Source organism: Pelmatolapia mariae, linkage group LG16_19, assembly GCF_036321145.2.
Source record: "Pelmatolapia mariae isolate MD_Pm_ZW linkage group LG16_19, Pm_UMD_F_2, whole genome shotgun sequence".
Classification (NCBI taxonomy): domain Eukaryota; kingdom Metazoa; phylum Chordata; class Actinopteri; order Cichliformes; family Cichlidae; genus Pelmatolapia; species Pelmatolapia mariae.
In genome coordinates this window covers 8,694,258-8,838,436 of record NC_086241.1, presented here as the reverse complement: position 1 = coordinate 8,838,436, position 144,179 = coordinate 8,694,258, and positions in this window count along the sequence as shown.

The following is a 144,179-nucleotide window of genomic DNA, read 5'->3' as shown; positions in this document are numbered from 1 at the left end:
AGCACCAGGAGTTGCTCAGATGAGACTATTGTTTGCTAGCTTACAGGAAAAGGAGGTGGTTAAGGGTGAGATTAAAACACATTTAAATTTAATTATATAAAGAGTAGAGCTTTTCAGGTTTGTGGATATTTGTGTGCATTTAATTTGCAGTGTAGTATGCACTGCATTAAAAACACTATCTAGGGAAACACTGAGTGTTTTAACTGGGGAAATATAAATGAATTAAAAGATGAATTACACCATCAGATCAGAGCTGGTTAATTGAACACATACTGTACACACTGCAAATTACATGTTCACTCGTGCTTTGGGGCATCCATAAAATCATAAACTAATATATGCAGTAATTAAAAAACAGGGCAAAATATAAAGGCTAAGATTATATAATCTGACATAAAAAAAAAAAAAAGTAAAGTGACATTCACACTCTACTTTTTTTTTTTACACTTCAGTATGGGTGGGTTATTGCCTAATGAAATATCCATCAGGGTTGATATCAAAGTTTCAAACTGGGCACACATTCCGTCTGGCAGGAAGGAATGAAACTCCACTCGCTTATATGTTCTGACCTGCTTCAATATAACACCACGCTGCACATTTAGCTGACCCTCTCGCACCTTTACTGAGCTATCCATGTCATATGAAAGACAGGCCAGACCTTTCATATGTCCATAAAGTTTTAACAAGCCTCACACACAGGTGGGGGAAAGGGGAGTAGAGACATTCTTGTCTGATGAACACGTCCACATTTAAACACCAGGAGGACATCTTGGTTAATGCCACAGGGTCAAACATGGGGGATCTTATACTGGGGATGATATATGATATCTGCCTGCACTGCCAGCACAACTGCAAACACAATCTGGTTTTATCAGCTGTCTAACACCATCAATTCTCACAGAGTGGACTTTTATTTAGCGTGAACACGGAAAAACAAGGCCTTTTTATTTCTGATGCTGTATATCAGCAGGAAGCCTTCATGATTATTTTCCCAGTTCATTCCTACTTATCTTTGATCATTTGTTGTTGTTGATGATTCCTAATCTTTCTTTCCTTTCCACAGTTCAGTGTGTTAGCACCAAATAAATCTCTTAAGTTTTACAGATATTATGAACATTTATATGAGTATGAAAATGTCATGATAGACTAGACTCATTTTTTAGACATTTTTAAGATGTCTGAACAGTGACTAAGGTCACAGGTCACTGCTTTCTAAGCATCCGAAAATTAAGTTTTATTAATACATTTCACACTGCCAGCAATTTCCTACAATCACTTGCCAACTAGTTGGGAAATAATTATAATTTTGCTGCAGGTTTTAAACTCACAGGTAAACTTTAAAGTTCACAAGTAAGTATAGTCTACTACAGGAAAGTGTATTAAGGGAAGCAGTTGAATTGAGACACAGTAACAGTATCTTCATTAAAAAAATAAAGTTTTCACAGGACTCCATCTAGTCCTCTGAAAAAAATAACTACACTCTTACTGCATCGATAGGAAGTACAAGGCCATTTCCAAACTATTTGAAGTCCGTCATGCTACAATAAAAAATGTAACTCTAAGTGGAAAACATTCAAGAGAAGTGCCAGTCTTGCCAGGAGTAGACATCCCAGCAAATTCACTCCAAGGTCAGACCATGCAATGCTCAGAGAAACTGCAAAAAAAAAACAAAAAAAAAAAAACAACCCAAAACCCCCCCAAGAGCTACATCTCAGACTCTGCAGGCCTCACATAGCACGTTAAAGGTTAAAGTTGATGACAGCAAAATTAAAAGACCAAACAAGTATGGGTTGGTTGGAAGGGCTAAAAAACAACATGGCGGCTTGACTTAGGTTTGCTTGCAGTCACTGAGTCAATCAGACTTCTCTTTGTACCAAAGTACTCTAGTAAAAATCTTTTGTAGCATCTAAGCCACTTTTCTTTTTTCTAAGTGGACAATGTTTCTGATCTGGGACCTCAGTGCACATATGAACATTTGGCATACGAACAATAACATGCTTTTCCATCTGCCCTTGGTCTTGTTCTTGTTAAACTGCCTCTAAAATACAATATTCAGCCGCATTCCTGTGAAGGTCTGGTTGCTTTTATCTACAATTTCTTTCTGTGGACAAATGTAGCAAATAAGATAAAGATGAAAAAGGACAAAAATCATACGACAATGAGGTTCACCTTAAGGGCCAAATGTTGGATCTGGTAAGAGTGGCTTGTCTAAAACAGATAAGAGCGTGGCAGAGGTGAAGAAATAATGGTTTGACCTTAAAATGATGGTGAATTGAAGTGCACAAAGGAGACACCAGCCACAGTGCGACTTTGTCATTCAGAGATGATGAAACGGAATAATAGTTATTAATGCTCTCAAAAGAATATTGCCTGATGGTAATGATGAAGCTTGATAACAATTACAACTTGAGTGTAAGAGGAAGAATACCTGACTTAATTAACCCAAATACAAGGGAAGATAGGCAGCTAAAATTTAACACTTCATTATTAATGCAGACTAATTACAACTGAACTTAATTAACTCCAGATCTGCAGTGCGACAGGTGTTGAGTGAAGCAAATTAAACACCAAGGAGAATGAAAAATTTACTCCTAAATTATCCCCATTTTCAAACATAATAAATACATCTGATTTTATGTGTGGAAAAGAAGGTGCTTATCATACTTAACTATGCTAAGCCCCTTGGACTTCACACTACTGATAAAAGTGGTCCTGTCTGGTACAAAATTTGACCACACTTGTGAAAAGACTCGTAAAAGTCAGAATCTTTTGAATAAAAGTGTTCTGTGGAGCAGGTTGATTGGGTCAGTTAGCACAGAGAATTAATAGAAAACAAAAGGAAAGCCAATTAACACAGATGAAGAAACAGGGAAAGAAAGAAATACAGGGAAATAACATCTTTGTTTCCAGATGAGAGGGAGAAATAAAACTGAGAACAAGAGGAGTCTGAATCTTGTCCAGTAGTAACAAAAGCTGCTCACCAGCCTCTTATCAATATTACTCTTAACACATTATATTGTATTTAATTTGGGCTGCTTACTGACCAGCTCCAGTGTCCTGGAGGTTCCTGGTTCTCATGTTAACCATATGTAACACCACCTGTATTTACCCCACCCTCACCCTGCATGTAACACTTGGATGTTTTTTTGTTTTTTTGTATAAATCAAACCAACAACACTACAAATCTTAGCATAAAAAGTAGAAACAGCGCTAACAACTGAGACTAGCTAAGGTAGCTCCGGCAGTTTATCATTTAGAGTTCTAACCGTCAAAAACAAAGCTAATGAATTAATTTGCTTTATGAAATGTTTACTAGAGTTTTTGATTTTAAACTCTAGTAAACATTCAGGTTTTGCACTGTGCTGCATCGCGCAGGGCCAATGTAGCATCTTAGCTAAAATGCAATCATGTTAGTTTCTTATCATTTTTGTCCTTTTACAATAAGCAGCTACTTTATTAGAATATTAAACGAATTAAAGTAATGTAAGGATAAGCTACATAGATCAACTACATCATGAAATTAAGCATCTGCTCTTTTAAGATAGTGTAGTTTGATTTTTGCTCATTAGCAGACAAAGCTAAAAGCATAATGGAGAAAGCACCAATCAGTGTCTTTCTGACCTGTAATTTTGCAATTTTGAACATTTCTATACAATATAATACAACTTCATACAATATAAACAATTTAAATATTTGCACATTATGAATATCTTAACATTGTGACAGTGTTGCATAACTACTTGCACTTTAAAATTTTAACTACACCCTACCCTTGTGTACATAGCACTGGTTTTACTTCATTTATTATTTTCTATGCTAATAGTTAGTTAGTTGTATATTTAGTTGTGTGAAGGGAACTTGCAAAGTAAGAATTTCATTGCTCAGGTGGACCATTTGTGTTTTGTGGTGTATATGACAATAAACGTCTTGAATCTTGAAAGCTGTTCTCAGTCAATAATTTGAAGCATACAAATTATTTTTGATCCCACAACAAGAAAAAGCAGGTAACATTAATTTTTGCCAAAGCTCCCTTAAGCTAGCCTTAATTAGCCACAGTCCCCGCAGGCAGCTTGCACAGTGAAGTCTTGAAAATAAAAAATAAAAAAGCACACATTCAAAAACTGACGGCAGCAAGATGGCTAAAACTGAACTGAACTGAAGCTGGTGTTGTTTAGTCAGAATGTCAACTACACTGGTTACGAAAGAGTTGTGAACAGATGCACAGAAAACTTCCTCACCCACAAAGACTAGTGGTATTATCACCTGCTTTTTAAAATAATAACCAATTTAAGTTGCTTATGTTGGTGTACGTGTGACTTCTATCTCAGTCATTACATGGTGTGTGTCAGCATTTACAAACCCTGTGATGTAACTGATTACAGTAAGTACGCAGTCAGTTAGCTTGGTAGGCTAAGAAGTAGGACCCAGAGAAAGTTACAAAAAGTTTTTGTAACTCTTGTGGTGCAACAAGGATGCTTAGGCGGCGTTCAACGAGTACTATTAGCTGGTGTCGAGCCAACTTGGAACCATTTTACAGTCACAACTAGACTTTAAGAAAAGACCACCAGATTGCAGTTATTCAGCGGTGAAATGTTTGCTGGTATTTTTGATGGTTTATGGCTGCGTTGTGAGGAGCTCGTCTCGTCTTTGTGTGTTTGTGCGTGTGTTCAGGTCATTATTTTGTTCTTGTCATATGTTATTCGTCTCTGTGAAGGCTAGATTGTAGTGTCACAAGTTTTTGTGGTCCCCAGAAAGAATAACTGGTTGACTGCTGTAGCTAATGGGGAGCTTAATAAACTAAACTAAACTTATTGTCTGGCCAGAGCACACAAACACTGGTGTCCTTGTTGCTCTCTCTCACTCTGACACACACACACACACACACCAAGAGTTGAGCGTCTGCTTCTCGTTGTGAGAGTTTTTCCTCCTTCTAGAGCTTCCTAGCCAATGCTGATGAGCCCTGATGCCATTAGTGTTGATTTCATGTGACAGCGATGAAACCGGATAATGAAAATCAATAAGGCAAGCTTCTCTAAGCCTGCAATTGTCAACTTTTATAAATCCCTCTCTTGGCCGGGGCAGACCTTCCTCGGCTGCGTACAAACACAAACAGATTGTGCATGCATGCAGACAACAAAAATCCTCTCAAAGGCATGCACGCACAGAGATATGCATCCTCACTGCAAGCATTTCCTGCTGCACAGAGGTCAGAATTAATGGTTTCTAAAATCAGTGGATACCGCATTAACCATGCAACATTTAAATGAATAAGTGGAGAGTCATAATTTTAATAAGTTACTCATTACGCCTGTTAAAGGTCAAACATTTTTGTTGTCTGTTTATATGCTTTTCTGTTCTCTTAAATATGTGTTGCAGTCCCTTCTCAGGCAAAACCGCTAATCAAATGTAATTTCGGCGCATTCCATTAAACCACATTTCCATGGGCTGACCTCCCTCCCTCCCCAAGGCCCTTTTGTTTCCCTGTATTTTCCAACTCTCTCTGTATTACATTCACAGACACAGATCGATTCTCGATCTCTGCAGCCTCCAAGTTGGACAAATTGCATTTACCTGCTCCACAAATGCTTCAAATAGAGAGAACAGCGGATAATGAGAAAACTGGCAAACAAGACGCAGGAAGGCGTTAGGAAACTAGAACAACGACAAGCCTCACTGCCATTCCATCACGCTGATGCAGAGTGTGCTGTGTTGATTGTTTGCGGATTGGAGAAATGGGTGGATGCTCTCTGAGCACAATAGGCCTTGATTCGTTGGCTGAATATTCTGTCTCTCTCTCACACACACACACATAAACAAAAAGAGCGAATTGACAAACTTTCTTCCAAAGATTCGACTTTTGATCATGAAATCACGCTTCACCTTATTTCTTTTGTTTCTTTCTGTGAACCTTCAGTCAGATGCTGCAGCTCTGAGAGGTGCACATCTGTAGCTTTCCTTCCAGCTTTCCTCTTTCCTACTCACACGACTTCTGGCAGACGCTGCTGCTCTGGGGAACCGAAGGACAAGAAAAGGGCCAATGTTTGTTCATCCCACAGCGAGAAGATGTGTGTGCAATCACAGCGAGGGACTGATGATAGCCTGTGTTTTCAGCACAGGGCCTTACGTCCTTTTGAAGGTGGGGAGGGGAGCACAGACTCATGAATATCTGGCACCGCAGCTGACAGTGATTGGCTATTGTTGCGAGCCGTGCGGCCTTGTCTGTGCTCATTGCCCGTGCATCCGACAACAAACAGCAGCAGCCTCTCATCCCACCTCTGACGGCGGACTCGACAGTTTTAAAACCACATGGAACAAAAAGCAGTGTGGCTGTAATTGTGCGCAGTGAGCTCATATTAGTTTAATTGGGGGATGATAGCTCACCCATCAATTGTGTCCTTGGAAAAAGGAAATCCATTCCCCGCAAGGTTCAAACAACAATAGTTCTCATGAGGTTTTGGTTGAAGGAATATTGTGTTAACCTTTAAATGCATGGGTCATTTTTCAAACACTATTACATTCCTTGGCGACTTGACTAAGGCAAATGAAGCTCATATATTTTAATCATATTCTTTCTAACCTTTTCAGAGTGTATTATAACAACAAAACACTAAATATAAAATATGTGCTTTTGCTATTAATAAAATCGTTTATAGATCATTGATTGAGGTCAGGAACATGTTTTTTTTTTCTATATTCATCAATCTTGTCATCTTAAACTTTGTGCTCATGCTGTGTCTTACATTGCACACAACAGCTAACGACCTTAATAACTAATAAAGAATGATGTCACCTGTTGATCGCTATTTTTATGGTCAAGAAAGGATGGACAACAACTTTTATGTGTTTTTTCACCTTTTAACATCAACCTTTTAACCAGCAACACTACAGTTAGGCTTTGCTTAGGACCCAAAGAGTTTTTTAATCCTGAAACATCAAAGTGATCATCAGTGATGATCCAATACAAGCCACGAACCCCAAGGAACAGCTGAGGTGGTTATAACTGTGGACAAACTAAAATGGACGACATGTACAGATTCTTCAGGTCATGTTTGGCTTTGACTGGTGAAGCTGATTGAAGGTGATTACAGCTATTTCATCTCACCTCATCACATCTGCCTGTGGTAGTACTTTCTGAAATCCATGTCATGCCCAGTTTGTGGCTTTTGTCCTGTGTCTGGCACTATCCTTCCCAGTGAACCTCAGGACACGCCACTGTATTTATATTCTGTTTTAATTTCCAGCTAAAAAAACATCCACACAGAACCTGCTTCACAGCAGGGGAGGCCAAGCAGAACCTCAGGCTCCGTAGGTAAGAGTCAACTAGATTGGATGCAGCAGAAATAAGATGCAATACTAGAGCTACTTTAGTAGTATTAGGCAGCATCTCTGACTTTAATCTGACAGTCTTGGCAACCTTCATAAAAGTTTGCACTGACTCCCAATAACAGATAAGGCCTGCTACAGTAACAGGAATATTTAGAAAAAAGGGTTAAGTCGAAGTTTAAAAAGCATCATCAGTGGAATCAAAAGTCACCCACTAAATAGTCGTTATCAGTGTAAGCTGCCCTGTAAATATAAGCAGTAGGACACCTCCTATACAAGACCAGAATCCATCATTATCATTTATTCTGCTCACTGAAGTAAAACTAACCAACAGTACAGAGACTACTTCTTGCCATTGTGTGAAGAAATGAATGTCTGATGTGACCACAGAAAAGGCTGTGCAGATTAAAATAACCTTACTGTAAATATGAGAAAAGTAGCGCAGAGTATAATAGAAACTGTACATCAGAATCTAGTGAGAGGTCAGTGTCTGAATCCAGAACTTGGTTTACCTGTTGCTTACTTAAAGTATACATATTTACACTTTAACCAAAAGAGGAACTAGAGGTTTAACCCTCGCATGTTAAATGAGGCAAAACCCGTTAACAGAGTGTACAAATTGGTGGAGGATGCTGTTTCCTGACGAGGAGCATTAACAGCTGATATCAACCTTTTATTGAAGGGATAACATTGAAAACACATGCAGTAAAGACCATGGTTACAGATCATGGATTCATTTTCTGGGTTTAATGGGTTTATTTCTTGCTTACAGGAAAACAGTGTAAATCTGAGCCACGATGTTGCGACGAAACACATGGAAATGGGTTGCAGCTTTGTGTGTCCTGATGAGTGGGGCATCTGTGTTGACTTGAGATTGAGCAGATAGAAGCTGAGAGAGGAACACAGTAAAACGCTTCAGGAAATCCACAAATGAAATGCCAGACCTCCTTCCCTGTCCAATCTATTTCCTATGTAATCTCAACTCTGCCTGTCTTCCTGAATACTGCACAGTAACAAGCCCAGCAACCAGGCTATGGTCCGACTCTCATCAATCAGTCATTATCACCTTCCTGCTTGGATCTAGAAACTAAATGAAAAAGACACTAATAATTGGAGGATTAGACAGCATCTGAAAAACTTTCTTCTTGCAAATAATCTTCAGTTTTAGATGTTGGCACAGATATTGAAAGATATTTCCCTCTTTCCTCAAACCTTTCTTTGTTTTTGGCAGTTGACCTTTCTTGCTGTGACTTCCAGCAACCGGAGGCATGTTCTCCTTTTGCATGCTAATGAAATATTAGTCATGTAAGCTCATCTTGCTGAGAGCATTTTGACTAGCGTGTGTAAAAAAAGTTGGAGGCGTATGTTCTGCGTGCCAAGCTCATTAGACATGGTTGCAGAGTCTGACACTGTAAAACTTTGGGTGAAATTGCTTAAAAGCCTCTGTGTAAAAAGATATTACTTTTCCTTGTCAAATGGCAAATAAAGTCCAGTTAATCTCGGTAAAGCCTGTGCTGGCCAAAGGGAAACATGTACAAACAAATCTATGAAAAATGAACTATATGTTTCTAGGAAATTAAATTTTAGACCGCAAATGCTCCTCCTTGCCAGCCCAGCCTCTTCTACCCTCCAGACACAAACCCTAAGGCAGCTGACATCAACGGTCTGTCCCATTTCTCTCCATCATCTATGTGATGTATTGGACTATAAATATTTATGCGAGATCAATCTGGTCCCGTGACATTTATAGGACACAAAATATTCAAGCAAATATGCAGTATTATTCTCCAGAAACAGTGCCAGCCTACGAGAAAAGAAATGTTTGGCTCAAACTGTGCTGGCTCAGGATGATTTACAGTGTGAAGACAACAGATACAGTCATGCTACTTGCTCTAGGCAGTGCTTATTCTTTGAGCTCAGTGCTAACACATTTTTAGCATGATAAACATTATTTTGTGTAGTACTTCTAGCTGGTATTTTTAGCCATGTGAACAGCATAGTTGTAGGAATGCTAATGTTGGACAATGCACCACTTGCTGCATATAGAAACATCTATCTGATGGCTTTCTTTGGCATTCAGGCTAACAGCTAACAGCTTTCCAGACCACAGACTGTGTAATAGATATATATATAACCACTGTGAGATCACTCACTGATTTTAAACTCCACATTTTGGAGCATAAGTGTTATTGGTTGGGCTTCCATCATGTTGGTTTTTTAACCTAGGAGTTACCTTATACAGATAAAAAAGTGGATTTATCAGCTAATGCTAGCAGGCTTGGTTAGCAAGCTGTGTCTGTGAACTGTGCATGAAAACTGAAGCACAAACTTCTGGGACACCTACAGCAGGCCGTAATAAATATCAATATAATCCACACATGGCCATGCATCTAACTCGATTATCGAGGTGATGGGCCAGGTTGGGAGCCAGCATCAAGTGGCATCAAGAGAAACTGCAGCTGTGACACGAGCCGATCCAAAATGTGCTTTCAGAGAATTGTTAATTTTATCCAAAAGTATTTTTTATCAGTAAAGTATAGTCCTTAACAAATTTAAAAGACCACCTGTCATAAAAAAACACCACTATTTCAGAAATCTGTCAAAAACGTGTTTAAAACAAAATTATTTTGTTATCTATTAGTCATAGAAAAAATTCTCTGAGAGGTCAGAAATGAATTAAGCATCATACAAAATCACTAAAATTATTTTATTTCTGTTAAAGAATGAAAGTAAATAACTTTAATTTGTTATCTTAATAAAATAAAATGATAATAATTTGAATAATGTGCTTTAATATTTTTTCAGCTTTTCTCTAAAACAGAAAAAATTCATGGACACCAACAATAATTATATTTTAGCATTAAATATTAAAGAGCTTGGTCATATTGGTGGATTAACCATTACAGAAACATAAATATAATAATCAGTGCTGTTAATGTAGAGCTAATGTGACAGATGTCTTTTGGCTGGTGGTGTAATGCATTTGTTAAGCACTGTGTCTCCCCTCTGTGTACTTCATCTTTTGCACTATTCATGGAAAATTATAAATGCAATGAGATGTGGAAACAAACAGTCACATTTTGATAGGCATCGTTTAAATTCGAGCGCGTTTTTATATCATATTTATTGATTATTTCACTGTTTGTGTCATCCTTCACATTACAGTGAACTGACCCGAAGGGACAATAACAATGACCTTTAACATTAAACCTGAGGATTTGAAAATATTGATTTTAACTTTATTTTATTGTTTTGTACATACAAATATAATACAGCAGTAGATTTTTTTCTGTTTATCATATCATTTTTATCATATTTGCTGCCCATGTGGTCAGCATATTTTAAAAAAAAAATGATAATAGTCTTAACATAATCCTCTCACGTCCAGTTGAGCTGATTTCTGACACAAAGTATCAAGTAAGCCAAAATAAGAAAAATGCTTGCATTTACTCAGAGATTAGAATAAAGACCTATAGAGACCTGTGTGTACTGTTAGTATTTCCTGTAGTTACATTTTATATCTTCAGAGGGTGAGAAGAAAATTTCAGTCAGAGCTGAAATCTTCAGCTTTTCAGACTACAAAAACCTCAATTTCAACCTCCTGTTACCCAGTCTGCTCTCATCTTAACCTCAGAGTTTAGAACCTTTGAGGAGATGCTGACCACACCGCCTGCAGCCGAAAGCCTCTGGTCAAAAAGAACCTCTGGTGTGGCAGCCTCCCCCTCCACTACACCGAACTCCAATATGAGCACAGAAAGACCACAGCAGGAAATCACTCAGTCGACTGCTTCACTCAATGCGGAACACAAAGAGAGACCAACCGCGGTAAGATTTTTCTATCTCAACCTTGAACTTGGATGTTAAAGAAGCAAGAAGACCTGGAAAAGATTTTTTTTCTGAAAGTTATTTTGCAGAAATGTTGCCACTTGTAAAAACTGTGTAAAGGTGAACAAGCCAGCAATGAGGGAACTTTGTCAGGAAGGGAGAAGAGTTAGATTTAGGTCCACTTATATCCCTTTTTATGGAATTTTAACCATCTGACATATTCAGCTGGAGATTGTATAACAGAAGGACTATAAGGTAGCATAGTCGAGTTTACGAATCTTGTTTACGTTGGGTAAAATAAACCTTAACCTTGCCTTTAAGTGGGGACTTGGTGGATGTTGAGAGGTTAACAGGGATGTTACAATTTTTACAAAAAAATTCTAAATGTTAGTTTAGAACCCTGAACTCTAAATTCATGTTGGGATACTTAACTTCTGAATGTGCTATTCCATCACAATCCACATCTGCATAAAAAGCATCCACACATGTATATGGATATGAAGCCACACCCCAATGTTTTACCTTTCTAGGTAATTCTAGGTGCACAATTATGCCTAATGCAGATGGAGCAGTAAAAAGCCAGTCTGTCCATTATTGTCTTTGAGTGCCATTTACAACATTAGCAGGTTGCATGTCACCAGATGAAAGCTATTATTGATTCAAGCCCAACACTGTAATTTGGCTCTTTTTTCATTTAAATGTTGCTCCCTTCATTTTTTGGTGTAAACAGAAAGCGGCAGCTTTCAGGCCGAGCAGTAAAACAACATTTATATGTGCCGTTAACGACTAAGAACAAGAAGCAAAAAAGTCAGACTGGTGATTATTTGACGCATGAAGCTTTTACCCGTGCTGGTGGCAGAGTTTGAGGGATGACTTGATGCTTTGGTCTAGACCAGAACATCTTATCAAAGACTCCACCAACTGGACGGATACTCTGACCTATTTAACATTCATTCTCTGGGGAAACGATCATTTGTTATTTGTTATCAGTTGAAAATTCTGAACACACAATGTTACACAATGTTAATAAAGTGTGACACAAATGTGCCATTTAGCATCATTAACAGGTTAAAGCATCATGCATTCAGGGGCATCTTGTGTCTGAGGTACACAATGTGTCCTCATGCTGGAGCTTCTGGATTATTTGTTCTTTTAGTGTTTTCTTCAAAGGATCTGAACACTACAACAGTCCAGTCATTGCCACGCTTTCTCTGCCAACCAGTCAGAGCCTATATCAGACTGTGGGTGGGGCTCATCACTCCAATTGGCCTGAAACCTACATATATGGTTAACATCATGTCAGGCATTTAGTGCTTTTGAACTCTTTATACGGTAAATGAACTGTGAAAACGAATAAAGTTCTTTGTGTTAGAGTTTTGACTTGCTCATTTCCCTTTATCATTCTTAATTCATGTAATATTATTATATTTTAGTTTCTGACATTACAATATTATCCCTCTGTGTCATGTTTGACATGAGTTTCTGTGTTTAGTTGGTATCTTTTATACTGTTTCTTGTTTTTGTTCTTGTTTGTCTGATTCTCTTGACTGCTTTCACCTCCGTCCAATTAATTTACTGTTTATAAATAGCAATGTCCTTACTGTCATTTTATCACCTGTTCAGTGTCCCCTCCCGCTTTTGACGTTTGTGACTTTGAAATTGTTTTGCCTGTGTTTTTTTTAATTGGACGTGAATATCTTCTCGCCTTTTGTTAGATTACTTGTATCTTCTGGTCTTGCATCTTGGGTTCCCCACATCTCGACACACAGCATTTTGTGACAGTCGGGGTATATTTGAACCCAAACTGTGGCCTTTTCTCAAACTAACCCAGTAGTTTTGGTACCTAAACTGAATGAAAAACTGGGTAAAAAATGAAACTAATTAGTAAAATAATGGCCTCGCATGGGGTGTAACCTCAGTCAGCTTGGATGAAAGAATTGTGGGTTATGCCTCCACCAATGCTTGTTATGCTGGTGTTTTAAACTTCAAGGCTGGAGAGAGAAAAATAACACTAATTGAGTGTTTTTCTGTTGTTTTATAAAAACATAATTTTTGGAAAAAGGCTTGGCATTATGAAAAATGATGTTCTGCTTCAATCTGAGAAGAAACTTCCCACATCTACTCTGCACAATGAACTGCTTTTCTGCTATTCTGTGCAATTTATTCTTATTGTAATTTCAGAAGTAATGCAGATGAAAAAGCCTACCTTCTGCTGCTGCTGCCTCACTCACACTCTGGAACTGCTTTGTGTTTGCATGCATTTACTGTAGCCCTCAGCAGCCTGCCCAAAGCTAAAAATAAAATCTGACAAGTTTTTCTTTCTGACTGAAAATATTTCTCACACTGTGATCTTATCGAGCTACATGATTAAGGCTTTTGTTGCCAGTTACAGAGCAAATAATCTCTTTGAAGCAATAACAGCAATAACAAGCCTCCACCGTAAATTGGACTTCAAATAGCAAACACGAGAAATTAGCTACTCAGGGAAAAATGTCTTGGTTTGGAAATGTGTAAAAGTCATCACAAATTTATGTTCTTGATTTGTTAGATTATTTGTGCTTACTGATTGTTTTCTTCTCTGAAGCTTCCAAAGAGAAAAGACGACGCTGCTGCTTTTAAAGACGTGGTGAGAAAATACTTCATGAAGGAATATTCAGTGCCCACACAGCAATATCTGAAGATCTTTTTCTTTTACTATATAATCTCTCACTGTCATCAGTGCTCTGTGTCTCCTTGGTTTTGACTTCTGTACCTTGTTGTACTTCACCTTTGTTAGCTGAGTTTCCATCTTCATATTCTTTACTCTGGTGTCACAAAGGAAGCATGAGTAAGTTACAACAAGTTGCATATCTTGTGCACAATAAGTTTTGTTGTTTTTTTTAATGAAATTGTAATTGGAGTAGTTTTAAGAGATAAACTAACTAAAAACCTAAACTGGGGAAAAACTGAACAAAGATCTAAGAGCAGGGAGCGTGGGAAAACTACAGACCATGAACACAGAGAGGTGAGCAGACATGGGTAGACGAACAGACGACCTGGCAATGAACAAAGGGAGACAGAGGATTTAAATACACGGAAGGGCAATGAGGGAAGTAGAAACACAGCTGACACAAATGAACATGAGGTCACAGGGGAAACAAAACTAGACACACAGAGCACGAAACACGAGACTATCAAAATAAAATAGGAAACTCTGAGATGTAGACTGACACATGAGCTTGACACAGAAAGGCGAATGAGAGAGGGAGTGAGGGAATACCAGACAGAGCGATGACGGGCTGGGGAAACATGGAATAAACATGACAGAAAGGGGAGACATTTAGTTACAAGCAGGAAGGGGAGATGAGACATCTCGACAAGACAACATGAAAACGTAAATATAACTAAACATAGCAGCCAAAAAGATACTCAAAAATAAAAAAATAAAAAAAACCCAAAATATTACACACAAAGAAATCACAAAACACCATTAATTCCAAAAGGCTGGGTCAAATGACCCAAGACCATGACAACAGAAGGGTCTCCTTTAGGCCAGAGCTATTTTGTATATATGTATGCAGTGTTCCTCATTGCATTGTCAGATTTGTGCCTCGCTTGTTGGGTCTGGTTTCAAAACACAGAGATGGTGAAACTTCAAAATAGGAATCCATGAATCATGCAACTTAGTTCTTGGACTCCTAGCCATGTTTATCGATTCAATTCAGTTTTGTTTACATAGCACCAAATCACAACAACAGTTGCCTCAAGGAGTTTTATATTGTAAGGTAAAGACCCTACAATAATACAGAGAATAGAGAGAAAACCCCAACACATGACCCGTATGAATAAGCGCTTTTGAGCTCCTGAGAGCGACTCTCACAAATGTTTGCAAAAGCAGCCCGCATGCATATGTGCTTGATTTTAAACACCTGCGGCCATGGAAATGATTGGCCAACTGAATTCAGTGATTTGGATGGGTGAGTTAATACTTTTGAGAAACATTATATCAGTTTCTTACTCAGAATCAAGCCTCAGTCATTACATCCAGTTTGAAAACATCATGATGGAAATCATTTAGCTCGACGCTTGAAGACTGCACATCAATAAACACTGAGTGATGTCACTGTGGCAACATTGTGTTCCTTGCAACATCATCAGCATCTGATAGAAATACAGTATTTTGATGCCTTGGAATGATAATATGCAGGGTGAGCTGAGTATAGGCACTGCAGTGGCACAAATAATGCCAGGCTATAATCAACAGGAAGGTTTTAAGAAAACAAAATGGCCTGCAGTTTAGTTGCCTTTGTGTTTAAATGTCAGCCTGTCTCTTGAATCTTTTTCTGACCTCCTTGCACTCTAATGTAACATGCCTAAAGACTCCTCAGTGTTTGAATTTCTTGACTCCTTTGTCTGCGTCTGGCAAGCTTTGCAATAAAGTCAGCAGAGACACAGAGCGAGAGGTCAGTTCCCATCGATTTCACACAGAAAAACTCTTGTCCTTGCCCTGTGCTTTCCTGCCGATAAAGCAACTGCAGTACGGACTCAATTTGGAGCTTCACGTTGTGAGCATGGCAACTGCAACCATACAACACCCAGCCCGCTGGGCTGAAACATCAGAGCAGCGACAGACCCGACAGGCTTTCAGAAGGTTTCTGATCCACTGCTGCTCTGTGGACTCAACTTTAACCGGTTGTTTTTCATCCTGCTTTGCTCCTCTTATCCCTATAATTAACCACTGAGCTCACATTAGGCTCGACAGGTTCGATGTATGAGTCAGTAAAAAATGACATTTTTAACTTTCTCCTGGGCCAAGGCAGACAAACAAGCTGTAAATAGTGAGGATTGTGGTTGTTTTGGGGCCTTCAATAGGGCCGCTGTATGAGGAGAACATGGCCGCTCTGCTCAGTGGACTGTGGCTGTCGTGAAGGCTCTCCAGTGAGGAAGTCCCTATTCTCTTTAGTGTCATTGCACGACTTTCTCTGTGTCTTTCACTCGCTCGCTGTTTTTATGTTTCTCGCCCTCCCTCCCTCTCCTTAGTGGGCGCACTTATTCTTGATGATAGTCTCTCCTGGGCCCTCTCTGTTGAACCCTGTGCTCCCTCCGCCTGGCGCTCTCCTTCAGTCTCTTTCACAGTCTGTATCTCCGTCTCCTTCGAGGACCACTTTTACCCCACTTACTTTTTATTACACGCTCACAAACCTCCCACCCAGCAGACCTTTCAATTGTTCTCCCTATCCTTTCCTTTTTTCTCTCTCGGTCTGCTCTCTCTGTGTCCTTTGGTTGCATTTACTTGTCCTTTGATGCCCAAACGTCCTCATTCCTCACTCAGCCTGGCTTTCTAAGAAGAACCATACAGGGCATGCCACCCACCAACTCATTGACAATGTCCTGCAGTTTTTGGAATACACCGAAAACTCGAATGTCTGCTTGAGGATCCAAAAGTCCAAGATGGTGACAGGTGTAAATCTACAGCTGACAGTGGTGTCACCTGCCAAAAAATGCTTATAATGCTTAAAAATATATCGAATACAATGTTAGGCCAGTCAATTTGATCAGTCCCAAGCATTTCCATGGTAACTAGTGGAGGTCTGTTCAAAACATAAAACGTTTATTGCAAATTTACTCCAAAGGTCCAAGATATCTCCCCGTTTTAGCATGCCAAGTCAAATGTCTCAGTCATATAAGTGTACCAGTCAACCTAAAGAAAGCCTTTAAAACTGGAAGTGTGGACTGTACTGTAGACCTAAAAGTGCCAAAGTGTACAACCTACCCTACCTTACTACTAGTGATTACTTACCAGAAACATGGTTAAACCATTAAGACTGCCTGGCTACAGATTAGTGAGGACTTTAGATACAGGCAGTACATTGGTCTGTAGTTATTGGTAAAGCATAATCATTGTTCCCTATAGCAGTTGTCCACTGTGCTGTTTTATTTGCATTAAAATATACTCTGCATTCTCACGGTTAACCAGACATAAATCTTCCTGCTATTGAGTGGCTGTCAGTCTCACCATTATAAGTACTGAGACTCGACAGATAGAAATCAGGTATTCTGTATGAACTGGTCTTTGTTTAATGGAAGACATTGTGACCTGTCACAGCGGGAAAACACAGGGTACACTGGGGCACTTTAACAAAACACAGCACACACTGTGTGCTAATGATCACCATTAGTGTTTGTCAGTGATATGCGCCAGTACAGCCTTTTCTCTAGCAGGACCTCACATTTAAAATCTGTAAACCTGACTCTGTGAAAATAATTGGGATCATCTTTATGAGAGGTAGCAAGCTGCTATGACTAAACATCATGAAACTACATACTGAAGCACAGAATTTTAGGATACATTTTATGGAAATGTTATATTTAATGAGCAACAGATAATCTATGAAATTGGATCTAGTAGGTAACATTATCTTGTTTCTTAATATTTGTTTTTTTTAGGATGTGGCTAGAGCAAAACCCTGCCCTAACTCTACGTCAGTGATCTGGTGGACATTAATTGATTTGAAAGCATGCAAATTTTTGAAGAGACGTCTATTCATTCAGATTTGGTTTAATTTGGACTGTTTTGTGGTTCTTTTTTAGACTCTTCCATTATTCTGATTTCTTTTAACTGAAAAGAAAATTAACATCCCTAGTGCACAAAGAGCTAATTTTTATTAAGCGAGGAGTTTAACATGATGGGCAAGCTGCTTATTTTTCCACATATTTAAGTCACTTATGTCCATGACAGTGACCAGCTTTGGCTCTGCCTACATGCAGGTACGGGGCACATTGTGGTTGTTTCATTTAGAGATTGAGTCCGGTCCAAAGAGGATTTAGACTGCTGTTTGGTTCTGATACTGAGCTTTGGGCAGTGATGTGATGTGGCGCAGGTGTAGGTTCGCAAAACTGGATGCACTGCAGAAGTCTGCCTTCGAAAACAAACGCACCCCTCCACTGAGAGGAGCTGTGGGCACATTCACATCACCAATGAGTTTTTTGATAACCACTTGAGTTTCTCACAGCTGCCACTCACAAAACCTCTTGACATCTAAGAAAACCCTTCCAGCAGCCATGGCAGAATGAAAATACGGCATTAGAGAGATGAAACAGATGCTACTGACTGGTTTATTCTGTTCAGCTCCGAGTGTGGTCCAACAGAGCCGATTTTGTTCTTTATCAGACCAGAAAGGCAACGAAGATGGTGTGTGAGCCTGCATGTGTTGGTGATCCAGCCCCTCTTCATCGCCCTCCCAGTTGAATGAAATGCTTGTCGACTCAGACAATATGATGGATGTGTTTGAGGCTGCCTTGTGTCCAATTGAAACTGGGGGAAATATTAGCTGAGTTTCATTAAAATGAAATGAAGGGAGCACTGTTCCCCAGAGTCAGTGCATCCTATGATTGAATCGAAATATGAAGCAGCACACAGAAGCTGCTGAGAAGTAACTGGTATCAGAGATCACAACAGAGCCAACCATCACCACCACCCTTTTGTTTTATTACAGCTGCCTTTTGAAACGGGGAATATTCAGTATACCTACTGCCATCAAAAATAAGTGTGCTTTAGATTGTACCACTTGTGCTGTGCTGTGCTGTAAGAGATGCTGAGATATGGGTCTGAATTTGGAATCCAATCTAAGATCTGCAAACACAGTATCTGATGCATGCTGTACTCTGGTTTCATTTAATATTTCCACTGTTTCACTCAAATCAATTCTTATTAAAGCCCTTAGACATTTAGGTTTATACTGAACCCTTGTTTCATTTAAATGCACACTTATTGAATTTAATTTGTCTCTAGGGGTGGCTGTGTTGGTCAGTCAAGAGGTACTAGTAGGTCTGTTTAGACCCCATTTCATATCAAACTACCATAAAATGTTATATAATGGTTTATGGGTGTTGAATGATGTCATGGACCCGAGTCTGGTGACTCAGTGTTTATGTTTTGATTATTAATATTCTTTGTTTCAGTTAAATTCTTGTTATATCTTTTGGATTGTTCTAGTTCTTTGTTTTTGCTTTCATGCCTCCCCTGTGGTCTAGTTTCCTGTCAAGGGTCTCCTGTGTCTCCTCTTTCTGCCGTGTCTCCTTGTCTAGTCTGTCTTTGTGAATCGTCTTGTGCTTCCTGTTTTACTTTGATAGTCCGTGTCCTATGTCAGTGTATCCTTCTTTGCTTCCTGTGTCTCGTTATGTCAGATTAGCTCCAGGTGTGCTTCCCTCCTGTTTTCCATTCCCTCATTACTCCCTGGTGTATTTTAAACCTGTGTTTTCCTTCTACCCTCACTACGTTGTGTGTTTCTTCCCACTGTGTTCCAAATCAACTCCTAGTGTTTTAGTTTGAGTTTCTTGTTTCAAGTTTTGCTTTGTCTTTGGACGTGACGTTTTCCAGCAATAAAGCTGCCGTTTTGAGTTTACTCCTCAGCTTATGAGTCCTGCATTTGGGTCCTACATTCTGCCTGCCACACACCACACCTTGGCAGATGACCTGTTTTGAATATTATCAGCTGACTTAATAAGCATTTTTAACTTTGGTTAGTTCTAAAGATATTCATATTTTTACTTTACCAACTAACAGGCTCTACTAATACTGCAGATATTGGCTCCTTGCTGAACTAACACATTTTGCTCAGCAAGGAGGCATTTTAAGTCCAGAAACAGGTGTTACAATAAGTTTCATGGGTGAAATATTTTTTTGACTTCTTAATTTTAATCTTCATGCACTGTTTTCTAAGACTCTTGTACTAAGACTACTTAGTTAGGGTTAGCGAGGGTTAAAGCACATCATTAATAAATCAGATTTTTAAAAGTGGGATTAATGGGTCCGGGCATCCTGGTCATGACTGTATATCTGTAGAGATGAGAGTGACACTGTAACCACTTAGCATTGTACATTTTCATAATAAACTACGGTATTTTTCCTCTTATTGAATAAACCCTGGAATTAGTGAAATCATAGTAATTACTTTTAGACTTAATACTTGTTCTTAACCTTTACTGGACTGACTGATCTTTAAGTACGGTCACACTGTGATGAAACTGGCTCTTATGAGTACCACCCATTGAAAAGACTTAGATTTACGTTGCATATTTAGGCATTGTAAAAACATTTTGGTTTTTCTGCTTTATGATGTAGAGAAAAGATTTAACCAAAGTCCTATCTTGAAACCTCGAGCCTGATTTCACACCATCACCAAACATGACGAGTGAGGAGTGGACTGAGAGACTCAGAGACAGCACTCTACTACAGAGTCAAAGCAGCTACTTGTCAATCACCTGACCTGCCCTAAATCGTCACCTATTTTATCATGGTTTGTGTGTCTAATGGGATGATAATTTGGAAAATAAACATCATGTTGTGCCCAATAAGACTTGAAACCAGCGCCTGAAATCATAAGTTCAAAACATGAGTGAGCAGTAGGTGAGTTTGCCTATCAGACTTCTTGCTGCAATCGCTAAAGTTGCCCCCTGCTGGACATCAGAAAGAACGCAAGTTGAAGGCGTTTCTGCACTGGTTTCAGTTTTCACACCATCTTTTATATACAGGTTATAATTATTACTTAATTCCATGTGTTATTTTATAGATTTAAAGTCTTAAATATAGTATATGTGTGTAGTTATGAAAAAGCAGAAACACTGTATATGTGCAGGTACTGTATACGTATGACTTTCACACTGGTTGCATATCTGTAAATATTAGCATAGCTGCACAGTATAGTCTTGTTATCTTGCTCATCTTTATTCTTTAAACGCTCTCTCCTTGAGGCTCTGACTCTTAATCCATCACCACTCTCCTCCACATATCCCACATCCTGCTGTGCACAACCTACTGTCTTTCAGAACTCTGTCTGATAAATGACTACGCCCGTGTCTGCTCACAAACAAAGTGAGGAAGGATGGGCAGACAGAGAGACAGAGGAAAAGAGTAGGAGGAGAAATATGGATGAGACGCTCAACTTTTTGACAGTTTGAACAATGGCCTGGAGGCCTCGCTGGAAAAACACGTTGACTAAAACACTCCCATTTAGGTTTTCATTTTCACACTCTAAGTCTGCTGCTGACCCCTTCACAAACAAAGTGGGAGACCTCTGGTCTGCTTCCAAGACCAAAAGCTGTCAAAGCACGTCTCACATTTGGACAATAGGCCACAGCTTCCTTGCACAGAGGAAAGGAATCCACATCTCTGGGTTCTGTGGTACCTCGCTCGCTCGATGCCTGCCTGACCACTCATCCTGGTTCACAGGCAAAGGCGAGGATATATTTCTCTGTTGTTTGGCCAGATCTCCGGCCCTAAATGCAGTCTGTGATGGAGGAAGCAGCTGCTGGTGAAAAAAATACGCCAAACCTCCATTTAAATGTATGTAATTTTGTCTGTCCTCTTGCCTACAGCTCACCTCCTCCTCCTGTTTAACACCAAGCATTAGCACGGCAGCTCTTGGATGTGAACTCTGTGTTTTAGAGTTGACAAATTGATGATAGTTGATTTGCACCTAGAGGCGAAGCAGGGCGGCACAAAGAGATAAAGAGGGGGAAATTTCATGAGAGGAAGCAGAGAGTGGTGGACAAGGTCATAACTCATTGGTTATTCCTCCGAGAGAGCCGCCAGCAAACAATCAAGCACTGCAACAATAGGTGGATCGTTGCAGCGATTCCGATCTGAACCCATCCCGAGGGACAAAGGACACATTAAAAAAATAGTAATGGGTTTGTAAACCTCTGTTTAGATGTGTATACTCACAGGGAAAGAAAAAAACAACACAATCACATTTCTATCAAGTTAGCGGAGTCAGAGGGGACCTGACGGCAGCCGCTCCTTCACCCTCAGAGTAACTGGAAGTGAGGATGATTGAATTATCTGCAGGCAGGGAGGAACATATTGGTACGTGTATCTTCAGACACTGAGGGGCCCGAGACACTGGAAACATAAACTCCATTCTCCAGCTCAATTGATCTCATGTTGCTCTGTAATTGTATTGGGAGAGCTGGAAAGGGAAGCAGAGGGAAATTACTACAGGCTGCATCGGGGAATAGTGGAGGTTCTGTTATGTACTCACAGTTAGTTATCTGGCATCACACAGACTGAGTTTGGTGTACTGACTTCAGGCAAGAATTGCCTTTAATCTGTGATCAAGCAAAGTGGAATAATTCTGCTTTTTCTTACTTTCTCCCATATTTCCGGTGCATAATAACATTAAATGTAAGCAAAACTTCAGATCAGTTGTTTTTCTGCTTCTGGCTCTGTGTAATGTCACAAAGAGGAAATGACCTTATATGGCCATCTCAGGAACAGTCCCACTCCCCTTCTGTTCACATTCTTTGTTCATGATGGGCAGCCAGTCAGCTGAAATTTCTTTTAAGCCTTAGATTTCATCCGGTTGGCTGAAGCTTGTTTTAGACAGGATGAACTGAGTAGCTCTGTTAAGGCATTCAGCAAATAAGCCTTTTTTAAGCTCACGAATGCAAATATAGAGCTGAAAATAGGCATCACTGATGTTAAAGTGCACCATTTGTGCTCAATGGTTACATAAATAGAGGAACTTTTTCTCATTGTATCTCCATTACGAGAATGAAAATGATTGACTGCTCAAAAGAACAGATAGAAACTCTGAAATCTGACAGGCAAATGTATCATACATATGCTTTTGCGTAGTCGTGGGAACTCTTCTGCGCTCTGTCTGTATAGTTGTCTGGTCTCCCTGTTTGTCAAGTGAGTCAAAGTCTGAGTCTCTGTCTCAGTGTTACATTTCCTGTTCCACTTTGATAGTTTCTCGTATCATTTCAGTTATATCCAGTTTGCTTCCCCTTGTCTCATTCATTAGATTCTGTTCAGCTCTGTTTCCAGGTGTCTCCAGTCTGCCCTTACCTCGTATGTGTATTTGTTTGTGTTTGCTGTGGATGACTGTGGACTTATAAAGCCCTGCTTTGTCCTGAGTCCTGCAAATAGGGTCCAAAAACCACCTGCGACATCACTTCACTAGATAATATTTGTAAATAATATATTTAATATAATAGTTTGCACGCTCCATTCACTCTCTGTGCTATAACGAAAAACGAAAATTTTCACCACAAACCGAAAATAGAAAATGTTCCCCTTCAAAATAAAAACGTATCTTTTACTTTGAAGGTGAACATTCTACATTTCTTTTTTGTCATGCTCTTTCCACATTTTCACCACTGCTTGATCAGTGTTTGCAGACAAGCCTGCATCCTCCATACATAATTCAGGTGGCTGTGGCAATCTGCTAATGAAGAGTCACAACCTCCCACAACCACTCACCAACTGGTCACAAAATACTTTTCCCTAGCAACCATGTTTCCAGAAAGTCGCTGACTGGTCTCTTGGCCTGTGTGAATGGGGCTTTAGCAAGCACCTGCCAGCAGTCTCCATTTTTCACTCATGACTGATGGTGCCCAAATCAGCAACTGGTCTCTAAGCCTGTCTGTTTGAAAGTGATACTTTTAACACTCTTTTGTTAAAGCAAAAAGACTTAACTAACCTTTAAATGGAGGACCACGTCTGGCTGGTTATTCAAGACACAATCGGGTAACAGCGGTTTTCCTTTTAGCTAGCCAAGCCCTGAAACATAGACACCATGCTAATAGTGCTGACTGAGATCTTCTGGGTGAACTGGCAGGAGAGAAATTGTACTGAATTGATATTCATTGTCTTTAGCCTCAATCTGACACACACTGAGCTCTAAAGAAAGATCCCATTACTGCATGTCTGCAAGTTTCTTGAAATGTCTCCAGCCACTTCAAAGTGCTGTCTCTATAGCTTGCATTCACTTTTGTAACACATCTCTTTGCATTGCTCTTTATGTGCATACTGGCTCTTTACATCCACTTATTACAGATCACAACTAAAGCCTGAATGTTCCCGTCTGATTATGGAGATACTTGTTTGGATGTGTGTATGATAAAGACTGAAATAAACTGTAACCATAGCCTTTTTGTGCTCAAGAATTTCTATTCACTGTAGGAATTCAAATCAATATTGGGTACAAAGGTGAGAGTGGCACCTCAACACAGTTAAGTCTTTAAAGAAATTATATCAATATTCTGATAAATGTGTTTGAATTTATTAAGAGATGAGCTTCTCCCTGCTGACCATACAATAAAATATTCAGCTCATAAAAGACTTTCTGTCTGAGCTTGTTAATGCGATGCAGCGTTCCTGATATGGCTAAACTCCAACTGGATCTAAGAGAAAACAATGAAAGGACCTGAAATGACTTTTTTTGTCAGCCAGATTGTGTTAGAGAAAGATTTCTGCCGTTGGTGATGTTTCCAACAGGCAGTGTTCGACATGCTCGATGTGTGATGGCCCCCAGGCCTCTACATCCACCTGCTGGTTTTTATGGCTGCTTGGATCAGGACAGTGGCTCAGATATATATGAGCCTGAGCACTCAGCTGTTCTCAGTCTCCTACAGGACGTAATGGTGTTATTGAACTTTGGTTGCTTTATTTTTCTTTTGGTTTACACACCACACACATTAAGTATCATCTCACTCGATAAAGTAATTTTTTGCCCTTAAATAAATGTATTTTTCTTATTTTCTTATTTGTGGTGAAAAGTGGAAAATGACAGTGTGTTTTCATCCTGTAATTTTAAATCAAGACGTGTTAAATTATAGCAGTGTTTCCCACCATCAGAAAACCTGTAAGAGCTTTAAATTGACTGGGATGATGGAAAGTGGCACTGCCATTCAGACTTGGTTTTCACTTGCTGGTTATATTCTGGTTATATTCAGGAAAAAAAATGGTGGTTTCGGATAAAATGTGTCACAACTCTTCTTATGGAAAAGTGCTGAGTAATCAGCATTTCCACCATTTCCACCCTACCAATGAAAACCAACTGCTCAGGTCACACATGATGATTTATACAAAAGGTTTGGGTGTTTTGTGACCTCTAATCACTATTTAGATCATTATTTTGAAGGATTATTGAAATCAAAAACTTGGACATAAACAATGCATGTATAAAAATCTATCAAATCTGATTTTAAGGAGAAGAAAGGAGAAGCTTCGGTAATTTGTGACTTTGGAACAGAAAAGAAAGCAGAACTAAAGCATCGAGGGGCAAAAAAGCTTTTTCAAACCTTATTTTCTTCATTTCTATCAAATTAAATTTAGGCTTCTTTGAGTTCATGTCTTTCTTTTAATGTCTCTGGGTAAACTTAGGGAAAAAAACAGTTATTGGTGTGCAGTCATTAAGACCGCCTAATACCTCCTAAAGCTTACTCCTGGGTGGGCTTTATGTTCTTAATGGATGCTTTTTTTCCTAATGAGGCTTTACAACTAAGATGTGAGGATTTATTTATTTAGTGCACGTGAATCTGTGTATAGTTACTGTGCATGTGTATAAGGTACAGAAAGGTCAAGGGAGTCAGTGTTATTGATCAGTGTTGGTTCAGGGTCAGGGCTGAAGGTTCAGGGCTTAATGCCACAGGAAGGGAAATGTAATCATAAGAACGTCCTAATAATGATACCCTCAGGTTGTGTATGTGCAGGTCAGTCAGCCATGCGACACTGGACTGATACTGACCCCACACAGAGACACCCCCACCCCCCAAATGAGCAGGCAGGGCAGATTTACTGAGGCTTTAACAGCCGCTATGTCCGGTCACACTTTCCTTCAGAAATAAGACTGAAGTAAGACTATTTTTTTTCCCTTCATAAGTTTAACACATTAATCTCAGCAAATATTCAAGTTTCTTTTTATCATAACCCACTTTAATCTTAGTTTAATACTTGATAGAACATTAGACATTCTTAGATAGGATTAAGGAGATAAATTTATGAGAAATAAACAGTTTCTTCTCTTGAATTTACTACTTTAATGTTGGAGAACACTGAGTTAGTTCCCAAATATTTCCCAGTTTGATGGAAATGGGAAAAATGTGGATATTCACTCAAATCAATTTTTCATTTAATTTCTGATAATTAACTCCTTTAACACCTTCTTGATTTTCCTAGCATGGGCCTAATAAACTCTTTAAAAGTGCATTGGTATGATTTCACAAGTATAAAAGTCTTAAACAGAAAAGTTTTAAACTATATTTGCCCCACTGAAGAACTTTTAAGAGGAAGAAAAAAAATATTTGCTAAAAAAATGTATCCTTTAAATGAAGCCACCTGTGGTCGACACCTGCCTGACACTGAAGACAACAAAGGACTCGCAGACACTATCAGGGTTTGTGTCTCACTGCAGTAATCACCTCTTTAATCTGCTGCCTTGCAGCAGTACACACAGGAACAGCAGATTTAGGAGCAGCTTCTTCCTCAGGGCCAGGGCTCTAATTGAGAGCTATGCATATAAACTGCATCCCTTTGCTTCCTCCCATCACATCCCATTCTTCTAGCTTACTCTGCATGCACTCTGAACAAACACACCTCTCAGGGAGTGAAATGTATCTGTGCACACGGAGACTAAAAGGCACAGAGATCAAGTGCACTTCCATAGCTACTAGGAACATACTTTTGGTAGAGTTCCCTTTAGTTTTTAAGTACATTTTAATGAAAAGCTTTCATTATATTTACAGTATATGTCAGTGGTATTTTACTCTGATTATTTAACTCTTCCTGTGCTGGGCTGTATCATGTGTGGGCCTCTACAGAGCTCTTTATTAGTCTATAATGAAGGAAACATTACAACATTACAAACATGAATGCCACTAACTTTAAAACAAATTAATGTACTTTTTTTTCTGAAATTAAAAAGTAAAAAGTGAAGCTAGTCAACTTTTTAGAATCTAATCAATAGCTAGTTGCTGTCAGGCTGTGATCCACACTTTAATCAGAGAGGAGATGCTGCCACATCTTCTTTATTAACGTTTTGTAATTTCGCTCAATAGCTACGCAACTGTTGTTAGTTCAGTTTCTTTTTGATGAACCACCAAATCACAGCACTCTGTAATGTCAGGCACAAACTTGACAACATTGTAGACACCCAAATATTTAATGATTCTGTGAGCCTAACAGGGCCACAGTGGGCAGAACAGCAAGAAATACCCTGCAGATCCACGCCCAGAGAGGAGAAACTATTACAAAGAGGGGGAGAGGAAAAGAACAGTGATGGGTATATCATAACTATTACATTTATTCATCATTTAGTGGGTGGGCGCTTGAAGGCAAACCAAAGATGCAAAACCTGACATTAAATAAAAGATAATGTCTGAATGTTTGAAAAAGAAGGAGTTTTATAAAACATCAGCTATATTTTCTTTAAAGTTCTGCTTTTAACTAAAGTACCTGAAGAATGCAAGTCCAGTAGTCACAGTGTTTTAGCTCAGTGTTTGGGCTCCACCATCTTCTGCAGGGAAATATTTACTTTCTTATAGTTGTGACATACTTCACTTTAGAAGGGCAAGTTTAGGTGACAGATTACACCACAACCAGGTTTACAGCATATAGACATTTTATATATTAACAGAAAGTACTTCAATTCAATTTAATTCAATTAAACTTTATTTGAATGTCACCAAATTACAGCAGCAGTCAAAATGAAAAAAACCCCCAAAACAAAACAGAAAAGAGGGACAGAACAAACAAATAAGCAGGTTATTTAAAGTGTTACCAGCTGGATTTTTTCTTTGACATTTGGCCGAATGGTGTAGCTTTCAGAGGTGACAAACACGCCTTTACATCCACCAGTGTCAGCAGTTCAAAAAAAAAAAAAAAAAATACATAAAAGTCAAACTCAGTAGCTGGGTATATTTATCCCTCTGTAAGCCGCCATAGGCAATAAGTGCCAGAGTTAATTTGAAATATGTACCGATATATTTTTGTCAGCTCGCTTTATGGTCACCAGGCTCGGTCTGGTCACTGGAACAAAGTAAAAGTGTGAACAACTTCCAACAAAACGTCAGCCTGTTTTCCAGCTCCTTCTAATTTAAAGCGAACGGCAGCATCTGGGTTTGGAGCGGAGAGACAGAGTGAAGGGCAGGAATGAGTAATGCCTCCTCCCTGCACCAGAACCGCTCAGCCACCATTTTACTGCCCCTCACGGCTGCCCCGTTAGAGCCTGGCACCGTCACATGGTATTAGCATCTCATGCTGTAACTCCCTGTTCTGTACTTATTATCACTGTGGGGAAAGCAGTGAACACACACACACACACTCCAAGGGAAGCAAATAACTTTGGCCGTTTAGGTCATTCTTTGGCTGGGCGGGTGCAGCTGAGCTGCGGGCACAATGCTGCAAGGAATGAGTGCGTTAGGAAATATGACATTGGTGGTTTAATGTTGGTCTTATAATCTGATCATAAAATCTAATCCGCAGGCCTAATTCCAATAACCACAGCAGTCCTAACAGATTAGAGTGCGGCTCAGGCCTTATTTTTCCAGAACAACCGAGGTTATTCAGCTTTGAACAATCACAGGGAAGGAAGCAACTCTTTGCAGGGAGTCCTGTCACTGCTGACGGCATCTCAGTGAATTTTAATACAGCTATAACCTGAAACCAGACCAAAGAAGAAAAGCTGTTTTTCACCAAAAGGAGAAAAAAATCCCCATTTTGGCCAATGGAGACATTTAGACGTGCAGGACTCGAGGTGGAATAACTCTGCTGTACAGATAAGCTGCGAGGGGCTCCGTTCGCCTTCAGGGATATCTCCAGCTTCAGTACACCTTCCTGTGCTGTGTGCTCAGACAGCCGCTTTAACAGAATGAGATTTTGCCCGCGGCCGGAGCTGCATGTCACAGCAGCACTATCTCTGCGGACCAGGCTGTTCGGGACTTTCAATCTTGTACCTCGTGCCGCTTTTAAGTGGACTCTGTCATTCAGAGCTGTCATGATGAGATCATCTGGTGGAAGGTTTACTCTCCACGGCCTCGCTCTTTCTCTGGCCTCTTTCCTCTGAGCTGCTGAGGAATTATTGTGTATAACTGTAAAATGAGAACATGATTGGAAAATGAAGTTCACTACATCAAATTTACACAAAAGTCAGATTATGTCATTGGAGTTACAGTAACCTAAGTAAGGCTAAATAAATCTGCTCTAGTAAGCTGAGCGTACTTCCACCTCAAGCAGTGAAAAACAAACCAAATAACAGAAGCTGCAGGTCCTCTAATGTCCACTAGAGGCTCCAGCAGTTAGTCAGTCCCCAAAGACACCCATGTTAAAATGTCACACTTTACACAAGTAATACACATGTTCACAGCCTGATACAAAAACTGTTTTGGTGTCTGTAGCTTATTCCTAGTCTAAATTATTTTAAGGTTTAACGTTTACGCTATTAGGGGCATCTTTGACAGAAGGTGGATGGCATCACAGGCGGCTGTAGCTACTAGCTATCTGCTAGCCTTCACCTCAGCTAACTGGAGTCCCTGAATTGGCCCTCTGGAATGTATTTGTACTGCTGGAGGCTTTTGGAGCTTTTTAATGCAATTATCTGACCAATAAAATGGCTGCTGGGCAATTATTTGTCAGACCATCCAAGAAGTCTTAGCTCCAGTTATTTGAATGTTATTTGGTGCTAATTCGCAGGTATCTGTCTCTGTATACTGTTTAAACTTATAGTTTATACATTTAATAACTGACTAAAGATTTCTCATTAATATTGTGATACTGACAGAGGACATCTGACAAGACGAGAAATTGAATGGGTTCACTTTGGGTATTTTGTGTTTTTATATTATGTTAAATCTCAACGATAGGCAAAATAAAATATACCTTTGAGCATTTTAAGTGCTCCTTGTTCTTTGTTGATAAGTGGCACTTTTTTCTTCCCTGAACATTTTGCTCCCCGACTCCGCGACACTTCAGGATGACTGGCACAGGAAAAGCTCTGCATGTAAAACTGCAAATACGCCTCTGGGGATGCACTCCGAGATCTGCAGCTTATATTCTTTGGCTTAAATTATAATGAGTTGTTATCAGTATTTAAAGTGAAAACTGACTTTGTGCAAGACAAGGAAAAAAAATCAGTTATCACCAAAAAGATATGATACAGGAAGAGTTCTGCTGCTAGGAAACTGCTAACAAAGACTCATTATCGGGTTTGATTTAATGTCTGACTTAAGCAGAAAGCAGTTTATGAGTTCTTTATAAAAACGTATAAAACTTAAAAAAAGAAAATATTAGAGTCACTGTGTGTAATTTGAATAAATAGAGAATGCAATTATTTGCAAATCTTATAAATTCATATCTTATTCACAATAAAACATAGAAAACACATTAAATGTGTAAAACGAGACATTTTACTATTTCATGAAAATATTGGCTCATTTTGAATTTGATGGTAAACACATCCTAAAAAAATTGGGACTGGGCTGGAGGAACATTTTGCAGTTGATCATGTCAACCGGCAAGAGGTCAGTAACATGACCAGGTCATAAAAAGAGAATCCTAGAGAGGCAGAGTTCCTCACAAGTAAAGATGAGCAAAGGTTCATCAATCTGCAAAAGGTCACATTCTACATGATCAAATATCATCAAAAAATTCAGAGAGTCTTGAGAAATCTCTGCACGCAAAGGACAAGACTGTAAATCATTATTGGATGTCTGAGATCTTCTGTATGCTGCCAACCACATGACGTGTTCTTCAGGGAAGACCTTGCCCTGTGTTTTTCAAAATTCCTTTTAAAACATGTAACTTTTACAGACTTCCTTATTTTCTCTTGTGGCCACTGGCTGTTCTTGACTAAATCCTCTTTGTGCTGTTTATATAAGAGTATATTTTGAGGCGCATACCCCCACTTTCTTTGTTCTTTGTCTAACTTAAGTCCTTCATAAACATTCATGTAACAGGAATGATGCACAGTGGTGGGATACAGCCAGCAGTGCCGTCTAAATGCCTACAAAGACATCCAAGCTAGTGAGAGGAGTAATGGATGTTTTTGGCATCCTCAGCAGTGACACCGCTAATGTGCTCCGCTACAACAAAAAAATAAAAAGCAACACATAGATGGAGAGATGGATACAAGAGCAGATAAACAGACGCAGCGGTGTATTTTTAATGCTGGAGCCTCCTCCATAGTATCACCCACCCGCCCCCACCATCCACACCCCGACTCCAGCCTCCTCGTCACCCTGAAACTGCGCCTGAACTCGTACTGCTGCTTTGCTTCTGATCCTTTTAGTGCTGTAATCCGCTTCAGCAAACAACCCCTCACTGTTCGCTCACCGTAAGCTGTTTTCCCTCTGATGGCTTGATAACAGCAGTAAATTGGAAACTAATCCTAAAAAGGTTTTTAGTTTTCTGCCATGTTCTTTTTGCTCTCGCTTTCTTTCACCTTCAGCCCTCCGTTTCCCTCTGGCCTTCCCGCCGCAGGGCACTGACAGAGCCCCGCTTCATTCATGTTTTAAGATTGGAAACTTTTTTTAGTCTCCTTCAGAACTCAAACGTAGTCACAGACAAAAGAAAGTAGCTTCTCATATTTACAGTTTCCCTGTTATTTCATCCAGTCTGCCCCTTTCTTTCATAATGCATGTGGTTTTGTGATTGCATGTAGTTCAGTTTAGGATTTGGCTTTCAGAAAGCATGCGATTGCCCACGATGCATTCAGAGCCAACTCGCTTCACAATATTTAAATTGTAATGCATTTGGATGCACTTTTTGGACATTTTGCATGTGATGCATTCCACGTATGTAACTTGGCTCAATAATGTGCAAAATCGGGAGTCTACACAAGGGATTTACTAAAAATTCAAGTACTTTAACCTCTTAACATCCACCAGGGTGAATTACGTTGTTCCCTAAATGCTAAACAAGCACAGACTCAGAAACTAGAAGATGTTACTTTTCAAATCAAGTGTCTTTGAACCATTTCAGAGCATTTTTTATTGCAATCATCTGACCAATGAAGACCATCTAAGATGCCTGTGTTTCTGTTCTGATGAGTGAATTTTAGGATTTTATTTAAATGTTACTGAACACTAATTTGCATAATCCCCCCAGAACCAACATTTTGGCCAGAATGCTAATGTTGCAGTCTAAACCCTGAGGCTGACGTCACGCTATTGACAGAAAAACAAAAAATACAAACGTCAGTCGGTGAACTTAGTGATATTTAGTGTTTCATGCTGCTTTTACAAAAGTAGTCTCCTCATGAAACAATTCAGCTGCAAATCTGACAAGGTGGAGGTGGAAAATTACACCTTCAGTGTCTTTGCTGACTAATTTATCCCTTTCCTCACTCTGTTGGTCTTTCCTCCTTTTTTTGCTTGCTAAGACATTTTATTTTTCATCCACTCACTCCCACACGAACACACGCACAGGAGGAACAAGACACACTCACACGTGCACACACACACACACACTGGTACTGTCTCAGCTCATGAAGCAGTTAGTGAGGTGTCCCATGTGCTGGACAGATGGGTCATTACCCGTCCACTGGATCGCCCCAAATCGCCGGGCACATTCTTCAGCCGCCATGATTGTTTTAATGGATGGTGATAATATACAGTCTGTGGTGGATAGCAGCCGGACACGGGCGGATGGATGTATTTGTCTTTGGTGGACAGGAGATGCCTGTGTTTTTATCTTGACTCTCGTCTGCGTGTGTTCGCGTTTCGCCGCAGACTTCAGCTTCAACACAACAGCATCACACAGGCAGCCGTTTGAATTTATTAATCCACAGATTAGAAATGTTTACATGTGCCCAACGGGGTTAAGTATCACTGACTGTTTTTATTTTATGTTTTTAATAAACATTGTGTTTTTTTGCTTTGATTTTATGGTTCTTACATAGCGCTTTTCTACTCGACCTGAGCAACTCACTAATTTATACGATCCAAATGGAGACATTTAATGAAGTGATGAAGAGACTCAGGGCTTCTAGCACATCCAGTGATTGTTTCTGAAATACATCATGGTTAAAATAAACTGACCGTTCTTTAGGTTAAAGAATAAACACACACATGGACACAAGTAGTGTCCATGTGTGTGTTTAGTGTATATCATATATAAAATAAATCTCAAACAATATAATATAATATAATAACAGACAAATTGTATTGCTTTATTGTCCCACAAATGAGTCACTACCATCTTTATAAAGAGTGGTGGAAAGATTCTGGGACTGCACCTATGTAAAGCAAAAACTGTATCCTACTTACATTTTAATGCCATCCCTGTCAAAGTGTGACCTTGTGCAGAGGTACACTGCTCTCAGTGGTTTTAGATAAATACATAAATGCTTGAAAAACACAAGCCTAATTCTCAAAACGTGCCCAAAATGGGACCAGTCCTATTTTTGTGGTGCATCCCATTACCTTTGGGCTCAATCTTGTCCCTGAGTTGCTCTAGAGACTCTTAGTGTCAAGATTAACGTTAAAGTTCTGCTACTGGGGGGGATGAGTTTATGGTTCAGAACAAATCAAAGGAAGCAATTAGCTTCTACCTGCTCACACTCTTGACCCAATTGACCTTTGTGCTTGGATACTGTGTTCATTTAAATTGAAACCTGCAGTTTGGTCTCTGAGTCATAGCCAACGAGCTGGCTCTAGTCAAAGATAGGCCTTGGGTAGCTTGTTGATGAAGATCGGAAGTACATGTGTTTGGTCTTCAGTGTGAAGCATGCTCCATGCATTTGCCAAAGCTATGTTATGGCTAAGTTTATTAATGCCCCAAATCACATAGCCCTAGAGATCGATCAGCGACTATCTGAAAAGTTGTGGTCATGTTCACCAACAGGCTGGTGAGTGGTTGCAGAAGGACAGTTGTGGCCACTGGGTGAAATTAGTTGACAAGAGGGTGCTGCAGTGGCTGATTGCTTTGATCACTTGCAGAACGCCGCGGTCGCCTGCAGTTTGAGTGTAAGGCCTGGAAACGCCCATTAACCACCAGCAAATGAATTGGTGATGATTGATGCATTCAAATTCATCATGCAGGCTATGTCCTGCAGGCCTTGAATGTCTCCCACTGTGTGTCCTAACATGCACTTCATAGGTGTCTAAAATAAGAAAGGGAGCTCTCCATGGCTAACATTTCTACAGCCGACCACAAAAGACCTTATCGTGTAACAGTGAGAAGCAGGCAGCACCTGACGCCCAGGATGAGAGTGTGTGGGCATGAACTCATTCGTGTGGAACAAGAAGAGTCTCTAAACACTTTAATCACCCTTTGTGTTTACTCGAAAATGGATTCCTGACAAAGGATACTTCTGCAGTTGCCAGGGTTACCTGAGAAGATAGTAGAGCAAATTAACTCACTAGAAAAAGACTTGAATTAAAAATATAAAAACATGAACACTGACTGCATGTGTAGATTACAGGTGGGAGTGTAAATCAAGCTTTAGAGGGAAACACAAAGGGCAGGAAATATTTAAATAGGAACTGACAGATTTAAAAAATAATAATAATAAAATATGATAACCAGTTTTATTCTTTAAAAGCAGGGAAAAATCATCTGCACTTACACACCTGTCAGTGAAATGTCTTTGATTTGTTAAATTTGTCTTGTTTCCAGCAACGCTGTTGTCTGCTGTCTACACACAACAGATGCAGCACACAAACACACGTACACACGTCGCTCACAATCAAAGCACCACACACGGCTGCATGCACACCCTCCCATTTTGACACACTTGCACACACACCGCAGATGCACGCAGAGCCAAGGCTGTGACTTTAATTATCACCTTGTCTCAGCCTAAATGAGGGTGCGAGGCTGAGCTCATCTCCACATGGACTCTGTGTGAGGGAGAGAAAAAAATCCCTCATTAAATCACTTCAACACTTCGACTCTCTCACGTTTTTTTTTTTTTCTTTCGTTCTTGTGTGACAGAATTTCTTTGTCACTGCTGATTGCAGAGCGGTCATCCGCCGCCATTCACCACCTGACCTGAAACCTCAGTCACAAACAGAATTAATCATTCTTTTCTTAAAACTAACTGCTATCCCGAGAAAACCCTCAGCTCTTTTTTATCATTCACAAAGTTGTGGCTCAAATACAGATGCAGGCATACTGGAAAGGAATCGAAGGAGGGATGTGAAAAGTTTTTTTTTCTTGGGTTTTTACTTTTTTTATGCAAATGCATTCCATTTCCCACCCAAATGTGTCTACAAATGAAAAAAAGACTGTAGCATCGGGATGAGTAGATCTGTCACGTCCCTTAAAGTGACATTTCAGCGCCCTGTGATGTATGATTTGATTACTATCACACATCTATGACATTTCACTAAGCTGGAAATCAATGGGGCTCAATGGAGAGGTTGTATCAGACATAAATCATCCGAGTCTCTCTTATCTCCCCCTCTGTGTGACATTAGATGTAAAGAGGAGCACAGATAGCGCCAATGGAGGGTATAAAAGAGAGGAAAAGAAAAAGGGGATATGAGTGGATTGTGATAAGGATAACATATGCACAAAGCGAGAGAGAAGCGAGCGAAGAGATGGGAGGAGATAAGCACGGACAAAGATCACAATGAAATGATAGAAAAGAGGGGAAATGTGAGATTAAGTTGCAGTTAGAATAAAATGATGAAATAATGAGGACAATAAAGACAGATGATGGTTGTAAAATGACAGCTCAGCCTCAGACATATTGGAGCTTTGAGCCAGCTGCTTCCTCTGGAGGATGAAAGGGCTCGAATACTGTCACTGGTGTTTGGAGCCTTGCAAATAAAAAAAATTAAAAACAATACCTGCACATATGCTGCAGAAGCAAGGCATCTGTGTTTAAACCTGGGACTCCACGGTGAAGCCAGCCATGCTCTTAACAGGCTGCTGGAACCGCGGGGAAAGCATCGTTGTGCAGGCATGGAGCTCATTCCAGCTGCAGCAGCTGGCTGAGGCGCTCTGCTGGGAACGGCCACAGCGACTGATTCAGCTCCTGTCGCCTGTCAAGCACAACCAGGGCCATTCAATGTGCAGCGAGATCCAGGGGGAAACATGCATTTATAATTCATGGATAAGCTGCATTCAGATCATTTTAATCAAATTAAATACAAAGCAATTGAAACTATGATAAGAGAAATAAAAGGTTAAGCCTAAAACTCAAAACTCAGGTCCTTAACAAGCCGAGATGACATTATTCATGCATTAATTCAACTACCTACTGCTCTTAAAACAACTAAGATTGGGATTGATATGAATGAAGCTTTGTAAAAAAAAAAAAAAAAAAAGGTCATAAACTGTAGATAAAAGATGGATATGACCACAACGATTGGTTTCTTGGTATCTTGAAGCCAAGATGTTAGCATTTTAGCCACAACTATATTGGGTTTTAGGACCCAGAAGAGACCATATTGAGACAAGAAGATGGAGAATTACATTTAGCAAGTTGCATCCTTAAGCTGTATGGCTGCATCACACAGACAGACAGTCTGTTCAGTATCCTCCATGAATGTCGTGTGAACACCTGGACTTTATACGAAAAGAAACCTATTTAAAAAAAAATATCTCGATAATGTCCTTTTATCCAGCAAAAAAAAATGAATTAAAGATCATGCAAAAAGACCAGAGAAAAAGAACGATGGGTGCAGTGACACTGGACTTGGATTTTTATAGATTAGCTTTGCATTATTCAGGGTTCATTATAATCCTTCTTTATCTGATACTGGGCTCAGTGCAGTGGTCCAGTCATCCTCAGTCTGAAATAAGACATTGTAGCTCCTACACCTTTAAGGCCACACTTCCCTTTAGACGGCTTTCTTCTGACTGGCTGCCGGTTAACAGCAGGTGGGCGGGGCTTCTGTGCCAGAAATGACCATATTAGGGATAGCCCCTCTCAATGACATCATACAGATCCAACTGTGAAACTGAGCGTTTAGAACAGTCTGAGATTTTGACTTTTGGGGATTACTTGTACATACACTGAGCTCATTATTAGAAACATATTTAATACATATTTCATATGAACATCCACCTTTGGAACAGGAGATGACAGGGAATGAAAGAAACCGGAGTAGATTTGCTTTAAGGTCATAAAAAGAGGGATGGAAATACAAGAGAGATTGAGGCAGCCGTACAGAGTAAATTATTTTGCAGTGTTCTTCCCTGGAAGCTTTTTTACTCAAACTACAAATAAAAGTTTGCCCAGAACAGTTAATAATAAAAAACAATGTCTGAATAAATGAATATTTTGAGCTGAGAGAAGAATCCATTTAGATGTTTTAAATGTCAATCACATACTGTGAGTTTCTTCTTGGTATTTTCTGGTTTTACTTCTAACTCTTCTCTGGCTAAAGTCTGAGTAGTATATTCTACAGTGGAGTTGTCAGGCAGTCACGGTGCGAGAGGAAACTTATTCAGTCTCCAAACTGCTGCGACAACCACAATGAAAAGAGTGAATCATTCAGACACTTCAACTTGGTCGTCTTTTGAAAGCTGAGTGATTCGTTTTGAGAAGTACACGATCGCACTTTTCTGTACGTTTCAAGAAGAAGTGACTTTTGATATTTTACAAAGTGTGCAGGACAGCACAATTTAAAGCTGACTTTACCTCTTTGTTTTCTTTACCGACTACTCTGTTTCCCTCTCTCAAACACACACACTGACACATTGACGGTGGAAAATAACCTCCCATATACAACAGGCTGTTCTTGAGGGCTTGTGTGCATGCGAACACAAAGGTCATCTGTAATTTGCACAGCTGTGATATCTCCTCAATTAGCCGCAGATCTTAATGATGAGTCCCCTCACCAAACTCTCTAAACACACACACACACACCAGCAGGAGCTACTCCCAGATAACCAATGAAGCAGCAAAGCTGTGCCGCCGGCCGAAACTGCTGGCGGTTATGATGGAGACGGCCCGAGAGGATGTTGTTTCCTCATCCTTTAATACAATCCAAGAAATACTGATAATATCATTGCAGTCTCTTTCTTTTGGACTTTCCCTTTAGGGGTTGCCGCAGCAGTTCGCCTGACAACATCTCTATCCCTAGCATCCTCCCCTGTCACAGCAACCCTCTGCATATCCATATTCACCCACTCCACGAACCTCCACTGTGATCTTCCTTTTTTCCTAATGCTGGCTGCTACATATTCAGCATGCTTTGTCCAGTATATTTACTATCTCTTTTATGCACATGTCCAAAACATCTGAGCCTCGCCTTCAAATATTTAACCTGAGCTGCTCCTCATTTCTGTTCCTGGTCATGCCCAATGAAAACCTCAACATCTTCAACTCTGTCAGCTCCAGCTCGGGCTCCTGTATTTTTTTGCCAGTATCCACTGTCTCCAAATCATACATCGTAGCAGATCTCTCTACTGTCTTGTAAACCTTCTCTTGCTCTATTGATGGTATCCTTCTGTCATAAATCATCCCTGACACTTGTCTCTGCTGTCTGTTGACTTGGATGGTTGATCCGAGGTATCCATCTCATTTACTCCTTGCATCTTCACGTTTCTATCTGTTTTTCTCTAATTCACTAACACGTTTTCTGTCTTTCATCTAGGGGTGGGCGATATAAACGATATACGATAGAAACGATATAGATTTGGCCAACGATAGAGATTTTGACTATATCGATCTATCGCGATAGCGCATGTTGAGATGTCATCAAGCTGCGCCTGTTTTGGTAGAAAGTATCACAGCGGCTACAACCATTATCATCAGTAAATTATGTTCTCCTGACTGAAGTTTGGCCCGTGTATAGCATCCTGCTATGCGATTGCATTTGTCCCTAACCACCAGAATCCCTCACGTTAACTTTTATCGAGTGGAAAAAAAGTTGCCGTTCATCCTCCAGCTTCACTGTGCTAATGTTATGCTAACATAGCTGTGTCGCTAGCAATCACGTAGCACAACATTATATACCAGGTAGTCCAACTTCGGTAACCCTGCAAACGCCACTGCTGTTTAGTTTTCTGTCTTCATTTATGTTGGAAGTGGTAGCAGAGCTGTACGTTTTAATTAGTTTCAAAAATCTCTCAGTCAGAACATGGTATGAAATGTTTAGGTATAAACTAGCGAGCTAACTTCCTGTTAACTTCTAACTCCGTTAAATTTAATAAATTCTGTTTTCATGTTTGCATGGATGTTAAACTTAATTGTTACACCCGATAAAGCAGCAACGCTGATGATTTAATTAAAGATGAAAGAATTTAGACTGTTTTTAACTCTCAGTGTTCGTTTGACTTTGGGACCTGAAAGGGACGGAGTTTTGGACCCAGATTACTCCTCACTACGGCAGCCGTAATGCTCTGACAATCCATCAAGCAGTCCATCAGCAGGCTTACCAAAGTTGTACTAAAACATTTTTTAACAGATTTCTACACGCCAAAATCGGTTCAAGGTCAGTGAGCACAACCAGAATTCATACATAAGGCACACTCTCGATTTTTGAGAAAATTAAAGGATTTTAAGTGTGCCTTATAGTGTGGAAATACGTTATACAGAAGAAAAGAATATATCGTGATATATATCGTTATCGCACATGCTTCAAATTATATCGCGATATGAATTTGAGGCCATATCGCCCAGCCCTACTTAGAGAATACCTCCACTTCTCCAATTTCTTTCTACCTGTTCCCTACTCTCACTACAGATCACTTCGTCATTTGCAGACATCATTGTCATTGCCAAAATGTTCATCACCACTTGCAAAGAAGAAGGGACTCAGAGTTGATCCTGTTCAGGGATTACAGCTGAGCTCTGTGATGTATACCCTGACTGGGTTACCAACAAGGTTTACTATTATTACAGGAGTTTGTGCATTTTTCTTTGTTAATTTTACAAAGTCTATCTCCCAACTGTTTTCAGGTGAGGATATTTGTATGATGTCAGTATCAATCAAAATATTGAACTTTGAAAAAGTACTTGGACCAAACAGATGAACCATCATACTGGATATCTTGAACTGAATGGGATTAGGTGGATATGAGGTGGTTTATTGATATTTCTTCACCAGGAACCCTTCAGTCAATTAAATAATCACAATTCCTCTCACATTTTGCTAGACTCGGTGCTAAGAGAGGCATCGTGTGCAAATTGTTGAAGACACCTGTGACCAAAAACTGAATAAAGAGTAATAAAAAAACTGCTCGGATGATTTCGTCAGTGAGAGATATTCACTCCTGATCTGTTTCCTTGCAGAAATCAATATAACACAATGTATAATAAAAAAATGTGAAGAGCTCAGGCACAAAGGTTCTGGGGCACAGTCTGAAGCCCAGAGAAAGAGTTCAATCAAGGAGCTGCGTAGGCAGATACAGGAAGGTCAGGGCATAGAGCAGATGAGCAGAAAGCTATGCTTAAAACAGCAAATACAAGCGAACCATAATGTTTGAGGGTTAAAATAAACTCGGCTCTTCTGAGAGCCTCGAAAAACAGAAGATTAGGTCTACTAATCAATTGGTGATGGTTTTGTGATTTTTCTGTTAAAGTCGTGAGGGCATTCTGAAGTGCTTTGGTATAGCACTTCAACACAGGACACAACACATTTCTGAATGTGTATAAGTCAATGGCGCAACTATTTAGAATGAATGTGAAATACAAGGAACGGCACTCTGATGGTCCTGTTAGAGAAGAAAACAGCTGTTTCAGTGAGCTTTTCCCCATAGTTAGATGAATCAGGTCATACTTCATGCACTGAGCTTTTAAAAACTGAAGAATTAACGGGGAATATGTCAGAGGAGCTGAACACAGCAAAACAAAAGTGATTAGGGTTTATGATTGGAATAAAACAGAACTGAAACATGATATTAAATGATGAGTTACAAGTGCTATTTTAGCAATGAAACAAAGTGACAACCTAGAAGTAGAGGCTTTTTGCTTCTCCTTTGATCACCCCTGTCTGTTAGGGTGCCTGGGTCCTCGACCCAGTGTTTTGTGTTTTTGGTTCTTTGATTTTGTTAATTTCATTATATTCTAGCTTTGCCTTATGGGTTATAGGATTATTCTTAGTTTAGGTTCTCTGTGTGGGTTTTGTTAGAGTTGTAGTGTTCTGGTTTTCTGTCTGTGATCCATAGTTGCTGTCTCCCCTGTCTGCTTTATCCCCGTGTCAAGTCTGCGTCTCTGTGTTATGTTTCCTGTTTTACTTTGAAAGTCTGTGTCTCATGTTAATGCGTCTGGTTTTGCTTCCTTTGTCTCGTTAGGCCCTTATTTGCCCCAGCTGTGTTTCCCTCCTGTCTCTCATTCCCTGATTATAAGCCCTGTGTTTTCATCTGTCTGTGTCGTGATCTATCATCATATATGCTGTGTGTTCTGTATGTCCGTGTAAGTTATTTGGATTCTTAGTTTTGTTCTGTTTGAGTTCACGTTTGTCTCTGGAGTCTGCACTTTGGGTCCTTTTCCTGCCTGCACACAGCCTTCACACTGTCATCCATCTATCCATCCATCTTCTCAGACCTACTCAGCCTAGGGTCACCTAGAGTAGGGCGACCAACCGTCCTCTTTTCCCCGGACATGTCCACTTTTCACGTTCTGTCCGAGGGGATTTTCGAGATTGATAAAAATGTTCGGGTTTTCCTATAGTCCGACAGAGGACCCATGTGTGTGACGTCATCCCCAAACTGCTGATTTGTGAACACTTGCTCTGCGCTCACAGACGGGACAGACAGCGCGCAGCAACGCGCCTAATGATGTTTAAAAGATCCCAAAGCACAAGTGCATCTTTCAGACGAACAGCAAAATAAATTTCCCTCGTACCCACCCAGTACTGGACTGGCCATCCCGGTATGCCCGATGGTGATTTTTTTGTTTTTATGGGCCGATGGGGTTTTTTTTGTATAAACAATGAAAGGTGGTGGATTGGCCAGATGCTGGCCGATGTGTAAAAATAACTCAGTTATTTGGTGGTGGCTGTGGCGGAGCCTCCACAGAGGCCAGCAGGTGGATGAGGGAAAGGGGAGGCAGGAGGAGGAGAGACTCGAGGAGGCCGGCGACCTGCAGTCTTTCTGGGTCAGATATAAACCAAGTTTAGGTGTAGTTTATTTTCGTTGTGCTAACTTTTTACAATCAGTTACAATAACTCGTACTGCGTACTAGCTAGCATGATTGAGTTTCTATACAGCTGGGTGGGTGCTATGATGTTACTGATAGTGAACTTTATTTTATTCATGTTAGTTAGTAGAGTTGCCAACCGTCCTGTAAAAAAACGGAATCGTCCCGTATTCAGAGAAAATATTACGCGTTTCTTATTGAGATGAAAAGGAACACAGTTTGTCAGCTTCAATGGAAAAAGCTGGAGTTATTCTGTGTCTTTACGCTGCACAGCTGTCTCTTCTTCTCTCATTCTCTCCCCCTCCCTCTCCTGTTGCTACTTTAATCATGAAATTGATCAATGATCAGCTGATCAGCATTTCTGACGCAAGTCCCGTCTCTCTTGTTTGTTTATCGCCCACTTTGCGCCAGAAAGAGGAAACCAGCAGATGTCGCGCTAAACAACAGCAGCACGTTTAAGCTTGATGAGCTGTTGTTAGAATGTATTTAATATTACTTTCTAGTATCAGCTGATGTTTGCTGGAGCCACAGCTGTAAAAGCTGCTGGTCATGATATCGGTTTGGATATGTAGTGAGAGGGAAACATGAAGATGAAACCAGGAGATGTCCTTACTGAATCATCAGAGCTGAACAGGTGATGGAGAAACAGGTTTACCTTTTAGGTGACATGAATGAGTTGAAGGGAAGTTATGAACTGTTTGTGAGAGACAAATGACACCAGGATCCTTTTGTAAGTAAGCTGGTAACTGTGCAGGGGCGGGTCTAGCAAAGCTTTGCCAGGGGGGCCAGGTAGGGCATTAACAGGGAAAGGGGGGCACAAAGAAATACTTTTCTTTCTTATTCTCATTTAAAATGTCTAGCTTTTAATAAATAATTATCTGAATCTTACAACCAAAGTTTTTATCTGATGTAAAATGTATAGAAATCATACATATACCAACAAGACAGTGTACATCACTGTCACAACAGCGTTTGTTTTCATTCAAAGGCTTTATGGCTTTTCCTATAATATCTGGTAGGCCGATTTTTTGTCCCAGTCCAGACCTGGTACCGACCCAGTACTGGTAATTTTTCTTATGCAGATGAGGCATTATTTCTGTACCATCATTTAATTCCAGAGGCTTTTAAGTTATTTTTTGCACTTGTTGACTTGTAAAAGCCTATATGACATATTTTATTTCACAATTCATTAACCGCCCAGAGAAGGCATGGTTTAAATATATTAAATATGTTTCTTTAAGCAAGTTCTTCATGACTGAGCCAAGTGTCCTCTTTTTTGGAAATCAAAATATGGTCCACCCTAACCAGAGCCTATTTGACTGACGGAAGGTGAAAAGCATGGTACCTTCAAGTCCACCACACACTCTCACATTCGCACGCACAACACACATTTCAGAATTGCAGATTAACCTAACAAGATCATTTTCTACAGAAGGAAACTGGCATATCTAGAGTAAACCTCTACACGGGAAGATAAAAACCCTAAAACACTGTTTCTGAGATTTTTCAGTCTCAATATAATAACCTCTGCCTCCTTCTTCTCCTTCACCTGCTCTGCTTCTCTTTATTAGAGCAGAAAGAAAAGCGAGGCACCTTCCAAGATTCCTGCAGAGCGTTGCGCCTAAATGAGCCTGCCTTCTGTTTCACATAGACTCTCATTTCAGACTGAAAAACAAACTGTTCGAGATAAAGATGTGCAAGCTGTCTGCAGAATTGACTGCTTTTCTTGGGCATCATTTCCTGTTTTTTTTTTCTTAAAAAACACATTTTCTAAAAACATTTATAGTTTTATAGCAGTACATTCTAAAGTAAGAAGAATATTCGTCATTCATTACCGTACATTATGCAGCTTTTTGGGTTTTAAATCTACCATCTGCCATCAAACAACAAAACTCCATTTGTTTAAGACTATTTTGAGTAGGCTAGATTGTTCCTCTCTTGTTCAGCTCTTTCTTCTTTTTGCATTACTCTACTCCATTATTCTCCATTCCTAATAAGATTAGATTATGGTCATAAGAGCCCAACAAGCGAGCACCACATGATAAAAGTGATTTACATGCCTAGCCTCCAATAAAACAAGTGGATACCCACTACCTCTGTCAGACTGCACAGAGTCTTTTTTATTGACTTGTTTTCGCTTTTCTTAGCTTATGCTTCATAATAAATATATATATATATATATATGTATATATATATATGTATATATATATGTGTGTGTATATGGACATCAGTAAGGGGATGGTTAAGTGGCTGAGTGACCCTCTTGTAATGGCCTTTATCTGACTGAATTAACTATAGGTACAAGCCATTACGGTACACCGTATCAGATATAGGATTAGGTTCTCTTAGTGCATATAGATGTGTATCACAGAAACCTGATAGGCATGCAGTTCCCGCTGGTATGTGTTTGGTCTGAATTTACTCTCATACACACATAGTTTCTGTCCAACAAAGTTAAGCATGCAGCAGCAGATCTATAGCAAATTATTTTGAGCTTCCATATGTGCATAAGCGCCACCTTTTTCAATAAGCTGTTGATTATTACCAACTGGTGATTTTGAAGCGTATTCTGCCAATCACTCATTGCATGCTGAGATAAGTCATGCACAAGGTACAAGGGCTAAAAGAAATTAAACCAGTGCAGAAGTACCAAAACCTGCAGCTTCTGTAATCTTCACTAACTGGTGTTAACTTTTTGATGCTTTTCTTTCTTTTTTTTCTTGAATTCTGTTATCTTAATGAATTGCTTTTTTTGTGAGACACTTGTTAATGTGACCTTTTGCACACTTGTACTGTTTTGGCATGTAAAGCGCTTATCAATTTAACAGCCTTTGGTTGCAAAAATAACATCTGTAGTAAATCAATCTGACAATCCGTCTGGAAATAAGTCCATGTTTTTATGTAAGTCGAAGAATGAGGTCATGTTCACCACACCTATACAATGCACCTGTATAATTGTATAATTTGGAAGTATAAAGATGATTGGCCAAGTAATATGATATCATCACAGTTTGTATGGTAGTCCTAACTTTCTCATCTATAACAGTGTCTTGATGCATGCTCAATCATCCAGGTAAGAAAATCTCAAAAAGTTGATTCTGTTCATCTGGACGTAGTGTCCAGATGAACAGAATCAACTTTTTTGGACATCCATAACAGTATTCTTCAAATAATATACTCGCTCTTACTTTTGCATGATCATTGTGCTCCTCTGCCTCTACCACTGCTTTCAGTGTGTGTCATTGGCTCTTGGGGAATGAAGGGTTCATCTCTTTTTCTGACATTGAATTACCCTATACGTGATTTATAAGAAATGTGAGCACAGGCAGCCCTGATGGAGACATAATGGAGTGCAGCGCATTGACACACAAGTTCCAGGAAGAGCAGACTGTCACATTCACAGTCTGTTTCTCTCTTCTTAACAGCCCACTCAGTCCACTTCACATGAATGCAGGACACAGTCTATCCAAAGTACTTTGAAAAGAACAGCCCAGAAACTCAAACATCAAGCAAAGGCACCTTTGTGTTTCCACTGGTGTCATATGCAGTTGGCTATACTGACTTCATCCCTGAGCCCCACTATGCAGCAGTTTGATAACTTCTGCGTTGGACTTCTGCGCTCTGCCTCTGCACAAAAGGTTTGATGTATTACTATTCCTGACACTAAAGTGCAACCTGAATGTCAGGACTGCAGTCGCTAACACTGTCCATATATAACAAATCCACCTATAAATCCAGTCATGATTAATGTTTCTCAGTGAATATATCATTGGATAGGTTTCTAATATTTTTCAATGTATACATTTGTAGTCTGTGACAGTGATTAGCTAAAATCGTTTCCTCGTTCTCTTTGGGTACTCTGGCTTCCTCCCACAGTCCAAAAACATGCATATTAGGCTGGTGATTCTAAATTGTACCGAAATGTGAATGTAAACACAAATGGTTGCACGTCTCTGTGTTAGCCCTGCAAAAGACTGGCAACCTGGCCAGGGTGTACCCCACCTTTCAGCCGATGACAGATAGGATTGACTACAGCCTTCCCTGAATTGGAAAAGTGGATGGATGGATATACCAAAAGAAGAACTCGTTAGAGTCGAATCCTATGATCGATTTGTGTCCCTCCACCATCTAGCAGTGACACAATTACTGCTGTAGCAAGTCACAACAACAGTGGATTGTTCATAGTACATACAGTACATGTTTAGTACTGCTGGCAGTGACAACTACATGGAAAACTGGATTACTAATGTTATACAGCACCTCCAGCTACTCTTTTTGATGCTAACATTAGTCTTTTATATAGTGTTGTTAGGTTTCCCTTAGACAGCATATAAAAGACTGACGTAGTCAACAGGACATCACCCATCAGTCACATTTTGATGCCTATTAGAAGCATATTAGCTGCTGCCATCTTGGTGTTCCTACCATAAAGAACAAAAGAGAGCAATGCTAAGTTATGCTAGCTCAGCTAATGCTAGCAAACTGCCTCCATAAACAAAGTGCATCACACAGACATGGATATCTGTTAACCAGTGGCAAAAAAGAAACTAATACAATCCTAGAATTTCACTAATCAAAACTAGAGAATAAAATTAACTACACAGCAGCCATAACATGTGTCAGATATATGCTTTAAAAGGCTCCAATACAACAAACAGAGGTCCAGTTCACGGACTCCAGTTAACTGAGTTGAAGGCTATCCGATACCTAGCTATAGCTAGCTACAGTCGCCTGTATTGTCATCTCCTCCAACAACAATTGGGTTTATATTTGCTATAAAATTCAACATTTTAACATGAGAGTCTATGGGGACTGACTCGCTTTAGGAGCCCCGTGTGGTCATTAGAGGGACTAATTTGATGATTCATTTTTCACCCGCAGAGGTTTCCACTTGAAATTTAACTGCACTCTCTATGAGTGAGTGGGCTGTAAACATCCGGTAACAGCCAGTGTCATTACAATTAATCCTCTGGAGACCATGAAAAAGTGTTTGTGTTGTCGAGATGTCTCTTCAACCTGACAAACACACACTGCATTTAGTGCCGTACCATCTTTAGGCCATAATTATCCAATGTTTAAGTGCTTTTCTATCAGCCTCAGCCCCACTTTTAGTGCTAATTAGCTAATGTTAGCATGCTGACTACAGTAAACATTACACAAGATTGCTGAGGATAGTATTTGGCCCTTCACCTTAAATCACAATCACTGTACCATAACTGAGGCTTTATTGGAACTTTGTGACGAATGAAAGCAACAATAGCAAGAGCAACAATGCATCACTTACATTGTTCAGGATGAAGAAAACTAGAACAGCAGCTTTGGCCTGTAACCAGGTGACCTTACCATAGCGAAGATGCCATTCAACAAAAAGCAGTATCAAGCAATTAAATGAAGGAGCCACTCAGGGGTTTAATAACGGGGAAGCAAAATGTATTGTTGCAGCATCCATTTTCTATATTGACATTACTCAACTCAATACACCATGTCTAATGTCACTGCTGCTCTCTGAGACTATATCACATTACTGGTAGCTAATTATCAAAGCTGTATGACTGTATGCTTTAAATGATATTTGGCCCTGGGTCTTTCTGCTGCTAAGATGTACCATTATAAAAGAAAAAGAAAAAATGCATTCAAGGTTGTTGGCATGGTTACTGCTGACTATACTCTTATCAGAGATCTTATGATTAGTCACGTCTTCCATTAGCTTTCTGCACCAGTCTCTTCTTTTCCATCTCTCTCTCTCTCTCTCTCTGGGAAGGATGTTATGGGCAAGGCTGACTCGATAAGGGCAGCATGTCCCCGAGCCTAAAAGAAAAAAAAGTCCTGTCATGTTATGTACCATCTGTCCTTTTCTGGGCCAGAACCAATACCCCCTCTACCCCCCTCCACATCCATCCTCTTCCTCTCACTGCTCTTGATGAATTTCGCTGCTCCCCTTCCAACCTTCTGGTCCCTGGAGGTCCTTTGCCCCCCCCCCCCCACTGTTGTCTCATTCCCATGCCTCCCTCCCTCCTCCTCCTCATGCTTACTGTCCCCATCTCCCACATTTCCCCTTGCTCTGTCCCCTCCTGCCCACCACCTCCCTCCTCCTCTCCCTAGGGTGCTGCAGGGTTGGCATGCACCCAGAGTCCCTCCATTTCCTTCACATCAGATATAATCAGGACAGAAAAGAGCTGAGAACATTCTTTTCCCATGATTCTTAAGTGGCACCAGGGGCACTCTGGGCCGGCGGACTGGCTGGTTGGTTGGTTGGCCCACTGGCTGGTTGGATGACCGGCTGACTTGCTGGCCCTGAAAACAGAGACCTGAAGCGCATAACTTAGCTGGATTAGCCAGTGGCCTCTCTTCTCTGCTTGCACCAAAACACTTATCTGTGATTTTAACATTTGGGCCTTTGTAAAAAGTCATCTGCAAGGAATAATGGCAGAAAAAAAAGCTTAATGTAACACATCTTTCTTCTGATTTTGTAGTCTGCATTATCCACACAAAAATCAATGTCTGCTATTCATTTCTGTTCTATTTTTCTGCTCTTATTTCAGCGGATACATGCTGTGACCATTGAGCCATTATTCACGGGATGCGGCATCTACTGCTTTACACTATATATTGGATTACTGCTAAGGCTATGTGGCTATGTGTCCTTCACTAATTCATATTTTAATTCAAGGAGCTTCATCATATCTTTCACATTTCTATTGATGAGATTTTGAACATCTTCAGTTCAAGATATTCACCTCAACTCAAACTGCTACTAAAAAGAATTTAACCAACTAATTCAGAAGACATTCAGAGACAGGTGAACACGGGTTACAGTTTTGTATCTAAGGTTTACAAGTATGAGGCAGTCATAAAATGAGTGTTTTAAAAGAGGACAGATATCTGCTTGTTAACTCTGATGTTATTAGTCATGGCTGGATAAACCCTCAGTAAAATGATCATTTTGGCTATTTTTTGAAGCTACGACAAAGTCCATGAAAAGAGTGATTTACAAGCTTTAGAAAACTTAGACGTTTGCAGGGTGTTAGCTAGCAAATTTTGGGATAATATAAGATAATATACCATGTTCTGACTCAACATGGTGTATAATACAATACGGATTCACTTTGAACATAACATTTGGAGAATTTTTGAAGTTAGCACTTATCATGTGCTACCAGGTGGTCAGTTCCAGATCTTTGGTTAGGTTCCTGGTATTTTCTTAATGAAAGTTCGTGTTGAGGATCCCTAATGGGCAGAGACAGACACCCAAGAGATGATCCATCCACGACTAACACGAGGTTAGTCGTTAGTATGTTGCTATATTAACGACTAATATAGTGTAACCCAGTGAGTTTACACGACTCAGTAATGCAATACAACATTGTTACTGTTAATTGTGATTCATCATTACTCTGTTAATCACTGAGTTGAGCAAAAGTAAATCAATAATAAAAGATAAATACTATAAATATAAGAATAAAACCCAAAGAGTATATTTAACACCCCTACTGGTTAGGAAGGAACAAGCCCCGCCTTCCCCTGCTCTGTACGTCACATGTGCTCAGACACAGAGAGAGATGGAGGTGCACGAGACCATCGCTGATTTTCACCGCCAAGCTTGTTGCTGGAAAATAACTATTACCTTGATAAACTGAGCAAATATCCATACCGGAGATCTGCATGGACCTTGGAGAACCGGACCTGATTTGTTGTGAACATTTTGGACTTTGAAACTATCGCGGTGAGTCGGAAGCTGTTAAGTTAACCTTGAAGCTAAAAAGCTAACAAGAAGTTAACGGGGAATATAATGGCCCAATTTCAATGTTGTAGATCTGCACGGGTGCGGATGAAGCGGACAAGATCCTCTCTGAGAGTTGAACATTAGAAGCGTGCTGGTGAGTTAAGCTGGGACTGGGCGAATCAGGCTAATTGAAAAGCTAACTAGCCTAATGCTCATAGCTGTAGCTGTAGCTGACCACGTTTTCACTGTGGGAGAACACACGGGGTTTCTCACGGAGTTCAGCTACTCTGAGCACTCAGCTTGTGTGCTGATGATGGTTTAGTATTACTTGTTGAATATTAAATGCACTAAAATAAGATGATGGGATAAGTTAATTTTGATGTTAAAGGTCATGAATCTATTTTATTTTTGTTACATTTGATGCTTGAGCGGCACTGTATAGATGTCCCTGCATATTCTTATTGTGCCAATGCCTTACCACATACTGTAAAACTTTCGTATACTTTTTGGTAATTTTATTTTGTGCATTTGAATGTAATTAACATATTGCTTCACTGCTATGCAGTTTAAAGCAATGCTCCTGTAATTCAGTTAAAGGGGCAGTACTGTAAAAAAATAATCTACCATAGTTCATGGTTTATTTCTGATTTCTGATAGAAATGTGCACCTTGATGATAGAATAAGCTGATTGTGATTTAAAGATTGCATTCATGGTTAAGATGCACTATAAAGACTATGATTACAAATTAGAATTAATGTTTTGTGCTTGTTTGTTATAGCACTTACATTATTTACATATGGCCATATATATCATTAGAGTGTGAACTGAATTAGTAATAGTCCTGTTTTTTACAGGCTAGGTTTTTTTTTTTTTATGGGATCGTGAGACCTGGATTTCTTCCTGACGAGGAAGATGGCGAGCCTTTCCCTTTGAACACAGCCATTCCGAGTTGGCCCAGAAGGGCAGGTTGCTCTTCTCTCACGAACAATTGCAACAGTGCGGTAGGACGAAATCGCACCAATCACAGACTTTTGACCTATTGGATTTGACTTGACTGAACACTGACTATTAAGCCGGCAAGACTGACATATCTGAGCTCAGATAGGATTCTGATTATTATTATTATTGCTGTCATTGTATTTTATTTTATGTTTTCATTCCTGTTTATGAAGTGCTGTTAAATTGTTGCTAAATAGTTCAATACAATTCAAAGCAACTTTACCTGTGGCTCCAGTCATTCTTCTCCATGCAACTCACTTTATCCCTCCTACGAATCTAGCTATTGGCCCATTCTCTCCATCTTACTTTAACTTCCCCTACCCTATCCTGTACTTGGCTACAATAGCAACATGCTACGAAAAGTCCTGATACTGAGCTTAATGGTCACACTGAAATCTCAACTACAGAGTGATCTTTTTATGAAGTGTTCAAATATTTGGTCTCAGCTGCAGTTAGACTGTGAATTTTTAAAAAACTTAAAGAGGTGCTGCACATTTTAATAAAAGCCCAAAGAGGCTAAGGGTTTTATCTGAATAGTTCTTAGAGCTTTTAGTTTATTCAAAAAGTCACTAACATACCAGTTTTGCCAAAATATGAGACGCGTTAATCCATACTCTGCACTGCCCCAGCTCAGATCCCCAACAACACATTGGGCAAGTTTAAAGTTGATTACAAGAAGTAGTTTTTAAAGAAAGGTGGAAAATAAGCTGACTGCAGCACTTAAGGCCTAATTCAGAATGAATAATTAACATGACAAAACATAAACTCTGGGAGAGAGTAGACAAAAGTTAATGACATGCAATGGCATATAAACCTAATAGTCCCATTTATCTGATGAAGGATACCTTGGGAGCTCTAAGCTTGGGTCATCTACTGCACTTTATTGCATTTCTGCTGTTTTAACAGCGACATCATGATGACACAAACTCCAGTGCTTGAACAACCAATTTCTGTGCCAAGTCACATAGTGATGTTAAGTCAGGACCTGCATGCATCACATTGCAGCATTTTTGTGTCATTGTTCAATGTGCAAATCAGTCTGTCACCATGACTTAAGTGGAGAAGACTACAGAAAAGTTTAACTTTAGGCAAAGGTTTAACACACAAAGGGAGACAGCAAACGCAAGCATAAGCAAGAAAGGGGTCAAGCAAAGGGCACAGACCTAAACTATGCAGAAAAAGCAGAACATGCAGGAACAATAATCTGGTACTCAGAAACTACTGGAAACTTTGCTGAAAGTCCTAATGCACACTCAAGTCAATGTCTGCTGTGATTAAGAACAATGAAAAACAACAATAATAATTTATTAAATAAACAATAGTGTAATAATGTAAAATGATAATAGAAATAATATTTCAAAAAGAAAAATAATAATAATAAAAAAATACAATGGTAAAAATGACACAGTCATTATTCTGAAACTAATCTGTCTAAGCTCTAATGAGAGTCTAAAGAGAATGTTAATGAGATAAAGTGGGATTTGAAGACTGTTAGTAAAGAAGATGACCTAATCTGAAGAGGGAGAGGGAAATAACTCCTGAGTTTTGAGGTGAATATAACAGTTTTTAGCCACCTGTAAAAGCCAATAACAAATTTGAAGTCACTAGAAGCTGCTGATCAGTGGATCTAAGTGAGAAAATATCTGATACATAATCTTAAGTGAGCCCATGCAAGCATTTATATGTGAACAACAGCATTTTGAAATTGATCCTGTACTTAACAGGAAGCCAGTGCAATGATTTAACAGCAGATGAAATATGATCACACTTAAGTGTAACTATCAGAAGTCAGGAGCAGCAGCCTTTTAAACCAGCTGTAAAAGAAATATTCATGTTTTGCTCAGTCATACATATAACAAATTGCAGTAATACAGTCTAGATGTGATGACATTCTCTAGGTTGCTGATAGAAAGAAATGGTTTAACTTTAGTTGAAAGTCTTAATTGGAGAAAGTTTGTTTTAACAACTGATTTGATCTGAGAGTCAAATTAATATATATATATATATATATATATATATATATATATAATCTAGTGGCAAGATCCAGTAATACAAATATAGCAGAGTCACCCACATCAATAAAACAAAAAAATAATAATTTCTTAAAAGAACAGATTCTGTTTTGTGAAGAAAGTTTAAACGCGGAATGCTGTGTTTTAACCAGAACTTGGGAAACAAATAGAAAAAACAAAAATCCACCTTTATTTAAAAATCCAATAAGACAACGTCGAGAGGAAACTCACATATAGAAAGGAAAGGAAGGAACAAAACCAGGAAGTAAAACCAAAGTGAGACATGTGAGAAAACCTAACCTTCAGAGTGAAACAGGAAGTAAAATTAAATGTGTTGAACACACACTGTAAAAAAAAAAAAAAAAAAAGTGCTGTTTTTACAGGAAAACGCTGGCAGATGGGGTTACCAGGGACTTCCTGTAAAAAATACAGTAGATAGCTTTACATACAAAATATGTAAACTGATTTACAGTGAATGAAACTCACAACTGTTAAATCTACAAAAAAAGAAGTTAATTTCACACAACAATTGTTGTATATTCATAGAATATTTCCTGTATTTTTTACATGTAATAATTGCTTATTGTGGATCCATAAATTGTAAAATTAACAGGGAAATATCAAACAAAAAACTAATTTGAACTGGTAAAACAACTGTGAAACTGTGCATTTTAAATGGAGCTGCTCTGTATATTATACATCAAATCTATTACTATGCTGTATTTTTATGTTTTAATGTAAAAGTTTAAATCATAAACCTGCAAACTTCTTACTGCTATGCCTACACCTAAATATGCAAAAATACATCTTCAGAAAAGACTAGTGAGGAAAATATCACTTTTGGGAAATTTATTTTGCAGCCATCATCAATAAAACAATTGACAACAATTGGATGCATTTTTCCAACTTACACAACAGTCACACAATTCAATCAAAATGCTATAAAACTGTGGAACATTCCCGCAAAGCAAGAACCATCTTCATGAAACAAGCATGTGGCAGACCCTCTACCAGAAAAAGTTACATAGTAACCTGTTAAAACAAAAATGACATATTGTGCGAAAATTACCGTAATCACCATCCCGCGCAACACGCGCTCTGCTATCACCACAACCATGGCCCTGGTCATAGAAAACACGTGTAGTTACCATACCAAACATCAGGAAACCACCTGTGGGGAAACAAATCTATAAACACTGCAGTAACAGCACTGTAGAAAAACAAACAAACAAAACTGTGGAACATTCCTTCAAAGCAAGAACATCTTCATGAAACAAGCAGGTGGCAGACTCTTGACCAGAAAAAGTTTCAAAGTACACATTGTGGATTTAACAAAGTAAAAGCTACCAGTCCACAAAGAGTCAATATTCAGGCTTAACGCCACTCGTGGTCGGAGAGATCCTGAATCAGGGTGAGGACTCGAGGGTTCTTGTTGGAAAGACGCTTTGAGTTGTTGTTCTCTTTTTTGGTTCCTTTTTCTGGGTTTATGGAGAAGAAACACCTGTAGAATAAAATCATATTGGAGCATATTAAGCATTTTAATTGATCAGTTAAAAAATAAGTACAAGCATATACGTACACATGCACAGTCATGGCCAAACTGCAACAACAATTGGTTTCCCCAAATTCAAGACAAAATATAACCAAAATGCTTTGGGAAGTGAACACTGCATGGTCAAAAGTATTGGCATCCTTCACAACATGTGTCTTTTGCAGTGATAAATCACACTTTTGCATTTTAAAAATCCAGCGCAAAGGTTATAGGTAGTCAGACGTCAGCTGAGTCTTGGTCTGGCCCCGAGTCTTAGCCAGGCTTGGACCCAGATTCAGACTGTTATTTTATAAAAACAGTCTTAATCCGGGTCCAAACCCAGCCAAGAGTCAGAGCCAGACCTGGATTCCAGCCACCTCAGAGCCAGACTCCAGATCCCAGAGTCTCAATCACAATTGTTGTAACGCGAGATTCTCAGGTCTGAGAAATAAGAGACATATTTGCTCACCTTTGAAGAACCTCCAGAGTGAAAGCCAGCTCAGATAATGGATGTTAAAATTGTAGTAGCTCCCGAACATGATGCACAATGCAGAAATGAAGGAGGTTATGTTTGTGCTGACGAGGTTCCGATCAAGACTCAGCATGTGTCTTCTTAAGGAATAGCAGGACTGTCCTGTGAACAAATTATTTAACAGGTTATATTAATAAGCACTGCAGTACATGACATTCTATAAACAGTGCAATTAAAAAAAGAGAGAGAGCTATGAAACAGACTTACCAAAGACAATAATAGTGGGTGTCAGAGATACTTGCTCCAGTTGCACCTCATCTGCCAGACATGTATCTTCTACATGGAAAAGCATGAACTCCTCCTTCTCTTCAAAGTAGCTGGACAGAAGCAGGACCACCTCTTTCACATCATCTGAGCAGCCACTCTGCGTCCCCGTATCCTCTGAAGCCTTGCATCAGTCTGAAGGAACGTCTTGCTTTTGCTGACAACAACTGTGGTCATGTAGTCCAGAAGACCTTTTCCCCTTCAAATCCAAGTAGTCTGTATATTAGAGGCAGGAATTAGCAGCTGTCCTTGCAGTTTAAGGTAAAAGAGACACATGTTTTTGAGATAAGACTGACGATCATTCTCTGGCGTATCACTGGCTGAACTAGCAGATGACATGGTTTTATGTGTGTTTTCTTAATAATCTGTACGGTCATTTGGGGGCTGAGGGCGAGATTGTACATGTCATCAATACCATCTGGGGAACATGCTTTATGCTTCCTACACCTTTTCCCTACTTTTTTGTAAACACATGCATACAACCATTCTATAATACTGGACTTATTTTTCCACTAAGGTTTGAACTTTGAGAGTGTTTAAACAAGAGAGAAAAGTGTATAAAGTGTGTAGTGAGGGGTTTTACAACCTTAAAACATATATAATAATTGTAAAAAATAAAGCTGGCTACTTCGGATTTCAACTATGGCAGGTTATTATTAGAACGTAACTCCCGCGATAAATGAGGGACCACTGTGCATAGCCTCTTAATGTGACCATATATCTTTTTACAAAAGACGCAGGTGACCATTTTTAGTATTTAAAAAGTTTGCCCGTGCTTTTCAGCTGAACTAGCATGCTAGCGCTAAGTTATCAAGTATTAGTCTAAATATCAACTGGTGCTAGTGATGTTTTGGCCTCGAAAAAAGTAGCCTAGATGTTAAACTTACCGTGCAAACTTTAAGATGAACAACCACAGATCCTCAAAAAAGCAATTAAAATCGTATATTTGTGATTTGTCCTGAAAACGTCGTTGGCAAAAGCTCCACGTTTTCTGCTCCCGTGTTCTCTCTCCACTCTGCAGAATGGTGCGTGCTGCTGGTTCGTTCGCTGTAGCCGTGAACCAGCAGCTCTTCTCCCGCTCCTCCCGCCCTCACGTCATTATCCAATCAGAGACGAGCTACAGATGCACATTCAAAATTAGGCGCACTCAGTGCAGGCTACAGTAGCCTACAGCTCTGTGGAGAGGAGGCACCATAGACATCCTATGGGAGGCACTGTTAGGTTTTTTAGCCTGTGATATGATACATTGCTGACCTAACCCAAAAACAGTAGTCTAGTCTAAGTATCACATTACAATTAAAGGAAACATAAAGAATACAAGGATTATGACTGAACAGAAGTGTTACTTAGGCTATCGATAATAATAATTTCTTATAGGTTACTCTACAATAGGCTGCAAATAGCCTGAATGATTAAAAAATCGACAATGTCATTATAACAATACATTTTTATTAGCCCTATACCTGAAATTGCATAATTTCATCATGTAATCATGTTAAAAGTCCGTTACAGGCCTACAGTATAAACTTGTAAAGTGACTTACATATAATTCGTGTATTTTTACAAACAACTGACTAAAACTATAGTTTTTATAATATTTGCATGTCAAATTAACATAATTGTTTTGTTATGTGTATTAAAGTATTTCACTGTTTTTGTTTCCAATATTTGTAGTTTTAACAAATAAATTTAATTATAATCACACACTGATGTTGTAAATATAACAAAAACATTCTGTTTATTAGTTTACAAAAATTCACTGTGATTGAAACAGAAAAATTGTGTTTTGGGGTTTACTATACATTTCTGTAGGGATTTTACATGGTTTTTGTGTCAATTTCACTGACATTTTTTACAGTGCAGGAATAACACAAAAAATGTCCAAAAACGTTCTGGAAACAACAGGAATCATCACGCCTACAGCTTAAAGCTCAGGTTGGTGAATTTTTAAAAAAAGGATTCATTTGAGCTGTTAATATTGCAAAGCTACTGTGAAAATTAGCCCAAGAAGTCACTGTAATGCTCTCAGTAACCGCCCCCAATGATGCTAGTGATGATTGAGAGTTTAAATCTGTGTCACGCTGAGCTATTGTGCTGTTCGGGTTCCTGTCGTGTGCTGCCTTTTATTTTTTATTTTTTTTTGCACCAGTTCGTCCTGCTGCACTCGACTCTCACCCTCCTTCCTCACACTTGTCTGTCTGACACTTTTGTTGGACTCAGAGCATTGGATGGCGAGCTACGCTCCCATGACAACACGATACTGTTAGCGTCAGGCAGAATCAGAGTCAGGCCGGGATCTGAAAACGACCTCCTCCACTGCTGTTTCCACACCATCCCCTAATGTTTGCCGCCCCCGGGGGAGCTTTCTGCTTCCCTCTGTCCCTTCTCCCTCTCAGCCTGTCTCATCTCCTTGCCGCTGACAGAACCTGTTCACAGACAGGAGCCTTTCGGACTTCTCCTTTCCCACAATTATGCATGCATACAGCAGCCTGTCATGGTGGAAACACTTTGAAGCCAAATCTTTCAGCGCCCTGTGCAAGATGGACAAGGAGACAGAGGAAGAAAAGGAATGAGGGACAGAGAGGAGTAGAGGAAGATCGAAGAGGAGGGAGGTGATGCAAGGGCTGGGTTTGAGGTGGCATCGGCCCAGGACATCAGCCTCGGTGACAGCAGGGACAGAAGAGGTGCCAGCCTCTGACAGAAAAAAAGCAACCCAGGTCCTATTCAAAGCTGCACCGCCTGGTGTTTGGCAGGGAGTGGGGGCACGGTCACATCGGGGGGGGGTGACGTATTCCGATTTCTGTGTAGAGACATGGGACGAAAAGAGGGTGAAGAGAGAGAGAGTGAGTGGATGAGCGTGTGTGTGTGTGTGTTGGTGCGTCTCTGAGGAGGATGGAGATGAGCCACTGACTTCCTGGGCTCGAGGCCAGGATGAAACCATTCAGCTCTGATGTACACAGACTGTACAACAGAGGGGATTAGCACAGCCAGCGCCTGCCTGCAATAGAAATATAATGGATAATATTTCCACCCTTTTTCTTTTTTTTTGCAAAGGTATGAGGAGGATTATGCTATTGTCTGAAATGATTCCGGCAGGGAACAATATTTGTAGAATATTACTTTGCATTGTCTTGGAAACAAAAGGTACCAAGAGCGGAAGGAAAAATAAATTTCATAGTAATTCACTTTATCGGAAATTGGAAAATTTATGCATCCACAAAGCCCAGATGCAACTTTCTAATCCCCGTTATTCCGACAATCAGCAGAGAACTGAAGAAGAGTTTTGATTAAGTGAATTAAGACGAGGCACAGCTCTGGCACACGGCACAGACGTTTAGTCGGGGAGAAAGGGACTTCCTGGCACCAACAACGGCAAAAACAACAACAGTTCTCTGCTGCTGCTCATGCAGCGTTTGATTCCAGATCAGCTGCAGGTTGGTGGTCTGGAGCATTTACATATATCTTCCTTTTAATTAAAACCATCGAATAAGAAACACACTCGCTCCCAAAGCGGGGATGTGATCGCTCATTTAGTGGATTTTGAGCGAGCAGACAGACAGCACGCTGAGAGGACATTTGTGATCCTCTCCTTACAGGCCCTGATAGATGGGCGCGCTCCCAGCGCATCGTCCCAGGAGGGGACATTTGTTATCTTTCATTCAAACATGCTTCCTTATTAAACAGGAAAGTGGCAAGACATCATGTATAAGCTGAAACATGCTGCAGTGCTTGGAGCTCCACTAAAGGCCTCGCTCAAAACTCTGGAATTAAAATCAAGGAAGATAAGGTCCTCACATGTTTGATTTCCCAGAGATTTGCTGTAGCTTCTGAATGTGTTTAAGACTTGTATAAAAAAAAGAAATAAAATAAAAGTCTTGAGATGTAAAGGGTTTCCAGCTTCATGGATTTGGTCCATGGAACTGGAAGCTAAATACCTGGGGGCTCAATTCACAGGAACAGGGGGTAAAATTTCAAGGATATTTGCCATTAAAGTAGTAACCTTACAAGAGCTTACACAAGTTTGAATGCAATACCTTCATCTTGAGTCTCTAATGACTGACACAAGTCTGTTAAGTTTTATTGTCTTAGACTGAATTAAGACTTGGCTGTGACTGCTAAATTCTGAGTGCTGTTTTGGTGTCAAAGCCACTTTAATAGTGCAAATGATTCCACTTTATAGATATATCGATGAAGTTAATTTGAGGTGGTGTGGCTGTGCAGAAGCTTTCTTTCATTTTAAATGTCATGACTCTGGAGCTTCGCCTAAGAGTGGGTATTTCACAGTCCCTGTGGCAGAATCGGCACTTCAGAAAACCACTCCAGTTACTTCCTTTGCTCCATTTCCTACGTTAATATTTAATGTGAAGGTAAACCTGTTTATGAGCCATGTTAATGACTGAGGCAAGACAGTACTTAACGAGTAATAAAGAGCATTTTCTTCCCTCATTGCCATTTGTCTGTGTCAAACGCAGGAGTGGGACTGCAAACACAACCCGTCTTCGGCTCATGAATGATTCAGCCTCAACGTAAAAGATGCAAACAGCTGGATGCCTGTGACAGAGACGCAGACGGGAAGAGCTTGGTAAGTTGGTGGCTGGGTCTGTTTGTGGCAGTGTGGATTTTTAAGTGGACCTCACAGGAGCTGCAGTGCTGCAGGAGTGACAGCAGGTGTTAATATTTTATGGGTGGGTGGTAGGCAGGCAGCGTATGGACTGAATGGGTGGTGCAGTGCTGAATCGTGTGCAGCGCAGCATTATGTCAGCCTGTGAGGACTTTTAATGCGGTACAAAGCTTAATTGGTGGGCTGCCGTGAGAGGCTCGTAAAAAAAAAAAAACTGCTATAAAAGTGATAATGGCTTAGAGGAGGGCGAATGAACAAAGAAGGCGAATCGATAACGAGACAACACAATATTCTGTTGCTGCTCAAAGTATAAAATGAGCCGTTTTACACCGAATAGATTAGCTGCCTTTAAAATGCAAACCCCAAAATGTATCAAAACCTCAGCTGTGGTCTCAAAAATGATAAAAGCTTTACGGACGCTTTGCTTGGTAAGTCTGCATGAATGGAAATGAACACAGGTGCCCTTCCTTCAGCAATGAATGAACCCACAGGTGGTTTGTGCAAGCTCTTACTACAACTTCTGTTAATGCCACAGTGTGACAGCTACAGAGAAAACATTGATTCAGCCACTGTGATGTCACCCATAATAAAGTCCTGTTTTGAACCCCTGACTTTAGCGTTTTTGCAGTTGCTATGTTGAGTTTTTGAGCCAGGAGTGACTATATTTGGACCAAAGGATGGAGTAATAAGTCACCAGCATGCTCTTCCCACAGACTGTATGGGTTAAACACACAGACAAACACCTGCTTTTATTCCACTACCCTCAGCCATGTCGAGCTGCAGGTCGTGACAGAAAAAATAAGAGTGCAGCCACAATTTGTGGAAATGAGTTTCCTCTGAAGGGTGTCTGGGCTCAGCCTTAGAGGAGCTTGGTCATTCAAGAAGAGCTCAGTATAGAGATGGCGATTCACCATCTGACTTGGACACTTTCTGAGTGCTGAGTTGAGGTGAGCTGTTTTGGGCATATCTAACACTGAATGTCTCAGTGTCCTGCTGGAAGAGCTGGATTAGGTGGCCTGGGAGAGGAAGATTTTGGCACTGGGTCATGAAGATGGCAGTTAAATAGCAAATATTAATAACTGGTAGAAAATGGATTGATTGCATCAAAAACGCTCCAGAAAACTACACCAGAACAAACATTGTTCAAAGGATGTCCCTAATAATGCAAATGCACATTTAAATAAGTGGCTTGTAAAAAAACAAACAAAAAAAAACGTGTACACATGTTTATCTGTGCTGTAAAGTAAAAGGATTTATTAACATAGGAGTCTATGGGGACTGACTCACTGTTGGAGCCCCAAGTGGCCACTAGAGGAACTGCAGCTTTGTTGCGTTATTGTCCAGGACTGAAAGTTGATGCTTGATATTAATTAGTAGATGCCATAGAGATGCTTTTAGTAAGAGGTACAGCTCATTCTAACTTGAATGGGCTTGCTTTAAAAAAGTCTTCTATCATGGGTATAAACATTGTAAGTGGCTGTTAGATATTAATTATCTCTTTTATATTTACTCAAAAGCCATGATTTCATTGGATGTCATCACTTTCGCCGAAGTGCTCTGAGCGACCCCAGACGAGCACAGTAAAACCACATTGTGTGCAGACACAAAAAGAGGAAATTAAATTTCTTTTTAATTTAATTTCTTTTTTTGTCAACTCCACAGCCAACTAAACAAACAGGTTGGGCTGTGTGGTTGTGAACACGTATAAAACACAGTGTGAGCGTTAGTTTCAGAGAAAAACTCGAGCGGTGTCAGCCACCTCTGCGTCTCTCGCCGATGCTGGAAGAGCTCTCTGACATTTCCGACACTTTTCTCAGACATGTTGAAAATTTGGTGTTAGAATACATCAAACTCCCAATTATCAAACTCACGCAGACAAGCCAAGGAAACGTGGGGGTCGGCGCGACTGACAGTTAATTGGTGGGATTACAGTGTTTGCTCATTATCACATCCGAACACAGCTGATGAAAGGCAGAGCTGAAGTAAAGCTGTGCTGGGGAACTTGTTGTCTCTCAAACTGACTGTGATAAAATGTCAATGGCGTCTTTCAAATTGGCTCCGTCAGCCTCATCGCTCTCAAGCATCACGTTCAACGCATCTTTTCGTTCATGCTTCATTTATGCGGTTTCAGACTGGATCTGCTTACTCTTGCTGGTAACTTTTCCCTCTTTTTACATCATTGTGTCCACGCTGATGTGTTTCATATCGTCTGCGCTCGCTGAGAAACTTCTCATTTTACTATTTCATCGAGTACAGCATGCTTTATTGACCATACATTTTCAGCTTACACTCGTCTTCTGCTGTTGGCCCACAAGAGCTGAGGGGCTCAGAGGAAAGATTGTCCACAAGCCTCTATCCCAAGCTCTGTATCTCAGGATTGTACTATGTACAATATGCTGTTAAAGAACAACAAACAAATTGATCTGAAGCATTACTAATGTAAGCAGAGTCTTAAATCTAATAAGTGGTTGTAATTTCAGTGTTAGACCCTCTAATAGAAACAGATTTTTTTTAAGTCTCATGTGAATATGTGAATGTGAATTCAAATGAACAAGTCGAACCTGAATAGTTTCAGCCTCTCAGAGTTTCAAGCCTGCCTCTTTTTCACATAATTGAATCATTTTTGTCTCTTTCAAACTTTTACTTTGTGTCACCTCAGCTCTTCATCCATCCTCTGGGTGTTTTACAGCAACATTCAAACTTTACAGTAGCTTAAACTAGCTTTACTTGTAGCAAACAAGTTAGCATAACTCGCCTCTCTTACACAGAAGTTAATTTATTTTTTGAGGTTGTTGCATCATTCTTTTCAGTATTTTTAAGGAGGATAAGTCATACACAGGTAACAGCAAAACCAAAGAAAAACAGCTTTAAGTACACTCTTTAGAAATTTCAAGAAAGAGAGATCATTTGGAAGAACTTAGCATGAATTATTGTAACACAGAAATTAGTTCATCTTTTTGGTGATAAAACTCAGATGACCCATTATGTCAGATCAGAATTTCCTCCCTAACGGATGTGCATTTCCCTGCTCCATGTTTTCAAGTTTTCTGCTTCCCTTCTTCTTTTCCTTCTCCTGCCTCTAAAGTCCTGCATTTGGGTCCACACTCTGTCTGCTATACAGACGTTTTATGACACTTGGTAACAGTGGAAAGAAAAAACCCCTTTTGACAGGAAGAAACTGGAAGTCTTAGGTTTTTAAAAACAGAAAGACCACTGTTTTCAGAAGTCAAGATTCAGTTTACATTGGTAGTAACTAGTAAGCATGGAGGCTGACATTCTCTTAGTGACGTCTATCTACTGCTTAGCTATCCTTCAGCCTTTTTACCATGTTTAATAATCTAAAGAATCCACAGATTCATTTGTGCCCTCAGGAGGACTGCAAGACAGACTAAACACTAAAAGAATGCTTATTATCAGCCAAGACAGTGAAGTGTAACTTCTAAGGAGGAAAAAAAACCGTTATAAACTCTCTAAAACTTTATTTTGAAGCAAATCAAGTCAAGCTTTGAAGTAGCTGTTAGTCAGATTGTTGATACTATATGTAGTCCCATCGAAATTAATTTAGATAATGTTTCAAAATAACTTTCCAAATAAGTGCATGGGGATGTTTCAAGATGGCTGCAGAGTGGCAAGATGTACTTCTAGAAGGATAGTTGGTACAGACTGATGTGGAGATGAAGTCGCCTGTAATTGATAGCTGCCAGATTGCCTGAGATTTGAGGAAACCATTATTTCCCAGAGTCTCTACAAGAGAAAGGTGACAAGTGCAAAACGAGGATGATACTCAAACTGCCAGTTCATCACCACTCTGCATCTCAGAAGTATTTCTGGGGGAATTATTGCCTCTACCATTCGATATAGTGTAAAACAAGTTATCTACAGTCATGGTAAAAGGCAGATGTGACTGCTATAACTCAGCAGCACAGAGGAGGAGTAAGCCTGTCAGACTGAAATAATGCTTATATCAGTGGAAATATCTCATATGAAAGTAATGCCATTACCACTAAGATGAGCATACTGTTGTTTAAAATGAAAAACAAGCTGTAAACTCAGGAAAGCAGAGCTAGCTTTGAAGGCTGGATTTGTTTACATTTGTAGTACAAAAAGTACACCAATTATTAATATTTCCTGTGGATGCAAATACATATCTGTTGATTGTTTTAATGAAACTTAAAAACCTGATGACTCTGAAGCAAGTTCTTTCTTTTATCTGTCATTTCTAAGCATATTTAGGGGCATCTGTTAGGCAGATATCCTCAGAAAAAGCTTGTCAGACTGAATTCTAAAGATAATAGGTGTCCTGTCTGTGTACAATATGACTGAGTTAGGACTCAGAGCTAATGTGCAGGGTTGTCATTTTGACGCAGAGCGCTCCATGAACTGTTTTTTAAGAGCTGTAGCTACACCCAGCAGGGGCAAATTAATCTACATGCCAGAAAAACAAGCAACTCAACTGAGTTCACTGCGAAAGACGTGACCTCTCATAGGCAAACCATAAAGTCCCCTAACACTGACCCTACAGCTGACCTTCCTGCAGTCACAAGAACTCTGTGGAAATTTCAAAGTTTTTAAAAAGAACACTGTGATCAAAAACTCCAAGGAGTTCAGGAGTTTTATCCCCAAAACTATGTTTATTACAGTGTGAGGCTGTTGCAGTGAGGAGCGCTGAAGAGTGAGCAGAGAGACGAGGTTCCCCGAACGAGGGTTTGTGCACTACAGTATGAGGAGCATGGAAGTGCAACACAACAAAGTGATCTGAACCATTACTAATGTAAACAGGCTGGAAACAATTAATAAATGGTTGTTATGCAGCATTGGTCCATCTACTAAAGGCACTCTAACATGTCTTTTTCTTTTTAGGCCTAGAAGTCAAACCTGAACACACGCTCAGCTTTCAGATCTTCCAGCCCATCCTTTATCAGACCACTGAATTTGTCTCTTTTACCTCCTTCATCTCTGTTTTTTAAAGTCTTAAATCATTTGCAGCTCTCCGTACTTCATGGTTTAGTCTCACATCTTGAGCTGCTTCTTCTGTTCCATCTCCTCATCCTTTCATCCACCTGCTGGGAATATTAAAGTCTTACTGCAACATTCAGATTCAGTGCCAGAGTAGATTACAGCAGATAAATTGGCTTTACTTAAAAGAAACAAGTTAGTATAACTTGACTCTCTTAAGTTGAGGTTAATTTATTTGTTTTGAGGGAACTTGTTGCATCATGTGAGTTTTAAATAGGATAGTTCACATTAACAGACAATGTGAACAGACCAAACAAACATAACTTTAAATATGTGTTTAGTTTAGCAGTTTTTCTTCTAGCTAAATATGGAATATATGAATGGCAATAATTTAACTGTTTCATGTAGAAAGATAAGAACCAAATATTTATTTTACATGTTAGTAGACTGATCTCACTTTTTGCACAGAGTTACAACCTTTAAGGGACCACATTGAACTTCTGAAAGCACATATTATTGATTTGGGATTTTTAGTCAGTTTCTAATTTTAATAGCTAAATCTTCAGACTTTTGCCCACACAAACACCGGAAACGACACTATGCATCTGCAAGAATCAAAGTCTAAACACAAGGATTTGCAAAACTGAGGAGCACTGGTAAGCTGATGAGCTCGTCTTTATATACAGTACTGCAGGTGAGATGTTAGGTTATCCAGCTTGAACCAATGAGTGGACACACTTCTGAGGGCACCTCAAACATAAAACAAACCAATTGTATTAACCCTTTAAGACCTACCATAGAAACAAGTCCACCAGAGCTTATATTATATTTTTACATGCTGTAGTGCCATTTTGGGGAGCATTTCAAGTTGCTATACATCAATACAACCATTATAGCCCAAATTTTAATAATATGTATGCATTAAGTGCATAATAATTACATAAATTGCAAAAAAGTGCAATAAACTACAAAAAAATTGAAAATCGTTTTTGGTTTTTTAACATATATTTCTAGTTAGAGAAATTTAAGACGCTTATCCCTCAAAACTGTAAATACAAAAAAGTTGCACAAGATAGTTTCCCACCACAGGAAATTTACTTTGAGTGTCTTCATAGTTTTATTTTTGAAATACACCAATTTTTATATACTGCAGCAAAAATGAAAATAAATATTATAATGCAAATTTGCAAAAAAACAGCATATGCATCAAAATAAACTATTTCCAGCAGTGCAATTTGAGTTCTAAGCATCCCAAAAACAATACCGAAAGTCATAAAGTCAAACATAACTTTTAAAAACACCAGTATAGGCTTATAAGGCCCTGAAGGTAAAAAAAAAACACGACATTTCCGCGAAAATGATGTCACTTCCGGTTTCGGGCAGGTAATGGCGGGCAAGACGATATCTATTCCAACGTAGGAAGTGTTACGAACAGCTGATTGGATCGGCAAAGCGTGTTTCTAGAATATTATGTTTTTGTTGCTGCAAGTGGTTTTTATGCAATTTTTGTAAAGCTATATGTGGAAGGAAACCGTGACCTAGGACAAGCTGATGGCATAAGATGTAAGTACAACTTCTCCGGTTTCATATGCAAAAAAAATTATTGCGCTAGCTTACGTGGGTGCACTTCTACCGGGATTTAAAAATAGTTACGCAAAACGGAGCGTGCCCGCTCCGGCCGGCTTTAAAGGGTTAATAAAGATATTGCACAAAATATCCACGATAGTATGAATACCATAATAGTTCCATGATTTTTGGATTTAGAGTTTAGTTTAATGTAACTTCCATAACTTTTTAAGCAAACAGACAAACTGAATCAATCAAATGACCAGCTTGAAGGAGACAATAATAACGAAAAAAGGAATTAATGGATTGGTTTCACCTGACCGTGCCATTAGCTTCTTAATCCGTTTGTATTACAGATTAGTTTGTTGCACAAAATTTTAATTAAATGTCAGTTGTTTGTCAGTCGTTTCCTGGCATCAGTCTGTCCTGTACTACTGCTAACCATTGTCCAGCCCAGCTGAATGGTGTGCAATGCTTTTCTTTTCTAACAGGACACAACAGGAGGAACTATTTTGCTTTTTGAAACTTTAATGCTTTAAATGATTAAATGAATTTAAATGAATATTACAGAGGTGTAATCTAATTCAGCAGTGGCAGCCTAATCGCCAACAATAATGTGTCCTTTCAGCAGCGCACAATCGGCGGCTGCAAAGACTTTGCACATGAATGAAAACTCGGATCAAACCCATTCATATCAGAGGTCATCGGCTGCGGCGAGGAACGGACTGAAACAATGTAGAGAATTAATATTAATGATCTCAGGTCAGCACCCGTGTAACAATTACACTCTGCACATTAGACCACACTTTGCCCGTGCTCCCACTTGAAACCTATTTGCATGCATAATGAGGGGATTTGAATACCAGGTCATCATTTATTAATGCTGTCATTTATATTTATGATCAGTGCGCTTTTGGAGTACAGGCATGCTGTCAAAGAGCTCAGGATGAGCACTGGGTGTCTGATCGGGTCTTCGACACGTCCGAGCGAGGAGCAGCACGTCTTCCTTTTGCATGGACCGACTGCAAAATAGGTGCTCACTGCACCAATGGAAGCATTTTATAATAAGACTATGTGTGTGTACAATAGTATTGATTTTAAAACATCAGAGTAAAGGGATTTGTAAATGCAGTGTGCTCATAAACGTCTTTAAACTTGTTCTGCAAAAAAGCCTCTGAACTTGCAGCATCATGATTTAGACCCGGAGTGTCCAACTCCAGTCCTCGCGAGCTACTGTCCTGCAGCTTTTAAATGCATCCTTGTTCCGACACACCTGAATGGCTTGTTACCAGGCCTTTACCAAACTTGATGGCATGCTGAAGAGGTAAGCCAATCATTTGATTCAGCTGTGTTGGAGTAGGGATGCATGTAAAAGCTGCAGAACAATATAAATTATTCTCATTTCTTATACTTTGTAAAATATTGTATTATTTAATTTAGTTCAGTCTGTTACGGTTAGTGTCTTGGAGCAACTGTAGCCACATAATTTCCTCAGGGATTATTAAAGCATTCTGATTCTGAATCTGCAGCTCGTATTGCTTCATCTCAGCTGGGTATGTCTGCAGCTTTCGGCCCAAGTGTTAAACAGCCTGGAGAAGGACTTTGAAACCAAACGGCCCTAACCAACAATAACACAGCCAAGGTCTCAGAAGTGTCCAGGAGCTGGACTACTGGTCAACATATTCGATGCATGCTGCTTTTAGTTCAAGGTTCTCAGACGAACAGCACAGGAAAATATGAAAATAGCAAAGAAACATGGGAAAAGCTTTGTTTTTTCTTCATTTTATCCGTTTTACATACTCCATGCTGACTTCAGTTTATCCACAAATAAGTCAATAAACTGTTAAATGACAGAAACTGCTGTTGTTGTGGAGCAGTTCACTCTGTCTAAAACAAGCTCTTTTAGCTCCTCCTCCTTCAAACCAACTTTCTTCTGATTGGCTGCTCCTAGTAAAAAAATTTTAATCAACAGATGGGAAAAGTTTCTGCAATGACCATATGAGGATATCCAGATCTAAACGTTAAAAAAAACCTGTGTGAAACTGAGTGTTCAGAGCACTCTGAGCGTTTGTCTCTCAGGGATTACTTGTACATACACGGACTTATTTGAACCATGTTTACTGTGAACATCGACCAGAAGATATATGACAGAAAATAAGGAGAACGTGAATAAATCTTATCCATCACATTCACCAAGACTGCAAGCCTCAGCTTGCAAAATAACAGTGAGTTGATTTAGTATTTTTTAAGTTGTTTTAATAAAGTGACAGATTTAGTCTCGCTTAATTATATCACTGGAGCTGTTATAAATTACTGACTGATGGCTGGTAATAAATGTTTGGCACTGTCTGGTGAGGAAATGAAGTCGAAGATGATGTAGCTCTGAAATAGTTGGAAATAATGACATCTCATATTCACAGCCCTCGCAGCGCCTGAGGAACTCACTGGTGGGATGAAATATTGGGCAAAGGATTGAGACACAAAGCCATCTGCTTTGACTGTATTTCTGTCATGCTCTGTCTTACTTCATTCATCACAAAAAAAAAAACCAGACACCCAAAAGAGGATCGGGGAAAGAGAGAGCCAGCGATATCATGCTGAGTTAAAGTTTGTTTATTTATCATGGCCTGTCAGAAAGAAAATAAATAAATAAAACAAAGTCTTGTTTTGACCGAGAGGCGGCTTTCCACCATCGACTGTCATCAACGCCCGCGGTGAGTTTCTGCACTGAATCGCACAGGTGGAGCTCGCTGAAGCAAATGCATTCACGTTCTGCCACCACGGCGTGCCTGATGGAGTTATCGGGCGCCGACAGAAATCGCAGTCTGAAGGAGAACCTGAAGTGTTTGAAATCCAGCACACTTGGTGTTTGACTGATATCGAGTCCTTCCCCGGGACAAAGGTCTGCAGGAAGGAAGGGATTCATTGTGCAGTCTGGAGCTAAATCCATGCAGTTCAGGAGGCATACAAGTATTACATACATCCAGACCCTTTTGAAAGTCTCTCACTGTTCACTTTTTAACACCTGCTGGATATTTGGTCTATTTAAAGCCTTGTTCGAAATATCACACGGTAAGTGCTTCACTTGCTTAAGTGCTTTGCTGCTCTGCAATCTTCTCTGCTGCAGAGAAAAATGTGCTTTTCTTAATACAGAAGTGGCTCATTGTCATTATGTTGCTGCCATCTGTCTGCTTGCAGACGAGAAGAAAGGGCTCATTAACGCCGGCTGGAGATGGCGGCACCGTCTGAGCTGACCCCGTGTCAGGAGGGAACATTGGAAAAGTGAAATGACGAGTTTGGACACGGTCGAATGCACCGGTGAGGACGGGTCGCAGAGGAGGCGAGGGAAGAAGAGACGGGAAGAAGTGGAGGCTGTTCAGAGCGTGAGTGGGAGAAGTGTGACTTTCCTCCGGCCGATGGCGACTCAGCCTCCCACGCTCTCCGGCCGTCGCGGCGTCTCTGCTGCTAGTAACAGAGGGCTCGACATGATCTTGTCCTCGCGGCTCCAGAGCTGCGGATTCGTCTCACATACAGCATGTTCCTGGCAGCACTGGCCTTTAGCAGATTCGGCTTTAAGTTGGTGGTTTTTTTTTTTTTTGTGCAGTCTTAGCCAAGATAGACATGCACTCATGCATACCCTTTGTAAACCCAAGTATGATATCCAAATCCACCTTAGATATTAGTTTCCTTTCACACTGAGCATGCTCGGTTTGATGAAAACCTTTTGGGGAGGAGATCTGGGTGGATTGTTGCTCAACCTTAATACCTGTCCTGTAAGTGTCAGTATCATCATACTATTTTATATAATCACTGTGTTTTGCTGTGATTTCTTCTTGAAGATGATGACTCCTCCCAGGAAACATAAGTACCCCAGGAAAAAGGAACTGAGCCTCAGGCATGAGGGCTAAGAGCCAACTAACATTTGCCATATGCATCTACAAATATCAAAACATTGCACTGATAGACGCTGTTAGCCTTTGAAATAGCAGTTTACTTTATTCCATGTTTAACTGAGATTACCTCAAATTAGCAACTGACATGAAATCATATCTTGGCGATCGTGTATTGGGCGGTAGAGCAACTGAGTAGTAAGTGCAGGGTGGCTGGCCTTGCTTGCTTTTTGGCACCTCTTCGCTTGTGACATTCTTCTGGCGCCACTGGTGTTGGGAGGATGTGTTGGAACAAGTCTGATCCACAATGGTTCCAACTCTTAACTTGCAGAACTTAAAGGATCTGCTGCTAATGTTTTGAAGCCAGATCCCACGGGGTAACCTTCTGAGGTCTCAGAGTTTAAACCTCAGTGGGTTGGAGCTGTTTTGGCGCCACGTAAAGGGGTAACAGCATTTAAGGCAGGGCTGGTCAGAGTATCCTGGCTATTACTAGGACATTCATGTAGCACGTTATGGTTTAAAAAGAGCTTTGATCAAAGACATGACGGAGTGTTTATGCCAACCAACCGGTCCGATCGCAAGGTGACAGCCCACACTGGGCCTTTATCCAACCCCAGCTGAGAAGAAAGTGTTTAAGAAGGAGCAAAACAAGAAATGAGAAGAATAAAAGAGTTGAGCTGGAAAATTTTAACAAGACATTTCTTCTAATCTTAAAATATAATTAAAATGAAATCCAGTGGAAGTGGACAGGATATTCCAGTGATGTCAGCCACAGGCGGGGTGAGGAGAACACGAGGACAGGCAACCAAGTTTGACAGGTGGAGTGTGGGTGAGGGCATTAGATCCCTATACTTTGTTTTATCAAAGAAAAAACTATGACCAAGAGGCATACATTCATCCTGTTAATGTTTATACTTGCCCACCAAACAGAGGTTATGACCTTGGATGCACAGTACAAAAACTGTTAAAGCTACATTAAAACCTACACTGTAAGAGGCAGTGATATACACATAAGAAACCTTTAAACTGGGCCACCTGTACAGGCCACACAACAAATTCAAGGATAAGCAATCTACTGTAAACACACAAAATAAACCACACAGTTTACTCATAGAAAAACATAACCAACAACACATAGAGGTCCTATGTCCTAGCATAGTGTACTCAGCAGGAGGGACATTTTGTCGCAGCGCATAAGAGGATAAACTCACCACAGACTGGAACAGTTGGAGTCACTTACTGTGAATTCGTTTGCAGTTTTTGAATGAGCTAGATTGAAGTTTAACTGAGCTAGAGCTTACTTAAACTAAATGCTAAAGATACTTAAAAAATACTTTCCACGGTCTGATTTGCACAGACCCATCTGCTCCAGAGTCATCGTGGCAGTCTCCATGAGTCAGTCTCCGTCAGCTGCTGATGACACTCTTAACTCCTAGCACTTACCTCTTTTGCTGCATATACACTAAGTTGCTATCAACCACAGTATTCTATTCATTAACCTACTTAGATTACTTAGATACGCATATCCTCTCATGCTACATAGCATACAGGGCAACAAGCGCCCTTGAACATCTCCAGTCTTTGGCAGCTTCGTCTCAGGTCATGTTTAGCATCTTTGAAATATTCCAGATATATTCCAGATTCAGATATTATTTCACTGTCATCGAAGGCTGTAGAGATCATAGTGAAGGTAATCAGGTGGAGCTTGATCTTCAACAGATCTTGCTCATCATCTGGAAGGCCATCGCCTTCCAAATGACATATTTTCATTCTCATTACCAAAAGGTATGACTTCATTTTAGCTTTAAGTAGTCTTCAGCTGAGGGGTCACTTCTTGGATGGGCAAGAGCGTTAGAGAGCCTTGGCAATCTGCAGACAAAGGCAGCTGCAGGAAATCGCTAACAGCCCTTCGACAGGATCACCTCCAGACAGCTTTATTTAAGAAAGAACAAGTGAGAGCTTTGATTTGGAAATAAATGCAAAAAAGTAATTATTTTATCCCTGTTATCTTATTTTTTTTTATAATTATTGAGAGCCAAAGTTTTAATTGAAAATATAATCAGATTAATTGCTCAGCCCTACTTGACACCCAAGTCAGCTTCATCGACACTAACATTGGAGCATATGGCAAAAGCGCTGCGCTGCAGCGAGCGCCTTTACATTTTCATGAGTTTACTTGAGCTCCAGCTTTCAGGAGAGAGCCGCAGACTTCTATGAGATCACTGCAACAGATGGGCAAGTCATCCACTCGCTGCAAACAGGGTTATTTATAATGTGTTTCAGAGTGCAAATTCACACAAAAACACCACCCCTGAGAGAGCGAAGAAATATGGTGTGAAGCAGCAAAAAATTTTGCACCCTTACAAAGACGTGTCATCCTGTAGATGAGACATGGTTTCTGTGCAGAGAGAGGGGAGCATGAAGTTATATTCTCCAAAATAAACCGGGAGAGGGTGGGGGAGAAAAAAAAGCAGCTTTCACATGACCTCGGTGAGAGCCAAGCAGATTCGCCACCATCTGTTTGTAGCTTGACAATGATAGGAATGGAGTTTTTAATATCGCAAAGGAGGCCAGCAGCGCTGTGACATCCAAATGAGAAGCAGTGAGAAGATGTCTGTTCATATTACAGTGAGCTGGGAACGGTTTGTGTTTGTGAGTGCTGGCCTTTGTATGTGTGCATAAAGGAGTCAAAGAGGGAGACGATGTTTTCAGAGTGTGTGTGTGTGTGTGTGTGTGTGAGAGGAGACATTCTTCAGCCTCAGGAGTGCAGGAAGGTAGGAGATGAAAGGGAGAGCGAAGCCATCTTCCAGAGTAGAAACGACAAACACCTTCTCACTGAAACATCCCTTCATATTCAAAGCTTCACATCTCATGAGAGCTCACCTCCGCAAGACAAACAAGCTGCGTTTCATGACAAGGAGGAATTTCGCATGGTGAGAGCTCAAATGCCGTTTCACACACAGCATCTTTTTAACATCCTCTTGCTCTATTATTGAGGACACTAAGCGTTTTAAGGGCTGCTATTAGTCTTGCTGGTTCTTTAAGAAGGCCATTTCTGTCAGCCAGCTGAAACCCTGTGCCATTCACTAATTAACTAATGGTAATAAGATAATAAATTGTTAATTTAAGCATAACCATATTTAAAATTAGGTGATTTGCATGCTGATATACAGCCATGGCCAAAAATTAGAATTTTTTTTTTTACGAACTTCTCATGAAGAACAATCACGAACACTTTAGAAGCTTCAAAGGCTGCCATCTGCAAATAAATCACATTTATGCAAAGAGTGCATGACCTGTCTTCTTTGTAACGTCTGACTTCTCTGTGGCACGCTGGAGATCAGCTTCTGGGCCAAATCTTGATTGATAGAGATCCATTCCTGCTTTATTGGAGCTCCAAGTTTATTACAGTTTGTGGCCATCTCCTGACCATAGATTCTCCATCAGATTAAGATCTGTGGACTTTCCTTACCACAGAATTTGATTATCTCCAAGCCACTTGGATCCATTATAACATGGAGCTCCATCATGCTGTAAAATTCACAGATTGTCAACAAGTGCTCCAGGATCGTTAGAAGAAGCTGATTAGCATGCATCCATTTTCTCAGCCCCTCATTAAGGTTACAAATGATCTTCTTATGGCCTCTGACAGTGGACTCATCTCTGTGCTTGTCCTGCTAGACCTTAGTGCAGGGTTCGATACTGTTGACCATAATATCCTATTAAAGCGATTAGAACATGCTGTAGGTATTACAGGTACTGCACTGCAGTGGTTTGTATCATATCTATCTAACAGACTCCAATTTGTACATGTAAATGGAGAGTCCTCTTCACCCACTAAGGTCAATTACGGTGTTCCACAGGGTTCGGTGCTAGGACCAATTCTGTTTACATTATACATGCTTCCCTTAGGCAGTATCATTAGAAGACATAGCATACATTTTCACTGCTATGCAGATGACACCCAGCTCTATCTATCCATGAAGCCAGATAACACACACCAATTAGTTAAACTGCAGGAATGTCTTAAAGACATAAAGACCTGGATGGCCGCTAACTTTCTGCTTCTTAATTCAGATAAAACTGAGGCTATTGTACTTGGCCCTGAAAATCTTAGAAATATGGTGTCTAACCAGATTCTTACTCTGGATGGCATTACCTTGGCCTCCAGTAACGCTGTGAGGAACCTTGGAGTCATTTTTGACCAGGATATGTCCTTCAACGCACATATTAAACAAATATGTAAGACTGCTTTCTTCCATTTGCACAACATCTCTAAAGTTAGAAATATCCTGTCTCAGAGTGACGCTGAAAAACTAGTTCATGCATTTATTACTTCCAGACTGGACTACTGCAATTCGTTATTATCAGGATGTCCAAAAAACTCGCTGAAAAGCCTTCAGTTAATCCAAAATGCTGCAGCAAGAGTACTGACAGGGACTAGAAAGAGAGAGCATATTTCTCCTGTTTTGGCTTCCCTTCATTGGCTTCCTGTTAAATCCAGAATTGGATTCAAAATCCTGCTCCTCACATACAAGATCTTAAATAATCAGGCTCCATCTTATCTTAATGACCTTGTAGTACCATATCATCCTATTAGAGCACTTCGCTCTCGCACTGCAGGCCTACTTGTTGTTCCTAGGGTATTTAAAAGTAGAATGGGAGGGAGAGCCTTCAGTTTTCAGGCCCCTCTTCTGTGGAACCAGCTTCCAGTTTGGATTCGGGAGACAGACACTATCTCTACTTTCAAGATTAGGCTTAAAGCTTTCCTTTTTGCTAAAGCATATAGTTAGGGCTGGACCAGGTGACCCTGAATACTCCCTTAGTTATGCTGCAATAGACGTAGGCTGCCGGGGAATCCCATGATGCATTGAGTTTTTCCTTTCCAGTCACCTTTCTCACTCACTATGTGTTAATAGACCTCTCTGCATTGAATCATATCTGTTATTAGTCTCTGTCTCTCTTCCACAGCATGTCTTTATCCTGTTTTCCTTCTCTCACCCCAACCGGTCGCAGCAGATGGCCGCCCCTCCCTGAGCCTGGTTCTGCCGGAGGTTTCTTCCTGTTAAAAGGGAGTTTTCCTTCCCACTGTCGCCAAAGTGCTTGCTCATAGGGGGTCATATGATTGTTGGGCTTCTCTCTGTATCTACTGTACAATACAAAGCGCCTTGAGGCGACTTTTGTTGTGATTTGGCGCTATATAAATAAAATTGAATTGAATTGAATTAAGTTGAGAGACCTTGGAGGGCTGCAGCCTGTCCCGGGTGTGGTAGGGTGGGTGGCAGGATACATCCTGTACAGGCTGCCAGTCTGTGGCTGGGCTAACACAAGTAAAGGCCAGAGAACCATTCACAGTTATCCATTCACACCTACCATTCACCATGAAGTCATGCCAGAACCATGGCAGAACCCAGAACCATGGTGATCTAATGAGCACTGTGCAGCACCATGAGGCCCCTGAGCAAACTAATACTGAAACTAATCAAAACTAAGCACTTTTAAAGAATGAAAACTAAACTGAAGTGCACAAAATAAGCTCTGGAAACTAAATATCTTATTCACCAGGATACTATAATTAGGGGCCTTGCCCCTTTGACTGATAGGTGGATGATGACACAGGTGGCTGTTGCTGCTAGCTGTCTGCTAGACTTCATCTTAGCTAATTGGGGTCCCGAACTGGACCTCTGGACCATGTTTGTTATGTTATTCATGTTATTCAAAATATCTGACTAATAATGTGTCTGCTGTGCGGTTAATTGTACTAACAGACCATCCAAGAAGTCTGACCTCGAGTTCTAGTGGAACATCTGAGATTTCATTTGTTACTAATCACTAATGAGCATGTATCTGTGTCTGTGTATTTCAGCTAGCATGGTTAACATGCTAGTTAACATGCTAACATGCTAACCATGCTGGCTAGCATTCGCCAATAAATTAGCTCTTCACCCTCTCAACCAAAACACTGAGGCTCCAAAATTGGTAGTTCAAAGCCAATATCCGTCAAGTTCCTGGACCTGTTCAGTTCAGTCATTTTTATTTCAAACATGTGCCTTCACAATCATTACAAAATATAATTCCATTCTTTTGTTTGAAAAGGAGTAGGCAGAAGTATATACTTATTAGTCCCTACCCCCTCAAATTTTACCTCTCATTGATTTAATTTTCTTTTAGCCTTAAACAAACAACATATGAAGCAAAAGAAAAGCAAAGACAAAACAAACAAACAAACAAATAAACAAAACAAATAAACAAGTCCCACCACAGTATAGTTACTTTCATTTAAATGAGGACTGAGTGGTAACGTTTGCAGATTCACAAATTATGAGATAAACAAACTAAAACACTATTACAAACAACATTAACGCCCTGGGTTAACCCTGTTTTCGTCATTCTTATATTTGTTAAAAATGTGTTTGTTATATTTCATTTTAAACTGGTTTATGTTGTTACTTTTTTTTATTCCTTCTGTTAGACTGTTCCATAATTTAACTCCTGCTATAGACCCAGCAGGAGGGTCTATAGCAGTGTTTTCAGTTTTAGTCTATTCGGATGTTGATGTTTATGTTTAAGTTCTTTAGGTTAGCTAAGTTCATTTGTTTATTAGATTCCCTTTGTGTTTTTCTACCCCTGTATTTAAGTTTTCCTCACCCTTTATGTGTTTCATGCTGTGTGTCTTATGTTGTCAAGTTCGTATTGCCATGTCTGCGTCTCATGTTTCCTGTTTTATTTTGAAGATCTGTGTCCTATGACAGTGTAGTCGGCTTTGCTTCCTTTGTCTCGTTATGTCAGATTAGTGTCAGCTGTTCCCCATGTGTTTCCACTTCCCCTATCACCCTTGTGTGTATTTAATCTGTGTGTTTCTGTTCATTCATGGTCAGGTCGTCTGTTGGTCTTTGTACCATGTTTCATGTTTCAGATATCGCTGTATCCACGTCAGGTTTCATGTTTTGTTTTTTTTATGTCTATCTTTAGCTTCCCCAGTTTAGGTTATTGTTTAGCTTCACCTCTGCCTTTTGTATTGTAATATTTTACCAGCCTTAATAAACGGCTCGCTTTCTGTAAACATTCAAATTTTGTTCCACATTCATTCGTGTCTGCATTTTGGGTCCTCTTTGTCATTCCATACAGTCTGCCTCTGCCAGACTGTGACAACATGTTACTAGTCTATGGTTTCCACAAACTTCTGAAGCAAACTGATCAATTCTTATTTGCTATGTGCACGGTCATATCTACTAAATCGTCTCTGATTTTATTAGCCTGCTGCTATGTTGCAGAGCTGTTGTGCAGTGGGATTACTAGAACTTTTTCTTTGTTGTTGTAGCTAACAAGTTGGAAATAAAATTGATGATCAGTTTAAGAAAAGAGGCATTGCAGAGCACTGCAGGACACCCTGAGTGACTCCCTTCATATCAGTTAAGGATGACTGTCATTTAAATTCATTGTTTAATATATTCAATGAGAATTGAATATCCATTAAGGACACTAATGTGCAGAGCTAAGCTCTCCTGTTATTGAGATGTACAGCAAACATATGGTTTGGGATGCACTGAATATTATACAGGATAAACAGCAGCTTGATAAGCATACCAAAGCCTCTTTATTATGCCAGGCAGTGATTAATAAGGTGATGTGTTTCGACTGTAATTGACCCAGTTAATGAGACCCTTGTTTTGTGGTTTCCTCCCCCGTAACCAACTGTGAGGGTGCTCAAAACAAGTGCCAAAAACTCCCATCTCTGCCAAATGAAATTGGCTTATTAATTCCAATTATACTGATCATTGAACACTCAAATGAAAAATGAAGACGTTTCAACTTGACTAATTGGCCCCAGGAGTGAGCGTATGTTAGGGTATCTGTGTGTGTGTCTATATGTATACGTGTGTATATGTGTGTGTTTTGTTGGGGTGAGGGTGAATGGGAGGGAGGAAGAAAGATATAAATGACTTTAGGACAGAGAGGGAACTTTTCAGTTGCTGGATTACAGCAGAGATGGTGCTGGAAGCAGGGAGTGTTTGAATGGGACTCTCATCCAACCTCTTAATAAAAACATTAAACTAATCAGGCTATTCATTAAACTCAGGGTCAGTGTTTTCAAACCACAGCTCCTCTGATCTCCAAGCTGAAAGCGTCCATCAGGAAACAACCACTCCACAGGTGAATGGCATAATGCAGGTAAGCCAGCCATTCAGGACAAGACCTACCTGTAAGAAGAACGGACAGTCCTCACAGGGCTCAGGATTACTGTAGAAAACAGCTGCAGACAACTCTTCTGTCTCCAGTCTCCTGTAGAGTTTTAAAGAGAAACACTCTCCAGGTTCTTTGATTCACTTATAGTCCCTACACAAAATATCGAAATGCTGGCCATCTCATCAAAGTTACAAGTCTTTGCAGGATAAAAAATGATTGGAAAGATTCACAAAATATAAATAATATGGTTTTGTTAAACTAAAGTTGCATCTGCCAGAATTAGCAGTCTCTTGTCAGATCATAACTCCATTGGCTTCTGCTTATCTAGGGCCCAAGGAGCCATTGGCACCTGACCTCAACCCCCATTATGTGTTACTTTTGACATTGTTGGCCTCTCCATCACATATTAACCCCTTTTGCCTCATGTTAGGTCAAATAAAGCAGCCAAACATGAAACAGGATTACCATTAGTGTCTCAAAACTAGAAGGTTGTGCACTTGATGATGCTTTTCTGACCAACTGTAGGTTCAGGTGTAGGTCTGTAATGGACTAGTGACCCATCCAGAGTTTTTGTGCGTACCTCAGCCTATCACCTGTCACTTGGATACCAATGCTAACAAAGTCATTCGCATGTCCTGGAAGTCTTGTCCTCAGGGGTGTCCCAGCTAATTTGTCTTCAGGAAGTTTATCTTCTGCTGCCCTTGGTGGGCTGTATCAGCCTTCAATCTGTATTCCTTCAGTAGCTTCTGCCAGCAGTGAAATTAATAATAGCCAGTCCTCCATAACAACAGCAGCCATGTTTGACACATGAGGTCATGTTTTGGCTCACAAGCTGTTCCTTTTTATTCTCCACACTTCCCTCTTCCCTTCATTAAGCGCTTTTACAGGAAAGATTTCTGGGGACTCCCTGAGGGTAACTGCCCACTCCACAGCTCTGAGAACTACATCCTTTCAAGTCTTTTTTGCTTTGGATTCAAACAAGGTTTGCCAAGCAAAACAACAACAATAAGACAGAAGACGGCACATGAACAGAGTGTGTCGATGCAGATCTCAATGCACAGTCGGTGTGGCCTTTCATTTCCTGTTTTCCATTTCATTTTCTGTATTTTCTCTCCTCATCAATTCACTGTTGGATCAACCTAAACTGTCTTTTGTGCCTGCCTATGTTAACCTGTTAAGCTGCAGGATTATTTGAGAGGTGTCCTTGTGTTTTGCATTTTGTTTGGCTTGTTTTTCCCAACTAATCAGGAGGTCATCAGTCAGATTCCCAGCATCAGATTTTCTAATCCACATGTTGACACCTCAGTGGGAAACGTATAGAAGCTGCTCCCAATGAATACACCAGTGTGTGTGTGTGCACTTCAATATTCTCAAATGTGTACAGGATAAAGCATCATATGAATGAGGGGATGGGTCTTATGGTATAAAATCCCACTGGGTCCACAGTAAGAACAAAGACAGTGTTACATAAGTAGCAGCCTGTTTATTCATCGACATCACTTTTGTTGGTAGACCAATTAATACCGTCTTATTTTAAATCTCTTTATGTATTGTTATTGTGAGCCATAGGTATGGTTTTGGGGTTTACACTTAAACCATATATGTTAAAGATCCCTTCCTTAAGCATCTGGGGGCCATAAGTTAGTCTGCTGGTCCCAATCTCAGGTAAATATGAAGGTTGTGTTAGGAAGTGCATCCAGCATAAAATCTGTCCCAGATCAAACGTGGATCCATTTGCTGTGACAGCCCCTCGGAAAATAAAGCAACTGAATGTAGCTTCTTCTTCTATACATGTGACATTCACTTACATGCTTCAAGCAACTCCAAGTTGTTGTAAATTGATAATTTACCATTAAGAGATGAAAACAACACCCAAGAAAGATTGTACAGCCAAGTGTCCAAATACTTCCTTGAAATCTGAAAGCTGTTGAAGGTTGTCTCTCCCACACAGTTCTTTCTATGTTTATATAAAGTTACTTAAATTAAAGCTGAGACTTCTCACATTTAATTGAATGTGCTAGAGCACAGAGCGAAAAGGACAAAAAGTGTAAAAAGAACTTTTTTTCTTAGGTCTTTTACTAACGCAGCGAAGACTCCAATTCAGTAACACACAGTTTTACAGTCTGGGGACTCGTGATAGACGTCTTTTACTCCCCAGAGGTTTCCTACTCCAACTGTTAGATAGCATCTTCTCTCTAGGCTCTTCCTACTCTTACTCGCTGTGTTTAGTGTGGCTTTAGCACGACTTGAGAGTCTATTTTGGGATTGTTTTTCAAACTTATGTGTGACAGAAATGAATATTAACTTATATTCAGTTAAAGTTTTCACACTGCAGATATGTGACAAGCACTGTTTATGTTTGGAAAAACGTGCCATCTCGCCCCTGCTGTCGCCTCAATGTTTGGTAAGACATTCAGAGCGTGCGTGCAGCATTTACATGAATAAATCCTCCATCACTTCACTTCATTGTGCTCTGTTTGGGAAAAAAGTATTGAATAAAATGAGTTCTGAGGAGCGTGCGCTTTCACAGTTAGCAAAAATACACTGCATATTTATGTGTAGTATAATTTAAAATGTTGATGTTTACATTAGTAATATTTAAGCGGGATCCAAATAAATCATTCTAGTAGTTGGAGAATCCTTCCAGCAGGGAGAATGAAGTCAGATTTTTAATGCCGCTCCTCTTCTGCTGCACCGTCAAACTCTGCAGACCTCAGAGGTAATAAAGCAGCTGTCAGGCTGCTGCCACACCTGAGTGTCTTAGCTTCAAGTAGGGTCAAACTGTTCAGGGTGACCTCACTTAGTGTAATGAATGTTTGTATAGCTCGTAAAGCACTGGAGATGAGGGGATATCCAACCTCTGAGACAATCTTGCCCACATTGCACGTCTGTGATCCTGCTCTGTACCAGGGAATGGTGACTTTAGTGGTAAAATGACAATTGTAACAACACATTTTGGAGTGATATATTTCTGCTCATGTGACCAGTTTGTTCTCTCAGCTGTAGCTCAACACCCGCTGTGAACTTGTGCGGTGATTCGGGGTGCAGCGGTGGTGAAGCTTCGACCCCACAGCAAGAAACACCACAGAGAAGCTATTCACGGCGACAGACAGCAAGGCAACGTGTGGGGCTGTTTATTTAGTTTTGGGGTTGGGACACCCATGTTCACATCCACATGTGAACATAGGTAAATACACACACATGCAGACCATGCTTACACAGTGCTATTGAGCCTCAGCTGCACAGTGTTTGCAGGCTGCTGTCAGAGAAAGAGGGGACTGTTTAAAGAGTTTGCCTGCACAGCGTGCATTTCTGTGATTCATTAAGTAGACAAATTTGTCATTTTCAAATCTGAGAACTTGTGAATGAACACATTTTTTAGCATCCTTGAAAAGTGTATAATTGTACATTTCTGTCACCATAGAAAAATTCTTAAAAAGACAAAAACCAAAGACAAAATAGCCAAAAATAGTGAGCCAGGCACCAGCGACAGCTGAAAAGACCTCGAAAAAGAAAAGTTCACAGCTGTTTAAGGAAATTAGTGAGCCTTTTTCAGGAGCTCTGAACCATATCACATCATGTTCAGGCCTTTTACCCAAATTTTTATTATTATTATTATTAGTAGTAGTACTATTCTGGATCATGAGGAAATCATTTTGAAATGCAAACATTCAGCATAACACATCCCAGCTTCAACAAGGGGTCATTATGTGTACTACCCTCTAAAACAATGCATACAGTTCTACTATGCTCACTAAAGGGCTTAATATGGTACAAACCTTTGGATGAAGTTAGTTTAGTTGCTACAGTCTCAGATTGAGGATGCAGATAGTTTTTAGCTAAAGTAAGACAAACTGTCTTTTCTTAGAACTGTCAAAATGTTCTTTTTTGAAAAATTGGTTACTATTTCAGTTTTTTATCTTTATAGTTATAAATATTAAATGCTCAAATCTCTGGGTTAAACTGAGTGGATGTCAACAGATTAGTTTTACTAGCAGCTAAGATTACAGAAAGTACCTTTAAAAATTTGAAATTATTAAGCTTGACAATGATGCTGTCTGAGATGGAAATTTGGCATTGCCCTCTTTCAGTTATCCACAGGACAAAGGCTAATCAAATATCATAAAGGTAAACTGATTAAACATTTGAAATTAATAATTAAGAAAAGTTTTCAAATTGCATTTGGCTCATTTGTGTGTGCTCAGCATTTCATCTCTCACACGCACACCCACCATTAATCAGACCTGGCCAGTTCAAGATGAACTGCGGAATTTCAGGTTCATCAAATGCTGATGTTTTCACCACGCTGGCAGAATCTCACAGACTGCTTTTCAAATCAAGCCTCATTCATGCTTTTTGTCTTTCTGGTGGTTCTGTTAAAAGATTTCCCTTTGTGTATGATAAACAGTGTTGGGAAGATTATATTTAAAATGTATTCCACTAAAGATTACAGAATACATGGCCCAAAATGTAATTGTAACGTATTTTGTTAAGTTACTCAATGACAGTAATGTATTGTATTTTCCGCACTATCAGACACACTTAAAATCCTTTAATTTTAATCCTTTGAAGCGCTATACAAATACAGGCCATTTACCATTCTGACCTAGAGATTTCTGAAAAAGTTCAAACGTACAGCTCTGCTATCACTTCCAACATAAATGAAGACAGAAAACTAAACAGCAGTGACGTTTGTAGGTAGGGCTGTTCGATATAACGATATATATCGGATGACGATATAAAAACGTCTATTGTTTCATTTTACGCTATCGTTTGTTTCGTGGTGTCGCAAAATAAACTGTTTACGCCAATATTTTTTCATCGTTTTGATGGTCACTGTAGTGGCTATATTAATTTCTTAAAGTTCTCTTCTGTTATATTTAATATAACCACACTACGGACGGACAAGCGCCTGGTTTTATGCGTTGTCGTTAGCAACAACGACGGTAAAACCATTCCGTGTCCGCTTGTTTATTTTCCACATAAACCTTTCACAATAAAGCTCAAGATGCTGTTGAGACTTTTCAAAATAAACTGAATCACATGAAAGAGTATGCAGAATATTTACGGATGAGAAGCAAAAAAAGAGACGTCAGGTGCTAAAAAATAAACCTTAGACTCAAATGTTAGAACAGGCTTTTCCCCACAGCACGCCGTGTAATAAATACTCACAAAGAAAACGGCGGCCGTTACAACTTATGTCTAAAAATGTATCCTTCATGCATCGGTTAAAACACTCGACTCCAGGTACACGACGCCCAGCTGGAAACACTTCATGCAAGTCAAGCTGCCCGAGATTCACAGAATTTACAGAAAATGTTAAATTTTTTTGATTTATTTCGTTATTGGGACGATAGATGTCTTACATCGGGATATGAGATTTTGGTCATATCGCACAGCCCTATTTGTAGGGTTACTGAAGTTGGGCTAGCTGGTAATATAATGATGTGCTACGTGATCACTAGCGACACAGCTATGTTAGCATAACATAAACACAGTGAAGCTGGAGGATGAATGCTAACTTTTTTCCACTCTATAAAAGTTAGGGACAAATGCAATCGCATGGCAGGATGCTGTAAACGGACCAAACTTCAGTTGGGAGAACAACTGAGATAATCCGTCCACAATACGAGGTTAGTCATTAATATACTGCAACAACACGGGAATAGTATTTCGCGTAATGCACCTTATAATCCGGTGTGCCTTATGCTCTGAAAAATACGGTATTCTGAATACTTTGGATAACTTAATATATTATCATGCTTTTTACGACTACATGAATGTACTATTGCTGCGTGATTTATTAACATTACTGAAGGCTACTCGCCATACCAATACCAACGAGATTTTTAAATCTCAATATAAAATGTGTAACAGTAGGGTGGACATTAGGTAAGGCTGCACTTTTTGTAGCGATCTCATATAGAAAACTATTTCTGTATCAGTAATATGTTTTCTTTTTGTCTGTTAATAATCATGTGGAACTACACATGATGGATAGCATTAATAACCTACTAGCTGCAAATAATCAAGTCTAAAAACAGCATGTTAATACGTGGAGATCCTGAAGGCTGCTCCAAAAATGATCAGAATGTTTTTTAAATATTTGTTCAATTCTCTTCCAAACCCCAGCTGTCTATTGCAAGTTTTGAGTCTTTACTAAAATAAAAATAAAAGCACGAAAATTTGCTTTGAAGATGAGAAATGACTGCAAGTGATCGCAGACCTGGTCCCCTTCGAAGCAACCATTTCGTGATCACAAGTTCATTGCAAACAGTCACAGTAATCTCCACAGTCTCCAACCTCTGTTTACCCAACCGTGACTGCGGCCTAATATCATGTGAAAGGCGCCTAGCCGAGAAGTAAGGCTCAGTTTTGCATGTTTGTCCCGTCCCATCACTGGCAGTATTTGCTATTTCACATTAAAGTGGGCTTAGAACGTAACAGAGCTATGTCCTTCTGAGATCTGAGCCCAGGATCTGCTTGCTGTGTGGTAACAGTGCTAACCACTGAGCTACCGCTGAGCAGAGGCTACCACATACTTGCCTGCTGAACCTTTATGGAGGTGTCATTTATTGCAGAACTGTTGCATCAAAACTGTTTGACTTTGAACAGTCAGAAGCACCACAGAGAAGCTGTTCAGTTCAGTCACTGTCAGAGAAAGATTTCTTTTTTTACACCACAAACTTCAAGTCTTCCAACAATAAAGGCAATTTGCTGTACAAAAAAATGTTTCGTTGTGAAAATGAAACATCAGTATGACTCTCCGTGAAATCTATGCTTCTATTTAGTCCTAATGAAATCTCCTTGTTCATCTGCATACAGTGAGCCTTCATTATACGTTCAACCTGATTTGTCTCTGTTTTGTTTTCTGCATCTCTGCCCTCAGGCATCTGTTGCATCTCATTCCTCCCCCTCCTACATCAGTCAGTCCTGAAAATAATTGGCAAGTTTGATCGACAGAGCAAATAATAAACATTACTGCAACAATGATGAGGATCCTCCGCCACTACCATTAATATGATGATTCTGTTGTTCTCGCAGCCTCAGACATATAATCTTAAAGCCTCATACTGTATGTGGGTGTGTAGAATATGATTATAGGCTTTCATTATACACATAAATAGAAGAGGGAGAGCCAGAGCAAGAGGAGGAGGAAGAGGAGCGCTGCCTCAGCAGACCGCTGAATGATGAAGGAAATACCAAACAGCATTAATGCTTATAAGACCAGAAAGAGGGCCAAGAAATAGAAACAGACATATTAGCAGAGAGGCAAAGAAAAGACAGAGAGAGGGAAGAGAAGGCGTTAAGGGAGCAGTAATCCACTTGTCACATGCAGAGATGTCAACCAAAGTGACTTCTCCACACAGCTAGGGATAAATCCATTTATTCTGCTAATAGCTGCTCTTATCAACCACTGACTCACTGGAAAAGCACAATGTAATTTTCCTAATGCAGAAACAACTGCTTATACACTGTCAGCACTGAACTTGGCCACCTCCAGACTTCATTGCTGGAGCTGGTGTGAAACTCTGGAGCTGGGAACCAGTTTGAAGATGAGCACAGGCATCATTTTTTGGTAATTTGGTTTTCTAATCAAGTTTGCTTTAGTGATACATGGAAATAAGGAAAAAACTTCCAGGTTTACTATTATATCCTTAGTGGTATTTGAACTACTGTTTAAGCAACTATACATGCTTTCCTGTAAGTCTGACCCTATGTGACCTTTCAAGGAATTTGATCTAGACAAAAAAGACCTTCAGTTTATAGTTAATCTCAAGAGATATAAGCTATTAATTGCTTGTTTTTACTTTTTTAAAGACAGGTTGTATTTGTGTTAGCACATTTGATAAATTTCAAACTAGAAAAGGTTCAATAATTCAATGTAAAAATGTAAATGCACCTGAAATAGGTTTTTCCACCAAACAGGGTTGAGTTCATTTGGTCATAGTGTTGTGTAGTGTTTCTCTGCCAGTAACTTCTTTCTTCTGCACTTTTTGTCAATGATTAGATATTTGATGCTGCAAAGCTGGTGGATTCTGTCAGCTGTGATTGGCAGCTGCTCTGAATAAGGTAAGAAAAGACAACATGAAGTCAACTAGAACATGAACAGACTGTTTCTTTCCTGTTTTGTCATCCGTTACTGCCAAGTGGACCAGCCTCAGCTGGTGACATCGGTGTAATTACCGCCTTAGTAATGTGTGCGTAAGGGTACAATTTAGTCTTAATGCAGCACTATGAAGCAAGCCTAAGAGCACAAACATAGTGTAAATACAGTATAAAAGGCAGAGGTAACTTCCTGGTGGGAAAAGTCAAGCTAACACAGCAGCAGGGGGCGACTACTCTGCTGGAGAAAACGGCCCTCAGATCCCTGATCTGTGACCTCAGGAAAAAGATTTCTGGTAACTTTTTGGGCTCAGTTGCTACTTTCAGGTATTACAAGTAAAACTTTAAGAATTTTTTAAAGTTATGGTCATTCTTAGAGTCAGAAAGATTATCCAGGCTAAATCATGTAGCATGCACTGTCCTGAGTTTCTCGCTCATCACATCAACTTTTAAAACACCAAGATGGCAACAGTGAAAATACTTAGTTGGATTCAAATCAATGTGTGATGTGCTGGCTGGGAAAGAAGTGTACTAAAGCTGATAGGTAGATAGTTGGTGAAACACGAACAGTTCGTCATATTTTCATCTGGAAATTCATAAGCATGCAGCACGCATCCACAACAACCCGCAGTCGCTGTCTACATAAGTTAAATTGGTGTGAGCTGACATTTGCTGCCATTTTCATGATTTCTCTTCACTTTGCTCAGTGGGTTGTTATCTTTGTCCTTTTATCTTTTAAATCATTTTAGCCTCTGGCACATGTCACATATCAAAACACCTGCATCCAAACATGGTAAATGGACTTAAATAGGCCTTTCATACTCTAAGTGAGCACTCAAAGCACTTTCTATATTTGGGGTTCAATATTTTGTTCAAGGGCACTTCAACTGAAAGAGCCACGGATCAAACCGTTGACCCTCCTATCAGCACATCACCCACTTTACCTCCTGAGCCGCAGTTGCCCGTATGAAGAACATGAAGAGATGGATACACCAGCTGACAACAAAACAATTTTGGAGTTTGGGATTTGAGATCATTCAAGACCTGTGCAGGTCACAGTTTCCATATCTTATTTTAGCAGGACACCACTGCTCAGAGTGCATCCCAGATGCTGCAGAAACTTGTTCTGAATGCCAGCTTGTTGTCCATGTTGTTTCCGCATGTACTCTGTCTTCACTCTGCTGTAAATATTCATGAAGGGGGCAAAGCTTGCTGATCAGCATGGGCTGCTCTTGCTTTTTCCTGTCAGGTTTTCTCCAGGACAGAGAATACTCTTCGTGAATATTAAACTAGACAAGAAAATGATATTTGTAGTGTGAGTTTTTTCATTCTAATTATGCAGAAATATGAAACACTGGGAAGTGAGAAGGTTGTAAGAAGTTTAATGTGATGTCAGCTTCCATTTACCTGTAGAGAAAAGAAAAAACTGACCTTCACACTTTAATGAAGAACATCAGCTGTCATAGAGCATTGAGGGTATTACCTGGTGTTTTTTACCATGCTGAAGTATAACTTTGAGCCGCACAGAGGCAAAAAAAAGTAAAAACTATGCACATGATTCTTTCAACAAGCACTTAATTTGAAGGAGGAATTGCTCACCACAAGTACTCTGTCATGTTTATAGTACAACGTATGAAGAGAAAAATTGTGGTTGAGCACACATCCTGAATGTCTTCAGAGGAGCCGAACAAAAGCTAAAGTCAGCAATTCAGGGATGGATTGCTGATGGATGAGCCCCATGTCAGCCCGAAAACTTTTCTCTGCCTCACTTTCTTCAATAAAGTATATTAGAGACTGGTAAATGACTATAGGGGCATTCTTTTCATGGAGCACTGTATATTTAATACAACATCATAAAGATGTGGACCGAAGCACGGCCTGAAGGCTCATCCAAACAGCATCTGTAATTAGCAAATCATACAAAGAAGCTGGTCCGTATTCTCCCAGTGAAACCAAAACTTCCTGCAATAAGTCGAGAATATTCTGGATCTTCTGGTGAGTTGGTGCTCAGAGATTTAAACAGTGGTTTGACTTGTTTAACTTTATCACCACAAGTTTTATGTTTTGGAGGATTCATCCTAAAAAAGTGTAACTTTTTGCATTTATAAATGAAATATTCAGGAGAAACATGGATCCTAAACCTCTTCACTTCAGGCACAAATCGGTGTATCCACATAATTTATGAAGTATGTCAGTTCTGACTCTGCTTTTCCTGGACTGTTCTCCATAATGGACATTTACCTCTGAGTGCTCCTGTGCTGCAGCTTCAACAGAGGATTTCTAACACAGACTCTGATCTCCGAGATATTTTAACCTCTCAACATCCTCCAGGTCATTCTAATTATGCAGAATTAGAATGACCTCATATATATATATATGAGTGTTATATTAATGTGCACCCCTCTTTATAATCAAACCGAAAGATACTGAGCTCAGTAAATGTTAAAAGGCTAGTGGTAAAACTGGACGGCCACATTTTAAAAGTCCTGTACTCTATCTAGGCTAATTTTCAAAAACTAGATGATTGATTATGATTATTTATGTTATCCTTGTCTAGGGTGAAGCCCCCAATCTCACCCTATGACAACGGGGATAGGGTGTAGCCCCCTGGGGCCTGATAGATGCATGGACAGTAAAGTTTTGCTGTTAAAACACTTTTTTATTTGGAAGAAACAAAAGGACAACATTTTAAAACTGGGTGGACATTGACCAACCCCAGAATGCTAAATGAGTCTCTAGCAGTGCTGGTCAAGTTACTTGAAAAAATAATCAGTAACTAATTACTGATTAGTTACTGAGTAACTAAAAGTAATCAGTAACTAATTACTGATTACTTCCCCCAAAAAGTAATCCCGTTACTTTACTGATTACTTATTTTCAAAAATAATTAGTTACTTAATTAGTTAGTACTTTTTAAAAAGATGATTTACAACCTGAATAGGTAATAAAGCAATAGATCTTTCAGCCCAATTCTACTTTTTCTGCATAATCCATCATATAAAATGTAATCAAATTAAAAAAGTCTCTTTTTAAAATTTGTTTTATTAGTTTTAATCTTTTAACTTTATGCATCAAGCAAACATTAAATTATATGCAACATTCTCTGACTGGAAGAAATTTATTTAACATTTAAACCTATTTTCTGCACATTCCAGCACATAAAATAAAATAGGTTTTTGTGTTTACACTCACTCTTTCAAATAAATGCAAGTGAAACAGCAGAAAATAAATAAAATCAAAGATTCAGCGGTGCTGTTGCTCTATTTTCACCTGTATAGCAGGAGTGGGGCAGGCGGATGTTTGCCCTGGTGCAGGTGTGCTGCAGCGGTCAGTGGAGGAATCCACGAGTTTCTCTGTGAATTTCCCATTCCGTGGCAGCGTACTCGGTGCTTGCTCGGAAGTTTAGGGGGTTTTTTCGCTGTAAAAAGAAGTTTTCTTCCCACGCACTTGATGCTCGACCATCATGTGTTTGGCACCATTAGTCTGGACTTATTGGAAAAGTGAGGATGGTTATACCTGCTGTAACAAGGAAGCTTATCTCTGGTCTCCTTGACATCAAGTGTGTCCATAATATATGTGTCTAGTATATTTCATAGTATTCTAAAACTGGTCTCATCTAATTCTCACAAAACCGATGGGCGAAGGAGCCTGAACGGTTTTGCTGAATAATGCATGGTGGAATATATTTCTCAACAAGCGTGAGCAAATCTTCATGAAAAAGAGGTCTCTTTAGTTTCACTGGTGGAAAGAAAGGAAGACAGTCACATAATCCAAATCTCCTTCCTACGGGCCCGAATCATCTTTCTTGTGACTTAGCGCGACAGCCGCTCACTGCCGACAGGGCCAAACACTAGAGCTGTGCCGATTATACAGCCAGCACAAAAACCCAGAGTCCCTGATCACAGCAGCCGAGTTGGACACTTTAGGGGATTGTAAAAAGCTGCAAGGGATTGTTTACCAAATATTGACACTTGGAAGATAAATTATTCAATCCTAATTGACTCCTGCTTGAATAATTGATGTTAAGAGGGAGGAGAGGTTTTGTTCTGAGGTGGGGGAAAGACATTTCACAGCTTGACCATGTGAAGCAGACTCTGCAAACTAAACTCACAGGCTGCATAACTTAATATGAGCAGACAGGTGAGTGTAGTTGGAAAATACCCCCCGTCGCTGAGCCGTCTGCCTGTCTGTCTCCGCACACAATAAAGCAGGTCAGATTCGAGGCGATCTGAAATAACAAACTGTGTGCTGCAGGCTGCTGACTGAGATTGGGTTTGCTTGTTGCAGCCTCTTTCTTTAAAGTTTATTCAGCTCATTTGGTCATGCCAGCAAATGATTGCAAAGAGCACTGTACAAGCTAAAGCAGTGTGCTTCAGCTTTTATACTAATCTGTCAGGCCTGGTACCCTAATGACCCAAAGCTCCTTTATGTTCTCGAGACTGTGCCAAGTTTAGAAGATGGAAAACAGTCTCACTTGATTGCTTTCTGCAGGGCCTGCGTATAGCACTTGTTCTAAATGGTTGAACTCTTTGTCCAAAGTCAAAGGCAGAGATAAAAGGATCTAATGGGCTCCATTGTAATTTTCGAGAGTTGCTCTGAGATGCGGTGGATTAGAAACAAAACCTCAAATGCAGTTTGGCTGAAAGCAGGTGAATTAAAGAGAACGTTTTAGGTGGAGGAGCTGTAAAAGGTCTAAATGTTCTGGATGCAGGTTCACAGCAGAATATCTAGCATGGTTGGTCCACAGCACAAAATGTATTAGTTTCACAGCGCTGGCTGTGTTATTTGTTTCAGTGTGTTGTAGCAGTGGAAGCCAGTGAAATAGAAAACTAAAGATGCAACACTGGACAGAAAAGCAGCGTACTGGGTCTTCAGATTCAACACGTCAACCTCCCACTGCAGAAAGCTGAAAGTAATTTCAGCCTTTAGTTCTAATAAAACTAAAGGCTTAGAAATAACTACAGACTGACTGAAGACTGTTTTAGAGGAAACTGCGGAATCTGGATTTTCATTTTTACATCCTGGTAATACAAAGCAGTATGGATGTGTTACCCCATGACATTATACGCCGTGTTTACACCTACTAAAAGATAAAGAGATACGTACACAGCAGGGAGTAAAACACTAACCAGAACCAAATGATTTTAACAGATTTGACACCAAGTATAGGTTTGATTTTGATATTAAACTTATGAACTTTTATTTTTCGTAGCATGATGGAGAAATGCTTCTTAACCTCGGTGCAAAAGCTAACTCAAGCATAATCGCAGTCTTGATTACACTTGAGTGCCAGTGGGAGTAAATCTGGTTAAACTAGTAAAGAAACTTTGTGGTAAGTCATATTATATTTGAGACAAGAAAATATTCCCCTCATCTCAGTTTCTGTCAGGTCATGCATCACTCCCCCACAGTCCCCCTCCCCAGCTCCCCAGGCTGGCTGGCACAGTGATGCCATTCAAGGCGGGGAAAGATGAGAGGGTCTGCTCTATCGACCATACGGGGGAGAAGTGCGATACCTTAGCTCTCTCTCTCGCTCTCTCTCTCTTTCTGAGTCGCCGGCCACAATGAGGTTCCCACACACGAGGCATCGGGTTTGAGTCTCAGCCTCGCCTCCTTGCCTTTCACCATTCATCCTCAACTCTGATAAGGAGAGAAAAAGAGATGTGAAAGGGAGAGGTGGCGGGGGTTTAGCAAAGAGAGGGAGAAAAGGGGAGGCTGAGAAGGAGGCATTAGGGTGAAAGAGAAGCAAGACGAATGAAAGGAAAAGGAGAGGCACTTGGGGGAAGAGCGAAAAAAGGTAGAAAGGAGGGGAGAGATGGAAAAAGGACGTAGCGGCGAGAATATGGGAGATTAGAGTGAGGGAAGTGCCGAATGAGAGGAGTCGATGTAAAGGCAAAGAAAAGGAGGAGTGTGAGAGAAGAAAGGATGAAAGAGAGGCAGCAGAGGGCTTTTAGTGTGTGTGTGTGTGTGTGTGTGTGTGTGCGTGTGTGTGTGTGTGTGTGTGTGCGTGTGTGAGAGAGAGAGAGAACTCTGCTTATGATTAAAACTAAATAAAAACCTACTATGACAGAAGTTCTGAAACCTGATTATTTACAGGTACAGCACACTGTTTTTAAAACTATTCACATTTCATTTGTCCAATTAGCCAAGTCTCAAAGTCAACAACCAATAAAAAAAATTACACAATAGGGCCAATGTAGGTAAAATGAATAAATACAGACTCAGGTGTATTGATATTGGTCTGTTGTGGAAAAAAGGAGAGCTGAGTTGATGACATTCCTGCTCTCAGTGTAATCATGACCAGTAATAACCAACCTTTATTCTGGGGATGGATGATCTCAGACCTGCTCTGCAGAATGCAGGTGTTAAACCATTTCAAAGCCATATTCTTGTAGTACTGTGGTGTGATGAGGTTTATCCAGCCTTGGAAACTCAAGCCAAACAGTCCAGAAGATGGCAAAACCCCCACAGTTTTAATAGATCTATTAGTTTATATCGTCAGTGAATGTCCAGACTGCTTTCTCCTAAATTCAAGGATACAGTCTTAGAAAATGTGAGCTTTGTAATAATCTGACTCGAAGACAACATCGTGAATTTTAGTGAAAGTGAACAGCTGACAGGAGTGGACAAAAATCTGCGTCTTCCTTCTGACATAAAACTGAACCAATCATTAAACACTGATTCCATTTAACAAGGCTCATTATATCATTATAGGAACCAGTACAGCCTCTCAGGGTGAACCACTGAACATTTCCTGCCTTGTTTTTCTGCTGTTTCTCTGGGTGACAGCATTGCAAACAATTTTAGCAATGGGATTAGTGCATTTCTTTAAAAGGCTGGTTTCAGTTCTAGAGCTTGTTTGACATGCAATTAATTTGAAAATGTCTTGTAGAAAGGAAGCAGCAGGTGAGTTTAAACCACACTGCAGTCTGGCGGTCGTCCTCTCTTTGCTGCTTTTAGTGGTTTAAAAAAATCAGGAGCTGAGTGACAAGGATGCCCAGATGCAACAGAAGAAAAATGTTCATATGTCTTTTGTGCCCACAGCTGTGAAGCTAATGGCCATATGTTTTTTGTTCTTTCAGTGATATGATTGGATTGCTGACTTTTTTTCTAAAGCTGTATCATTTTGTCTTTACCAGTAGAGGAAATTCACTCAGCCAAAACAGATGAGAAGTCATGAAAATGGTATGAATGATGGGAAATTTTAGCATCTTTAGCATCTGTTCAATGACAATCAAGCTGACTCCATCTGTTGATGAAGCCCATGTGATTCACAGAATTGTTTCTGAAAGCCACAATAGTTGTGTGGCTATTCACAATACATTCAAACAACAAACCTGTATATGAAAGAGAGTTCATGTCTTTCTAATGACCAGCGAGGGTGACTCTCTGGGTGCAAAAATACTTCCAACTATACATAAGTTGATGACAAATGGACCCTTCAGCTCACCTGATTTATGACTCGGGTAAACACTTTCCAGATGACTTCATGGTCTCAATTACAAGTTTTAAATCTTAGCGAATACACTCAAATGTTTAATTTGAAAATTATGGACTCATTAAAGTAAAAGAGAACATTACTGTGTGATTGACAAGTTGTTAGCATATACAAGTATGTTTCACAGTCAGAGCCATCGCCTTGACATGTCTGGTTTCAAAACGTGAAGATGGCTCGATGCTTCACAACAACACTTTGCTAAGCAGTGAGTAAGGGTCAGGTGAGGGTAAGGAGCCTTTCTAAACAATGTTAGTGATAAGTTTCTGAGCCTGGATATTCGTCTGTGAGCTGGATCACATTTTCCATCAGTTTTCCAGAAGCAGATGGCATTTGTTGTTTAGGATCATGTGATCAAATTTTCACTGATTTAACACCCCAGATATTTATATCCAGGGTCCTCTCTCACTTCTGTCACTGCCAAAATAAAGAGTGCAGCCTTTATGCTGCCTCCATGACACACTTGTATATTATCAGGTACTTAAAGCATTGATATCATCAGTTATATGAAACAGTGTAACACTACACTCCCACTTTAACTATGCCGAAGGCAGAAAGAGCCAATGAGTGGTTATGAGTGGCCACTATAGCTATATTGACTGAGCCACTGTCTGTTTATATATAATGTAATAGCTCTTAATAGGCACCATACTGTTGTATTTTAACTGGCACATAACCAAAAATAGTTCTGGGACTTACCCAGTTTTCTGTGCGTCTGCACGAGTCCCCTGGGTGCTCGCATGCTTCAATCAGGGGATCTAATGGCAAACAAAACTTGCTGATCTGTAACTTTTTTGTTCAGCAGAAGAAAAATAAAACTAGAAGTAGAATTTCGACCTTATAGATGATTCCACCAACCATTTCAAGTTATAGTAAATATCTCTGCTTCTGTTTCTGAGTTATGACCAAAATAAGATCCAATCTTGGACACAAAATTTAATAATTTAATCATTTTACCCTTTAAGGAGTTCTTCTGAAATTTTGTTCAAATTATCTTATAAATTCTATAACATTCTTTGACCACTAGATTAGAGGCAATTCATCCTTGAGTCCAAGATAAAATTGAAAAATGCCCTGAAGGCCTTCAAAAGCATTCATGGGAATAAAATGGATGGCCAGCCTGAAAAACATGTCTGCAGCCTCAGCTGTCACTAAATACAGAAATTAAAGCACTTAACACTGTCTTTGCAGACTCTGAGTTTTTATAGTCTAAATATATCCAAACTGACAATAAGAAAATTTGTTTAAAATACCCAGTGATTAAACTTTTTGTCTGTGGTGTTTTGCATGGTCATCAGTGATGAATGCTAATCATGTATTAAGACATGTGCATTCACTTGGGACAATTTTTTGCTAATACATATTTGATGTTCTAATAAATAGTAAATTTAGTCATTCTTTGAAAAAAGGAAAAAGTATATAAAAGTGTATTTTTATTCCTGATGTTGTTACAATTCTGTGTTGTCAGCAGATTAATTAAACATGTGACCATAACAACAACAGCTATTTATAAGCTAATATTAAGCCAGCTAACGCTAGAGTCGTGTGTCCTAAAAATCTTATTAAGTATCACAGTCCATTAAAGTTACATCCACCTCAAAGGAAGTTTCATTAACGTAAGGTAACAGCAGCTAACAGAGGCTAACCGTGGCAGAAATAGCACTTATCCAAAGATAAGTTAGGATATCCTCAAGTACTCTGGTTAATACAAACATCAGAAGTGAACTTCACTGAGTATTTGATTTGTATCTGACTCCTTTCACCCAGTTTTACATCCTTCTCCAGAGGATATAGATGTGGATATTGAAAGCAGAGGTAAACAGAGGACAGACAGCTACCCAAACATGAAAAAACAGGGTCTGGAGTCACTCTGCTGTCTGAGCGTCAGCAGAGCTTTTGAGGTGTCTTAGGAGGAAAAAATGTATTTAACTGATCTTTGTTTTATTTCTGATTTTTTATGATTCAAACATGTTAAAAAAATAGGGTTTACAATTTTTTGGCAGCCAAACAATAGAAACTTGTTGGCTGGCTGTAATGTGGTGCAGTCTAGATTTATTGTTTTTGATCTCTGTTAGCTGACTAAACCAAGTTTATCCTATGGCAGCTACTGTAGCTAGGATTATGCATTTGAATTCATAATTCAAATTCAATTGTCTGCAGGTCTGGTATGTTGTGATGATAACACAGCTAAGTCACAGTCACATCAACCATTTACATCACTTTCAAATTTTAGAAAACTTTAAAATATGAATTCTTAAAAACTTTACAAACACATAGACGGTAACAAAGAGATGGAAGTAACTAGTGTGATGTCACCCACTGGTTTCCCAAGTCCTGCTTTGATACCTCAAGATGAGCATTTCCGCCATCGCCATCTTGTTTGCGGATGTGATGAGAAGGGGCGGGTCTTCGTGTGAAACCGCAGGCTCATTGGTGTTCCATATTCCAGTCTGGTAGAAATGGGCTTCACTACATAAAATTAGCTTTCTTCTGGGTTGTTGCTGAATTAACAAACTTTTTTGTTGCAACATAAAGCAGAGTGTTGAATTGTTTAAAAGAAATGCTGACATCTAATCTGACCACTTGATTTAGATATCACTATAGGACTTTATAGGGAAGTAAATCTATTATGCCATTAGTTATACTCTCAGACTGAGAAACATTAAAGAAAAATGAAGTTTCAGTTCCACATAAGAGAACTTTATTCACTGAGATGAAATAGTTGTAAATAAGTAACACATAAGGAACACAGTAACACACACACACAGAACACACAGAAGATAACACTCCCACACACAAACCCACCACAGAGCAGCCGTCCTGTTACTGAAGTGGATTAGCTTCCACAATGCCATCCTTTATTCCCGATGGAATGTGACTTTTTGGGAAAAGAGGACCCCCACACCATACACCCCCCTCCTCCCTGCACAAGCCCTCCAGCACTACATCCACCAGTCAGCTCTAACCTCCAACTATTTTCACTTTTTAAAAACAATATCATCAATCAAGGCAGGTGGGCGGCTGTCAGGGGGCAGGAACGCCCCACTTAGCCGTCACATGGCGGCGATTATTGTGCTCATCGCGGGTAGCGGGGAGGGAGGGGACGTGGGTTATGACAAAGTCTGTTGTCTGTGCTGGCAGATCGATTAAGCCGTCCACAAACAACGACACAGACGGGCTGTTTTTGTCTTTTATTGACGTTCCAATTAAAACTGTATTAACTGTAAACTATGTTTTGGACATAAAGTATGAGTGGCACGACAGAGCAATCAGGAAGCTGATATTAAGATGTGCTATTGATCGGAGGAGCTAATTTAGAGGGAAATAACGACTATGTGTCATTACAGAGCAGAGCAGGTGAGGCGGAGCAAGGAGGGTTGTTTCTAATGACCAAATTGCTCCAGTAATGGCTCGTCTAACATAAATATAGAGAAAAGGAAGTGCTTTCCAACTTTATTGGTGGACAGTTGTCTGTAGATCACCTGTGGATGTAAAGCAGGTTACGTTTAATTTTCTATTTGCATTTTAAAAGAGCGAATAAAGCTCCCATTGAGATTCTGCAGCAGCAGCATCAGTTTGATGCAACACACACCCCTAAAACAGGATTGAGGTCAAGTAAGCAGCAAGTGAAAGGAGTGAATGTTGTTAAAGCATTTTTAGCCTCTCTGTGCCCCTGCTGTGTGAGCAGGCTTTACCCACAATCCATCACTTTCACTTAGTTTGCGCTTTTTGCTCACATGGCGTGAGTCACAAAGAAAGGGAATAAAGAAATCATCCGTTTCACAGCCAAGAAAATGTGCCAGTTTAGCTGCAGAATATGACGTATGTGTGCGTGAGCTAGCATCCTGGATCCTACACAGATTGTGTTAGAGGGGCATTGTTGATGGGAATGTAACGTGACTCACACATAATAAAAGAGTGTGACTTTAAATAAGAGGAAAGTCACACGTTCACAGACGCAAACAGAGTTTCCATCCAAATATAGGCAAAAATGGAGGCAACAAATCAAGAAAATCTCCAGAAGATCCATTTGTGTTAAAATAAAAGGAGTTGCTGTCCCTAATTTTCACTGTAGTGCCATTTATAGCTGTCGGAGAAGAACGATGATGAACTTGAAATGATGGAGTGTTTTGGGGGCATGTTACACTTTCCCTATTGCTCAGAACTCCTTATTTAATGTATTTGCTGTTTCCACTGCTTTGCTTCTTTTGTTTCTATTTTTCTTTTGGGTAGTAAGAGTTTAAAAAACACAGAAAGGAGAGTCTGACATACAGACAAGTGGCTGTTAGTCCACAGAATCAGTCAGGAGCCTCACTAGTTTAGAAAATGCTGTATGGTGTGATAATGATACTGTTAAGCTATGTAAAATAACACATGCAAAGGAAAACATGTTCTGAATCACATTTGTTGTTGTATTTAAGATAATCTCAACAGATATTTGGGATTCAGGCATTTATTTTAGTTTGATATTGAATCATTTGTTAGCAGTGGTAGCTGCTGCTTTCCTGAAGTGCAGAGTAGGGTATGATGACCTCTGGAGAACAGCAGGGTGCTGTTTAGGGTCAGGTTCACTTTGACCTCTTTATTTGGAATCATGAAAATGAAATCTAACATTAGAAAAGTAGCATCGTCTGGTTTCTGAAACTGTTCTTGTTTAGCATGTGGCTACAGTGCAAACCAGAACCTAACATGGAGTTTAGGATATCCACAGCCACCAGATTTGATACTTACTTAAAATTGATGATGTGCATTATCAAGTGAGCCGCTCTGAGAAGAACAGGTTAGAGTCAAAGTTGGTGAAAAAAATGAAATATTACTTTATGGCTCCAAAAATGTGGATGTCATTTACATTGTGTATTTTGGGAGCCACACAGACAGAAACAAGTCAGAGTAAACTTTGATGAATGAGTTTGTGTGTGACTGCATGAACTTCAGAGTGTATACATATGGGCTCTGTGTGTGTTTGTGTGTGTGTTTCCCCGCCACCAGCGTCCAGCAGCGGGGGATCAGTGGACCAGATGTGTGTGATTTATGGCGTGGCAGAAGCTGCGGTGGCGAGGCCTCCAACGTGTTAGACATTATGAGCCACAGATGGAGACCAACGGCGTTCGCACCATCAGGATTCGACCTGCCCTTTCTTTCATCTACACTCACAGCGCTGTTTTTACAAATGTATGTGTGTGTGTGTGTGTGTGTGTGGAGTCTCACCCAATGATGACCTCGCTGTTGTATTTTCAACAGCATCTTCCAAAGTGGCGCTGGTCCATATGGCTATGGAAGATGCTGGGTCTTCATATGCCAGCCGTGTTTCATCCACGACCTCGGAGGGCAGATGAGCTGAGAAACAGAATGGGGAGTTAAAGAGGAAGAATAAGACAAAAAAGGCTAAAATGATATTCACGCGCACCTCATTATTCCCTGGAAATTTCATAGTGTCAACTTAATGCCCCCAGATTTCTTCTAAGGAGGATGAAAGGGTGGGGTTGAGGGTTGGAGGGGCAGGATGTAGTCACTCAAACTGTCACCGGTTCTGATTAATGCTTTTTCTCCTCCAGGGCAACTTCCTCCTGCAGCTTCTCTCCATCCATCCATCCATCCATCCATCCATCCATCCATCCATTCCTCCACCCTGCTACCCCAGCCTCTATTTATTTGTCCTCCCCTCCATCCATCCCTCCATCCATCTATCCTTGCTGTCATATTCATAAATCAGACCCCTCATTGATTTTCCTGCCTGCCCAGAGGCAATCAAAAACTTTTTTTTTAATATGACTTAAACCATCACGCCTTGAACTGGTTTGCAGCAAATTGATTTTCAAAGGTCTCGGCTTTTATTTTGTTAGCGAGTCGTTAACGGCAGATTTTAGAATTCAGCATAATAATCACAGATGGTGAGTTATTCAGATTTCAGCGTACTTACTTCTCTTTTTTCTCTGCTTAACACAAACAGCAGGAAAATGGCAGCAGGATGACAGCAGGAAAATGGATATTGCACAAAATTACATTCAGCATTACAGCTGCTCATATTCTGTTAAAAAAAGAAGAAGATATTGACCACTATGGGGCAAACTGTGAAAATGTGTTACATTTGTACTATAATTTAGACATTTTGAGCATGATTCATATAGCTAAACTGGAATTTTGTATTTTCTATTGACTTTTCTCCCCCAGAGCAAAACGGTATAGAAGTAAAAAGCTAGAGACTGTTTTTTGTGCTTAACAGACACTGATTTTCTACTAAACGTGATATTTAGATGAGAAATTAAGCTATGAGCTGTGGGTGCATCACACAGATGCACAGAACAAGCCACCTGCACTCAAAGACACCTGAATAGAAATCAGTGGGAGAAAACTGACATGCTAAAAGATGCATGAGTGCAGCGCGGGTTCACAACCATTTCAGAAGAATTGTGAAACATTTCCATGCTTCGCCAAAGTTTAGTAAAGTTTGTTTTGGACCAAAAGTTGAAAAAGTTTTAAAGTCTTAGACCATTAAAATGAAAGCTGTGGCTCCCTTCCAGTTTAGAGTTAAAGTAAACATCCAAGCTGGGTCCAAGATGACTACTGCACTGTGGGGTTTGCTTTGTGTCAGGTATCTGCAATAAAGATGCTCCAAAAGCCTCAACACCAGATCAGAGTCCAGTTTACTGACTCCAATTAGCTGAGGGGTGGAAGCCAAACGGGGAGCTAGCAGCTTCAGCCACTTGTGTTTATAAGTCTTTATATACATTGAAAAAATTAGAGTGTTATGGTTCAAAAGGGGTGAAACAGCTACAGATATTTTCTGTAAAAACTTCATTTAAAAAATAAGAAATATAATATAAGTAAAGATCTTCAGTTGTTAATGTCACATGATTATCTAATCATAAAAGTGCGACAGGGCCTTGAGATTGGAAAATAATTCTCGACCCTAATTTTTTTTATTATCATTCATTTCATGCTGTGTTTCAGCGGTGCAATTTCCAGTCTTATTCTGTTAATCAAATTCTAACAAATGTCACAGCTGGCAGCTTTGCCCAGTTGGTAATCCAGCCTTGATGGAATTAAAGTAAATTAGAGCCTGTTCCCCTCTGCTTAGGGCCATCCTGATAGACTTCAAAATGAGTATCAGGATTCTAATCCGTTCCTCAGACTGATATCCAAGCATCCTTTCACCGAGTTGTCTGACAGCGTGTCAGTCGTGTTAAATGACCACATGTTTCAGCACAGTGGCTGCCATGCAACACACTGTCAGTGCCACTTTGCTGTTTCCCTTCGCCCTCCTCCTAACAAGGTGAGGACTTGTGCATCCTAACCGTGTTAGGAGGAGGATTAAAGCCGCAGCGAGTCTGGATCGCGAGCGAGGTAGAGGAATCGAGGAGACGCTAATACTGACTGACACAGAGGGAGGTTACAGACGAATAAAGAAAGGAAAAGAATGAGCGCATAGTCTTGTTGAACACAGAGGAAGTCGAGTGTGCGAGGGTTTAAAGGCACGGAGAAAGAGACAGATGAGGCTCAGACTCAGCTGACAGGTGTAATTGGAATCTAAATGGCGGGGAGTGACGGTGACTGACAGAAGCTTAAACCTCCACAGCGCCGCCCCTCCCTCCCAACATGTCCCACCAAAAGGAAAGAACAAAAACCACACAGCAGCTCCAGGCTGTGACCCCAGTGCTTCCTCCGCCTCGCTCTGTGACCCGGCATCTGCATCTCAAATCTGCTCAGTGACTACAGAGCAATGAAATCTGTGCAAAAGAGCCTCTGAGCCTCCTGACATGTGGTCAGTTCTTCTTTTGGTTGCTTTGTCAGATAAAGACATCTATCATGACACAGTCTTTTCTTTACAAACATACATCTAATTTCCATCAGCATAAACGGTCTCCTAGCCTCCTGTACCAAATCAGTGCGCTTTAGAAGACAGGTTTCCAGTCTCCTACAGCTAGCACCATGTTAGCAATACACTTTGATTTCCTTGACAGTCGTTTTAGAAAAAGAGAAATATAGTGTGAAATTTACGTCTGTATTGGTACAGATACGTTTTTGTCAAACTCTTTTTTGCTTGGGACCAGTGCTAGCAGTACAGATGCTCGTAGAAATGCTCCTGGACATAATTTACTGGTTCAAATGGGACTAGTCAACTAGTCTAAAAGACAGAAAACACTAAAACTAATCAGTTATTGACAAGTTGACAAGTTATTGACACGCATTTTGTCAGGGTCCCTCTGTCTACCCGGCTGGCTCAGTGTGGCTACATGTGTTTTTGTTTTGATTTTGCTCCTGCTCTCTCTCTCCCTCCCTCTCTGTCCCTCCGTCTTCTCGCTGCCTGGGTGGAGTTCATCTCGGGCTCCCTGCCCTTGGCCCACGCACCTGTCTGCAATCACACACCTGAGCCTCGTTACCTGGCAGTTGTCTGGCTGCTACTTAGATGGCTGCTCAGTATCACTCGTCACTGGATCGTTACCGACTGTTGTTAGTAAAATCCCAGCTAGTTTTGATCTCTTGTCTTCTTTGTGATGGTAATTCTTACCTCTCCTTTGTAAATAGATTTTCTTGGACCTGCCCCTGTTTTTCTGGACTGCCGTCCGTGTGCACGTTTGGAGTAAACTCTATTGTCTGAAGTGTGGAGCAAGAGCGGATGACTGGAGTGTGTGGAGCGTTTTCTCCCCCCCTCCCCACCCATTGAGGATCCCTGGTGCCCCGTCTGTTCCCTCACCTCGTACATAGTTCACCTGGTGTGTTGCATTCAATAAAGACTGTTAACTGCCTTCCCAAGTCAGCGCGTGAGTTCAGTCAGTCTTGACAGAATTGGCTGTAGAGTGTGTGTAAGAGCACACACATAAAAGAATTAATTTCATTCTTTGGTAATCAAACTGTGTTTTAAATATTGCTGAAATGTTCCAAACTTTGTACCCGCTGCAGACACACTATGTTAGATTAGTTTGCTATGTTAGACTAACATCAGCAGGGTTAGGCCATCTTTCTTTGGAGGCTGGAGTCCACACTCCTCTGCTCAGTGTGATAACATCACTTTGGTTGTGTTGACAGACAAACATTTACTAAATCAAAGTCCTGCAGAATCCATCATCTGCTCACTTTCAGCTTCCTGTCACAGAGAGAGAAGACACTTCTGTCTGGATGATGAGGGATCATCCATGGTCATTGGTACCTGTCCAATCAAGGAGACATTAATCCCTAAATTGATATCATGATTAGATTCATAATAAATTGAATGAAGTCAAGGCTGTTGTTTCTTCACTTTATAACTAGTTCACTTTTGAAGGGTACACACTATTAATAAACATAAGACACTGGCTTTAAACAGTCATTCTTTTGCATTTTGTGCTCTAATGCACGGCAATAACAACGTAATCCCCTGGCCCATCCGGACTCACCTCACGCCACACCGTTTGGGAGCTAGTTGTTCACAGCAAACTTTTTTCCCCACCTGAAACAGATGAAGTTGCACTGCTGTATCCTCTGATTATGAAACCACTCAACATGTGTCCTCTCCACACATCTGCTCTGTAGTTTTAATAACTCTACACCTGGAGAGTTGCAGGTCTTGTTAAGTAAATCCAGCCTGACCAAAAGCTAGCACCAGAAGCTGCACTGAGTCGCACATTCAAATGTGGGCGTATGAAAAGTGGCAAGTTGCTGGTGTTCTGTTAGTGGGGTAATACAGGAACACTGTTCCCATGGCAACAGCGTTAACGCACATGCAAACACACATCTATCGATTTGCCTCTCTCTCTCTCTCTCTCACACACACACACGCACACTCACCCCATTGGATCTAATTAGCCAGAAAGCTGACAAGGAGATGCTAACGCTGCTAATGGCTGGATGCGAAAGGAACAGACGGTTTGGAAATGGCAAAGCTTCATCTTGTTGATCCGCCTCCTGTTTTTCCGCTCATCCTCCCGTTTCTCTCCCGCTTCCCTCTCGTTCATCGTCATTGTAGGCCCTCCACTTTTGTAAACATGGATGTTATGAAAGCCCTTTGAAAAGACTTAAGAGCCCGAATGTGAATTGAGGATGTGCGCTGACGTATACCAGCCCCACTGAGTCGGCTTTCTAAAACATGCACAGGAAGCATCTACAGTACATTAGCAGACCCGTAAGGTCCATTAGAACCTAGAAAGCAGAGGAAAATATCACTGTGTGGAAAGAATAGATATTTTCTGACTGTGCTATGTACCTGTTGAACAGCACGAGTACCGAAGACAAAATAACAAAAAGAACAGGGATCTGTACTCCATCTGTTATTTTTGGTACAAGGTGGACTTAATATTGACTCGTTAGGGCTAGCTAAAGCTCCATTCACAAATAAGTGACAAAAACAAGCTAAATTACCAGCGTTGCATAACTAACGTGTTAGCAAGCATACTACTGACAGATCTAACCAACACAAACCAATGTGAAAATGTGAGCTGAGGTAAATTCTTACAACATCTGATGAATTTAGTCCTCTATTCAGACTCTTTCAGGATCTGTTTTAGCCTTCATAAGATCTCAAGAACTTACTCCGTGGGTCCACCATTGGTGCAAATTTTTACAACAAACTGAAGGAAAAACTGTAAATCACACATCAAAATTATAAACATATTTTCAGATTAAAGAATGAAAACAGTAAAAGATGATGTGCAAATTAATGAACTGACTGTTACTGTTCAGTGATCCTTTCAAAACTGTAATAGTCCCTCCGTCCTTGCTCTGCTGACTCACCATTTCTACTTCTCTTTCCATCTCAAGATCTCTACCTTACTCCTCCTGTTGTGTGCGTGCGTGCGTGCGTGCGTGTGTGTGTGTATCAAAGTGTATTGGTTTTTTCAGTCACAGGTCCTTATATATTGGAGACGTCAGATAAGCCAAATCTGGCCCACTTATTCAGCCATAGGTAGCTCACATATGCCCAAAAGACTCTTATCTAGAGCAAGGTGCATGTTCTGCACCAACCTGTGAGCACCGGCGCTGAAATGAAAAGTCGGAGGTTCCACGAATGTCATGCATATGATAAGCAGCCTATTTGAAACTTGAATTGGTGTCCACTCAAGAAGCGGCTAGCAGCAATGTGACAAACGAATGAGGCCTGAACCTTTTTCATAGACCTGAACAATTCCTCTAACACTGGTAACAGCTGGATACTCAAAATGCTTACAATACAAACTACACTAAAAATTTCAAAGACTAAAGAGAGACAGACGAGCAACGATGTAGCAAATAGAAACCTTTGAAATCCAACAGAGTGGGTGGGTCCAAAGTCACACTATGACCATTGATGACCAACATGATGGGAGAACTGCTTTACATGCACACTGGGCTTAGCACTAAGTCAACATCAGAAGCCAGAATTGACACAGATTTCTGGCCAGAGCATCCAAAACAAGCAGCTCAAAGACACCAAAAAAGGCTGCACAGTGCTTCAGGGTTCATGACTGTGGCCAACACTTTCCTCATTACATGTAATTCAGTGACTGTAACATCCAACAAAAGTCACTTTCAGTCATGTCATAAAACACATGGTCATGATTTACCCTTTATTTGCGCTATTATTTTATTGAGTATTTTTCCCATTTTGGTTCGTCTATACAAAAGGTATATTCGCTTATGTGAGATCACCAATCGTGACCAATTTTTCCTGTTACCCCCTCAGAGCCAAGGGCAGCAGGCGTCTTTGTGGACCCTCCATCTTGCACCAAAATGAGTCGGGGAGGGGGGCTTTTTCTGCATCTGCTCTGTTCTGAATTATGTCATCCAAACTGCCTCACCTCTGACATTTTCTTTCTTTAATCCCTCCAAAGAAAAGTAGCATCGCTCATTTTCTTGGAACAGTCTTCATACAGTAATAACCATAATTAACATGCCATTGTTGCTTATTTGGGTTTGATTGCCATGGTAACTGATTCACCTAAGCTGGCTGGAGGAGGCAGCTCTGCAGACCCTTAAACTGCCGCACAGTAAGCTATGTGAAGGAGAGGGAGAATAAAAGAGAAAGAATGTATGAAGGAGGGAGAGACTGTGAGAGATGGGCAGAGAGGGGAAACATACAGGGGAGAGAGATGGAAGAGAAGAAAGAGAGAGACCGACTAAAGAGGGAATATGAGAGAATAAAACAGGGAACAAGAAGAAGTCCTTCACGCTCGATTCACTGGGATTAAAATAAAGATGTTGGCTGCAGGGTGGCCACAGCTCCTCCTGCATGATGCACAGCCAAGCCTGGCAGTATATCTTTAGCTTAGATATTAAATTACATAAAGAATTAAATAAAGGATAGAGTATGAATGCAATGTAAAAGATTAAACATGAATATTACTGTAACGAGTAGATAAAGAAAAAGATGAAGAATGATACACAGTTAAAAATTCTGATACATAAGCAATACAAAGATACAACCTTCAGACTTCTAATGGAAATAAAAATGTACACAGTGATGCACACTGCTGCTCCTTTTCTGCTTTTTCTTCCCTTTCAGCCACCTTTAAAGCAGCCTCACTATCAGCACAGCAGCCCTGCTGAGGAAACACTGAGCAGTCAGCTCCACAAGTTCCTGGAGGGACTGCGTATAAAAAAAAAAAAAGGCTGGTTAATGCCAATTTATTTAACCCCCCCTCACTAAAACTCACATTTTTATTTGTGGACTTTACTAGAGTAGCTTTGCATTATTCACAGATCAAAATAACCCTTCTTTATGTTATTGTTTTGGTCTGTGGGTTTATGTGTGCTTATTTTGGGTTTGCTGGTTATTAAGAATTTTTTAGTTTGCTTTTCTTAGTTGTTCTTGAACTGTAGTTTTGGATTACTACTGCAGGGTGAGATTTTATTATGCTTTTTATGATTTTTAAGGCAGTCTGAGTTTTCTTCTTTTTGTGTTTAAGCTTATTCTGGTACAAGTCTAGTCTCCTTAGTGCGTCCTTGTTGTCAAGTCCTTGTCTTTGTGTTAGATGTTTCCCTGTTTGGTTTCTTTCTGTTTTATTTTGTTAGTCATCTGTTCCTTGTGCTCTGTCTTTTATTTTATTTCCTGTCTTGTTACCTTGATTAGGTTCAGGTGTTTCCACTCCCCCTGATTAGACCTATATGCACTGATCAGGCATAGCATCATGACCACTGACAGGTGAAGTGAATAACAATGATTAGCTCTTCACTGTGGCACCTGTTATTGAGTGGGATATACTGGAGAGCAAGTGAACATTTTGTCCTCAAAGTTGATGTATTTGAACCCGGAAAAAAAGGCAAGCGTAAGGATTTGAGCGAGTTTGAAAAGGGACAATCCAAAACTGCAGCTCTTGCGAGGTGCTCTCGGTCTGCAGTGGTCATAATCTATCAAAATTGGTCCAAGGAAGGAACAGTGGTGAACTAGTGACAGGATCACGTGTAGCCATGACAATGATGGATTGCCCGTGTGGTCCAATCCAACAGGTAAGCTACTGTAACTCAAATTGCCAAAAATGCTCATGCTGTTTCTGATGGAAAGATGTCAGAATACACAGTGCATCACAGTTTGCAGCGTGTGGGTCTGCATAGCTGCAGACCAGTCAGGGTGCCCATGCTGACCCCTTCCTACTGCCAAAAGGACCAACATGGGTACACGAGTATCAGAGCTGGAGCATGGAGCAGTGGAAGAAGGTGGCCTGGCCTGGTCTGATTAATCATGTTTTCTTTTACATCAGATGGATGGTTGGGTGTTTGTGGGGAATACCTGCCACCAGGATATTCTATGGTAAGAAGGCAAGTCAGCAGAGGCAGTGTGATGGTTTAGGCAATGGTCTGCTGGAAAACCTTGTCATGCCATCCATGTGGATGTACTTTGACACCTATCATCTACCTAAGCATTGTTCTACACCCTTTAATGGAATCGATAATCCTTGATGGCTGGAGTTTCGTTCAGCAGGATAACGTGCCCTACCACAAAGCAAAAATGGTTCAGGAATGAAACAACGAGTTTGAGGTCTTGACCAAATTCCTAAGATTTTAGTCCAATTGAACATTTGTGGTGATGTAGTGGACTAACAGGCCCAATTCACGGAGGCCCCAGCTCATAACTTACAGTTAAAGGACCACCTGAAACAGAGTTAAAGGATGTGTTTCTAAGATCTTGGTGCCAGATACCACAGCACACCTTCAGGGGTGTAATAACATCTAGCTGCCCGTGGGTGGGGCCTATTTCCCTGAGATGACTGTTTCAGAAATCACCAACATCATACAGATGGCCATGTTTAATATGGACCACTGCCACAGAAAAAGGATATATATGATAGAAATCTATGACTTATTTAACCATAGGCCTCATTTCTCTAGACCTATATTTCTCACTTTCTAAGTTCTGCTAAATACTAGATGGATCACTGTAACATAGTCCTCCATTTGAAACTGAATCAGTGACATCGATCAACCAAGAATCTACAGGTATCATTTCTCCACTACTCCATCTCTGTGCTCCATTTAATCAGAGAGCACTAATCCAGCAGCCTGACAGTCTGTTAACCATCCAGATAGATACAAAAAGAATCATAACCGGCTTCATATCTTTGTTTTCATGTGACTGATACTGACTGTCAGGCTGCAATAAACCACCTGAATGTCTTTTTATTCTCCTTGAAGTGAAACATCTTTTGGGTTGCCAGGTTACAGCAGGCTGAAAACCTGCTGCGGTGGGTGGTAAAACTAACGGGGAAGCCAACACAAAGAGAGGTCATAATGGAGAGTTTCTATAACAGACATGAGTTAGGTTCCACAGTTATTAAAAAACAACTCATTATGTTATGTTATATAACCATTTCATAGGGTTAATAACAGCTGTTAACTTCCATTTAACATGAAAACATTACTGTCATTTTGTAGTCTAGAACTAAACATGCAAAGCTATATCAGAGTCCCAGAGTAAAAAATATGAAGATGGAAATGATCAGATAAGTCACCTTTAAGAATTACCAACTAAACTGGAGAGGTTATATCCTCAGCTGGATTTGGAATACCTCTGTGTTGCCACAGAAAGACGAGCCAGGAGTGGCAACCCAAATACAGGACATCTGTCTGAATGTCACAAAAGTCTGAAACACTGAAAGTCTAAAAAAAAAAAAAAAGAAGAAGAACTAGAAAGACACAAAAAGCATTTGAACCATCAGGGTCCTAAACAAGGAAGCATGTTCTACAAACCCAGGACATCTTTCCGTTGCAATCGGATGACCCCCTATGAGCAAGCACTTAGCAAGAATGGGAAGGAAAAACTCCCTTTTAAAAGAAGGAAACCATCAGCAGAACCAACCTCTGGGAGGGACAGTCATCTGCCATGACTGGTTGGGGATGAGAGGCAGGAGAGATGAGGAATTAGATGAATTACTTAAAAAAGAAGCTAAAAACCCCCAAAAAACACAGTGTATCAGCCCCCAGATGGACTGGAGCTGATTCTACAGAAGACGGGTCTGAAAACTGGAGGCTGTCACATACTGTCCTTTTAACCTCATGTAAGCCAGCAGACTGAGAGCAAAGTGCTCTGCTGGGGGTGATGTGGTACTATGAGGTCTTTAAACCGCCAAAATTAAACCGGGAAGACAAAAGACGAGTTCACATAAGGACTACTGGGTTGGACAGACAGCACAAAATCTGGCTGCTGCACTCTGCATGTCCTATGACCCTTTTTCTGCTGTTCATGGTCTTCACGTGCACTTGATGCACCTGCTCTCTCTCTTTCCACAAATGCATTTAAGCAAAAAGAACGTGTTTCAGAGCACAGCGCAGGGCGTGCTGCTTCATATGTGAAAGGCCCTAAAGGCACCAACACAAAGTCAAAACAAAGAGATCCAAAGACAGAGACACTGGGAAAATAATAAACTCAGAGAGATGAAAAATAATCTGAATATAATCCAAGCAGGAACCAAAATTCAAACAAGAAAGGAGGAGGACAGGAGGAGGGGTTCGGGGAGAGAGTAGAGGGAGGTTTGGGTATTTCTACTTAGAGCGCTGCTATGGAAACTGGACCTGGAGCAGAGAGATGGTATTAGAGATCTGAAATTAACATCTGAAATTAATAAATAATTAATAATAAGCTTGTCCCAGTTGATATTGGGCTATAAGTGGCGTTCACCCTGCACAGATCGCAGGTCCCCTACAGAGCCCACAGAAACTGTTATTTTTTCTAAACTTTAAAAATGTTAGTGGATGCTTCTTTCCTTAACAAACACATTTTTATTTCAGCCTCTCATGACTCATGGGCTCCTGTTATTGCATTAAGTGTGATTATAGATTTTAAAACTGTGTGGTGCCAACTCGGATATTCATCTTGCTCTAACAAGGAGTTTTATACCCTTGTATGCATTCGTCTAGAATCAGAAGTTTGTTTTAGAGTTCTTGCGTTCACTAATTGTACCTCATGCTGTTTACGGGTCTGTGTGTTTTCTAATGAATCCCTTTGGACATTACAGCTTCCGTAAATCAGCTCTGAATTATAGTTTGTCTGGCTCGTGCTGGCCTTCATTGATTTTACCCAGACTGCTGCATCCTGTGTCGTGAGGACAAACAAACTGAGAGGACAGTGATGCGCAGAGTAAATCCGCCATGGTCAAGTGTGTGTTTCCATTTCTGAATTTGTGTCTGAGGAGGGTCAGATGGGCCGGAGGACGTGGTGAATAAATCATGAGCTCTCTGATCGCTTTGGGAAGAACATTTATCCTGCAAAGAAGAAGCAAACTTCATCCTTGCAAATCTCCATGTTCTCACTAATTCTGTCTCGCACACTCACAGGATCACTCTGGTCTTGCTGGCTGCCAGTCTCCAGCCTTTCAGTCTCATCTCACCATGACTCACTGCACAGAGGGCTGAGCATATCAGGAAAGACAAACTGAATCACACAAATGAGACCTGACACGGCCTGTATTAGATTCTGATGTGTAGGAGTGAGTGAGATGTTTGGGCTGCGGGTCATGTGTAAATGTGATCCATGTTTGGGTTTACTTTGGCCAGAGGTGTTCTGCTTTGATGTGTGCTCCTCCACGGCTCCGTTTAACCTGCACTGGTTTATTTGCCTCCAGCTAGTTTTATCTTGTTACCTCCCTTCATTCCTGTGTTAACCTGTAAGTACGTGTGTGCATCAGAAAAGAAAAAAGCAAACATCGTTGTAGGGAAACAAGTCCTGAAGACGTTTTCTGTTCCTCTGCACAGGAAATGAGTGAGAATGCAGCGGTGACAGCATTTCATTGAGCGTGTGAGTGAATCCGCCGCTCTCTGCAGGGGACAGCACAAGTAGCAGCAATAAGTGAAGAGGAGAGATGATGGCAAAGTGAGCGGCTCTGTTCAAACAGCCAGCGTTTGGAGTGACAGCTGGAGCCTATTTATTGAGGGGTGTGAGGATGTGTTGTGTTACTGCAGAGCAAAGTGACACAGACACCAACCTAGAGACACACGAGCACGACACACGCAGCCATGCTAGCTTTAAAATGGTGACTAATCAATCCACAAAAATATTCTACGATTTCACTCATGAAATCAAAGATGCAGTGTCCGTGACTGATTTCACTTCACACTTTCAAACTGCAAAATTCATGCAAATAAACATACACTCAACACTATACAGACTGTATAACAATTACAGGCTTTCACCTGGGGAAAAACAGCCAATCGTGGGGTAACAAGAATGTTAAGGTCAACAAGTGGCTTGAACATAGGAACCAAACATAACATAATAACCATGATGCCTCCGTTACTCCAGTAGGCATGGGTTCAAATTACACATCCTTTAGTGTATATGTAGAACAACCAAGCTAAGATCCTGCAGGGACTTCCAGATACTGATGGATAAACTGGTGATGGCTCAACCAGACATATGAACCAGATCAACCAGACATAGCAGTGGTGGACAAGCAGAACAAGAAGGGTGTAGTTATAGATGTAGCTATACCAAGCTATAGCAAATCAGGAAGAAGGAACACAAGAAGCTCCAGAAATGCCAAGTCCTGAAAGAGGAACTCGAGAAGATGTGGAGGGTAAAGGCAACAGGGTCACCATGGTAATGGGAGCAATCGGTGGAGTGACCCCCGAACTGGCTCCAGCAGATCCCAGGAATGACATCCGAGTTCTCTGTCCAGAAGAGTGCAGTCCTAGGAACAGCAAAGATACAGGACCCTCATGTCTGTGAAGGTTCTCAGACTATGATGACCTGGATAACGCTTTTCTTTCCAAGCTCCTTAGAATACAGGACCCTCAAGCTCCCAGGCCTCTGGTACAGGACCCGAGCTTAAAGGATAAAAATCGTCTGCAGGCCGAGTGGGGAATTTTATACATATTGTCAGTAATATGAGTCCAGAGGTCCAGTTCAAGGACTCCAATTAGCTGAGTGAATCCTGGCAGACAGCTTGCCACTGCAGCCACCTGTATCGCCATTGACCTGTCAGTCAATGAGGCCACACCCCTAATAATAGAAATGTTGAACATGAGGTGAATTTTTTTTTAAAAAGTTAACTTTTCTGTCAATTAGGACATATGATGATGTAGGGTCAAGTGAAGAAGCCCCTCTAGAAGCCTGGTCTATTCAAACACTCACCAGCAAATGTCTGAGCGGCAGTGAAACTGTTAAAAACGTGACACACATGGAAACGGAGACCGTTGAAATCGGTTGGGTAGAGCGCTGAGACACAACGTTTCTTCCTTATTTTTACATGCAAACTATCAACTGATTGTGGCAACTTTCCAGCAACCAAAGCAATCACCAATATGTGTTCGGTGTAGCACCTTCTTTGTGACTTCCAGCAACCTCCAGGAACTACTTACTAACCAGTTGGGGAATATAGATTTTCCCCTGGCGACCACTGACTATATTATCCAGTATGGTGGACATCTCTCAAGCTATGTGCACATGACATCATGTAAGATACCTCTATTGAAACCGAAGTATTTTTGTACCTACCAGTAGCATTTGCTATAAAGTTTGACATTTTTATGTATTTTCTGGGCATTTTTAGCCTTTATTGGACAGTAAAGTCAGAGGTGTGTGTGAGGAGAACACACAGGAGATGTTCTGGAGTGGACTCCAGCCTCAACCCTTTTATGGCAAATATGTGGACTGCTCAATGAGGTGATCTGTATCAGTGCCCGAGCTTGACATTTTAACATCTCGTCTATGGGGACTGTCAAAACAGCCAAACACCATAACAGAGGTACTACTTTGTCCATAACTATAAAACAGTCTAGAACAAATAATAAATAATAAAGGCACACATTAAAAAAAGATTAGCGTCAGAGGACATCATTAGATAATGATGAGCCATCCAGAAAAAGCCACATCGCCCTTTGAAGGGTAGTCAAAAATAATCTAGCATAACATGAGAATAGAAGCACGAATCGTGTGTTACCTGTTAGGAGCTGGAAATTTAAAAACAATGGTGAAAGTGCAGATGACTGACACCTACTTCCTTCCACTCCATGACTCCACTGCCAGTTTATACATCAGGGAAAAACAAGAAAACTTCACTCGACACAAAGATGGAAAAGAGCCACTCTCTTCTATTCACTTTAGTTTGCTCTGAGATCCAAAGTGCTTCTTGATTCAGAGTCAGCTGTCTAAAAGAACATTTCCACTAACATCTAGTTTTAATGTTTTAATGCCACTGGAGCCATAAATACAATGAAGTGCCTTCAGCTAAAAGCCTAGTATTTATTAATCCGACTGTGCTGTGCAAGGGAGTTCTCCAAAAGAAAGAAATGTGAGTTCAATTGCTGTACGAGAGCAGCTATCAGCACACAGTATATCTTTGTAAATTACTCGAGCAATTAACATTAGCAAAAATGCTAGCATTGATTAGAGCAGCTTCCACTTTCCTGCAGGCAGACAAGTCGCCGGTTGTGCTTTGAGCCTGTTGTACGGCGTCTCTGCAGCTCAATGTGTTTCTGCTGATTTGCGTCTGTCAATAAAAATTACGGCTGTGCTGTGTGCAGGCAGCTAACAGAGGATGCAGAATTTAGTGAAATTAATAGAGATGGTTAATCTTTTCATGTGTAAATACGCTGATTTAAACATGAAACAAACAGCATGAATTGCATTTCACAAACACAAGGTTGAATAAGGGCATGTTAATTTGCCAGAGCTGAGCAATTAGGTGGAACACAACGCTAATTTCATCTCCCAGCTCCTTTGGGATATGCTAATGTACTATGCGGAGAAGCATTACATGGGTAGGCACTGCACGTTCATGCTTTCATGTGACTGTTAATTATTCATTTAGCTTTTTTTTTTTCCACTGCGACCAAATGGGTCTATAGCCAACAACCCGCTCCCTGACCTGCAATGCCTGAGACCCAGAAACACAAAAACGCTCCATCAGTGAGAAACAAAGACAAGCGCCACTTCATCAGATAATATATCAGGGAGTGTGTGTTTTAATTCAAACTGCCCGTGCGTCTCTTAGTCTCACATGTGTGCGATCCTGACCACCCAGCCTGTCTGGCTGAGATGTGTGCCGGCCGGGCCCGTCAGTCAGGAGGGGCTCACTACAAAAGAAACTGTGACAGAAGGATGAAAAATAGGGGAAAGGCCTGCGTGCATCACCGGTTAATGTGACGTGACCTTGTCCGACAAATAGTTATGATGACGGAGCTTAGCGCGCCAAACTAAAACACTCGGTGGGGGTGGAGTGGGGGTGCTTTGCAAATCAGGTGGTGATGAAAACTGTCCTGACTTAAAGTGCTTTTGAAAGCCAAGGCCATGGGGTCTAAATACTGCAGCTAATATAATTAAAGCAGGTTCATGCAGGTCCTGAGCCCCAGGGCTTTGGGTCAGCCTCCCAGCCCAGAGAGTCTCTCTGTTCCCGGGTTACAGAGCAGAGCTATCACCCCAGAAAGTCCTCAGGCCCCCTCTAGGGTCGCAGATTTCCATTTAACCCAGATACCAGACGGTTTGGCAAGGGGAGGGTGGGAGCACAGAGGCCCTTACATTGTGCAGCAAAGTGTTGTGAAATGCAGCAGTTAGGGGGGATGTGAAGCAATCTTAGCCGGGAGGTTTCTCTGGATCAGGGCCCAGTGGCTGACCCCTTAACCTATGACCATGCAGATTAGTCCCGGGGGCTTTGGATCAACATGGATGCTAAGCAGGGGACCAAGCTGCTGTGGAGGAAGTCTCAAGATTAGGGATAGACTTTTGTAATTTTAGGAGGTGATTTAACTGAGCTGAAAGCTAGTTTAATGTTTGGAAATAGTTGCCATTGCATTCCAGTGAACTGCTCTTTTTTGTGGTTCTCAAGTTTAACCTCTTAACATCCACAAGGTGGCTGGGCAACCACTTAGGAATAGGCTTAGGTTACATGATAGCCACAGGTTATGAAGCTAGAAGATGTAACCTTTCAAATCCTGTTTTAGGTATCTTTTTTTAAAGCTTGACACAAACCCAGAGCCCAGATCAAATTCTCAAAGATTTGGATTTTGGATAACTTTGTTAGGTATCCAATATATGGATGTACAATATATCCTTCTTTGCTTAATGCGTACATTTTGACAGGTGGCATTTGGTCGTCACTATACTACTACTGGCCAGAATTTGTAAACATACCGCTTGTTGAGCCTCTCGCCTCCAATTTAATATGCATAAACACGAGAAATCAGCACATTACATAAAAATCACTGGCTGTTTGCTACCTTATAACCAAAGAGCTGCTACCTGATTGACAATATTCATCCTACTAGTACGAAGAGATGTTTGCCTGGTGACTGTGAAAAACTTAACCATGTAGGACTACATCATCCAAGTTCTGGTACAGCATTTTATGTAAAACACACAGATTAGCAAATGCAAGTGTGGAAGTATGCAACTTGAGACATAGTAAAGGAGTCTACAGCCTGGGTAAAATATGTAACATAAATACCCCCCAAAACATCTTGACGTCAGCTGATAACTGTCCCCGCTAAATTACCCTGACTGGAGTACACTCAGTCCAATGCGGTCCAGTACTACCAGCTTCTTTTCCACCATTGTGGTTCCAGTGCTGATGCAGAGCACAGATTTCTCTATAACTCTAACTCCAGGAAACATTTGGATCTCACACCTGCCAAAATATGGTCTGGTTTCAAAAGACACCAAAGCAGAACTGGCTCTGCATCAGCGCTGTCACTGCAGTGTTGGAAATGAGGTAAATGTATATCGACTTATTCTATTCCTTTACATTATTATCTGCACATTTTCCCTTAATAGAGCGTCTCCATCTGACTTACTATTGACCAAGCAGAGCCTCATCAGGTGGTGTGCAAAAGAATTTCCAGAAGACTAATATCCTATTGACGTGCACTTGGCTCCCACTGATTTCCCATCCCCTGACACCCATTCCCTCATGCAGCCAGCCCACATCACACAAAGCCCACCCAGGTAGCCATTTAAACACGGCTGCTGCTTGTTAATCTGTCTGAAACCTATAGATCACATAGGAACAGTATTTTTTTTTCCCATCTACCGTCATTATCACCCCAGCCCTCCTGGTCTCTCTTCAGCCATGAGGAAGCTCTTGGAGAAAACAGTGTTGATGCTTAGCACTGAAAAAGCGCCATGCGGCCGGCATGATAGCAACGAGCATGGCAACGAAGGGAAAACACCAAATGAAGCAGATGAAGCTGAAATCACTTTGTGTGTCCATGTCAGTAATATTTGAACCAAGTTAGAAAAGCAAAATCTCCAGCAATCTGTGGCCTGACAAGTGGCATTATTAGGTGATAATGGAGTTCAGAGGTCAGCTTGCATATGTGTAGGAGCTCTAAGTCCCCGAATAGTAAAGCAGTCTATTAATGGCTGTTTTATGCAGACCTTGTTTGCATAATTCTTCCCCCCACTCCCACAGGAGATTTAGCTAAAGCCATGTTTGCTAACAAAAGGCTTCACTTTGCAGCTCAAACAAAAAAGGCACTGCAGCTTTTTCTGGGTGCAAGCTCAAAAGTAAACGGTCATTCAAAGAACACACACACACACACACACACACACACAGTATCAGGTAACTGTCCTAACTCTCTACATAAATAAACTTATCCTGGAGGATTGTTTCAGCACAAAGTGCCTTTGTAATCGTATAAAAGTCGCTTAAATTATTGCTTCCTCTAAACACCATTGATCTGCCTCTGCGTGGGGCGCAGTGACAGCTTTCAGATGCTATGAGGCCTCCGAGTGTGCGTGTCTGCAGTGAATGATTAAAGTGAAGCAAATGAGAGAGGAAGCAGCATCAAAGCACAATTATTACCCTTAGTGGAGCTCATAAAGTGGCATTATTAGTCAGCTTGCAACTGAAATATCACAACTACTGCATGAGATCATGTTACATTTTTAACAAATATTCACGGTCTCTTCAAGATCAAACCTACTGACTGAATTCAAAGTGAATCTTCAGCTAACATATACTTTTAACATTATGAATTGGTACCATTTGTTGCAGTCAATAAACACCATAAAGGGATGATTTTTCCAATTAAAAATTTGATCCATTCTCATGTTCAGATATTCTTTATTGATCCTTCTTTATTACACTGACACAAGGTGTAATATCTTTCATTTGTTTCTGTCTCCATTATTATAAATTTGTATAATTCTCACACGATATGTGGTGTAGAGATAAGGACCCAAATGCAGCAAACAAGAGGGGGAATTTTCCCCAAAAAAGTGAGCTTTAATAGCAGATAGCTGAGTCCAAAAATAGCAAATTCTAGTTGGTAAAACAGGAATCAACAGGATCAACAGCAGGCCGAGATGATCAGGAGAGGACAACCACAAACTCGGAAGTTTGTACAACCAGACGTGAAAGAAATCTAACCTTCAAAGTAAAACAGGAAATAAACAGAAGAGAATTAACAGTAGAGATAAGACTCACATTAAACATGATGACAAAGGCAAGCCCGAGAGGACTATAAGCACAAGAAGAAATAATAAACTCAAAAAGGAACTTCATTTAAAACCATCAAATCAAAACAAACACTAGAACAAAAAGTAATCCCAACTGGCGGCAAAACTCAGGAACCAGCAATCAAATGACACAACAAGAACTAAAGAATGAAAATGACATAAACACAAAATAGACAGCACTTTGCATTTTCTATTTGAACCACTGATTGATATCTGTGATGGCTGTTTAGTTTGTTAGATCTCCTTCTCCCCAGCCACCTCTTTTAGCTTATCCGGAGGAAACCGAGGCGTTCCCAGACCAGCCAAAAGATAGAATCTCTCCGGCATGTCCTGCATCTACCTTGGGGCATCCTCTCGATAGGAAATGTCTGGAACACCTCACGTAGGAGGGATTGCTGTCAGATGCATGAAGCACCTCAACTGTAGATTAAATTAAAAGCATTTAAAGTAAAAATTGAAAGCATGACTCTTGTTAAAGTGAAAGGTGGGAAAACTTCTCATCTTTAATCATCCATTCATGCAATAAATCTAAAATTGGTTAACACATAACAAAAACTCATCCTAGTACTTTGTGGCATCAATGCAATGTATACTGGAGGGAATTTAAGGCAAATTAACCAAAACAAAGGTAATATTGATGTTCCCAGTCTCATAGTGACCATCAGTAAAATCTGAATAGAGGATTACATTTTAAAACAGCAAACTTACTTCTGTTGTTTGCATTTATTCCTATGTGTTCATGTTAAATATTGTTATTCTTTCTTGAAATAATTCAACAAGAACAATTTTAAGTTTGAAACTGAATTGATTGGCCATTTGTTGCCTTCCATTTTCTGCTTCTTATCCAGGTTTGGTTGGTGCGCTGTGACTTATGAATGAAGACCCTGAGATAGTTAAGTTCTCCACATGAGTCAGCAGCTCCTCACTCACCCAGAGTGGGCTCTCCACCCTTTTTGAGAAGTGTGGCCTCAGACTTGGAGCTCCTTTTTTAAGTTTTTCTTTCTTTCCTTCTTTTTGTAGTATTAAAATTTCCATTGATTTGCATTGGATGGGTTTTTTGTTATAACTAACATATTGATTACATTTAATGAACGAGGTAAATACTCCATCACTATCAATCAAAATAAGCATGATAGCATGGTATCATTGAGCATGTTAGCATTTAGCATAACGTTGAGCCTGTGAAGTTTGAAGCTGAGCTAAAGTACGCGTTCTTGTATCCATAATAACTTCTTTCCTCTGCTTCAATTCTGAGGGTGTCCTCCTCAATCTTTCCTTCAGATCAAGGTTGTTCAATGTCATTATGCCAACTTTACCATATCTCCATTGGTGGAAAAAAGAGAAAGTGAGTGGCTAAGATGAGTAATTAAGAGTGGCAGAGAGCCTGAAGGAGAGCGACAGAAGGGACAGGAGGACTAATACTGGGCCATTTCTTCTCATCTCTCATGTAATCCGGGGAACATGAAATAATAATAAAAAAGATGCAGACAGAGAGCCATAGCAGGAAATGACAGCCGATAAACAGGCTCGGCTGCTGCCTCCATTACCCATCATTACATTGCCCACCTTAGGACAGGATATCATTTTCAAATGCTGCCCAGATCCGGTGAGAATAAGGAGCCCAGAATTATCACAGACGTCTCATAAATAGACGTGTCGTATCTGTCCAATCGCTGTCTGGGGGGAATTTTTAAATTACCCATCTCTGGTCATTTACAGGCAAATTTCTGAATGGTCTCTTCATTCCCCCATTTTCGTTGGCTGAATGAAAAAGGAAATAGTTCCTTCTGTATCTTGATTGTGCAAAGATTGTGTGTAACATCCATGGAGGTCTTGCATTTACAGCCGCAACAAGTCATGAATTCACAGGGGATGAATTATTCTGCAGCAGCATGGTTCGTGTGGTTGAGACTTAAATCCCTGATGTCAAGAAGAAATGCATTTTTGAGGTGTTTTTATGTGCCTAGAAGAGCCCTGAAAGCAAGGTAAGAGTTTGACTGCAGCCCAAGAATCATGGTACAAATCCTCGATATTTGATTTATTTGATCAAATTGTCAAACAGTAGAACGAAGAAAATTCCAAAAATTGTACAACTCCCACTATGAGCAAGAACTTGGTGAGAGTAGGAAGGAAAAAACTTCCTTTTAACAGGAATAAACCCCCAGCATAGCCAGACTCAGTGAGGGGCAACCTGTTGCAACCAGTTGGCGTGAGAGGAGGAAGACAGGACAAAAAGTTGAGAATGACCAGTGATGTGGTGCTTTTCTCCTCAACACAGTAATGGGCCCAATATGGTCACCACACTGGTTGTGTCTCACATAAACAGTGATGCCACCACAGCCCTGTCATTGTTTATACTGGGTGCAGGTCAGCACTGGTACACGAGTTGAACAAATTAAAATACACACTTTTATTCCAAAGAAAGTCTAATTTTTTCATGACGTTGCAACATTTTCATCTGCATAACGGGAACATCTGCACTTCTCCACTGATATATTACTGTAAAAAACATCACAACCATACAATTGTGTCCACAAACCACAAAACAACACCAACACGTGGCTTTCACTGGCCACATTAGTTTTATTGTGCACCATGGTTCACTGGGGCAACAGTGTCAAATACAAAAGGCCAGAAACACGTACCATAATCGGACTAACGAGAGCATTTCAACTAAAACAATTGATTAGTTGACCATGAGGGTACAGAACTCAACAATTCCTTATAAACTGTAAACTTTAGCTTCATTTAACTATAGACAACAGACTATCACAGACTAAACTGATCAAACTGGCCAGTCAGTTGTACACTTCTTGTCTGATTCACTCTGACTTTGAGTAATTCTAGGATCCAGGTGGTGTTATAGTCACCATTATGCAATCGTTGGCCCTTGATGCATCAACTACTGCAACATTGAAAAAAAAAGTTAACAGGTTTGCATTGGAGGGTGTCTTGGCATTTGTTAAGACTTATTAGACCAGAGATCAGGCTTTACAGTCACAACATCCCAGATGCATTCCAACCACACCCTGGACACACAGGTCAACAGCCCATTGCAGTGCCAGTCCCTTAAATATGAAACACAATGGAAGTAGAACATTAGTCCTCTAACAAAACAGTTTGAGTTATTCAAGGAAATATTTGATGGAGGTTATTGTTGCTGTATGAAAACCACAATTTACTAAATACAAGAGTCCACTGGTGTTTTCCAGCCTGACTGAGTGATTACTCAGCCTGCCGAATGAAGACATGAAACTGCTTATCTGTTATTGGTTTAGTCAACTTGTGTTTGTCTAATTATGACAGTGATGAAGCGCAGACTTAGAATCAATTAGGTATGTAGTCTCAGGGTCAACTGATCAATGGTTTTGGTCGATATGTTCTCATGTGATCAAATTCCCATTGAAAATAGTGGCTGCTTCATAAGGAAAGTAGTGCTACATCTTTTTTGGGCAGTAGGAAGTGAAGACCAGACCTACTGTGAACCACACCTGAACACGTATGCTAGAATAATCTTTATGTTTATTGAACCTTTACTCTGAATTAGCTCCAAATTAACTGCCATAGTCATGAGCACAAGTCTTTGAAGTATGAGACACTTTGAAGCCACAGTTTTTATGTTTATGGTTTTTACATGTTTCTTTGAAGGACAATCATAGGCATTTCATAACTTTTGAGGAGTTCTATTGGCCAATAAACACAATTCATGCAAACGTCAGTTTTTACTGTGTTGACCCTTCTCACTTGTGCAGTTCTCCAAGGCATGCTAGAGATCAGCTTCTGGGCTAAATGACTGATGGAGGTCCATTCCTGCCTTATCAGACCTCCAGCTTTTGGGCTTCTGCTCGCCCACCTGCTTTTTAAGGACTGACCACACTAAAGACCAAGCTCTTTCAACATGATGAAGCACCAAGTTACAGATAAGTGGTTCAGAGATTATCGAATTACCATTATGGATCCATGGCCAGGAAACTCCTCAGGTCTCGATCTGATCCAGAATCTATGGTCAGAAATCATCTAAATAATAGTCTAATTAGACTACGTGTTTAAGCAGATGGTCAAAAAGTTATGTTTAAACTAGATTTACTAGATTCAAGACTTTTTCCACCCTTACGGTTACTCAGTGTGTTCACTGAAGATATGACTCATATCACTGATTCTGTGTTTTTACTTTAGTCACTCTGTTTGTATGAAATTATGACTTAAATGAAGATCAGAGCACATTTTGAATATTTACTGCAGGAATCCAAAGGGTTCACATTTTTTCTTGCAGCTGTATATATACATTTATCTGTGTGTGCGTGTGTGTGTTCTGGGGTGGAGACAATGAAAATTGGTTCTCCTCTCTCACTGTAACTCTTTGTTTTGCTGAAGCTGTGACGGGGGATATGACTGTGCACTCCTTTATCGTGTCTGAAGAGGAAAGAGAAAAATCACCCCACCGAGAACAATAGCTGCTGAAAAGTGACAGAGAAAGACACAAAGAAAGGCAGAGAGGCGGTTGAAATGGCAGCCCCTGAGATGGATGACGAGAAATTCTATCTCACAGCTTGCTTTTCCTTTTTCTTGTTTTCTTCCCCTCCCCTGCCGCTGTTGGAAAATATGACCCAGCTAAAAGCTTGCACATACGCTACGCTCCTTAGCTTTTTGTTTGTGTAATTGCTTAAGTGCAGCCAATTACCATATCCTCGAAGAAGAAGAAGAGAATATAAAAATCATAATACGCGTGAGTGACCCCCCCAAAAAACAAAGCACTGTAACTGTTTCTTCATTTCGAGGCGGCTCTTGTATAAAACGGTACAATTACGACCACATCTGTGCGCCAGTGAGAAGTGACAGTAACAGCCTGAGCTGTCTTTGTCTTCCACTTGAATTTAAATGCATGTTGTCTCTTCACGTTTTGCTTTATTCAGTCTGTCACAATGCAGGTTTAATAATTCACACCGGCTTCTCTTTCTGAAAAGTTTTGCAGGCTTGAGGGTTTATTCTCCCAAAAGTATGATTGATATTTTATTCTTTTATTACTCCTGTGGATGAAGTGTGTGTACCTCGAGTATTTTCATTTCCAAATCCACCAGAAAAAAAATGAAGGAACACTTTTGCTGCTCAATTACTGCTATATCACAGAAGCTGAACCTCAAGAATTAATGATTAATACCTTGGTCCTGAACATTTATGAAAGGGGGACTGATTCTTTCTGAATCAGCCAGTAGAGTCTCTGGAGGAATCATTGATGAGAGAAGAAGATGATTTTTCTCACCACGTGGAGCCAGTTTTGCCTCGTCGCCTTTTGAGAATCAGCCCGCATTTTTCTGAGGTGCCAGCTTTTTAGCACCAGGTTTTGTTGTTGTTTATTGGTAAAAATGTGTGAAATCAGTTCGAGATTTGACATTTGGTATACATGTATGAATCTGTGTGGTTATGTACTTTCACAAATCCACACAAGGCCCTTTCAAAACATCGTGCTGGGAGAGTGAAACTCAATGTTTTTGATTCTTTGGACATTTTAATTTCAGATTAAATCATGACAGATGCAGCTGATGGCAGGAAAAAGCTTTAATCACTTCATCAGCTCGGACAGCAAAATTACAAAAAGCGGACAGTAAGATGCAAACCCATCATTGCACCTATGTTTAAACCCTTCACTCATAAGATCCCGGTAATGACTGAAAGAGTTTTGCTGTTTAAATTTACCTTACTGTTCTTTATTTCATGCTTACACTGTTTATTTGATCGTTTGGTATTAGAGGATTTTCATATAGTTTATAAATGGTGTTTTTTCGTAAGCTGGAATAATTTTTTGATTTCTTGTGGGGTGCTAATTTTCACTGTAACTGAAAACCCTAAATAAACCAACAACTTCATGGCATATAATTCCCATCCTGAACCCTAAAACCTCTTAAAAATGAGGCAAATGCTCCTTCAGTTCAGTATCTAGTTGTAGTCTTAGGATAGGGCACTGAAAATGACTCTTTTAGGTTTAGGTTTCTGATTTGGAGTCAAATCCAGCCCTTCACAATATAAACTCTGTAAGCTGAAAAATGAAACTGACCCAATGCATTTCGATGTGAACCAACATGAGCTGGAAAATGAATCTTAACCAAAGTGAAAGACAAAAGCAAGAAAAAGGAAAACCTGAAATTAGCTTAATCTGAACTGTTTTAGCTGCTCAGTCAAACATGGAGGTCATGTGACAATAGGACTGTGTCTGGCAATATGTCACTCGTCTTTAGAAACAGATGATGGCGGCAGCAGGATGAATTCAGATGTGGGGACACATCTTGTCTGGTTATTCCTCCAATCTCACTGGATGCACCGTCATCTTGCACAAGAACAACCAAAAGTTTAATTTATTGCGAAACCCATCTGAAAGGACAGAAAACTGAAGACCGAGAGAGTTTTTACAGACAACTGAAGGCTGCTTGTGAAATTGTAAGTTAGGTAAGAAAGTTTACAATTATAGAGGTCAAAGTATGAAAGTATGATGGGATGATTTGGCCCAGAGTTATTTATTATTGCATCATAGCTTTTTCCCTGTCTGTATACAACAATCATTATGAATGTTATAATTAATTTAATTAGTGTAAACTGAGCCTGGATAAGCAGCTGGAATGGATTAACTAATTAAAAATTATTCATTTGCTGAAGCTCAATCAACAATCCACTGCTGAAACAATCTGGCTTTTAGTTTATAGGAGTGCAATCACATAATGATAATTTATTTCTAACAAATGTAAGACTTTTGTTAATAAATTATAAGATGCTTTAAAATGCAGCCATTTTATTTTCTTAAATTTACTCAAATTTGAAGAAAAAGTAGTTAATTTCTGTTCAGAGGATGCTGATAACTTTAACGCTCTCAGATCCCCTAAGAGACCCTAACCCTGTTTCCTGGTCCACTACTCCACTACACTGATTGACGGGGTCTAAAAGAAAATATATTAGTGGTCATTCATCTGTGAATGACTCATTGCTCAGGCTCAACTTCTGATCATGCTTTTAAGCCTTTTTTGTCAGTTTCCACTCAGTTCTTGAATTTAATCTAATAATCCAATATATCTTTGTGCTCCTGTAGAAATATCCCTCGGGTACATTTGCCTGTTGCTGAGAATCACTGATTTACATAAACCGTTAGGAATGGCGTGTGTGGCCACACGATGCATATCAAAGAAATCAAACTAAAGTAGTCCATTTACATGTGAAGTTAAACTGGCAGTAGAAGCAAGAGTAGAATAATGAATTTGAGACTAAATAATCTGACAGCTAAGGGCCATTTAACGTAAATTGAGGTCAACTTCACAAACAGCAACTAAGAACTGCGCTGAACATTCCTGACACAAAAGAGGTATTTTAAAGCGTGAGGACCCAAAAGCGTCTCCTGTGTGTTTGCAGGTTATAAAAGAGAACAAAAGTGACCTTTTATTCAACCGAGCAGCCGGGTTAGAATACGTGCAACATAAATGCTCGAAATTAGCAAACAGTTATAAAACTATGTGTGTTCCTAGGCATTATTTCAAGTTATTTTAACTGGTTGTGCGTAAAAAAAGAAAACCTACGTTGTTTTCATTTTCCCTGAATAAGGGAAACCGTTCAAATTGATGGCAGAAAGAAAAGTCAACTCAGCTGTGGCTGTGCGACACAATTGATGATAGGATTTTGTTTTACTAAGAGGTTTTCTTCTTTTGATGTCTCCTAGAGGAGGTTGGGGTGGATGGTGGGTATAGAAAGCGCTACATTAAGACTTTTTTCTGGACTCCTGATACTGGTTTAGGTTTTGATCATGTTACCAGGATCAGGATACCTAATCAGGATACCTATAAGTACATGCAGTGTGGATGGAAAGTGTTAGCAAAACAAACTCAACAGTGAAAAAAGAGCATCTTCAATATTGTTTTTATTAGATCATTTAATATTTCATTATTGCACTGAGTCAAAACTGCATTTTCTTTTGCTCCTTTATTCTACAGAAACTCAATTTTAGTCATTATTTAAAATTAATTATTTCAAGGGGACAGGTATATAGAAATGTATTTAATTTATGGTCTCCATTGTACTGCCAACTACAGAGTAGAAATTATTCTTGTAATTATGGAGCATGTAGAGAACTAAGATTATTAATGTGAAAATATTTCAGTTTTACCTGTTTGTGGAGAAAGAGGAAAAAATGTCCTTGGACTGGATGCTTTTCATTAACCAGCCAAATTTTGCATGACAAGCTTTTTTGTAGTATTCAAACAAACTATTATACTACCAAATCCTATGAAAGCTGGTGAAATACTGTACTGAAAAACTGTAACTGGTGATATCTTATTCATATGTCTGTGTGTAACATCAGTCAACCCTTTTTGCAAATATTAGATTCATGGGAAATAAAACTGTGTGAATAATGATTGTTTTCTTGTTACAGTATGTATTCCATAGATAGATGTATTTATGTCTGTTGCTTCCATCTGCTACTTTCTTCTTCATGACCTTGTGTTCTGCACTTCCCGGAGCCCTCACAGACACCTTCCTGCTCTCCTGATGTTACGAGACGAGGTAATCCGTCTCACCCTCCGTTGTTTCAAACCAGAAGAGGGAGTACTGTTTCACTTGCAGAGTCACTGCACATCCAAGTTTGCTGACCTCCGTTATTCTTGAGCACACATTTCCTCACAAAGGAAAAACCCAAACAATACGAAGATAAATTGCTGGACTGGTGGTTTTTAAGATTCTCAGAGAACATGTACAGACTGGGATCTGTGGTCTATGTGCTTAAAATGAAAAGGAATTAGAGGTATGTTCTTATGATCTTCACCTGCTTGTAGGGAAATTCGAGTTTTCTGCCTTTTCATATAAAACAGTGTCACCAAATATGAAGAGCAGATATTCGACCTATCAGTACTACACACAGTCCATCTAAGGTGTTTGATCCTCTGTGACCCATAAAATAATTATAACCAAACGGACTGATTATACCTCTACACGTATTTACGAAAATGACCACCAACCTGATGTTCCTTAAGGAACCCATCTCTATGGAAAACCGCCGGTATTCCCAGCCAAACAACTGGATTTACACCTTCACAGTATCTGTGCGGTACAAACACATTCCTGTCTGCACTTTATGTCTCTCAGACATAGATCAAAAGATTACAACCTAAGTAGATTTTTTTTTTAAATTTACTTTCCCTGTTGTATCAAATATGTCGTTTTGTGCTTTTCTTTATTGTTTTTAAGAGTTTAAGTTTTTAATCCAGAATTTCTTTATTTGTTTAAATTGCTTTTATTTAAATTTTATTGTATTTTATCTTTTATTATCTTTTTATTTATTTATAGCTATTTTGATATATTCATATGTTTCTTATGAGACAGTTTTAATGTACTTCATGTTTTTGATGTTAACTTTTTGTTAATTTTTCATTTTGTCAAATTACTTATTATTGGTTAGTATTTGTTTTGCTCTGCCTTATTATCGGCTTGTCAAACATCTAAGACGCGCTTTGAACTGCTTCAGCCTGCATTCAGCAAATTACAAAAGAAAACATCTTTTAAAAGCAGGAAGTATATTTGGGTGAATTTTGTATTTGTCATAGTCCTGGGCCTTTGACCCAGGTTTTTGAGTTTGTTTATTCTTGTTGTTCATTTTTGCAGAATATTCAGATTCTGATCTTCAGTTAAAGAGAGCCTCTGAGTTCAGTTACATTTCTAATTCTTAGTTCTTATTTAATTTAGCTCCCTTTCAGGTCATGTCTCTTCATCTTTTTTCGGTGTGTCCTCCTCACTGTCCTCAGTGTGTAGTCAGTCTTTGGTGTCTCTCTCTGTCTCTTGGCCCTGTCACGTGGGTGTTTTTTATGTTCTAGTTTGGTTATTGCTTGCTTTCATGTCTGCTCCCCTTTTCCTGTCCAGTCTGTTTTTTCTCCCCAGTTTGTCGTGCGTTTCCATGTCCTAGTGTCAAGCTCACGTGTCTTTGTCTGAGTCTCTGTGTGCTTGTCACTTCCTGTTTTATTTTGACAGCCTCATGTGCTTTGCATTTAGTTTTGCTTCCCCTGTTTCGTTAGTCGGATCTGTTCCAGCTGTGTTTTCCACCTGTTCCTCAAACTCTTGTTATCGTGTGTATTAGTTTAGTCTTCCTCTGTTCCTCGTACGTCTCTCCCTCATGTTGTGTGTGTTCCTGTCTGTTAGTCAGGGTTTGTAGTTTCAGTTAGTTTACTTCAGTTCAGCTTTGCTCGTTACATTGTACATCAGTCATTTGCCAGGCTCAGCATGTCTTAAGTTAAGTCCTGCATTTTGGGTCCTCTCTCTGCCTGCCACACAACCAGCCCATGACAGTATTACAATACACTGCAATCATTTTAAGACCAAAATCTAGATTAACAGCTGACTTTTCAATGCTTTGATAAACAACAATTTCAGCAGATGTCCTCTCAGTCTGGGTGTTTATTCATCTGTCATTGTTTTAAACTAAATCTGAACAAACATCTGCAGAGATGTGGAACATTTCAAAGATTGTGTGTGAATATGTAGAGTAAAATGCCTAGTATTAAAACATATATTATCCTCGCCACACCACCAGGCTACTTCCTGGAAAAACATTCATTTACATACTGATATATTTCTTCGGAGCACTGCAATATTTTTAGCTAGTAAAAATTGTTCCTGTGATGAATTTGTCAAAAACAGCTGAGGTAATGAATTCACTTGATCACTTGAAGGTTAATTTGCTTTTGTATTTAGTAGTATATAGTTGCCAGTTCTTTATGTTTCTGTGTTTATTTTACTGTTCGTTGTATGTACCAACTAGCTTTGCTAAGCAAAAGTTTGATCTATGATTGAGTTCCCTTCCTCTAGATAATGAAACAAATATATGAAAGTAAAAAATTATATTAAAGTATAAGTATATTTTAAGTATATTAAAAATGCAAAAATATAGATTTTATCAATGGGATGTAGAGTTATACTGTTAGTGTAAATAAATAAAGTAAAATACATATATTTATTTATTTATTTATTTTTCAAGTCGTATTTTGAAGGTTTTTGGTCCTCAATACAACCCAAACTGAAAATTATGAACAGTGTCTATAATATCATCTGTGGTGTTTCATTAAACTGAGAGGCTAATCAGGTGGAAGCCTCCAGGACTGACAAACCACGTTTACAGCAGATAAACATGTTTACAGCTTGATACAAGGCAAAAAAATAACAACTTATCCTTTACATACAGGCTAAAGTTCAGGGTGGCCCAACAGAACCAGCTGTAGCTGCTACTGAACAAGACCTCTTGATAATTTGTGTTGGTGGAGCCTTTCTGCGGCATTTTTAATGTAAATAAAAGTCTGCGGTACGGACCATCGAAGTAGTTATGCTGGTGTTTTTAGTATTTTCTGTATCTAATTAGCAGACATTTGTCTTGGAATGAGGCTTGCTAATGAATCTGGGTAACATTAAGCAGATGTAAGCTGAGTCACCCTTTCGGCCAAATATGGTCACTTCTGGCTCCACAGTGCTTCTTATTTCATTTTCTTATCTATAAAAGGGTGTATGGGCCTAACGCAGTGAAATGACAGTTCCTAAAGCAGTGCAGATAGTGTGGAAATACTATTAGTGACCTCTGTGAGTCCACTGAATCCAAGCTGCAAAACTGTGTATACAGCTTCAGAGAATTTCAGTTGAAATCAATTGAAGCTCTTTTTGTATTCTGCTCTGCTCCAAATATTTTGCCCTGCACTGTTGTTCCTGCAGAAAAAGGGTTGGAAACTGTCTGTAAAGATGCCCCCCCCAAACCCTCCCTGTGCATCAGCGCTCCTCTTCCCATAGATTCACTATAGCCTTGGTGCCACGGCCATTATCTGCAGAGGACAGAAAAATAAACACAAAGGCCAGATTGTCATCGACCGTTGGTGCCAGACATGCCAGAGGCCTTGAGAAGTGAGCAGAGGGAGAGGGACCGAGCTGAGGATGAAAAATCCATCCAGAGGTTGGAGAACGGAACAAGATACATGGCAAAAGTTTGTTTAAAAAATGTTACGAATAGAATTCCTGCCTTGCCAGCTATTGCAACATGCCCCCCCCCCCTACCACCACCACCACCAATAACTCAGATGAGGCCTTTCCTAAAGCTTGTGAAAAATTGTAGACCATAAAAGAGAAACATGGCTTCTTCTTTTTCAGGCTTTGTTTACCTCGTTTCCTCGCTGGCTATAAAGCACGGAGAGTGATGTATCTGTCAATGCTCTGATGGTATGTTTGGGGAGCGTGGAGGATAGAGGTAAGGGAAAACATATCGCAACAGCAGCAGCAGGAAGTGACACGCGCTTGGAAGCACACACACACTTAGTAAATGCATGTCTGAGGGAGCCGGGATGTGTTTCTAAGTGTTCCCACACACACACACACACCTACACACACACACACACACACACACACACACACACTTACAAACACTCAAAACCCTGCAGGAGTGCGGCGGCGTCTGTCAGTGTGGCAGGACGCCGGGCTTAGTGTGCTCCGTGGCGTGTGACCACAGCTGCCTCAGCCACTTCGCACTGTGTTTGCAGTGCTTATCTGAAGTCAGGGGCCAGGTCGCGAGGGGTCACAGCTCTTATACGCCACGCTGATAGACTGGCTAATGAAAAAAGCTCCCGGCACAGGAGCCACACGCGCTGAGAGCAAACACTCAATAACCTGCTGCTATGCATTTTACTCCGACTCATCCACATTCTGTGAAAGCCGCTGACTTCACACATTCTTGTCGGCTGAAGGAAAATAGGGAAAAAGACTTGAGTCAAAGATGATAGTAATATCAGTTAGGTTGGGTCAAGAGGTCAAGAAAGAAAAATCAGGGAGGGCTAAATCTGGTTAAATTTGATTTGGCTAAATGAGCTAGTTATCCTGATAATTTGCTAACTCCTCTGTTCCATGGGCCTCAAAAGGCCTTTCGGTTGATATAGTCACGTCTCTTTTAGACTTCTTTCTGTTTTCATTTTGAGCTCCTAAAAGAAATGATTACACAATTTAGTTGCTAAATGCCCCATCATCAGTGCCAGTTGTTATTTCACCACAGTTGTTATCTGTTTAGTTAGCTAACCCGAACAACAAGCTAGCCCGAACAACAAGCTAACCTGACAACTTGTTTACTTATTTTCTTAACTTGACTTCCAAGAGCTTTTTTGTCTTAAAGGCAATAAAAAAAATAAAGACAGCAGTAAGCCACCTGTAGACAGATAAATATCTGCTCCACTTTCAGCTCTGTTTTGATTTTGAACTGACAAAAATATCTGTTTGCTGCTACATGCCCAATTGCAGAGACAAGCTAGCAGCTAACATTGTTTTACAGTATAGCTGTGTAGTTTCTCATAGGGATCAATCTCAATCAATACAAATGTTTTACTTGTTAATTATATTTGCCGTTATTAATTTGAAAAGCTAACAGACAAATGAGGAGCAAAAAAACAATATTTGCCCATTTAATTAGAGCTGACATAAATTAGCAGAACATCAGTCAGTAAAAGAATAATGACAAAATAAATGAAAGTCGAAATGCTGATCAGCGCAATGGCACACGATGGCGTCACAGAAGTGATAATTTATCAATATTACTTGATAATTCACTCAATAATTGTGAGATTATTGTCTCACCCACTCTAAATGTTTGATTTGAACTGCCTCCAACCTTCTGCTGTCTCCTCTTTCTCCCTCTCTCTGGTCCACTCCTGTGTGCAATGGGTTTAGTGGATATCCAATCCCGTGTGCGACTTGGACAAACAGCATTCCTTCGATCCCTGTGGTCCAGCTCTGGGATATGTCTGAGCCTCCTCAACCTAATCCTGGAGTCAGACTTAATAGGCTCCTCTGCGTCCCTCTCTTTCCAGCCTACAGGTGACCTATCTGCATCAGATGGTCGGGCCTTCTGTCCAAGCCGAGGACATCCACTGACCATTCAGCTACAATGCGTAAAGGTCCAGTGTAAAACTACTGAATCAACATACATTAGAGGCCCGCAACATAGTTTAAAGTTCTCATAAACACCTGCTGATCCTCACCACAGATAACCCCACTGTCAGTATATTTTATACATGCTGCGTTGCTGATACAGTGATCCATTTGTACAGCTTGTGAATAAAATCTTGATCTATTTTCACATTTAAACCAGTATGATGGACAAACAGCTCAGTGTGGCACACATAAAGCAGAGGAAAAGCATCTCACCTGTAGGATCCTGGTCACCCTCAGTTGGCTCCTTTCAAAGTGAAGGAGGAGCAGCTCTACTCCAAGCTTCTTCTTGATTGTTTATGTTGTTAATATGAGATTTAGAAAATGCACAGATGCCTGATATGACAGAGCCACTCGTCTTCTCAGCACTCATTCAAACTACAGCACACTGTCCTTTGCTAAGCTAAATGATAATTGTCTTGATTTGTACGTCTGTTTTCCCTTCACACATAATTATGGGGAGTTTTTCCACTTGAGAAGCAGCTCTGCTTGGAGTAGCAGAAGTGTTCACTTGAGGCTCTAATGAGTGAAATCCTTTTCACATGCAGTAAATGTCACATACATACACTCCAGCACACTTCTCACAAATATCTATAAATATATATATAATATATTTACACCCCACGCTCTATCTTTCTCCCTCCTTCTTCTGGGAAATCTCAGCCTCTCTATCCATCACCACGCCTGTAGTGTCACTGTCTCCCCTCGCGTAAGCAATAACAGCACCAGCAGCGCTAACACGAGCCAACCAAAGCCCCAGCTCATTCAATCACTCCGATATGAATCTGCTTAAAACCCAGCCATCGAGCTCTCAGCCAAATCCATCAGCGCAGGCTTAAGATCGGCGGCACACGCGACGCTGATAAGACCGTCTCTGTGGTCAAGGCCTGCTGATGAGGAGCAGAGTAGCAGCCGGGCTGGACGGCTATCTGCAGCTCTGAGAAAGTTAAAGCAGTGCTAAAGGACGCGAGCTGTTAGAAAAACAGTTGTGTCTCTGGCTTTGGTTTGTTTTTGCTGCTGAGGGAGCCAGACGGAGAGTTTTGTATAATTGAGGGCAGTAGATTGTTTTGTGGCAGATTGTATGAGATGATGTTTCTCCTGATTTGTTAAAGGACTGAGAACTAAATTGGACGCCTTCCCTTCATCACTGCTGTTGCTTTTTTGTCTCTTCTTTCTTTTGCACTTTTAGTCGAACTTCTCTCCCAGCTGCATGTGTGTGCTGAGTGGGCCCATTTTATGAGGGTATATTCTGTGTGGATTAGCAATGTCAGCTGAACCCACACGGTTGTAAAAGCTGCAGAGCTCAAGGACAGGTAGCTTAGAATAGGCCACTTGAATTCTGTGAACTCGAGCCTCCACAGATGGTGGAGGTCAGAGGGGCTCGGGCCTGCTGGGAGTCCAAGCCAGGGGCTTGATTAAACACCACCCCCACTGCAAGGGATCCCCAGAGGAGCCAGATCAAGGAGCCCTGTTCACTGTAGTTCTGCTCCATGAAAAGGGTGCAAGTGGACTTAGGCTTTGTTTTAGTTGCCCACAGCATAAGATAAAGAAGGATTAACTTTGTTTCTGATTGGCTGACGCTTGCAAACAGATGTTTGATCAAATGGACCAAAACGGCAAGGCCGTGATGATCCATTTGGCAAAGTAAATCCATTGGGTATCCTTGTTGGTCTTCAGACAACAATTCTGATGGCTAAAGAACCAAATGGGACAGGCAAAAAAAGAAAAAAAAAAAAACGAAAAGAAAAACCAGATGTTTGATCATCAGGTGGGTGGGGCTTCTGTGCTCACATTTCGAACTGTGACGTGGAGCATTTTCCAAAATCTCCCACTCGGGGTCATCTTCTGGTACATCTCTTCCCTGCTTTCAGCACATTAGCTGCTTCTTATATTCCCTTGTATTTGTGCCTTTGCGTTGGCAACTGGATCTCCTCCAGTGCATCAGAAAGGTTATTCATCAACTTGTTTTTTAATAATCAGAATGAGCATGAAGTCATATAGAGGAAGATCAGCCAACAAGAATTGTGTTTGTGTGCACACTCTGTGCCTGCACACCTTTAAACACAGCTAGCTTCAGATAGCTGCCTCTTAACGTTCCCCCTCAGACATGTCAGAACATTTCAATAAGGAGCAATCATTTGAAAGAAATTAACACCATTTATGGCTGCACATAATTCAGGTAATAAACTATTTGGCAATTGGATTCTGATGAAGCTGCAGAGCTGAGCAGACTTCCAGCAGTGTGTAGGAAGAAGAAAATGACCCTCACAGCCCTGACGGTGGTGGTGGTAGTGAAGATAAGGAAGGTTAGAATAATATTAGACCGGATTTAAGATCTCAAAACTGAGTTTGGGGAAGAGGAAGTGATGTGAAGAGTCTACCAGCAGATTTTTCTTATTAAAGTTATGCTTAAGCTTCATTGCAGCATCTTCACAGTGGGATGAAGTGATGTTCATGCTCCTGGGCCTGCTCATCACTGCATTTTCTGAAGCTTTGACCATGTTTAACATAAACATCCATGACTGGAACAGGAGAGATATTCCAGAAAATAACACCTAGAACATCCTACTGTAAGATTTAAAATTGTCTCCTGTCCTTTCACGATTAAAACAGTCCAAAGTGGAGGAAAAAGGAGATCACAGGCCAGTTAAAAATAACACAAAATAAAAATGAAAATAGAAAAACTAAAAAGAACAGCAGAGTCCTGATAAAGGCCTTTTCTGTGACTCTGCAGGTCCACGGTGGACTCACGCAGAGCGGACGCAGCTGCAGCAGTGCGGAGAGAAAAGAGTGGCTTCGAAATGAGATTCCACTTCTCCTCAACACTTTGATCCAGGCAATATCTCTGCTCTGCATCTCAGCCCACAGCAGGAATGCCAGGTCTCCAGCGCCACGGTGAAGATCGTAAATAAACATCCTCCCCTCTCCTGTCCTCTGCTGCATGGCCTCAAAGAAGATTAGAAATAATTCAGACTCTCATCTATCTTTCACTCCCAAAATGAATAAAGGAGCGGGGCCCATATCTGCTCTCCGTCTCTGCAGAGACATCTCCACCCCATCACATGGTTTTACTTTTCCTAATCTCTCAGCTCCGTTTTCTTTATGGCACACCATCGCCGCTCACATTCTTCTATTGTGATAGGGCAATCTCCTTTATTTAATAATTCACCAGGCAATCTACCTGCAGAGAGGTTTGTGGACGAGCGCGCGCGGCTCAACTGAGGAATAAATACAAATAAACCTGCACTCCTGGGAGGGTAAAGAGACATTTTTAGCACAGTGTGTTATTTATTTCCATGTGAAGGATCACCCAGAGGAGAAAATTAGAGATAACACAGCTAAACAAAACATGCAGCTTTTTATCCAAAGCACACTGTGTTTCTATCACACAGGAACTCGCCACAATCAAACAGATTTGAAGCCGAGCACAGTCGGCTTTGCTCAGTTTCATGTATTCTGTTCACTTGTACTTTTTTTTTTTCCTTCAGTCTAACAAGTTAAGGACTTCTTACTCAAAGACAGGGAGCTGTAGAGCTGTGCCAAGGAAGACTAAAGCAAACCACGTAACAATTTATCCAACTGTGAAGAGGTTTTTGCAAAGAACTTAGACAATATGCTAACAGCTAATTCTGCTCAGCACATTTTCACCCCAGGGTGTGCAGGTGTAGATTTCAGGAGGCATGTAGGGGACACGTCCCATCTGATGTTTACACATGCATTTCTCCCCCAATAAATTTTTTTTTTTTAAAAATGCCTGGAGGGTTGGGGTAAGGTCTCAAACTATGCTATAGGATGTTACCGTAGACCAGACTTGGAAAACTCCAGGCCTCGAGGGCCAGTGTCCTGCAGGTTTTAGATCTCACCCTGGGTCAACACGCCTGAATCAAATGATTATTTCATTACCAGGCTTCTGGAGAACTTCAAGACATGTTGAGGAGGTAATTTAGCCATTTAAATCAGCTGTGGATCAAGGACACATCTAAAACCTGTAGGACACCGGCCCTCGAGGCCTGGGTTTGGACACCACTGGTGTAGACGAATACTTCTATGATTCCTCTGAGGAATCATAGACACCCTTCTCAGTCAGTAATCTCACTGGTGACCTGTAGTTATACTTTGAATTTGCTTCATATTGAAAGGTAATAAGCATGTTCAGAATTTTCTAAATCTCAACTTATCGTGTAATGTACAAACTGCCGATGATGAGCTGATCCTGAAATTGTGGGATTATCTGCTTCTTGTGAGAATGCAGCATGGAAATAATTTCATGGTTTGGTCCAGGATGTACCATGGCCACTTTCGTACATGTTTCAAGATGTCAATGGGGCAGTTTGATCCCACTGACCCGGAGCAGCATCTAGCTGTGTGTCTAAGGTAAAATAGTATTATTTTACTGGCACACTTAATGCCAAATGCTGTGGTCAAATTTTCAGATCTGTTTATTCACATCCAAAAAGTTTGAAAAATCAAGCTTCGTCTGAAAAAAAGCATTCTGCGGATTTGTCCAGTAAAATTACGTGGTCTGTGTGAACAGCAGTAAAAACATTTGCAAAATAGTAACACATGAGATAGTCTCATGGATTTTACAAATCTGCTGTGTAAAGGCTTTTAGAGAGAAACCCTCAAAAATCAGAGCAATACAGTATTTAAAAATGAAAAGATAACTGTAAATTCAGGCACGTGAGGTTGTGCTGAAAAGAATGATACCAAACAAGGCAAAGTAAATAGTTTTTAAAGGTGAAATGTAGAGGGAAAATCAAAAGTAGTTAAAAATGGCCAATTATACCCTGGACCCCAGAGGATTAAACTTTTTTTTTTTTTTTAAGTAACGCAATAGTTATTTTTCAAGTAATTAATTGCTATTAGAATCTTGTTACTCAGTTACTAAGTTACTTTTTTGAAGAAGTAACTAGTAACTATAATTAATTACTTTTTCAAAGTAACTTGCCCAACACTGCTTATATCTCAATCGATGGGGGGGGGGGGTGTTCATGATCACCTAATTGTAAGCTTTATGAAAATGTAAAGTTTGAAGTTAATCTTAAAAGTAGAAAAGTTATCTGTATCCTGAACCCAAACTGGGAGCTAGATCCATGGGAAGAGAGACCTGATAGCCAAAAGGCGCTGCCTCGTACTCTATGTTTGGAAACTCTAGGAACCACAACAAGCCTGCCGTCTGAAAGTGAAGAGCTCTGTTAAGATAATATGATGCTATGAGATCTATAAGATATGACAGGGAGTGATTATTTGTGACTCTGTATGTGATTAGAAGCATGTTCAACACAGTTCTGGAGATAAATAAGATCCTAAATCACTTTTACATCCATGTAATCACCACATCCCAAGTATGATAAAACCAGGATAACATGCTAGAAAACAATAATACTCACTGCACTCATTGACTTCCCTCCACAGAGGCCGGAGTTACACTTACTCAAAAAAAAAAAAAAAAAAAAAAATCAGTTGCTGCTTATAACTCACAGAAATACATTTGTTCAGTTTTTATATAGCACCAGATCTGAGGCAGCAGTAATTATACGAGTGGCTGAGACCCCAGGGGGTTAAATCTTTCCCCGCCGACTGATCGTGCTATATCTCACTGTAAGAGACATAAAAACAACATAAAGCTGTCTCCGTGCAGAGGGCAGCAACAGCAGCAGCAGGAGGACCAGGTGCATGGGGCAGGTGAGGATGCAGCTACCTGAATGTGAAGTGGGCCAGCACTAAAAAAGAACTGTGCACCATCAGCAGAAACGCCGGTGGAAAAATACAAGAACAAAAAGCACGTCTTTATTTCTGCTGCGTTTCTCTCCGCTCCCTCACATTTCCCCCGAACTCCTGCTGCGCAAAGCTTGATTGACACTTCACTGACTCCTCTGCCCCATGTGGCAATCACGGCTTTCAAATGGCGCCATTATTAGCTCTCAGAATGAGTTTAATCGAGGCAGAGTGCTATAAAAACGTTAGACATGGTTAACTATGATGGTAACGGACAGACGGGCGGGATTATGATGGGTTGGCGGTGCTTCTCCAAACCCCTTTGTGCAGTGGTTTTTCGTAATCGTTTCCCCAACATCTGCCTACCTCCTCCCTTTACAAAGTGTTTGTTAATTAGGGAATTATTTGTGTGTGTGCGCGTGAAGGAAATGAAAAACACAATGGGGTGGATAATAAGCGGCCAGCTATGGGCCTCATGTGCTTGACCACATGGGGATCTGCTGAGGAGGAAATTGTTCAGTGTTGCAGTTTTCAAAGAGGAAGGAGGCGGTGCGGTGGGGGAAGACACGCAGGTGTGACTGAACAATATGTGCGCTTGAGAGAGTGTGCCGATACATTTGAGTCTTTATGCATTTTAAATAATGAATGTTTGTCTTTGTTTTAAAGGATTTTAACATTTTAACACATATCAGATCACTGGAGACCCATCTAGGTTTAGTAAAGTGGAAAAACCTTGCTTATTTAAAGCAGTTTAGAGCAGCGAGTCAGCAACAATTAACATGCCAGTATTTGTCACAGATGTGTCTCGAGAATATTTGATGCACACAAGAGAAATTGAAGAAAACGGTAAGTCTTAACTGAAGATCCAAATGAGGTAGAAGAGTCTTAAATCCCAGATGATTGTATGAAACCGTACTTCATGGCCTCAAACAAAAGGCAGTTTAGGGACAGAAGACCAGAGGTTGAGACAGGGGTCATGTGACTGTAAAAACGATGGTTATTTACCATTTTCGTTTTTAATCATCATCGCTTTAAGACATCTTTGTATAAAAATCCAACTTTATTAATGGAGTGCCCCCGGTTATGAATTCAAATCCAAATAATGTGAATATGAATAATAATAAATCTAAATAAATAGAGAATTTAACCATGCATGGTTTGTTTTGTTTGCCTTCACTGCAGCTATGCAGCTCAAACTACAGTGGCTTGCAAAAGTATTCGGCCCCCTTGAACTTTTCCACATTTTGTCACATTACAGCCACAAACATGAATCAATTTTATTGGAATTCCACGTGAAAGACCAATACAACGTGGTGTATATGTGAGAAGTGGAACGAAAATCATACATGATTCCACACATTTTTTACAAATAAATAACTGAAAAGTGGGGTGTGCATAATTATTCAGCCCCCTGAGTCAATACTTTGTAGAACCACCTTTTGCTGCAATTACAGCTGCCAGTCCTTTAGGGTATGTCTCTACCAGCTTTGCACATCTAGAGACTGAAATCTTTGCCCATTCTTCTTTGCAAAACAGCTCCGGCTCAGTCAGATTAGATAGACAGCGTTTGTGAACAGCAGTTTTCAGATCTTGTCACAGATTCTCGATTGGATTTAGATCTGGACTTTGACTGGGCCATTCTAACACATGGATATGTTTTGTTTTAAACTATTCCATTGTTGCCCTGGCTTTATGTTTAGGGTCGTTGTCCTGCTGGAAGGTGAACCTCCGCCCCAGTCTCAAGTCTTTTGCAGACTCCAAGAGGTTTTCTTCCAAGATTGCCCTGTATTTGGCTCCATCCATCTTCCCATCAACTCTGACCAGCTTCCCTGTCCCTGCTGAAGAGAAGCACCCCCAGAGCATGATGCTGCCATCACCATATTTGACAGTGGGGATGGTGTGTTCAGAGTGATGTGCAGTGTTAGTTTTCCGCCACACATAGCGTTTTGCATTTTGGCCAAAAAGTTCCATTTTGGTCTCATCTGACCAGAGCACCTTCTTCCACATGTTTGCTGTGTCCCCCACATGGCTTGTGGCAAACTGCAAACGGGACTTCTTATGGTTTTCTGTTAACAATGGCTTTCTTCTTGCCACTCTTCCATAAAGGCCAACTTTGTGCAGTGCACGACTAATAGTTGTCCTATGGACAGATTCCCCCACCTGAGCTGTAGATCTCTGCAGCTCGTCCAGAGTCACCATGGGCCTCTTGGCTGCATTTCTGATCAACACTCTCCTTGTTCGGCCTGTGAGTTTAGGTGGACGGCCTTGTCTTGGCAGGTAGGTTTACAGTTGTGCCATACTCCTTCCATTTCTGAATGATCGCTTGAACAGTGCTCCGTGGGATGTTCAAGGCTTGGGAAATCTTTTTGTAGCCTAAGCCTGCTTTAAATTTCACAATAACTTTATCCTTGACCTGTCTGGTGTGTTCTTTGGACTTCATGGTGTTGTTGCTCCCAATATTCCCTTAGACAACCTCTGAGGCTGTCACAGAGCAGCTGTATTTGTACTGACATTAGATTACACACAGGTGCACTCTATTTAGTCATTAGCACTCATCAGGCAATGTCTATGGGCAACTGACTGCACTCAGACCAAAGGGGGCTGAATAATTACGCACACCCCACTTTGCAGTTATTTATTTTTAAAAAATGTTTGGAATCATGTATGATTTTCGTTTCACTTCTCACGTGTACACCACTTTGTATTGGTCTTTCACGTGGAATTCCAATCAAATTGATTCATGTTTGTGGCTGTAATGTGACAAAATGTGGAGAAGTTCAAGGGGGCCGAATACTTTTGCAAGCCACTGTATACTGAAACTGATCTTTCAAACTACTTAAAGATCAGCTGCTGAATGTTTTATTTATTATCAAAGCTCTTGTTAATTTGATTTATTTGCATAAACACAGCAAGAATAAAATGATTTCATGCAGTCCATAGAAACACTGACTTAAAGACACCTGCAGAGCTTTTTATTAGGCCTGAGTATGCTAACATATATTTCCTCCTCCACTTCATAATTGTTCCCTTCTGTTTGTAATAATTGCAACAAAAACCTGATATTAACTCAATGAATAAAAAAGCCCACTAAGGAGCTGTGCATTGAAAAATTTTGATTATTTACACTTTAATAATGTTAACAGGCTAATTTAAACTTAAATGGCTGTGATTCTTGGGGTTGCATTAGGGCAGAGTGTTAAATTTAATGTACAGGTTAGGTTTAGTCACTGAAACTGGGCAGTTGCATTAAAACTGACTGGTGGAGGTAAATAATTTGACAAGAATAACCTTGAACATCCACTCGGTCACTGGTGACCCATCTTGAATCACTTTTTTAAATAGATATTTTTCACTGAAAGGGAAAAAATAAAGAACCTTTCTTTTGTTTTAGAAGGTAACTCATACTACTTTCTGAAAAGCTTGCCCATGTAGCACCTTAACCCCAGATGGTTGCCAGTGACCTATTCAGTGTTGAGTTAAGACTTTAAGTTCTTGCCCATGCAGCAAGGAATGCTGGGAATTCTATCTCCTCTTCCCTAAGCTCAGATAAAACATTTGGAGCTACCAGGCACACCCCAGTAAACGCATTAACATGTGATGTTGGATTCCAAGCAGCACAGAGAGCGATTTGTTGCAAGACATCCTCCTCCTCACACACACACACACACACACACACACACACACACACACACACACACACACACACACACACACACACACACACACCTTCTAAATTCAACATGAGGCCTTTTACTCCGACACACTCGGCGTTGCAGGGACATGAATATACATTTAGCTGCAACATGAATAACCAGGGCGAGTGGAGTGGCGCGGTGATGGAGCATCGTGCCTGCCTCCACTGTAGTTAAATAGCATTCAGCATAACTTATGCGAGTGCCAATCACTCCAAATGAAAAGCGCAAATTAAACTCTCACGCTCAAATGCATAATTAGACCTCTGACTTGGCAGTGGAGCGTAAACGATTGAGGGCGGAGAGATGAGGACCCATGCAGGAGGGGGTTTTTTTTCGGGTTTTTTTTAATGCTTGTAGAGGTGGGTACACATGCAATCTTATTACGGCTTGCTGAAAAGAGTCATAGGGCAGAAATAGAGCCCCAATTAGAAACCTTCGTGTTGAGTGTTTTCAGCTGATAGCGAAACCATATATTCCTTCTAACCAAGAACACTTGAACGGCACTCCCTTCCAATCAGTGCTTCACACACGCCGGCAAACAGCGGTTACATGGCACACGTACAAGTTAGTGAAAGTGCTGCACAAACGGTCACTTTCTCCTTCAGGAAGGAGAATACGAGCCTGGCATGCGAAAGCTACAAATATACGAATCCTTTGTTGGAAGCTTGTAAATCTTTCACACGTGGGTCTCAACATGCCTGCGTCCAAAAGCCTTGACGACTGCAACTATAAACACATCCCTGAAGCTTTGAGACGCCACACTGTGGTGCTTGATGCCTACATCACAAGACCGAGTAGAAAAAAACCCCTACATTGCCGGCCGTCTTGACAAAGAGAAGGTGCATTAAAACTGGCCTCCAATGATCGAGACATCACATTTCATTCATAAACATGACAGATTTACTGAAGGTCATTTTTAAAAGATGTTTTAAGACTTTTCTCCACCAAGGTCAGGAGCCACTGCTGTGCTTAGGGTCCCCAGTTTGATTCAACCTCAGCACTTAAAACTCGTGAGGATTAAAAAATAAAACAAGATGAGTTTAGAGATAAACATGTAGATCTACATAACTTCAGTATACTCAGGCCTTCCATGCTGAATAAAGTCAAATATGAAGGTCTGCTGCTCTTTGTCAAAAAAGGAGTTCTACTCACGTCACCGTCTAGGATTGCTTATTGGAGGCAGAATGTGAGATCAGAGAAACACAACTTAAGCTGAGCAGGCCTCACTCAGGCTATTTTATAAATAATTACTTTCTTAAATAATAAAAGTACCTCATAAAAGGTAAAGTAAAGAGACATGTGTACAGTGAGTCATGAGTACAGGCTAAAGTTAGTGGGTGAACTGAGCAGAATTAGTGGCAGCTATTGTTCATGAAACAAACAGGTCATTACGCCAAATAATGTTAAAAGGGACAGTGTTCACAAAGCCAGAACAGAAGCAGGCGGTTTTTCCTGCTAAACTCCAAACTCTGGACCAAAAGTCATTCATGCTTTTATTTTCCTAAAGCTGTAGTTTATAGTTTATTAAACCAAAAGTCACAGCAGAGAGGTTTCTTTTAACGCACCATCACCTGGATTCTCTCCACTGGCTTCCTCACTGCGTTAGAGTTTATATGATATAACAGAAATTTGGATGTAATGGCAGGCAGTCTGCAGCTTTAGATGCTCAGGATGATCCAGCTTTTAAAAAATGTAAGGTTAAATCTTAAGATGACTTTAAGACTTCCTTCAAATCTCTTCTTAAATTACACTTTTACATGCAAAAATGTCACCATCTTTTATTATTTGTTATTGATTTGTGTAGTGTTTCGTTTTTCTGGTTTTATTTTAGTTGTTTTAAATATAAAAACAACTTGTGTTTTTATATTTACTTATATCTCCCTTAACTTTATTTTTATTCTATGCTGCTTTATTTTTGATCTTATATTTATGCTTTTGCTTTTTTACATGTAGAAAAAATTTGAAACAGTTTATTAAATAAGTGACAGGAAAGCGGTGAATCGGCTGGCACTCTGCTCACAGGAACAGGAAGTGAAGACGATGTGGAGCGTCGTTGTGTGAGATGAATCAGATCATATTAAGAATAGTTTGTACTTTTGTGAGTTTGCATTGGAAGGACAGTTAATGAAGCTGAGGGTACAAAAATGCTGTTCGTTTGGTTTACTTGGACCGATGTGTAACTTTCTTATCAGGCCACGGACTGAAGAGGAGCATCGAATATTGTATTTTCTTATGAGGATATTGTATCTCTCTTACTTTGGGAGTGAATGTGAAACAGGTGGTCAGTGTTTTGATGTAGAGCCAATTTAATAAGGATTTATCAGCTGTTTCACAAATAAAGAATTAGAGTTGTGTATGTTTCTGATCTTATACGGGCCCTTCATACGTACATGTTATCGCATCTTAAAGCATATTTATTACTGTTTTGTATCTGGTTATGTGAGCTATGTGAAATATTAAGCTGCTGTTCCTGAGAGGAGGACCAGTGAAAGAAACCTTGACTTGGGTTTCAGGCTTATCTGCGTGCTTCATCTCAGGCCGGGTTCCCAGGGTTTTCTGTCTCAGCCTCCCTACTGAGTGACCCCAACATTTTCCACAAAGTACATTAAGAGTTCGCACTGAACGGGAGACGAGAGACGTCCCTGCTGATGTGGTTACAGTTGTTGTTGTTGTTGTGGCCATGATTGAAGCAACATGGCCTGTGGCACACAATGTTGGATTCTTTTTCCAGTTACAGTCAGAGAATACAATGCGGCTGTGACATCAAATTAGCTTTTGGCTAAGTGACATTATATCATGGCGAGTATTGATCCAAATATAATGATTTCTCTGCAGCAGAAGTAAATGGATATTGGACGGAGTCCAGTTCCCAGGAGCCACAGGCTAAGCAAAAGGTATGTTCCACTAGTTGTCTATTTCTGGAATATGTTCATAGACAGGCATCTAGAACTAATGCATGAGCCTCATCAGCTGGTTCCTTTACAGAAAATTTACGTAACAAAGAATCACGTCACAATCCGGTTTGTACTGTAACCACTATCCTACAAAAATGTTTATGGTTTACACAAGTGGCAACCTCTGGGGCTGAAAAATGATTCCAACACAGAATGCTAAAAACTGCAGTTCCC